The 136,118-nt window shown below is 39.9% G+C and overlaps 4 protein-coding genes across 9 annotated transcripts; 3 read left to right on the top strand and 1 right to left on the bottom strand.

Moving 5' to 3' along the window:
- Positions 1-24,860: 24,860 nt before the first annotated feature.
- LOC122153761 (protein FAM89A-like) lies at positions 24,861-31,548 on the top strand. Its single transcript, XM_042796180.1, has 2 exons — positions 24,861-25,588; positions 29,535-31,548. The coding sequence occupies exons 1-2, from the start codon at positions 25,337-25,339 to the stop codon at positions 29,691-29,693; spliced, it is 411 nt and encodes a 136-aa protein (XP_042652114.1). The 5' UTR covers positions 24,861-25,336; the 3' UTR covers positions 29,694-31,548.
- Positions 31,549-42,633: 11,085 nt separating this feature from the next.
- On the bottom strand, positions 42,634-58,702 carry ARV1 (ARV1 homolog, fatty acid homeostasis modulator). The gene is given in 6 exon segments (XM_042796116.1): positions 42,634-45,068; positions 45,547-45,771; positions 47,014-47,167; positions 48,760-48,879; positions 58,363-58,503; positions 58,505-58,702. Coding segments are annotated over 6 exon segments (945 nt in total). The 3' UTR covers positions 42,634-44,961.
- Positions 58,694-100,698, top strand: TTC13 (tetratricopeptide repeat domain 13). 6 transcript variants are annotated; one of them, XM_042795689.1, is made up of 23 exons: positions 58,694-58,914; positions 62,416-62,510; positions 65,443-65,518; positions 68,243-68,313; positions 70,569-70,634; positions 72,101-72,193; positions 73,291-73,407; positions 74,211-74,321; positions 76,739-76,821; positions 79,360-79,501; positions 80,860-81,034; positions 81,467-81,623; positions 82,751-82,881; positions 83,226-83,358; positions 83,850-83,942; positions 88,190-88,273; positions 89,724-89,808; positions 92,120-92,226; positions 93,598-93,733; positions 94,421-94,500; positions 95,650-95,728; positions 97,720-97,799; positions 100,548-100,698. In XM_042795689.1, the coding sequence occupies exons 1-23, from the start codon at positions 58,701-58,703 to the stop codon at positions 100,669-100,671; spliced, it is 2,532 nt and encodes an 843-aa protein (XP_042651623.1). In that variant the 5' UTR covers positions 58,694-58,700; the 3' UTR covers positions 100,672-100,698. The 6 variants fall into 6 exon arrangements, with proteins under 6 accessions (XP_042651623.1, XP_042651620.1, XP_042651621.1 ...); XM_042795686.1 differs by having other exon boundaries at positions 92,120-92,262; XM_042795687.1 differs by having other exon boundaries at positions 92,117-92,222; positions 93,591-93,733.
- Positions 100,699-105,894: 5,196 nt separating this feature from the next.
- Positions 105,895-128,754, top strand: CUNH1orf198 (chromosome unknown C1orf198 homolog). Its single transcript, XM_042795998.1, has 4 exons — positions 105,895-106,342; positions 114,219-114,269; positions 123,755-124,306; positions 126,263-128,754. The coding sequence occupies exons 1-4, from the start codon at positions 105,995-105,997 to the stop codon at positions 126,317-126,319; spliced, it is 1,008 nt and encodes a 335-aa protein (XP_042651932.1). The 5' UTR covers positions 105,895-105,994; the 3' UTR covers positions 126,320-128,754.
- Positions 128,755-136,118: the final 7,364 nt, after the last annotated feature.

Genomic DNA, 136,118 nt, shown 5'->3' with positions numbered 1-136,118 from the left:
AGCGATGTCTCTATATGTTTAAATAAAGCCATTGTTTGGGTAGCGGATTGAACGCAGGCGGGGTCCCGTTATCCCTAGCAGCCCTTTCTCCCCTCCCCGAGGAAAGGAGGGTGCTTCCCAACAAATTACGAGCCTGCCTCTCCTGCGTACAGCTCTCACCGGCCTGGAGCACGACCGAGATGCTCAAAACGTCAGGCACCGTTCGAGGGATGAATGAAAAGGGGGTTGGAAGAGGAGCGCGAACCCCGGCTCCAGGTGCTGTGGCTGGGGAGGGCAGAGTGCGGGGCGCGGGGAGAGGTGCCGCCTCGGCCAGACCCCTAGCCGTGTGGCCCCAACAGGAATCTGATGCGAAGATAAATCAGGGATGACAGCTGAGAGTTTGTGAACTGAAAATAACCATCCTTAGAAGAAAGAAACCAGCAGTGGGAAATCCCCCATCTGTTTTGTTTACTCTACATACGCTTAGCGTGGATGTAGCAGTGGTTTATTTTCATAGTGAAGAGATTATATGTAAGAGTGATTTCACGGCTTTTTTATTATTATTCATCAATCTTGTTTAAAAGCCACATCTGTATTAACTTCCATTCCATAAGCAGATCCTAATTTTTCGTTTGTTTTAAAATGAGAGCTGGATGTTTCGGAGCAGCTGTTTATAAAATGCAACACTAACCAGTGTCAAATGAAAAAAGGAACAGAGAGAACGGATTAAATGCATCCCCTCTCATCATAATATTTCTTAGGAAATGATGCTCATTTTGTGACAGTGGGTAGGAATGGATTTTCTAGTTTCGGGTTTTGCTTTTGCCAGATTATTAAAACTGTTGATGCATAAAAGGGGAGGAATGGGGACAGAGAAAATGAATATAGGAAAGGTTCCATTTTTTTCAGTCTTTCTTTGCTCTGCCATTTTCTTTCTTGTGTCATGCCTAGCCGTTCTCATGTCAAGCTGAGGGGAGAAAAAATTCCCAAGGGGTTTAAAGATTTGGAATTCCCCAGTTCAAGGTAGAAAGGGGCAGGTTTGTCATCTGGCGCATAAAAGAAAGAGCCCTGACCCACATAAACCTGCCTGTCTTCTGTCTAGATATCTTTTTCTCTCATGTGACCTCTGTGCTGAGATTGAGAGTTTATTGACTGACTGCGTTTGGGCTACCTCCAGCCAGAAACCTCAGCAGTGCAAGGCGTGTTCTGAAACACCACTGATTTCACAGCTACATTATGCTACTATATCACAAGAAAAAAGCTGTGGGTGAAACGCTTTTATTTGCTTAGTCTCTGTTCTCTGCTCTACCATCTGTCAGCAGCAGGAGTAGAGGGATGCTAAAGATTTCTTGCAGATCTATAGGTGAATCCACGGCACAGATTTAAAGTCTGTGCTGGAAGCTATAATCCTAAAGGTAATTAGGAAGGCACAGTAGCTTTTTTCCTGGACTTTTGCTTCCCTTCTTTACCTGTGCTGTGTGTAAGGTGACAGTGATTGTAACGTGTAATGGTTGTACTGGGTCTGAGACATCTAAGCAAAACTGGGCATAACAGACAAGAAGTGGTAGAAAAAATGAAAGGGTTTGAACACCAAACCCAACCAGCTCCCCTTTATAACTGCTTTTTATCCAGGGCTTACAACTTCCACAGTTCTGATACATTTCCATTTTGACCATTACTCTAGAGTTTATGGAAAATCCTAGGATTGTTTGCGCTTGACTACAGAGGGAAATGTCAAGAAAGAAACCACCTCTGAAGTACAACCACTCTCTTTCAAACTAGACTTTACTTTTCCTCTCCACAAACCTGATCTGGCCTCAGAGCATATTTCCATAAGAGATGACATTTGCAGTGGCGGTGAAAAAATGATCTGGTCTTTTCCGTACTGTAGTGTGGCTTGTAATTCATTGAACATCTTTTTCCACCTACTTTGGAAGTTTGTCTGAAGCGTTTATGCCCAGGAATGCTATGGCTTTGAGGGAAGGGGGAGCTGCTTGGCCCGGTGCACCCATTTACCTATCCCGCTGATCACAGAACAGCTCCTGTTTCCAAGAACTTGTGGAGTTTGAATACAGAAAATTTCATGCCCATGGCACCAGAGGCTGCTGATAGAACTAGCACCTACTGTAACGGTACTCAATGCTCTGATGGGTTTAGGTTGCAGAGCACAGATTTTCCTCCTTATGACAAATACTTATCTATATAACTGTGAGTGCGCTCTTGACGATGGAGATGAATAGTCAAAACACCACTGTCATCCTTACTGCTTCAGGGGCCAGAACAGAAGCTGATCTGAGCACTGAAAAATGCCACTGAGCTTAAGCTGGCTGACCTTGGGCACCCCGACTCTTGCTGAGGAACAGATCACACCGAGTCGATCCCACTAATTTTCATGAAGCTATTCATAAAGCACTGTTCGGTCTGAGCCTGATAGAATCAGGCCTTTACTATGTTTTGTAATCAAGCCAGTTTCATAGTGGAGATGATCCCTATGATTTTTCATCTTTTTATGTTCAGATGAGCCTTTAATCTATTAGAGCTGTAACGGTGTATGGATAACCTAGAAACCCTGTTCTGGCAGTCCTGGCTTTGATCTTTATTTTCAGTATCACTAGTATCATCCCCTAAAACTATTTACCCTCTGTAAGAACTTATTAACATCTTTTATATCCCTCCCAACAGGAAAAAAAAGCTAATGAAGTTTATTTATAAATTTATATAAAAAAGAGATAAGGCAGGCTGCAGTACAACTCCTCAGTAAGGAGAGAGATTTGGTTCATCTTTTTGCTTCTCTTGTTTTATTGCTTATGGCTTCTCCTGCTCATTGTTCCTTTTTGGGAGGTTTTTTGGTTGTTTTCCCATTCCTTTTCTTGTACCTTTCTGTATTTTATATTACCCTCACACATTAACCCCTTTCCAATTAGTTTTCTCTCTTTCTTTTCTCATTTTATTCCTGTAGCTGTCCACTGAAGTCACTTCACTTTTCTTCAGTTTTCTTCTTTTACCACTGCTGCTTCCCCACAGGGAACTGTTTGGTTCCAGTATTCCAGTGTCAGTGTCACTAACAGGCATCACTCCAAGCGCACATCCTCTCGTTTGAAGGGAACAGAGGTAAAAAAAAAGGGATCTTATCTCCACAGTGGTTATTCCATTGCCAAAAGGAGAACAGAGGGAGAGCTCACAAGAGCAGAGAAGACAAAATGCACCTGGGCTAATGCCAGCAGTGTGTGTGGTGGTGTAAGGCGGAGTCTCGCTGGCTCACTGTGGGACACGGGGTGCTCAGTTAGCAGCAGAGGATGCCCTCAGCAACTGCTGCGGACAACGCAGCTGCAGCTGCTGGTCATCTCTGAATTTTAGGCTGGAGTACTACCCAGTGGCCGAGTGTTTTGGTACACACAGCCCCCCCCAACACGCACCTTGGTACTGCTCTTATGCATAACAGACACCACACCACACTGTAATTTCTCCTCTCTGCTTGTTCTTCATCACTTTCTTCTTTACCCAGACTCTTCTTCCCAACATTACCAGCTCCAGTTGATGCTGGTGTTGCACGTTGTTTGAGGGATGATGTAGCAAAGAGGCATTGGAGGGAAGGCTTCCACCCTGGCTTAGTGGAAAAGCTGATGTATATGGTCTGTGGGGAAGGGCAGCTTTGGATATGGTAGCTATGTGCTACCCCTTTCCCTTCTTTCCTTGGTTTTGTAGATTTGCATTAGGTATATTATGCAGGCGTAACAGGTTTGAAATCGGCTTGGTGGGGTTTTGGTTTTTTTTTGAGCGTGCATTCAAGTAGCCATTATGTTATTTAGGGTTCTCAAATGTTTGCACATTGATCTGTTCATGAAAGGAACGAAGGCAGAGCTTGGCAGGAGCCCAGAAGAGTGCCACGGAAGCATGGCTGCTGATAAAAAGCTTATCTGTTGGCTAGCAGAAGACTGTATCTGTAATGGAAATGCAGTTACTTATTGAATTTTCTCTGTCAGAGGAGTAAATCTGCCATAAAAAATATAATTCACAGCAGAGGACAATTCTACAGAATGGAATTTTATTCAGACTGTCTGCTGAGTATATGCTTGTTATGATGGTTAAATGGCAAAAAAATAATGCTTGATCCTAAACATTGCTTGAAAAATACTCACACTTCTAAATCTATTTCAGCAATCTATGAATGAAATTCGATGCAGAGGAAAATACTGCTTTAAACATATATGCCAAGAAAAAGTGGTAGATTGGCACAGACAAATTTCAGTAAGAGGTCAGTTTCAACACTTCTTAACAAATTTGTACTGAAAAGAAAGCACAAAAGGCACTAGCCTACAGTCAGGACTCTTGAAAAATAAGATCTCATGTTTCTGTGATGTTGTAAAAATACCTTGGCCTTAGAGCCACTGGAATTACTCCAGGGACGTCTTGGCTTTTCTGCTGTGCGAGGAGCCTGGTCTTTGTTGCTGCTCCCGCAGCGGAGTGAGATCCTTTCCTTTGCTGCTGCAGTTCAGCCTGCAGGCAGCATCCTCAGAAGACTGCTCGCTCTTTTGAGAGGCGAGAGGCCAAGAGCACTGGACCCTGAGCAGCTGCATGTAAAGGAGAGCAGGAAATGGCACCCTGCTTTGGACTCGTTTCAGAACACCATGGGCAATGGGATCATGGTCAGCATCTTCACAGTACGATTATTATAGAGAACTCTTGTCGCGTTAGCTGCCCTTTTTTTAAAGTATGTGTGTAAACTTCTCACAAAGTTAATTTGATTTCAGTGATATTATGGCAGAGATTGAGTTACGGCTCCTCATTTTGTTCCCTGTGCCCACCTGCGGAGAGGGCTGTAGGAAGCTGTCCTGAGCGGGGACTTGCAGTCTGTCTCAACCCCCTGCAGCCATCCTGCTGCCGTTCCCTGCTCTCCCCTGCTGTCTCCATGGACATCCCATTCATGCCTGTAAGGAAAATAAGTTTATCTGTTTTTTTAAGAAACTACCCGAGGATTGTATAAAATCCAGACCTGTCCAAATATTCTCTTTTGGTGGAAAGACTGGAAGGAGGTAAGAAAAAGTAATGGCATGCTAAGTATTAGAGGGATGTGAAGGAACTGAGTAGAGGGACAAACACCCCCAGCAAAAACAAAGGAAGAGCAAGTAATCTTAACACGGAAGTGCCAGTGTTACTTAGGAGCACAGAATGGGCTGAAAGAAAACAGACATCTGGAAAATAAGCTAGACTGGGTTAGGTACTTGTATATACAATTGTAAAGTGGAAGTAAATTGCCACCATGTGGCAATCTCTCCACACGTAAAGAAAACCCTTACATGAAGGGAGTAGTGAATTTTTGTCCTTGAAAGGGCAGGCAGTATTCTGTGAACTGGGCTAGGGAGCTGATCCATTTACGACTCACTGAGAAAGGTCTTTTATCAAGGGAGGCCCAAGTAGCTTTTCTACAGCTTTACTACACATGCGAAAAGATAAAAAGTGCTATTGTTCTTTAGCAAAAGACAACTAGTGACAAATTTTCCCTGAGCCATGAAGGATCTATAAATTCCCTAAGAAATGGGCTTTGTTTTTCTATTTTGTAAGCAGCTCGAGATCAGAACCTCCCACAGGGTCTCCAGAAACCATGCCCTGAATGCACATTTGAAAGATCAGGACACCTGTGAAACCAGCCTTGGCTGTAGCTACTGGGACAAAATTTACATGGAGTTCTAGTGGGTTTGACCAAAGCCTCCTCTATGTATTGATTGCAGTGTCGCCCAGGAGCATTGAAAATCAAGAGACTTGGAAGCTGCATGGAGAAACAAGAGGTAGAAGCCAAGAAAACGGGATCACTGGGGAGAAGTGTAGAAGTTGATAATTGCGAGCGAGGCCAGATTGACAAGTTGCAGAAACGGGGGCTGCCTTGCGCTTCCTCTTCTCTTTTCAGCTTGGTTTCTGTTTAGTAAACAAGAACTCCTACATGGCTATGCACCAGAGAATCGAGGCAGGAGAGGCCTCTTAGGAGCATGGGGGCTCGTGTCCTGCCAGTTAGCAATGAGACAAGCACTGTAATCTGGCATAGATCTGTGTCACCGCTGTAAAGGGAGGTCATTCCTGCTACCACCCCTAGCTGCCCATTCTCATCTCTGCTCCTGCGCTCACGGAAGCTTTCACACAGCCACAAGACTTAATGCAGCCCAGGACAGTTAGTTTTCAGCATCAGCATCTTGATTCAGAGATGCCCGTGCCTACACAAGGACAGGAGTGGGGAGGAGTGGCCCCTTGCAGCACCACTGGGAATTTGTACCAGATCCAAAGAGCAACGTCCGTGGCCTGAGACATCACCATCAGTCAGGAGGGGAGGAAAGTCCACAAGATGCCAAGCTTTATATACCTTTTTTCATCAACCTCACCTACCCTAGATTTATGCGTCTCTCTCCAGCAGTTCATTGAGCTGCCCAGTAGGAGGGATAAAACAGACGTCAGCCATATCAATCACACTTGTACCAGCAATGTATTTTATTGCTTCGTTTAGCATTACATTTTCTGATTTGAAAAACAACTTATTTCTGCCTTTGTCCTCTCTTTCCCTTTGAAACATTTTTCTTTCATCTATGCTAGTGTCTTTTTGTATTCTTTTTAAGTACAGAAATTCTGCTTCCCTCTTCCTTATGTTGCTTTCCCTTATTACTCTTCACTCCCTCCTTGTTGCAGAGAAACTCCCTTGCTCCTACACCCTCCCCTCCTGACACCCACCACAGCCTTTCTGCCCTTCTCCCACCACTGGTCTCACAGACAGACTCCTCCTCCTTCCAATACTCCACCGGTTCCTCACCTCACACCGAGCCCAGCCCCAGGTGCACCTTTGTCTCCTGCGTGGACAAGAGGGAAGTGGTCTGAAGAACGTTTCCTACACAAAGAGGTGGGGTTTATCCTGTCAGTCCTCTGTACTGGATATAGCAAGAAACCCTCATTCAGGAGAAGATTTGCTTGCCCGTCCCTTGGGCACTGAAGGATCACGCTTTTCCTTCCCTCCCTGCAGGGAAAGGACCATCCAGCTGCTGGGGTACAGTGGTGACCATGAGGTTTTCTTTTTCACATCGCTGTGATACAAGAGGCAGAGGATCCTCCCTGTGGAGAACCCCTCATGTAAGAGATTTTATTCATCAGTGTGAATTGCCTAATGCCAGCCCCCAAACAGAAGCACGGCAGAGACGTTTACATGAAGAAAGCAGCATCACGAGACTCCTGTGTGTCTCCGGCAATCTAGGTCATGGAGGGACATGGGAAGCTGACACCACTTAGCCTACTGGGAAGTACGAACCTAGAAGAAATGCAAGGCCCTTTCTGGTCCAGAGTCAGAAGGTACAGAGACAACTATGAGTCCTACAAAGCACGCCAGACAGTCTGGTCCATCAGCTTCAAATTCTTGTTTACGTTGATTCTGCACCATTATAATGCCTGATTTCTACAGCCCTGAGCTGGTTCTCACCGTAGTGTGTACATACCGTGAAGTATGCATGGAATCAAGTATATTCACTGACTAGTTTCTCTTTATGCTTCCACTATAATCCTGTAGGAATGGCTAATCCACTTTCAGGCCTCCTATTCATTCCTCAAGTTTCATCCTTTCCCAGTGCACACCACATGGGAAACCAGAATTCCAGAAATCCCACTTGTCCAAAAAACCCCCATCCATTACCGATGCGATTTCAGTTTTCTTCTTATAATTGCTTTGATACCCACAAAGGCAAATGAAATGGCAATATTTGTGAAATACCCGATCTACTGCATGCATATTTAAAACTGAACCTGTCAGCACCCCAGCAGCAGAGCGATTAGTCAGAATCTCCCCCCTCAACTTTCCCCTCCTAAGTCTCTTGCTGGGCTCTTGCCTCTGAGTTGATTCCACTTTTAATTTTATGTTTCCATCAATAGCAGAGAAGTAAAACAGCTGACGGGGACAGATAAGGGACTTAGCCCACTGCAACCACCATCCAACTCCAAATTGGATTGACTGGCTGAGTGCCCCCAAATCCTCCATGGATATGCAATTTAATAGAAAGAAAAAACTCCACACACAAAGAAAAATACACAGAAAATAATAAGGCCACTTTATGAAACATAACAGTTTCAGCAATGTGTATATGATTCTAGCCTTCATTCAAACGAAATGTAACATACATGCTCTTACGTTGCCCAAGTAAAAAAGAACCCCAGATGATTATTTAATTTATTCTTTTAGTAAATGATTTCATTTATAGCAAGCCATTACCCAAGGAAGAACTACAAAAAAAGGCCATGCCACATCAGCCTAACGACGAACCTGGTCCACCTTGTCTTTGACAGCAGCCAGTAATGGATACTGAGGGAAGACTACAAAACGGGAGTGCAACAGAACAGAAGGGAAAAAAGTGCTAGGGAGAATTTGTGGAAGAGGAAAAATAGGTTAAGGCGGGTGGAGCAACTAAAATAATTCCCTTAGTTTTGTAGACAGCTGTCTATGTACCGTATCAGTGCACGCGGGGCTTTACTCCCATGAATGAGTGCACATGGATTTCTGGAGAGGCAGCTCCAAGCAGGAGCGGTGCTTGCAGGGAGCAGCGCTCTGGGTTGTGCCTGAGTGCTGCCTCACCTGACAGCAGCCGTGCTGATCAGCAGAGCAGCAGGGTTTTGGCTGACCATTCATTTTTAACTTTTCATTTTGTTTTAATTTGAGATATTGCTCCTAAGACTCAACCAGTTTTAACTGCAAGCAGAAATTTAGTATCTTCAGAGTATGTGTTAGCATCTTCTGTCATTGTTCAGTTAATGTAAAGATTAAGATTATAACACTCCTACTGAACTCCTTTGTCCCAGACCAGGCAGATCTCTGCCCTAGTAGTATGCTCTGCTGTCCTAATCTCTCCCTTGCCTTCTTTTAAATCAATCCATTTGGCTTCACAACTTGCTTTCCCTCGATCTCCTAATAGGATGGTGACCCCATGATCCCTTTCCAGGATCTCTGCCTGCAACCTAACCTTTCCAGACTGTCAAAGTTTCATTTGCTCCTCACTTCTCTCCCGCTGTGCCAATGGTGTCATCAGTCCCTTTCTACATCTCAAGCTTTCCATTTTCTTTCATTATTATTCTGCTAGGAAAACTCAGTTTAGCCTATTCACTGCTGAACCACCGCAGTAGTTGCTGAGTAACAAAAAATCAGTGGAACATTACAACATTTGCAGTGGCTCATTTAGCAGCACCACAAACGTTTTGCACAAGGAGAGTGCAGTGATTTCCGTTCGCTTCTAATAATTGGAATATCTCTGATTTCAATGCTGCTGGGTTGGATTTTTTTTTTCTTTCTGATTTCATAGAACTGAGTTCCCGTTCGTGATCTGCACACAGCTCAGGTCTGCAAGCGAGAGGTGGAGGTTGGGATCCGTTTCACCCCGAGAACGTGGCGCATCCCACTGCGGGGACCAGCCACCCACCGCTTGGCCTGTGCGGCTCCGGGCAGCTGCCGAGGTCAGACCCGACACCCACCCTGCAGGTGGGTCAGGCTGGATGAGGGAAATGGTGTCTCGGGGGACTTTGCCTGCTAAAGCGACAGCAGCACCCCCAGCTAGGGGCTGGAGAGGTACTGCAGGAGCGAACGCTGGAGGAGACGGGGGCATCATTCTTTTGGCAAAACATACAGCGGGTCCCCACTCTACTGACCGTCTGCCTGCTTCTGGGCATCAGGTTATTTCTGGCCTTGCTGACAGCCGTTTCTGTTCATACTGTGGGTAGCAATGCTAGCTCTGACATTCAGACTTAATTGACCCTCATCCCTCAAGGACACAGCGCAGAACAAAGAAAGGCTACGCTATAAATACACTGAAATAGGCCACACACCCTTGTCTGGGGAGCCCTTCATCTCTTCTGTCATCATCTTGCCTGGGGGTTCAGTGAGACTGTGGGGTCTCCGTGGGGCCTCTCCCAGGCGCGTGGCCAGGAGCAGCCACGGGGCTGTGCACCCTTCTTTGGCCCATGTTGCTGGTCCAGCCCCAGCCCCAGCGAGGGCTCTGGTCCCCCCTGCTACCTCTTGTGTGCTGAAGGATATTCCCCTGGTCTTCCTTGTCTTCTCAAAAATGGTTAGGAATCCCAGGTGGCTCACTTCGTGGCTTGTCGGGCAGGACAATGTGTTCGACCATTTCTTCAGCAGAAGCCATAATTGTATTTCAATCTAATGTGCAACTGCCACCAACAAAGATCTGCTCAGGCAAGAGACATTCTAAGCTAAAACTTGGGTGATATGCAGGTTGGACCCACATGTGGTGGCATCATTGGTGAAGTCATTCGAGACAACAGAGATCTCAAAATAGTAGTAGAATTTTTTTACATGCATATAAACCTGTTTATGTGAGTGTATCTACATAAGACATATCTGTTGATCAGCTCGGAGTAATCTGAGCCTGCTTTTCTGTAGCTCCACCACAACCCAGAGAAGGTGGATGGGAATCAGGGGTGAATAAGGTCTGCAGGAATTCTGGAAGAGGCTGCTGAAGTGACTCCAGTGAGACCAGAAGGGCACGCACCTTCCAATTGCTTCTTCCTCTTTAATATTTAAAATTTAAAATATTTTTACCAAGCCATTTGTCAGTCCACTACTAATAATTACAATGAAAATCACAAGATCACTGTAAGTATTAAAGTGTGCTTTTGTGACGTTCTAAGACACTCAGTGGAACAATACTATATAATAAGAAATTCAAGCTATTTTTCCTGTGGTTTTTTGTTTGGGTTTTTTTTTTTTTTTTTTTACATCTCTATTTAGAAAGTACCATACCTTCAACCTGGAATATAAAAAAGCGGCTGCGTTCACATTCTAGCAATACAAATACAGCATGACAAATTCTACACATCTGTACACACACACACGCACGCCACACACACCCCAGCCTGAACTGTTAATAAATATGTATTTTACGTTTAGCCAGTAATGGCTGTTTAAGGTTTCTTTCCAGATGCTCAGGGACGAGTTAAACATCACTTTGATTACAGGGTAATGCATTCCCCATATCAAAAGCTAGCAAAAGGAGCTCCTTTGGTAGCAAAAGAGACAGCCAGTGGTGATTAAAACAGGCAACCGTCCTGGGGAAGTGTTTGAAGTGAACTGCAGACCCTGATCAAAGCACAGCTAATGTAAGCAACACAAGGCTAGTAGGAAGAAATTCTGTCTTTTATTAGACCAGCACACACTATTAGAGAAAACTGGCAACTTCTGATACAAAGGCCTTTCTTCAAGTCTATAATTTGGTCTAATAAAAAGCATCTTGTCTCCCTACCTATGTTGCTTCTCTTGCATTCGCAGACCACTGCTGAGCCAATACTCCTGCTGCTATGGCAGAGGTAAGGCTTGCTGACAGACATGATTGATGCCACACTGTCTAACAGTTTAGGGAATTAATCTCAGATCTCACTTATTCCAGTACAGAAATGCATCTCCCAAGGAGAATTTATTTGAATTATTGAAAGAGAGCTCTGTTAGAGGAAGAAGAAACAAGCAGTTGAAAGACATGTTTGTCAAAACCTAACACTACTGTTACAACAATGGCAAAAACCTATTTTCCAACATTATGAAGGTTACTGTAGAACAAAGCTGCCTGAAGTCTCTGTCTCTACAATCACTCTCTGGATTTGTGCAACTTCATTCCAGTGACTTCAGATATTTGTTTCTTAATCTCTATCTACGCACCCCTCTGCCCTACATGATTGTCTGGTTGCCTGCCAAATTGAGACCAAAAAAGCCTTTCTGCCACTTTCTCCCAAGAAGCACAAGAAGCACATCTGCGAGCAAGCAGAGAGCTGAGAAGAGCCCTCTCCAGCTCACATTTGCAAGGGGTTCACTGTTTCTCGGCTCTTCCTCATCTCTCAGCAGCAGCTTCCTCCACCCAAAGGACTTGTGACCTCTGCGGGGAAGGAGGCTAAGCTGACGATAAGAACCTCAGCCACATGTGGTACTGCAGAGAGTAGGACAGGGAGGGAGAAGGGAAAGGTGATTAACTGGGATGAGAATTTCCGCAAAGGCAGCATTTGACAGAGGTGGGCAACAACTTGGAGAAGAGTGAGCCTTGAGTTTGTGTTTGGGCTATATAAGGACATAAAAAAGATTTTGGAATTGGAATTTATTTATCCTGAACAGCAGTTGGATGCCTTGGAAAACTGTGGGATGGGACTGAACTGGGGGGAGGCAAGTACAAGTCCTGGGAGGGGAGTGTGGCTCTTCTGTGAGAAACTTGTTTGAAACTGCCTTCCCTTCACGGGGGTGTGCGTGAGGTTCCCCCAGGGGAACGAGCAAGACAAGCATGGGAGGGGCAAAACATTAAGCCAAGCCTTTATTTTTTTGTGATACTAAAGTGAATCCTTTAGTGAAGCATTTCAATTGAAGGTAATGTTGAGGCATGCTCCACTTGTAGGTCTGCCAGTTTGCTTCCAAACCGTCTGTTGATCAGGGGAACATTTTCACCAGCCTGCTCCACTGCCAAACAGGCAGACAAGCAGGAGTGAGACAGAGTGGCTGACTAATTTCCAAACGTCAAGGCTTGCTGTTAACTCCCTCTCTCCCACCGGTTTTACAGAGGCAGGCTGCTCATTTGTGATGGCAGTGCCTTGGGCAAGAGGACTGTTAGTGCCTTGGGACGCTGGTTACTGATGCTGCATACTGCTCCTGAAGTCTCCTCACACCGTAATCCCCGAGGAACGCATCTTCATCTGTTTCTTCAGGAACTGTTTTTTTTTTTCTCAGCCAATGTAACACCGTGTGAGAAGCTGCACAAATGTCACTTATACTTTCCTTCTCAGTGAAGAGCTGAGCCCCTGTTACACATCCCAGCTTTGTATCAGCAGGTACCTGTTTATTCCTCTTGCAGACAGATATAGTACATTGCATACAAGACTTTCAGAGAGCACACGTGGTTTAACAATAACACATTGACAAATGTATTCCCTCTCAAAGACAGAAGAGACAGTATTTCCCACAATGAACCCATCTCCCACCTATCCAGTTCCCCCCTATTCCTGCAGACAAAGACTTGGGGAAAGAGAGGAAATGGTAACCTTTCCCTGAAAGCCACTCCACAGTCCTTGCTGACTAGGACATGGCACAGAGGAGGTTTTCACTGGGAATGTTGCATAGCCGTGGCACGTTAGACCTAGGCACATGGCTTGTAAACCCCCAACAACTCTTCGTGAAAGAACTGACTCTTTAGCAGTCAAAAATCAAATCTTGAGGTATATTCAGAAGTAAACAAGAAACTCCTGCAATTGCTGAGAAATGGTGTGTCAGAAATGTCCATCCGTTACTGCCCGTCAGGTTGCTCACACTGCAAACCACCAGACGGTTTTGGCAGCTGTGTTCTGCTGAGGCTGTAACTTCTCTGAAAACTCTTGGGGGTGATGCAAAATGGGGTGACCCTGTCTGTAAGTCACATATATATGGGTAGACATAGAAAAGCTACGTGCAGAGGTGCAGAGATGTGAATAGAAGAATAAGTGCTCTTCACTATGTACATTAACAAATCTGAGAAGAAATTGAAGAATCGGAGCCCCCTCTCCCCTGCAGGCATTTCAGTATAGCTGTTACTGTTTTTTTCCTTTTCCCCTTCAGTTTGGCTGCTTCTTTCTGTCTTGCTGACCGTTTAAATAACTGTTTTAAGGGTACTATTTTTCTCAGCACTGTTTCCAGCAGTCTTTTCTTCCATTTTACCACGTTCCTTATAACTTACTTCTTTACTATCTCACCGGTCACACACCTCACCCTACTGCTGGGGTGATATCCCTCAAACGAGCACTTCAGATTTGCTTATTGCTCTCCATTATCTTTGCTCCAGCCAAAGCCCCAATGATCTTTGAATTTAGGTCCTGATTCCCTGCAGAGGTCTTAACCTTACAAGAGGCTCTTCTCTCTTTACCTTTTTCTTATTCCTGCTGCTTCTTCTTCAATGTCATTATCTCGCTTTTCCACCACCAACACAAACACCTCAAAGCTGTCCCTCCGTTTCTTGTCTTTCAACCTCTCCTGAGACTCTCCTCATTGAATTTCCCGTAAGGATCCCTGCAAAGATCACAAGACCCATAGACACCGCTGCCAAAGTGATGAAATATGCATCGGCTCTACCTGTGCTGATAGCAGTAGTCCTTTCAAGCCTCCCTTGTCAATCATGAACTCTGCTGTTCACATGGTATCCTGCAAAGACGATAAACTAAGCACAGATTCCTGAAGAGAAAATAAAAGCCAGAAGGGCTCCCCTGGTGCTTCACATTACACTGAAGCTTCAGAAAGGTAGGAATAAATATACTCAACCCTTGCAAGACAAGGAAGCACAGCAAAATGTTGCAGAATGACTCATTTAAAGGAGTTTCAGAAATGTGAAGGAAATACACAGTTAAGATGAAAGGGTGATACAGAGCAGAGTGGTACAAAACGTAGGAAACTTCATAGGAAAAAAATGAGATCTGGGGGAATTAGAGCCTGGCAATTAAAAGTTAAGCTAACCCAACTGTTGCATACATAGGCAATCAGGACCAAGCTGGCTTAGAAAGATTGCTGCCCCGGGCTCTCTAATAGTCAGTGTTTGTCCCTAGATTATAAAGTATTTGACACCCTAAACTCTCTGTAGGTTTATCAGTTCTTTGGCCCATATTGCCATCATCTTAAACTAGGTCTAGCACAATTTAAATTGCAGAGGACACACATAAGGGAATATCCTTGCACACAGGACTGTAGTCTTTTTGAAAATCATAAAAGCTTAAAGCAGTGAGCAATTTCCCAACCGCTGACATTAATAAATTATATGAGGAAAGCAGGTTGGAAATTAACTGAATATTTGGATGAAGTAGGAGAGGACAAAGAGGGCAGGCATTGCTGCTGTCTTATCAGACCAAGGACAGAAGAGAAGACTGTCATGTTCTTGTTGCCCTTTAGGCAGGTTCTTAGGTACAGCCATAGTTTGCTCTGGGACAAGGGTGCTGAACAGACTTGAACTCTTCCTCCTTTTAGCAGGAGGCAGCCTGAACAAGCAGCACCTTCCAGCCGGATCACGGGTGCCTCCCTCCTTTACCAACTAGCTGACCCAGGACTTGAAAACCCACGACACCACCACTGACACTCATTTATGCAATTCATTCGTATGCATACATAACAAATTCTGCAGATGAAGCTTTTGCCCAAAACCAGTGGAGTCTGATTCAACTGTCTTAAAATGTAGCTTGTTTTCTCTAAAGGTCCATTGCAACAGACAGCTTTAACTTGACTTTTCCACTGCTTTTATATAACCACGTACTTCTACACCAGAGAACAGATGATGCCAGCTAAAGACAAATTTATGCCAGTATGACTTTAATGACTTCAGTGGAGTTGAATTAAGTGATGTGTTTAGCCTCGCTTGGTAGTGTTCCCTTTTTTCTGCTTTCAATAAATTAACCAGTTGTGATCATGGTCTTTTAATAAACTAACAAGGCCTAATTTCTTCTTACAGCTGTGGGGTCCCTACCTGATGAGCATAAACCAACACTTACTACTATTTTTAGTCATCTTTTAACCTACATTGTTCTTGTTTATATTTCACTTGAGTGTTTAATTTTTTATCTATACATTATTTTATTTTTTGCCTAAATACCAGTAGAAATGAAGCAAAGCATGGTGATTGAGAAAAATTACCATACAAGCACTGTTTAAAAGTATGTATTTGTACAATGCTGTAAACTGGGAGGAGAGGAAGAGCCAGAGGGGAATAAGCCTTTGTTCAGGCTAGGCTGCCTCTGTCATCTGAGAGGACAAAATTAAGACAGTAGGGCATTGCCAGGCTGCACTTCCACTGCCATCTGAAACGTGCCCAAGGGGAGTTATGCTTTGCTAGCTGAAGCTATTTCCCTTCCCATCTGCTCAAGTTGATTTAGAGAAGTGCATTATGCAACCTGACTGCTCTGCTGTAGTCCTGCTATGTTGAGGTTCAAATGGATGTGGCAGAGCACTTAGCACTTAGAGGAGAAGTTCTGAGGAAAAGGGGTGATTATATCAAACCAGACTTTTCAGTCTGCAATGGTAATGGTATTGCTATAATGGCTATTAAAAAAAAAAAAAAAAAGAAAAAATAATAAAATAAAAAAAAGACTTGGGGAAACATGAAGATTAGAACTGGGAAAGGATGAAGTACACTCAATTATATCAATGAGAAGGAGCAATAGCATGAAAAACAATCAGGACAAGACTAAAGACACACTACCTGCACAGCTTGGCTATTTGGCAGCGAAACAGTGATGCTATCGCACACCAACAGTCCAGGGCACAGTCACCTGCAGTCCTTCAGATCGTCTCATATCACTGCCAGTATGGGAAGTAGCATTTGTAAATCACACATTTTAAGTGCTTGCCCTCAGCTAAAAAAAATAAACATTTTAGTGGCTGTTTGTGAAATGTGATAAAACATCCCTATTAATATTTAGTTTAATGAAATCCTTCTTCAGATTCCCTACATGTTTTCTATCTGATGGTGTCCTTTACACAGGCTAGTATTATAAATGACACTACCTTTCTTGATCCTTGTTTATGTGTCCCTTACGCACCTCCAAGCTCTATTTGGTAAATCAGTGTTGCTCTAAGGTCCTAGCTCCCCTAGCAAAAGGGTAAGAGCAAGTTTGTTCACCAGCTCTTTTCTGAAACATTCAACATTCAGACACCACAGACATCCAGTCACTTTTTAAGAGCAAGGAGAAGTGGCTGGTCACAGTGATCTGTAGTGACCAACGTTTCCAGCTCAATCTACCCCTTGTTTCTTCCAGAGGCGAACAAGAAACCCTGAACACCATCACTGCACTGATTCAGGAGGGCTATACAAACCTGCCTCAGGCTCTTGCATCACAGGTTTGCACCAGTCCCAAAAAGCCCACCTTCCCCAAGAACTGTCCAAGCTGTAGTTCAGGAAGGTGGGGACGTACAGCATGAAAAGCTAGAGAGACCGCACCTTCCTTGACAATACAGTTGCATCTGGTGCTGGCTTCAAAAATCCCCCATACGCATTGATTCAGCTCTATGCTGTGCTGTGTTTGTGTAGTACGAACTGCTGTAAGGGTCATCGCTGCTGCTGGGATGCTTTTGACAGCCAGGCTGCTGCCTCCACCAAAAACTGACATAAGCTTGTCTTTGAGGTTGAGTACCGCTTATTCAGGGAGCAGGACATACACAGGCCCTCGATATGGAGCTTATTTCGGTCCTAGGACCTAACCCAATTCCCTCTGCAGCTGCAGTCAGTGGACAGACTGTCACTGGCTTCCATGAGATTTGGATCAGGCTTCGTGGGGCTTGTCTTACGAATGTCAGAGATCTCCAGAACATACTAAGAAAAATCTTCCTATGAAAATCTTGGAAACTATCGTAAATTGCACACTCCTCGCAGTTTTAACTAGCTAGGGCTTTGCTGATATTTCATTAAATGAATGAGAATTAAAAGTAATTAATTTTCAGAATCAAGTCTAGAGCAGAGACAGCAAAGTATTTAAGTTCTGAAATGATTAAAAAATCACGGTATTTTAAAGTTATTACTTATTTATCTTCTAATGTATGACAGTTCACCGAAGTGATATAAAATTATCATCTTGCCCCTCTCTCTCTGCCTCAAAGCAATATCAGAGCAAAGAATGACGCAACAATAAAGCTGGTAAATATAAATGGCTTCATCAAAAGAGCGAGTGCCACAGGACGCAAGTAACCCGTTTTCAGAGCACTGACAGAATTATAGTCGATTCTATTCTAAAAATTTTCATAATCATTGAGACATAAAAGAGCTGGTTCTTGTTATTTTTTGCTTACAGTAGAAAATCAACAAGAATTGTGAGAGACCTTAAAGTTATTTCAGGTCACTGATATTCCAAAAAGTTCTGAAAACTCATAATTAATTAAAAAGCAATTGTAATGCAGAAATTACCAGGTAAAAATGCTAAGTTGAACTCAAAGCATGCATTCCTTGCACTCCAAATCTTATTTCTCACACTTTAGGGGCTTTGTGGCCTTGTATATTTATACAACATGAAACAATGAACTCCTACAATGTCACGCTATCAAAATTTCATTTTCACAATAAGTATTGGACTTGTTAGCAATCGTATTTTTGATGGTTCCTGTTCAGGCAGTCTCCGTAGGCTTCCATCTTCTTTGGCCAATTAATCAAAGAAAGACAAAAAATCCTTTTGCATTTGCGTAGGCAGAATGATTCTTATTTTTCCAGACTTGCCAAAAATACATCAGAAATCCCTGTTCTTTCCTTCTAACTCATTTGTATACCTGTTTGTTCCTGTTAGTGACTGATTACAGCTACAGTGATCGGCTTGATCTGATCTCCTTTCCAGAACAGATGTTTGGTTTTTGCAGCTTCCCCTCGTTGTGGATATTTGTTATCGCATTTCCCCCTGCAGGAATTTTAGTCTTTTGTTTGGATTTATGTTAGTTTTTGTTCCCTTTTGCAACTGTAACAGACACCGCAGATTGCTTTTTGGTTTAGGCTCTGTCTGTGCTATGCTCCAGACGGCACCGAGTTGCAAAATGGCAAAGAAATGATCATATTATCATATGGTTTGATCCTGCCACATGTGTGAGTGTCTCCAACGATACAAGGTGTGCGCAGGAATCGTTGCACTCCAGCGCAATTACAGCTCTTCCCCGACAGCTCTGCCAAGGAAGAACAACCCTGAAAAGCCAGAGGGACTTCAGGGAGGGAAGAACTGAGCCCCAGCGCTCTGGATGTGCCCTCTCGGTCCATGCCTCTGCCTGGGACAACGATGTCTGGCTGCCATAACCCGAGAGGGGTATTTCCGCCGTGAAGCACACAAGAGCTCAGCACGTGTTGAGAGGGAGCATCCTCCCTCTTGGCAGGCACAGCTACAGTTCTTGCTTGGGTAGGAGCCAGGGAAAACCACCACTCAGTTTGCAGGACCTGAGAGGGGCATTTCTAATAGAAAAGGAGGGAAAGAAGATAGGTAAATTGTTTTTGCATTACTGCTTTGACAGCGTTTCTCTGACAGGTTCATGTCAGGTAAAAATCTGGTATCTTAAGTACATACACCAAGAAGTTATTTTCAAGTGTTACATTTGCTGCATGAAATCTTTTTTATTTTGAAATCCTAATGGTATTTTAAGGTTATTCCTTTGCCTATACCATTATAAAAGATGATTGCTCATACTAAGAAAGGCTCAGTCTTGCTGCTGTTTGGGTGCCACATGCTACAATGCTGCAAGAAACAATGATAATACTTCAGCTAGCAGAACATCTGCCTCTAAGTCAGTAATTACCGAGTGCCCCTGCATTGAATTTAGGGGTCACTGGGCTGCTGAACGTGCTGTTCTTGTATGAAATATGAAACAAAAATTCTAATCACTTGTTGGCCATTAAATAACTGATGACAGCTTTCATCAGAGACTCACAATAGCTTTGTTCCTCTAACTGTGCCAGGTAATTACATCCTCTCCACCTAAATGAACTTTCAATCACAGAGAGTACTTTTCTCCTCTAAACTGTTTAGAAATAATGTTATGCGCTGTTAAATTACTGCCCTTGTCCCACCTCAGAGGCGGCTCGCTTTCAGCACAAGACAAAGCGATCCGGGCCCATGCAGGGATGCCCTACACGAGCTTTGGCCCGGCCTCATCCTTCCCCTGGGTGCTGCACTCTCAGGCATCGCAGCAGCCTCACGCATCCTGCCCACCCTAACCCTAACCCGCCGGAGAGCTTGCAGAGGAGCACAGGCTGTTGGCACCAGCAGCGCTCCAGCAGCGCTCCAGCACAGGCAGAGGGCAGTGTGGGAGCATGGCATTTGGCCCAGGTGAGCTGAAGGGCATCAACTGGTTTTTATATGGCCTCGGTTTTGCATTTGATTTTGCAGCAATTCAGTTCAGGCACGAATCTGTCTACTTGCATTATGGAAGAAGCAGGTCATTTTTCAAGAACACGGGGACATGTGAATATAAAATTATGCCCCCCTCCCCAGCAGGCATTATAGCTGTTCACTACTGAAGAGAAGTCTTTATCTCCTGAGCAGTGTAATCTACATCTATCGTGTGGAAATATGTTAACTAACAGATTTCCATATTCAGCCTGGAAAAAAACCTCCTATATACATTTACTAAGGGACAATGCAGAAGAAAGAAGCAAGAAATAGGATCTCTTTATTAACATTAGTTGAACATAATGGTATATAGAAACTTCCATGTTTGCTTACAACTGACCATTTTGCAGAGTAATAGATAATTGTTTTAAAAAAATGATTGACTACTCCTCACTCAAAAATGCTTCAAGGCAGATACCAAACTGCTAGAGAATAGGCAGTATTCTGCACTCTGCAAGCACAAATCCTTCTTACTTCTTCTGCACACTCGCAGCCATCCCTGTTCAGCAGTGCTTGCTTTCTGCTGTGCAGTTTTGCCAGCAGATTTAGAACTCCTGTCATTTTTACCTCAGACGACCTCGGCCCAGCTTAGACAGCATCCTCCAGATTTGACCCCGATGCAGAGCTCACTAAAGGAAAGGGTCTGCTCAGTGACACTAGGATAATAAGACAAATACCCTTAAAGCCTGTAGCTCTGATCCTCTGGCTATCTGCTTTCAGTAATCAGATTCTGGAAAGCTGTCACTGTAAGTCAAGTTGGTACTGTTAAGAGTAAGAAGTGTGGTGCTGTGTGTGAGGCTAACAAACTGAACTCATGGCAGAGTAGCGGTAATAAATGCCCCCTCAAGCCATCTTTTTGAAGAGGCAAATGCTTATCAGAACTACATGGAACTCGTAGGAAAGGGGGGAAAAATTTCAAAAGGCACTTTGAAGTCCTTTTCTTTTGTATTTTTGACACAACAAAAGGAGATGAAGGGGAGATGTTCAGAGCCACTAAGAGCTGTGGGCATGAGGCTAGTTTCTTACATAATTAACTCACAAAACTCTGCTGGGTTCTTTCATGGCTATGAATTTTCATGTAATACTGAAATTATTAATTCCTACAGCCTACTGTTGTTTCTCATTTCATTTTAGGGAATAAGCTTTTCCCAGCTGATACAAAATACTAACATGGCTTGCTTTCCTAATTAGAACAGAAATCCTGAAGACAAGGAAACACTGAAGGAATATGAATTTGGTGTGGCCTAAATGACAACTCTTTTTTTCTGCTAGAGTTCACATAATGAGGAAGACTCTATGAGACTGGAGAGGTAGGAAAAAAAAGACTGATAACACTACATCTAATTTAATAAAGTGAGAGGACAGCAAGGAGATTTTAAAGCCAATGTTGCAGAGCACTGAGTGATGTACTGTGGAAAAGATTTATAGTTTGATCTAAGGTTAAACAGAGATGTGAACAAGACAGATTTTAGCATCATCAGGAAAATAAATGATTGGTTACCTTAACCGTAAATCCAATCAACTTTACTATCAGATCAAGTCCTTATTTCTCCTTCATATAATCCTGACCCAGAATTTCTGATATGAAGGTACAAACTTTGATTTTTTTTTCCCCCTTCACAACACAAACCAGCAACACTTGGTAACTGATTGAAAAAAAAAAAAAAAAACCAAACCAAAAAAAAACACCAAGAGAGAGGAGTTAGACCCCTTGTCATTGCAGAAATGTAACTGCCTATTTGCCACGTGCACATGCTTTTCAGATTTCCATACTGCTTCTCACTGCTTTATACTGGGCCTAAATTAGTTCAAAAATCCATACCATCCTCATTGTGAAAAGGAGAGAGGAAACAGAGCTCTGCTTTGAGCTGCTGCCACTTGCAGACAAAAGGGGGGAAAACATAACCCTACATGCACATTACTGCTGTCTGGAAGATGCTTTCAGTGGTGAAGCTGAGTCACACACACTTACAGATCTCTACAGACCAGTCCCTCCGTGTAACCTCTGAGAGAAAGTGGCATGCTCTCAGGGGGCATTATAACCACAAGAATACATTTCATCAAGAACTTTAAACTGAAGCCTGGATGCCCAAATCTCTGCATTTCGGCGTTTCTAGCAGTTAGTTCTGAACACCGCAGAGAAAAGCGGAGGTGTTCTTCTCGGGTATCTATGTGCTAGCAGACCTATAAAAAGGTGACAGTCCACTTTTGCTCCTGTGTGCTCAGGTAGCTTAAATATGAGGATCTCTGCTCTAGATCTAAGGACACCACTTTGCTAGGGACCTAACTGGAAGCCACTTTGGTACTCCACATGTCAGAATATACTTGGGTTTTCACCTTTTAGGCATAGATATGGAAATATACCTGGAAAAAAAAGTGTCAAAAGTAGGACTTGACCATTTTTATTTAAAACCACTTCTCTGGTGAAAAATGATGCCTAAGAACTGAACAATCTTTAGCTGAAAATCTAATTTCTGTTTGGATTCGCCACTATGTGGCATCATGTATCAGGTGCCAATTATACCCAGCATCTTCTAAATTCTCCTTAGCCAAAGAACCAAATTTCACGTCATTCCCAGAGCAAGACAGAATAGCATGAAATCTGTTCCTCCACATTAGTGGTAAAACCACAGGCCTCATGAGAAACAGAGTATGTTCAGGCACTCTGACTACAGGAGCAAATGGAAGAGTAAAGCACGTGTCACTAATTATTAATTTGTCTTGCATATGCCCAGTTTGTGATATCTGGATCTTGACCTGTCCTTGAGAAGCAATTCTGACTGCAAGTTAACCCAATGAGAGACATCATGAAAACAGAAAAAGGAGTTAAAAAAGGCTGATGACACTGATGGATAAGCTCTGGTATATCTTGATTGGCAAGTTTTAAGATACCCCTGCTGCACAGCAGACAAAATGTGACATTAGCCACATCACTACAAAATCTGGAGTCTTTAAATCTCTAATAAAGGTGGCTTTGAGCAAAGGCGCTGCTCTGCACAGGGTTGCTTGAAACAGGCACACGAACTTCTGTCAGTTCTGTCGGGTGGAAAATCACCCCTCGGAATCACAAACCAGGCACTTAAAATTAGTAGATCTTTTTACCTTTAGCTGCCCGTGTCTTTGTTCTAGTGTGGATAACAATACCACCTTCTATCACAGGGTTGCCATAAAGATAAATTCATTAACATTTGTAGATAAGTCAGTTATTAGAGAGAAAAGCACCACAGAAAAGGCTGTGGGTAACTGTCTTAATATATCAATTCAAGATGCACTGTAATACATATAGATCATATTTGGAAAGAGGAATGTTAGTAAATGATGTACAAATGATACACAGGCATTGTGTATCCTCCTAATGAATGAGGAAAGGAAAAACCATTCACGTATGAAAATGTAAATTAAAAATATACCATAATGCAAGGAAATTGTATGTGACACCTCTCTTCTGGCACTTCCTAATTCCTTATGACATAAACAACATGTATTTTTAATGTGAGTTTTTTTATGTGACATCCTTAGCAAAGGACAGTTGAGATGAGTAACACGTTTCTGTAGTTCAATTCTAGAAACCAACAAAGACAGCTGGCATAATTTATACAGCTAACGAAAGCTTACTCCAAAACCATGACATAACTGCAAAAGACTCTAGTTTCCATTATCACCACGTTATAACTAGGTCAGACTAAATAAAGCAGTAGATTTAGATTTTAAAGGATAGTTATGAATTTAATATGAATGAAGGCTAAATAAGGTTGCCAACTGAAAGGTCACCGAGAAGCCAAAAAGTAGATTTTTTTTTTTTATTTTTCAGATGACAAAGTTGAGCAGTAAGCCAGCATAAAGATTTTTTCAACAGCAAAGATATGGCAACAAGGTGCCTAAAGAACCTGAGTGTGAAGAAAATGCACTTAGAATCTAATGAGATTAGGCAAGCTGAAAACAAAACAAACCAAAAGACAAGCTGGTCTAGATAAAATAAGAATATTCACAGGTTTTTTGAAATAGCTGTCATGTGAAATAAAAAAAAAAGGATGGGGTGGGTGGGTTGGAAGGAAAACAAATAAATATATTTGCTAATAAGCAGAAAGGTAATACAGTGCCTACATCCCTAGCAAACCAAATCAGTATTTTTGCTGTCTGTCACCCTTGGCCTCGAAGGCCAAGAGAGTTTGTTGACACTTCTAATCTACAATAGGGATGGTTTTAAATGCCTTTAGTTTCATAAAAGCTATCACCATTATTTTATTTTTTCACAATCGACCTGAGTAGGAGTGACATCATGACAAATGGGGAAAAAAGTATCATCTTCGTGATTCCAATGTACAAAACATTAAAAAGCACATCAGGTCATCTGAAAAATCAATCCCTAAAGTAGCATGTAAACATGAATAAAGATTGGCAAAAGCTTCCTCCACCGTGAGCAGTTTTAAAACAATTGTCACAGATGACATTTAAACCATGATAAAGCCATGCAAGTCTGGGAACAAAACCGAAAATAATGTAGAAGCTTAACTCAAAATCACTGTATCTGGTTATTTTTTTGAAGAGAAAGCCCCACAAAGCAAGCAGGGTTGTGGCAACAGGGCTGCACCTTTAAACAATCCGGCTTTGCAATGGCAGCACCTTCCCAGAACTGCAGTTTTATACCCTGCTTCGGTTTGGATTTTGAATGATCCAAACTTGCCACAGTTTATTCAAGAGACCCCAGAAATACAGACACACCGAGGAAAAAGGGGAAAAAAACAACCAACCAACCAACCAAAACCCAGAAGGCGCACTCGGAGCCGGCACGCCGAGGCTGTACTCCTGCGACAGCAGACCCGCGGCCGCGCTGGCAGTTCCGGGGATTCCCGCGCCGCAACCGCCCCCCCCCCCCCCCCCCGCCCAAATCCCGCCTTGTCCCGCAGCGTGGCACCCCGCTTCCCTCACCCCCTCACGAAAGTGCGTGGGTATTTCTGTAAGCCAGAGCAACAAACCGCTCCGTGAAGGAACCTGGAATACAACCAGAGAGCTCTCTCTCGGGTTGAGAGCTCTGGCTCGCAGAGCGGATACACCGAGGCTTTGTTGAAACGCTCGGAGGCAAAAGGCTTCTGACCCACAGCGTGGCGGCGAAGGGAAACACCCCGGCGGGAAGGGGAGAGAGCGCTTCCATGTTCCCAGGCGGCTGAAACAACGACGACGCCGCCGCAGGAGCCGGCTGCCCCCCGCCTGCTTCCCCTGCATCTCATCCCCCAACCGCCGGGCCGAGCCCGGCGGCTCAGCCCCGTCCCCGCAGCGGCCCTCCCGCCTCTCCCGGCCGCGGGGCAGGCGGCTGCCGCCGGGTTCTTTCGGCGGAGGGCAGACGCGGGCACCTGCGGCCTGCTCCCCCCACGCCGCCGCCGCCGCCAGCCCCCGCCCCGCCCGCCGGGCCTCCCCCGGCCGCGGCCCGTAGGCGGGGCGGGATGCGGGCGGCGCCTCCCGCAGCGGGGCCGAGGCAGCTCGTCCCCTCAGTCGCCGCAGCATGAGCGGGCCGGGGTTGCTGGGGCCCGGTGGCGGCGCGGGGCTGCCGCCGCTGCCCAAAAGCCTGAGCGGGCTGCTGAACTCCTCCTCCTCCGGTGGCGGCGGCCAGGGCGGGCGCTGGCGGGACCTGGAGCGGCTCTACGCGCAGAAATCCCGCATCCAGGACGAGCTGAGCGGCGGCGGCCGGGGCTCCCCGCGGCCGCCCAAGCCGCCCAACCTGGACGCGGCCCTGGCCCTGCTCCGCAAGGAGATGGTGAGCGGGGCGGGCCGCGGCGGGGGCGGCAGACGTGGCGGGGGGCGGGGGGGGGGGGGGCGCTACCGCTGCTCTCCGGCCTCCCCGGGGCCGGGCCCGGTGGCCGAGCGGAGCGGAGCGGCCCGGGTGGGTGTGGGGGTGGGCCCGGGCCTGGCGCGGCCCCGCATAACCCGGCCCCGGGGGAGAGCCGGGACCCCGCCGGCCCGCGCCCGTCGTGGCGGGGCTCCTCCGCCTGCGGGGTGGAGAGGCGTTTGGGGAGCGCCTGGGTCAGGGGCGTCCGCTCGAACCCGACACCCATTTCAAAAGGCTGTCGCTTGAAAGGAGGAAAAAATGATCAGCAGCGAGTCGTGCAGTTCAAGCGAAGTGCGATTAAATGTAGCTTTCTTCAGGACTTTGTTTGGATTCTGTAGCGCGGTGTTATTAGCGAAATTCCCCCGGGCGACCTGGCACGTCTTTTGATTAAACGCTAGTTTGGGTGTTGGTGCTTTGCTGGTGCCAGCTGCAGTTGTAATGAGTAATAACCACCTAAGCATTGTGCACTTAATATTCTGAAACATATAAAATACGATATTGCTGAAAATTTGCCCATTTTTAAGGCCTTTTTCCTCATGGTGAAGAGCTGTTTGAAGCACAAGGAACTCTGTTGAAAGATCTTTCTGTGGATTTAGAAGGACAACGTATTGTCCCAAAATCTTAGTCTGCCATCAGTTCTTCAACAAGTAGTTCGAATACAGTTTGAGATATTCTTAAAACAGTGCATTGGAGTTGCCAGTTTGCGTTGAAGCAGAGGAAACGCAAGAAGCTACCTACTGCTGGGGCTTTTTTTCTAATAGGGGAAACAAGGATATTATCTTAGTCATCTTACACCTTTCCAAAAAAGCAAAGATAACTCATTATAAAAGTCTAATCTGTTTTTCATAATGGAAAATCAAATGAGATGCTTCTTAGTCATTTGACAACTAGAGTTCCCCTTTGATACTCTGTTATCCTTGATGCTAATTTGATAAAACACTTCTGAAGGAAAAAATACTTTATCCCTGAACACATCAAAGACTTTCAAGCAACAGTCCCCTCTGTTCCAGGTGTGCTTTTTTGTGGCCCACACAAGAGACTCTTGTGTACTAATAGGCTGCCTTTCATCAAATAGGTAACAACACTTTATTATTTATATTGAACACGCTTTCTTGCAGCAAAGATAGCATTTCTATTGAGTGATGAGCTTGCTTTAAATTTTCAGTAATGCATGAGGAAGAAATGCAGCATCTTTCCCTGCATGATCAAGCAAGGTACTATGTATATAAGTTTTTAAAGATGAAAAAATGATGGATTTAGATGCGTTGGAGGGGGAGGGAGGGAAGGAGAGGTCGCTTCAGAACTTTGATCCTGAGAAACAGTCAACTGCATGGGAGTGCGCGTTACAGGTTGTCTTGTAGGTGCTATGATAAACCTCTAGAATTGAATGCACGTTGGTTGTGATTAAAAACTTTATGCTTGTGCTGTCAGGCTTGGACATCTCCTCAGGCTTTTGCTACCTCGGGGATCATACTTGAAAGTTGTGAAGAGCTAGAGGCTGTATTTTTCTCAGTAGACTTATTGTTCCTGTTTGATTGTTTGACACTACTCTTAGCTACAGAAAAATAAGATATCAAATGTAACTGGTGTTACAGCCTGCTAAGTTAATTCTGCTGAGTAATTTCTATTTTGGAGATTGTGTTTGGCATAGAACTGATCTTCACAGAAAGCACTGAAGTGCTTTACAGAGTTGAAACGTGAGAGCTGCTGGTGAAAATGCTCCCGCTTTCCTCAGGAGACGAAGAACTGGTTGTTTGTCTCCCGGTGGAGTTTTCTGGCTCAACTCACTCCTAACTGCTCTTTGAACAGTTCTTCACCACAGTCTTGTCCTTCAGACATATAGCTCTGATGCGAGTCTGCCTGGTGGGTCTCATGTTCGCATATCATAGCGTTAAGTCTGGCTTCACAGCATCCTTTCTTAACCGGAGGCAAGCAGTTTGTTTAGGTAGGGCAAGCCAAACTTCATTGACTGCTGCCTCCAGAGGTTGATGTTCAGACTTTATTTTTGGGCAGGTAAACAGTCATTAGCTTAACATGTCTGAAGAAATTACTTCAGCAGGGCTAGATGGAGGAGTCTGGATATGGTACAGATATCTCCCTTTTATTTTCCCACCTGCGGTCTTGGTTGGTTGGGTTTTGTTTTACAAATTGTTGCAAAAGGAGATTTGCAGAAGTGCTGGTTCCCGCCTACAGAATAGAGAGCAAGAAAGAGTAGCGTGTACTTCCTGCAGAGTGAATGCTTAAGTCACAAGTGGAGGGAAAGTTACTGTGTTTGTTGCAGAGGAAAATGGAGATGGGTAACAAAAGCAGCATAGATCTAAGGTGGTGGAAAGGCTTGTCTGTAACCTCCCAGCAGATAGCGTAGTGCTCCACGTCTTGTTCCATTTCTTGCCCTGAAGTCCTCGTGTTCAGTCTGTATGTGACATCACGTCTCAACTTCATGACTTCACCACATAATTTGTGTTGGTCCTGAAAGACGCTGTATCCTATTTTTCTGAGTTGGAATGGTGTTGTGGTGTATGATACTTTGTGGTTTGTTGCTTGGTTGGTTTTGTTTGTTTGTTTGTTTGTTTCCCCCCCCCCCCGTCCTCCTTTAATCTTCAGAAGAAGGAGCCAGTAGAATAGTTCAGCAATGCTGAAGGAAGATCTTCATGCTAGCTTCTTGCATTTTTTTGTGTGCTGAGTGTATCTGTCCTTAGAATTAAGACAGGAGAGATTTTTGCGGTAAGAGTTCTCATTCTGGGTAAAATGTAGCCTGGCATTCAGGCAGCAGTAAAGGCTTCTTATATTAATTATTGTTTTCCCTCTGAACGTGGTGTGTAGCAAAAACTTTTATTTGATGAAACTGAGGCTCACAAGGAACAGCCTATAATTTTAACACTTTTTAAAATTTAGGCAAAAATGGCTGCTCTTGAAAATGTTTAATTGGGTAGTGGTTTTAATTTACTGCAAGACAGAACCTAGATTTAATTTAATCTGACTTGGATAGGTGACAGTATCAAATGAACTCTCCATTTTGTTGCCAGAGAGGGAGACTGCTTTGAGTTAAATTACTAGCTTTATTTTGCTTTGCGGTGCAACACACTGATTTTGTACCTGCATAAGGAGTCAGGCTACCAGGTAACCTTTTTTTAAAATGTTGCTCCAGATAGTTAATTAGCTCTATAACTAGTATTTTAGAAGTTTGGGGGCCAAAATATTAGGTGCTTAATTATAAACCAAGCCTGTGCTCGAGTAGCATGTGAAAATACTCTAAAGATTTGCAGGCTGCAAAGTATGTCCTTATCTCACTTCTGCTTTAGTTTCATTACTTTCAGGTAGCATGCTGTATTGTGCTAGACGTACCTAGCCTATGTATGTCGATACAGAAAATAAAATTATAGAAGAAGATACTTAGCCAGGAAGAGGAAAATCAGCCAAAGCTCCATTTGCAACTTTTAATCCAGATTGTTTTAAACAAAAACAGGGAGCCTATGATACTGTGTGAGAAAAATGTGTGAAAGAGTGTTGCTGGAAAAATCTCTCTTGCATAATGAACTACACAGAGTTCATGAATTTATCTGTAATGTTTCGCATAGGAGTGAACTGCTTATTGGAAGTTTTAACTTTGTTTAGGGCACTGTAATATGACAGAATCTTGAAAAACACTTTGCTCATGTTGTGCTGTATCACATATTTGTTCCCTGTTCACTTGTCCAGTTTATTCCGTGGCAGTCTGTTACTTTAGAAAACAACCTATACATCCGTATTTCATGACTGTTCAAGGTAGAAAGAATCTTTATCCTCTTGTTTAGCAACAAAAGATATATAGCATTACACTGCCAGTTAAAATCACAGTTGTGATACTGTTTGTTTGAATTCTTCCCCCCCTCAGGTTGGCCTTCGGCAGCTAGATATGTCACTACTGTGTCAGCTGTACTCCTTGTATGAATCGATTCAAGAATACAAAGGTGCCTGCCAAGCTGACTCTAACGCAGACTGCACGTATGCTCTGGAAAATGGTTTTTTTGATGAAGAGGAGGAATACTTCTAGAAGCAGGAAGACTCACATCCAGGCTGACCGAGGTTCTTTCGTCCTTCTCTCCCTGTAACACACCTCAGCCAGAATGACTGGAATCTGTATGGATCCCTCTTCCTGAGGAGGAACACCCAGCTACCCCAAGTTGTTTAAATTCACTTATTTTAACAGGCTGTCAGTACAAGTTAACTCATGCAAATACCACTTGAGGAAAGTGCTGTACTCTTAACTTTTGAAGAGTCCTCAGACATGCTTGACAAGAGTTTTCAATTTAATTTGCAAGGTGGGTGTTTTCAACTTCCAAATGTTGGTAGCTTATAACTGGAATTTTAATCGTAGAAGACAGCAGTGACTTCCTGAGTTGTAATAACTTCTTAAGGGGGGAGGGAACCCTCTGCTGTAGTGTAAATAGCTATAGGTGATTTGTTTTGGTCAACGGTATTGATAAATGCATTTTGAACAGGCGTCTGGATGCACACACATCCAGCTCTACTAAGCTAGTTCTGCTCTTACCAGCTGCATCCAGTTTTGTACTGGGTGGATTGTTTACACAATTTAATTTTTTTTTTCTCCTTAAGCTAATTTTGACTTTTCCTTACTCTTAGCTTACAAGCTGTACATGTCATAGTGAATGTTTTCAGCAGTTTTTTTCTGTTGATCTAATTCACTTTCTTGGTACTGCCACTTGGCATTAACTTTTATACTATTGTCTGGATATCTTGCATCAACATAGCTCTTTGACTTGCTAAACTGTTCTGAAATGGCTTGCTTAGCTTTTACTGCACTGCATAGTAAAAGCACAGATTCAAACATAGTCTGTCTGCCACTATGTGGCTTGGAATAACGTGAACTCTTGTGCAAGTGTTCTTGATCATATGAAGGATAAGGAGACCTCTCATATGACACAGTGGGACAAATTGCAATATTTTATACCGAGTGAACTTTTTTTCTGTAAGGTAGACTACAGCTCTTTTTAAAAATGCAAAATAAGTATTTTGAGCACATACTTTGCATATGTTAAAACTTTTTATACTAACTTGTTCTTTCAAGTATAACTTATTTTTGCTTTCAAAACTTACTAAAGCACTCAGTTACATTTTTTTATTATTTCATAGTGTGCACATGTAATGCTTAATCAGCTTGGAAAATGAGAGTTGCCAGCTATCTGAGTCTTCACCCTTCTCTATTTTAAAGTAAAATCAGCTCCCAATACAAGTTTAATTTCTTAACTTCAATTCTAAAGATTGCTGTAAAGCACGGTGCCTCAATCTTGACACAAGCTAATAATTAAGGGCTTAAATCTCAAAGGGTTTTTGCATGGTTCATGTCTGGCATGCATACAGTTTACAGAAAGAACTGGAGATCACATTCTGGGGTAGCTCCTCTCTTAGTTTTTAGTAAAGGCTAGGATGTTGTAGTGGTAAAAGCCAAGAGACTTCCAGGATCGAGTTTTTGTGCATTCCTTCTAAAACTGGCTTATTTTAGTGGAACTTAAAGGCCATGAGAGTAAAGATTGTGCTGTAATCGTGCATGTGTATAAGTTCTTAATCTTGTCTGTAGCAATGATTGGATTTTTTTAAATGTTACTTCTGGTCTAATTACTTCACTCACCCAAAACTAAAAAGAATGATAAGGCAAACACAGATAATCCAAATGGCTACATCTATTTTGAAAAAGTTGCGTGCGTATGTGTGTATATATGTATGAGTATATACACACACGTGTACGTACAACTTTATGCTTTGACTGAAGAATGTATCAGCTTTGAATATAATTTGCTGTGCTTTTGGTATTTAGATGAGGCTTTTTCTAGTCTGTTGAAATACTGCTATTTTCTTGCTCTTTCCCAAAAAATAAAAAGCATGATATTTAGCATAATTTTTTAACGCTGTGTGTATTTTAATTTACCTCTTCAGTGAATCCAAACCCTCCCCTCTTTTCAGCCTTCCCCTAAAACACCTGGGACTAGTCATCACCCCTTGATTGAAGCAAGCAGTTTTTAAATTACAGTGGAAAAGGTTCTACCTGCCTGTATTTGGAATGGGAGTTTCCTACTTCTCTGTCTTAATTGGATTTTACTTTTTCTTGAATTCAACAGAGAAAATCCTGTCTCTACTAGAATGAAAGATTCTGTTTTACAAATCCTTACATGGTGCCATTCATTAATAGTCCTAACGGTGAGAATTCGAGCAAGATTCACAGCACTTTATAATGAAACTTAAAAAGCAAAATGACTTACGTTTCTAATTTTAATGTATCATTCTTGTGAGTTGAGGAACATGGAATGTTTGGCTGGTATTCACAGTACCAAGAGAAGCATAAACATCTCAAAGCATCACTCCACAACATTATCTGCACTGGAAAAAAGGGTGGATTATTAGGACTTGGTAAGTTTTCAGCACCTTGTCCCTTTTAACTTCTCTCCCATTCAAGTAAGTATTACTATAGTCTATATTCCCAAGGCAAATTGAAATGCTGTGAAGGCTGGCTAGCTAGACAACGGTTTTAAAAACAGTGAATTTGTTATTAAGTCAATAAGGAGTTGTTCCAGAGGCAGATTTCTGTGCCTGATGTTTCAGCTGTATCTGTTTACTGCATTATAACAGCATGAAGTAGGGAAACGGCTTTGAAAGAGAGGTGCTTGGTGGGAAATTACAGCTTAAATACTGATTGTTACATGCAGCTTCAAGCCAGAGTTTACTTGTCTGCATGACAGAACAAGCTGTGTTGGTACAAAAGCTTGTTACCCTTGGTCCAGACTGCATACCAACAACAATCCCTTTCCCATTTTTTTTACTCTGTAACCCCAATTTGAATTACACATAACCTTTTAAGAATACCTTTTAAGGGTATAACAAACTCTTGAAAACTTCCCTACCCGGTGAATACCACAGAGCTCTTCCAGTCCCACACAGTGCAGCCAGCTTAGCCAGTGCTGAGTGTGCACAGGAAAAGACAGGTTTACAAGGAGATGAGGACAGTCAGGTTCCTGCTGCTCAGAGATGGAAAACTGTGAGTACAGCAGTTCACAAGGCAATCTACCATGGGTAATCATTCACAGGCCTTTCTCCAAATGGCCTACACATGTGGTAAAGCGCTTAGAAATCAAGGAGTTATTAGGTCTGTGCTAGCTATATTTAAAGATTTTTTTTTTTTAACAACATAGCACCCTCATTTTATTGCTATGACAACTGCAGAGTCATACAGTCATGTCATAATTACATCACAGTCTAATCCCTTGGAAATGTTCTTAGTCTACAAAAAGAGAAGAGACTGGAGTAAGTGCTCTGCTCTGGAGAAAGTGGGTCCCCTAAAAAAAGGGTGGCTGATATATGTTCACCTGGCAGCTCTAACAGGTGAGCATTTAGGTTCAGCTTTGGGTCCTGGTGAATTCACTGTCAGGCCTATTGATTTTAGTGGGGATGGACTGCAAAGCAGGGATCTTTTTCCTGAGATTAGAACTGCTGATCAGTCTCTTATTTCCCAGACTCTGGAAGAGCTGTATGGTATCTGTACTACGATACAAGAGGTATTCAAATACACACTAGAACTGCTTTCAAAGGTACTGCTTTGTAATGCTGTTAAACATGGTAGGGAATCATTTGAATAGCTCATAAAAAAGATCAGTGTTGTTTCAAAGAGTGTTTTTCAATAAAGGTGGGGCAAAATTACACTGTTTATGGGTAGCTTGAACTTGGATGCTTGCTAGAGTTGAGTTTTTAATACAAAATTGAGTCGTGTGAAATTGGAAGACTAGGAAAAGGATTATGCAAAAATTATTATATTTGTAATTAGTTCCTAATAATAGGTAACCAAATCATCTTGCAACTTATAAAGTTGGTATTTTTAAAATTATGTCTACAATTTATTGTAAATAATAGTTTGCAAAATTTTAAATGCACCAAAGAGAGTAGCAAAGCCCCCAGCATCTTTGTAAAAAGGTTGATTCACTTAGTACCTATTCACAAACCTAAGGTTTTGCCTCATAGTCTAGTTCATAAGGAAACAAAGCTTATGCAATGACTCTGTCCATGCATTTTCTGTCAGTCTGTTTGTGATAGACAACATCTGATAGGATAGAAGCTGCTGTTTTTACAAATCTTGGAGGAGAGAGACCCTATCAAGAAGGTCTTTTCTTCTCCTGTGTGCACCTTTGTGTCCTTCAGCCGCTTCAAAAGAATTTACTCTCATTTTCGTGATGCCCGCCTTTAGAGGATACATTAACACAGCAGTTTGAGGTTCATATTCCTTTTCATATGCTGTGTGCATTTGCTCAGAAAACAACTCAGTACAACAGCAACAACTTATTTTTCCATCCATTGTTATCTTTGGTTTATGTGAAGCTACTAAATTTAACTCAGACAATGCTGCATGACCTAAGGAAATAACTTGTTTTCTTAGCAAACTAGTTAAAAGCTCTGTCTTATTTGCAAAGTCATCTTATACTGACTTTAACATTTTCTAGGAGTTTAAAAGCTCCCTAAACCATGTGCTAAATCTTTCTAACTGGCTGTTCTATCATCCTGGCGAGTCCCAGCACCGCCACGAGCTTTGCAAGCACCCAGGGCCTGCTGCGAGGAGTAGCTTCTGCCGTGGCCCAAGGAACCCGGGGGGATCTGTGCGGACACAGCCCACACATGGTGACAAACTCTCCCGAGGAGCTGAGGGTGTCTGGAAGAGTGGAGGTGGCCCCACAGAACCCAGGTGTGCTCCTGGGCAGATGTGATGAGTTAAACCGTAGCTGAGGCTCGGCCTGTGCCGAACTGGCTTGCGGGGCAGTTAGGCCTTACAAAGAGGCAATAGGATTGGCAGCTTCTCACTCCAGGTGAGCAACGTCGAGTTTGGCCATTTGTTTTTAAATGGCAGAGGAACTTTGGAGGGGATGAATATTCACTGCAGAAGCCTGTTTCCCTTACATTTTTGGCTCCCTTTCATCCTTTCTATTCAGGAAAATTCATTAGATGAATGTGGAAACAACCAGCCCTGACTAATGAAGCCCACATCTGATTTCAGAGGAATGTGCTTTTAGCAGTAGAATTTACATTTTTCAGATAAGGTTGGTATGCAACTTAAAGAGACAAACCCATTTGCTATTGAAATACACAGCCTTGTGACTATTTCAACTCTTCACTGAACTTTTGCCATGGGTTTTAAATGCATTCATGCTAAGACATTATTAAGATAATGTAACCTTTGAGAATTCCTCAGTTTAAAATGAGAGGAGAAATCCCATGCAAATCATGGATTATTAGAATTTTAAAATAATGTGACCGAAGCAGACTGTTTAGAATTCTTGGTGCATAGAGTTCAATCCTGTGTCAAACCACTGCCTTAAATTTATGTTAGCAGTAGTTGTTCAATCGTCCTTGCAGTGCTAACTACTTTCAGAAATCACAAGCATTTATTCTATGGGTCAGAAACATCCCTGTGATTATCTAGCTAGACACATGAGTAAGAGTTTGAGAGCTCATTTTGGCTCAGGATAGCAGGCACTGTCACAAACAATAAAGTTGCCTGTCTGAGCCCTACCAGCTCTTGTTTAAACTCGTCAAACAGCTGAACCTTTTAAATCATTTACAAAAAGGCAACATAATAAGGTCATTACTTCAGTTATAAAAGCACCCAGATGACAGGGACAGTATATTCCATTATTTTTCCTCTGAGTTCAACCTTTTACAGTGTCTTAGGTTTAACTGAATCTGGAATTTAACAAAAACTTGTAGCACTAATTATTGAAAGCCCTCACAACCTACAATTTCGTTAGGGTTGCTTAAGATACTAGAAAGTTCAAGCAGGGTGTGCAGAGGCAAATTAACAAGGAGTGATGCAAAGTTTTGAACAGGTGAAGAACAAGCTTAAACAAGACCACACTTCTAACTTGTTCCATTACTACTAAATAACATCATGGGCTGTTCATATCATGGAATAAAATTATTTTTTATATGCTACATTATACAAAAGGTAAGCTACTGAAATATTAAACTAGTTGTTTGGTATAGGGGAAGGACATTCTGTAAGAACCAGGTGAAAGAAAAATAATAGATCAGACTGAAAATTGATTTCTCATAGGACTAGAATATCGAAGTCCTGTTACCATTTGGTTTTTATCCTGTATGGACACAGCATGTCTGTATTCTCTCTAAGAGTCTCGATATTACTTTTTCTTCTGTTTACCACTGTACAAATCACACACAACCTTGTCTTGTATCTGAATTACCCTTGCTCTTTCTGGCTCGTACTTAGTCATGTTGCTCAAATTGGAGAAGCATTACCATAAGTACTTTGCATCATACAATATAACCTGTAGATAGAAATGGAATATATAGCACCCATTCACTGTCTAATTTATACTTCTCTTTGTGTGCGTTTTTAGGAGAGGAAAGACATTTATGCACAAAGCTCGAGTGTATTTTGGGGACTGTCATTGCACAGTCGTTGCACTGGAATAAAGTGTTAAAATTTAATGATAGAAGAGAGGTAGAAGTTTGCGGTAATCTCTGTGGGGAAGAAGGAATTCTGTTTTATGCATTTCTTTTATCCTGCCTCATGTCATTTTTGAAGACCTGCTTGAGGTCTTGAGTTTTTATATGTAAATAGATTTGTCTTGTCTCTAGTGCTTTATGTGGTTACGCAACAGAACTTTTTTCCCCTTTGCCACTTATCACTAGCCAGTCATTCAAAAAGCCCTTTCTATTTCTGTTGCAAATGTAAGGCTGTTCTAGGCTTTCAATGTCACTTCTTCTCAGAGAGAATAAAACTCTCTTCTGTGCTTTCAAATGCAGGTGTATACAGACAGAATACATCAATCAGTATTAGAGAAGCCAAGCATATCTCACCATTACTACAGACATTAATTTGTGAGAGCGTCTCCTTAAAAGTATGCCGGCTATGGAAATTCACACTACAATTTCTTTTGCAAATTAGAAGGGAGTTTGTACAGATGCGTTTATTCTCCAGGAACAGAGATCTCAATTCACCATGCCCATTCTCTGAATTAAATGCTTTAATTTGTAGGCAGTGATCCTATTTTTGTTTCAGCTTAACTGTGTGTAACCCAGTGTATAAATCCATACAAGAAGCCTGTAGTAAATCTGAAGAGGTACAGGCTGCCTTATACATTTAGGTTTTAAATGCTTTGCAGTCTTATGGCCAAGTAATCTGATGGATTTTCGTGTTGCTGGTTTACCAAGGCTATTGCAGGGTGTAGCAAGGAATTGGAAGTGTGTAACCTGGTGAATAAAAGTAAAGCACACAAACTTACTGAAAGATCAAGCCACCATCTTCACAAGGGATTCCTCAAGTAAAATCTGCTATTTTCACAAAATTGTATTGTTTGAATAGTCATTCTATCACTAAAATTGGGAATGAAAACTCTTTAGTGCTGTATTTAGCATTAATGAGCAGGCATTACTATATTTGGCCAGGGATGTGAGGGGAACCATTCCACCTAACATGTCTACTGTATGTTAAAATAGCCAAAGCTTACATCACTCTCTTACATACACATTCGTAAGATTTCTTAGAAGTCATTATCATATTAACATAATTATTACACATGTGGATTAGGTTGGGGGGGGGTATTCCATGGGGTGGTGATCTTTGGAGAGGAGCCTTTCTTGAACTTTGCATTTTTGAATTGGCCTTCCTTTGGTTTGTGTCTGCACTTTCTTATCTCCTGCCTAGCTTCAGCTAGTTCATTGCTTTTCAGAGGGCCTTAATCTTCAAGGACAGGGGTTTCCAATTAAGATTCTCCCAATTTATGCATGGAGCTTCTCAATTTATGCATTTCCCAGAAGGTTTTTATCATGCTTGCCTGACTGAGGGATCTTTGTGCAATGGACAATGTGTTGCAGGTGTTCAACTGATTGCTTAAGTTCTTATACTATCCTAAACATTTTTTTTTTTCCCCCTTCACCCATTTTCCAACAATAGGTGAAAAACTACCAGGCATCAAACTGCCACCACAGGCAGTAAGAGCTGACAGATCTCCTAATCTAGGAAAGGTGGTGTAGCTTTGGTGTCTCAGAGCCAGGATCTCTGCCTGCCAGGGAGAACATCTGTCAAGGGTGCCCATCCAGACTAACATCTGGAGGAAGGACCAGATGACCTCTGAGTCCACTTCCAGCCCTGATTCTGTGAAAACAAAACTGTTCCCAGCGGCAGTGGCAGAGGCAGCTGCCAGCTCAGGACAAAGAGCTGAGCCTTCAGGAGCAGCTGCTGCGGGGAGTTTAGAGGAGCCAGCGCTTTTTGGTACAATGGCATGAAATTACAGACAGCACCTTCCACCCTGCCATTATAGCAAGGAAGGATCTGCACATGAGGGCTTCCTGCTTTGCTGTTCTCTATCAGGATGTATTGTAGAGGATTAAAAACATCTCTCTGAACTTTCTGTCAAAGCGCTTTTGCAGCTGAATTAGATTAGCATCACCATGCTGGCATTTTTTAAAATGAAAGCAGATGAGTAACAACAAGGGAAGGGAGACGTTATCTGTATATGTTTCTGATGCTGTTTTATCAGGGACATTACTTTTTTAAAAAAACAAACCAAACCAAAACAAAAAACTGATACAATCTGTCCTGTTGCACAATAGTCAAACTGCTGTGGGGATAAGGTACCTTTCTCCCAAGTGGTCTTTTCTTTCAGTGTAGGACCTTTATATGGTCAGAAGCTGCACAGTTTCCTACATAGATAAGGTGGAAAACACACAGGCTCTAAGAATAGGACTGACCTTCCCTCACTCCATCTACACACACACATCATTTAAATAAATTACATGTTTCAATTGAGCAGGAAAGTTTTCAGGGAAATATTCACTTAAAAATGAAACAAGTGTAAGATAAAGTTTGAAAATATGCAAGTTTTAATACAAACTAAATCTTACCACGTGGTTATATAAAGAAACAAGTACCTACCATTGTGTTCACCCACAACATAATTAATTTGTTTTTCCAAAAGAAAGGTTTTTTAATAGTCTGTCCACCCTTGCTGAAAAAATTCTTCACTAATCAGCACTTACTTTCGTTTTACACTCTCCCAGGATGGAATAAAATGGATTATGCTATGCAACCCACCTGCCACTTCCACACTACTAAGTAGGAGAAATGTCCTCATAGGGGAACAGAGATTCCTGTTGAAAAAAATCGGTCAGGCATATGCTCTAAGTTATACATTCACTTTTGATCCCTATCCTGCAAACTCCAAGCTTTTTTTTCCTTGTTGCTGGTATGCAGCACTTTATTATACAGTGGATGCTCTTGCTGGAGAATGTTTTCTTCCTAGTTATTATTACACTTTTGTTAGCTTTTGATTTCTGGTGATCAAAGAAGGCTGTAGTCCTACTGAAAGAGATGCTATCATCTCTGCTGTAGCCAAGACATGATACATCATGATACATCAGTGGCTTTGAAGGTTAGAACCAAAGCTTTATACTGGAAGTGAAGTGAGAGAGCAAAGGGATCAAAGTTCAGGAATGATGCCTGCATGACAGCATTGGATGGGCTACAGCATGTGTGGCAGGGAATCCCTATAAAGGTAACACCCACAGGTGTTTACAGAGTGAATGAGCAGTTCTGAGAAGAGAGTGCAAGGTGAGTAGAAGTGCTGCTGTGCTGAGATTTTTTTCTTGTTTAAATTTGTGTGATGTTACTGTATTCATTTACTGAAAGGATACCAATGGTTTGTACTATTTTTTTAAAAAATAAATTTTACACAAGACCTACCTGTCTACCCGTGCTTTCTACCTCAAAGCATCAAACTCAAATAAGATACCTTAATTTTCCTTTCAGGTAGCTAAAACTAAGATCAGGTAATGTGCCAGTTCTCTCCCCTCCAAGTTTTTAAACTAATTTCAGATTTATTTTGGCACACAGCAGCTGCAGTAACTTAAAATTCATACGGGATTCATGATTTGCTATATATACACCCCTAAAAGACTTCAGGTATGTATGTTACAGAACTGTATGCCAGCAAGGGTCAGAATTAAAACACCCCTAAAAGACTTCAGATGTGTATGTTACAGAACTGTATGCCAGCAAAGGTCAGAATTAAAGCTTCCCTTAAGATATTGTGTCACCTTCATTATTCACATTCTCTGGCTCCTGGCGTGTCTGTTTCAATATCTGACATTCATGGTGTTGACTGACTCCCAACAACCTGCAATGGAAAGGACATGATGCTTTTCATTTTTTTATGCAGGCATAAACAAATTAATCCTCCCCCAAATCCTGCAATCATGAAGGTATACTCATGGAGCCACATATAGGACTTGCTCAAGGTCACAGCAGCTGTCAGTCTTGTAGCCAGGATTAGGATTCATGTCTTAATTCAGATCCCCGCTCCTCTGCTCAGATAGCTATGGCAGACACTTCTGTGCAGTTTCTGGACAATGGTTCTTTTGCCTAAAAATGTACTCAGAGTACAAGAAATTATGGAGGTCATCTGGACATATTTCTGCAGCAGCCAGCACATGTACAAACTGTATGAGTTCACACTTCTATGCTACTATGTAAAGGAATTTAAACCACATTTTCACCCAGGGGAAAAAAACAAAACAAAACAAACAAACAATATCTATTATCTTAATGAACAGCAATTAAAACATAATTGGCACTATTTCCTAGCTGCTTTGCAGACCTGCCATTTATCTGTACAGGGCTCAAAAGACCTTTACAAATTTAGGACAGCTGATCATGTTTAGGAATCAGATTTTACAAAGCTCCTCCTTTTCAGATCTTCTTTCTAGCTGCCTCAATAACATAGTAAGCATTATTGGAAAGACTAAGAAGGTCAGAACAGCATTATACGAGGCAGCAGAGAAAATGAGAATCTTGTTATATACACCTTCCTGCAAAGTCTAACTGCAACAACCTGGGTTTCAAATTAATTTAGCAATAAAATTCCTACTGATTTTTAGCAGTGGAGGAATGCATTCACTATGTCTTTTGCCACATCATTTTTTTCTGAGCTCAGCAAGGCTACTCAGAATAATCCCAGCTTGCAGGACTGTTTACATCTTAAAGAGATGCTGTGCTAAAATAATTTGCATTTTATAGCTTTCATGGCGCATATATTGAATGGACCTTGATACCAAGTCACCAAAACAAGTATTTTGTGACCTGCTTTTCATCACTGACTTCACTCTAACATTTCTCCAAACTGAAAATGAATGTTAATTTTAAAAGCTTGAATTTGTGATTACAAAACAAAAATGAATCCAATACTATGTACTTAGAGTGCTTTCATGTTCCCTCCAGTTTTGGAAACAATAGTGCTTTCCTTCCAACTCCAGATGGCACTGTGGTGCTTAACACTACCCAACTGGGGGTGAGCTGATGGAGTGCAAAAGCATGCAGGCTCCTGAAAAACAGTGCCCTTCTTGTTTTCTGAGAAATCAGCTGCTAATAGTTTTCCAGTGCAGATGTCCTGTTTTACTTTCAGTTCGGTGAAGACTGGGCTAACAAATGGCAGTTTATATGCCTGAGATATGACATGTCATGGAAGAAAGGACTCGCTTGTCTGTACATGCACGAGGTCACAAGGGTAGTAGCCCTTGTCTCCACCAGCAAAACCTAATGCAACACACGCTACTGCAGAATGAAGAGAGAAGCTCTGCTGTTGCACAGCTCTTCCTGCTCACAGTGACTAATTCTATCTCTGTACAGTTGGTAATTCTGCTTATAAAAGTGTATTTTCAAGGATGGAGTGCAAACCATTGAAGTCATGAGGTTATCAGTAACTTTTCTAGGAAAACCCTTAGACTTTACTGTTTAGAAGACATCCTTTGCCACGTCATGTTATCACTTAGACTATTACAAAAATGTCCACAATAAATACTTTTCCTTCATGTTCATCCTTTGAAAACTTAGGACTAGAACATTAATATATCTGCTTAATCACACACTCATCTATACTACAGTTTTTCTTACGTATTAATTTTTCTTGAGATTCTATCCCCTAAGTTTTTATAGTCTTCTCAACTCTTAATTTTGTAGAAGTCTGCCTGACACCTACATTCTCTTTTAACCCTTCATTGCTTGTACTCTTAATTGTCCAATTTTGTATAGAGTAATTTCTAAATACTTGTGACATGACCTATGGACTCAGTTAAAGTTCCCAGCTTCCACTGTGCAATCACAAAACCATTGCTCAACCCAAGTCTGAATAACGTCACTGGTTCTTCTGTGACTTTAATCCAACAGAATTCTGGAATTTGCTCCATAGGCCCACAAATTTCCCACAGGCCACAATATCCCCTTTGATTCCAAGCAAAACTCAGAAGAGTTTACATGGGTTCATTTGCAGCCTGTTACAATTTTAACTCAAGTAAATGCTTTCCCATAAGTTAATGAAGCAACTGAAGATATACAGAAAGGGCAGGCTATTTGTCATACCTCCTCCAGCACAGATGACTTTAATTACAAAGAGATTATGAAAGAGGGGAAGTTCAAAAGACAAAAATGAACAAAGGCAAGAGAGATGTGACTGCTTTAAACAGGCTGGACCTTAAAATAGTCTCAGTTCTCTCTGAAGTACCATATGGAACCCTTTTCCAAAGGCATCAAAAATGTACACACACCTGCCCCCACACGCAGAAGGCATCCTTAAGTTCCCTCTAGATTTATGAAATATTAGTGTATTTGTCATGTTAGTTCTGGTAAATGAGTATCCATAAAACCATACAAGGCAGAATGTACTACATTACTAGACAATAATGATGGCTCCGAAGACTGAAAACCTATACAGTACCTGCTTTTGTTCCACAGCTCTCTAACTTTTAATTTTCTTCTACATCCTCAAAGTGGCATGGACAGTGCTGACTCCTGATAGCATCACATAGTGCATAACTGATATGTTATTGGCATATGTGACACAAAAGATACACATTTCTTCTTTTGGAACGTGTTCATGTCCATTCTAGGTCTTCTGAATAAAACTCAGAAAATGTCCCCAAATCAATTTTTAAAAATTCAAAATAAACTTTAATTTAAGAAGACTGTCCCCAGACAAAATTTATGTACATTGTATTTACAGTTTTGCTGCTGACTGGGTAATATTTACATTACATGTAATGCACAATCTTCCCCCTGCATTAGTCACACTTAAATGTGCTCACTCAGCCTTTAGACTAAAACCACTGCCAGAGCAGACAAGGGAGAAATTTCTGAAAAATAAAATACTCTTTAGTGTATAACCATGACATGTATGATTAATAATAAAAAAAAAATAACCTAAGAGGAACAAACCAAAGCACTGTTGTTACATCATTAGAAAAACAAAACTGATAGTAGAACATACATTTCCTGAAGAAGGACACAGAATGGTGAGAAACTTTATCAGCTGCAGTGCTAAAGTCATACACCAAGATGAACAGAAAGCTGGGTAAAAGCCAGATGACAACTACAACAACAAACAGGGTCTGGCTCAGCAGGCACCAGCGTTTTCGTAGTACATGTTCTTCTGTTATCCCCTCTGCTACAGCACGACTTCATTCCCTCTTAAACTCAAGGGAGAAGGTGAAGGAGGAAAATGAAAGCAGGTCAGGGCAGTATCCCCAAAGCTTTTCTAAAACACCTACTGCTCTTTCCCTTTGCACCTTCTCAACCTGCAGCCTCTGTTGTGCTGGTGTGGGAGGAAGATGAGCACTACTCAAAGCGCCTTTGGCAAGATACTGTTTTTAAAAAAGCTTTTGGGGGCGGTGTCTCTCCCCAAATCTAATCATGTTTTAGGTGCTGTGTTGCCAAAGCTGCTGCTCAGCCAGTGCGCAACTCCATGCCTACACTCAGTTGTCTGGCCACTGATTCACGCCAGTAGCAAGGTGGCTCCCTCGTACACCTTCACAACTATGTGCTTGCTAGAGCAGCTGCAGTGTTAAACTCTCACGTACTTAAAGAGGTTGCAATCTGGGTTTTTTTTGCCTTCTCTACATGTTCAAAAAAATGTGAAGTGTAACAGAAATGGCATGAGTGGTGTCAGCCTCTGACCTATTAAAACAGAATCAGCAACCATTTACTTTTCTGACTAACTTACCTTGGCATGGGCAGCGGCATGTTTGTCTGATGTTTTCTGTGCTCATAACCTAGACTTACTCTAAATCTGTTTGGAATTAACTTGAAATGTTGCAAAAAGGTTATTCGATGCATTTGTAAAACACATACAGGAGACTGTATCTGAGGAAAATGAAGAATGGAAGTAGTACTTACAGACGGTACAGACTTCCAGAACTGAAGCAGGAGAATTAAACATTGGATGGAACGTAATAGAAACTGGTCTGCACAGAAGTAGGTTTGTGTCCTAATTACTGCGTTGCAGAAACTGATTTTGCCTGTTCCTCTGTAGGCCACCTAGAACTCTCTTTGCCTGCTGGGGAGAAAGGTGCAGAACTTCTATAAATTCACTAATTTAGGTCTAAACATGATGAGGCTTTTTGTTTTGTAGTGTTTTGGTTTGTGTGGGTGTTTTTTTGTTTTGGTGGGTTTTTTTTTGTTTTTGTTTTTGTTTTTTTTTTTTAAACAACTACTACTCGATTGCTGACAGCCTCATACTTCAATTTTTGCTTCCACTGCTGCCAGATGAGGGCAGGGTGTGGGGGATGCGGCTTAATATTAAATGCAGAAGAAGCAGTATCCTAAACAACCATGTATGCTGGAGATCAGAGTCCTTTCACTCTCTTCAGCTTTCAGAATTAAGCAGCAGCATTTATGAGATCACATAAAATTTCAAGCCAGTTAAAACTATAGTTCCTAGAGATTACCCTAGAGTTTTATTCTGCAATACTTGCCTTTTCTCTAATAAACTGTTTGCACATGTTCCCTTCTCTCTTTGAAAATCTGTTTTTGCAGAAATACCGATTTTGGCTTTTACATTTTTCCACTGAGTCTCTTCCTTTCTCTTAAGGGAACAATCCATTATCCTCCTTCTGCCAAAATGCAGTGACTGGTAGCAGTGCTGAATTTTCTTAGCGTACCTTTTTTGTTACAGCCATAGCGATGCAGCCAGATTTATACAGCTATTAGGATAGTGACACATTCATATTTTTAAATGGGAAAATAAACAAGTTAAAGCTGAAGTTTTATGGCTTACCACATTAAATACCCAAACTTCTGAAGTTTCTCATTTTAATTCATCCTAAAATTCTCTACACTTACCCACCACTAATGCAAGTTTTTGTTATCTATCACCTTCTTTATCACTATGAAAAGAGTGTCTTTGGAACCTTCTGGCAGAGGTCATTCTTAGAAAATTATCATCATGTTGTTGGTACTTCTTCAGATCTGGGCTCTTGTTTCAAACGTCTAGTCCCATTTTCTGGAACAAGCAGACCACACCATTTTCCAAAATCAATCCAAAGAAGATGGCCAACCAAGGGAGCATTCGGTTCAAGTTCAATGTAACTGCAAAAGAAAACAGAATTCATTCATCACTTACCCTTTAAAAAGATCATAGAAACCATTTGAGAATTCATATTAATTTGTATGTATAATAAATCACACAAATCTGTTAAAAGTCTGCATTCCAAAGCCATGTATAAAGTTAACATGAAATTTTAATTTTCCAGACAAAGAATTCTGTTTCAGTGATCCATGATGAGTTGTCTCAAAATCTAACTGATGGATCTGATGGATATAATATAGCATATACAAAGAGATGATGGTGAAATAAGAGGTGCTTTTTCTTATTTTAATAAAGTGTTTTGTTTCATTCACTTTCTATTAAAGTCTAAATAACACAGTTTTAAGCTAGAGCTATTTCAGTCACACATCTGATACTGAGTAAAATATATAACAATAGTAATAATGACTTCTATAACAGCTGCATTCTCTCACACACATCCTATATAAATAACGTAGTAACAAATAAGCAAAAACGTACCTCTAATTGCCTGAGAGTTTGATATCAAGACAAACACTTTTATAAATGCAAGGCACAAAGGCGTGTAGTCATGTTCCCAAATAACAGCTGGAATTAGCAAAAGCTTTCCATAACTGGACAACAGCAGTGCTTTGAGAAGTAAAATGAAGTCAGACTTTGTTTTCAGCATCTCCGGTCTCATCCACCATAACATAGTAAAAATGCCAACCAAAAATGAAGTTTGTTCTAAGAGGAAATAAGAGGAGTTGGAGAGAGAGAAGGAAGCACCAAAATCAAGTCCTTTCTTGGATGAATCTCAGTGAAATGACATGTTCCAAATGCAACTGAACCACTACCATTTAAAAGACATACACAAATATGAACATGACTTCTACCTTCTGTGTTCATTTTAGTAGGCAAATGTTACTATTACTTAAACTAATTCAGTATCATGACATTCAGAATAATTCTTACAGAATTCTATCTGTAGGATTGCCATACTTGTAATTTCTGACATCATACAGCACAGGAAGTTTAGCAAAAGAACCTCTTTACTGATCGTTTTTAACAAAAGGAGAGGTTTTTTCAACTGTCTCTTAGCCTGTAGAACAAAATCAATACTTGTCTTCTTTAAAAAGGTCACCAGCAATGAACCCTTTCCATCCAGCATGAGAAAGAACACTAAGGTGAAAATATCATTGAGCTATTAAGACTTTTTTTGACATTGTGTTCCTGTGTAACACTGGACTTAATGCAGATGTCAAAGCAACTGTCCCAACAACTGTAACAGGTGAATTACTACTGAAAACTGAGTACCAACCTGTTTACTGACATGTTATAAAAACCTACTTAGAGCAACATTAGACAATTCAGAAATTAAATGCTGAATGTCTAAGGAAAATACTAGTGTTAGTCTCCAGGCTTGATTTAAACACTATCACCAGAAAAGGTATGAGAATAAAAGTATTAACCAAAAAAAAAAAAAACCCCAAACCATCCCCTGCCTTCAAATGTAGTCTTAGAGCACAGAAATATTTACTCTTTACCAGTGATGACACTGCTCTGTATTTTTGTGTATTCAATAAAAAGAACAAAGAAAAGCAGATACACCTTTTCCCCAATTATTGTTACTCTTGTAAGGATCATCCTTAATGTTGTATCACTTTAATGAATAATAAAGCTTGAAGTCAACATGAAATATGGAATAAGTCTGAGCTCTACACTGATCTTCAGATTATGTAAATGGATTCAGGTGAAGATTTCTGAATATTGCCACTTTTCAGTGTTTCGATAACTAATGCTGATCATATCAGTCTGAATTGTAATCAGGATCAAAATATGCATTTGCATTAAATGAAGGCAAATTAGAGAGTACATGTATAATTGTTTAACCATACTGGGTTGGACATGACATCCATCCTATACTATTTTTTGCAATACGGTCTTGTTGAAAGAGTTATTAAGTTGTTTAAGGCTCATCAATCTTACCTAAAGAAGCTATACCAAACATTCGGTAAAAATCCCATTCCTTGGCATATCTGATTAAGTCATCAGGATCTGTATTTTGGCTTGAATCCTGTAGCTGCAACCACCTGAGATAAGCTTCACAGAGCAAACAAAATATGCAGAGCTTCCCATGAATCTGGTAAATGAAAGAATAATAAAAGCTTTAGTATGAAATTAGCATTTAAAATATATTTCAAAATCTCTACACAAACAATCTCTGTAGGTTTATTAGTTTTGTTTAGAAACATAAGAAAATTATTTCTGTTGAGCCACTAGTTTAGCACATCATCCTTTTAACATCAGTTAACAAGAGACAAATTGGAGTGTATAGCAAGCTGCATGAACAGTTCCATACAGAAGAAGGTATATAACTGTGATTTCTAAAGCCTGCTCTATACCTTTTTAAAATCAGGAAAGCGGTTGAAGTTAGGAATATAAAAACAAAATTCTGCCATAGCTAGCAGAATTGTCCTATCAAAAAATTTCAGTTTATGGGCAACTACTCCATTCAGTGAACTGGTTTAAATAGTCTTGTTTCTCTTTTTCCCTGGAACAATATTCATTAGAAGAAATTGGTAGCGTAGTTATACCAAAAATATTTCTTAGTTCAGATAAGAGTGAGGTACCAAAAATAAATAGAGCAATATAATCAAACAAAACTTAAAAATATCCTCTGAAGTGACTGCAAAAATGATGTCGTGAGGGCCCACAGTTAGTTTGTTTCTACATTAAGCAGTCTCTACGCCAGTGTGTATGTGGGGTGAATTGTGATTTTATACAGATTTAAGTAAACCAACGCAATTTCTGTGCATGGATTCTACTTCTTTCATTAGATACTAGTTGTGCCAGTTGCACATACATGCACAGGCTAAGCCAGTTTAAAATTCAACTCAGTTTAGCTGAATAGATGAAATTTCCACAGATGGAATAGTTCTTCCAGTAGTCTCACAGAAAACATCATTACCAGTCTCTGAAAGCACTGAATTAATGAAAAATCCTACATGAACACAACATACACTTATGCCTGAATGGTTTGCTCTAGATTAGCTTCCCTCTCCGGGGAAATCAATCCTTAAAGTAAAAATATGCAATGCTGTGAGAAAAGCTATACCTTTACACTCCAGATTGGCCAGCACACCTATGTTGACTACATAACTGCATTAACAGTGCTTCATGTGAAAGGCACTATCTGTTGCTACAGTTTTGAGGCCATGGTTAATTACTCAGGAAGAAACTAATAAATTAATACAGTATGTGAAATTGGCATAGTATTGTCAATATGATGTGATATATTACTACAGCTCATTGTAGAAAGAATTGTTTACAACAAATTTAATTTGAAAATTAATTTGAAATTAGAACTTTCTCTTCCAATATAGTTTAGCACATCATCCTTTTAAAATCAATTGATAGGCAAATTAGAGGGTACAGAAAACTGCATGAACAATTCCATACAGTTCTTTCTCTTCTCTTTAACATGTAAGATGACTGACTGCTGTATTTGCTGGTATTGGGGCATCACTAATGTGGAGACAGGAACTTTCCTAGTAACAGCTGGAGTTTGAGATTTCATGTGTTCTATTCATGCTATGACTGGTTCAGCTTGCTGGAACCTGTGGAGGAGCAGGAGAACAGGCTCTAAAATTTTACAAATATTACAATCAACTTACTGAATCTAAATAGAACTTTAACCAAAAAAAGTCACAGAGTAGGGGCATAGCAACTTACATTTATCTTTGTATTGAAAAGAATGTGCCTGTATGCTTGTGCTTTACATAAAATAGCATTAATCAAGATGATAACAGGATCATACTCAATGTATTTGTCCACAGGTTTCTGGCAGGATTTCTGAAAGTTACAAAATAACAAGAATTAAGACAAAAAAAAAAAATGAAAGCAAGAGTTTATGAAACGTTCTCCCAGTCTTAGCAGAACTGCCTAAATCCAAACTAGCTATTCAATTTTTATTAGTCTTTCATTAATGTAATCTTCATCTTCAATAGGCTTTTAATCCATCCAGAAAAATTGCTTTCCCTCCTTTGACACTACAGTTGACACACTGACTTCCCTTATAAAACATACATTATCAATTTTTACAGGCTTCAAGATTAACACAGATAAACTATGTAAGGACATACTTAGTTACAATTTTGTGCCCTACAGATGCAAATATACAAACTACCTTCCCAAGAATCAAGAAGTGCACCAGGATCTTGTTAAAGATTAACTGATCATGGATCGTCTACTGGGTATTTTGGAGATTTATTTGGTATTTTTTTGAAAGAAAATTAATTTATTCTATGACTTCCTTCTTTTCAGAGATGCTTTATCCTCCTATCCTACCTTTTTCTTCCTTTCAAGAAGACAGCAAATGTTCTTTTGCTGTTGCAATGTTCTCCCATACTGTTAAATTGTCCAGATGCTTCAACTGATTCTCCATTATCAAACAAACACCAATATATTTAGAATACTAATAATGTAGCTTTCACACACAGATGCAGCCGAAGAATAAGAAGTTGCTACTGAACAGTGGTAAGAGACTAGACCATTCCTTCTCCAATACATTTGCTGGTTCTCACTGTGCCTAATACAGGTTATTTCACCCAGACCACTGGGAACTGCTTGTCATCAACACGCTTCAGATTTATCGACTTACCTGCATGGGTGATCACTCCTTGACTTGAGTTAAATTAGAAGGGCTAACAAGAGGCTGTGAAACTAACCGTGAACAGGATGGTTAAATAACAGTCTTACAAAAGGCTCATCTAGCAGACCTGAAGGGGAAGACTTCTAGCAGAGGGCTGAGGAACAGCAGCAGCTGATCACAGCAAGGACTCCAGCTCCAACAATCACACTTGCAGAAGCTCAGGTTCCTCCTGCTGTCTACCCTCCAGTCCAACTCCTTGCTGCCTCCAACCTGCCCTTGGCTAACGCCGCTCCCCTGGGCCTTTGCATCAGCTGCCACGCTTCGAGGATGACACTCACAGAAACCATCTCCATCTCCATTTTAATGAGCGCATGGCTGTACACTGCCAGAGGAGAAATCTATGCACACAGCTTTCTGAAATGCTTTAACAGTCAAAAATGCAGCATCACACAACACCTACAGACAAACTCCCAAGAAAGAACAACAGGGGTTTTTCAATTTTATAGGGATTCCTTGTGTCCAAAGTTAACTTTGCCTTGCTGTTTACCAGAATTATTATTGGAGAATTTGAGAATGCAAAATTTCACTAGCAAATTGACTCAAAAGTCCAACATCCATATCAAGAAAAACATACACACAAATGCATAAGTTGAATAGAGTATTTAGGGAATGGTGCCACCACTGATCAGTTTCTTGGTCCAGGTCAAGGTAAAAAACACACTCATTTGGATTAGAAAATACTGTGTATGACAGTACACAAGTTAGAGGTAATGAACTCAAAAACTGACTCATTAACCAACAGTTTGATAGGTCTAAAATTAAAGTGAGTGAGATAGAAGAAAGGACATCATTAACAGAAGACCACAGCTACAGGATTTAATAAAGTTAAAGAGAAACAGAAACTGTAATTAAAGGCAGTGTCTTGCTTCATTTCTTTCTACAGGGAAATCATGAACAGATATTCTTATAGCTGGTAGCTTACATATGTCAAATCTTTGGGTTGATGTAGCACAGGAAAACACCAATTTTTTTTCCAGGCTTATTCACACAAGCACTGGACAAGTGCATACAAAAGGAGATTATTCTTGAACACAATGGGTGTCATAAAGGTTAGATGAAGGATGTATCTCAAATTTTCATACAACAGAACATTTTCTGACCAGACTAAAAAAATGTTCTGAGGAGAGTAAAGAATGATCTTTTCAAGTGCTGGGTCCCAGCCAGACACTGATCAAAAAACTTGCAGTTAAGAGATACCAAAAAATTTTCATTGACAGCTGACATGAATTTTAGACAATCAAAATACATCAGACCAACCCTCCAGGCAAAATCAACAATACAGAAACTCTACTGCAGATTTGTAAGGAGACTGCTACAACTGAATACACAAATAGTGGTGTTACCAATAAGAATGGGTCTTCTGCTCCACAGATTCTGGCAGCCACAACCAAATCTTCTGCAGTTGTGAGAATGACGCTTAATTCCATATTTCAGCATACCACCACCTAACACTTAAGAATCCTATTTCTCTTGTGTTACTTCAACAGGAAAAGAAAATCTGCCGTACCATGAAAGAACTGCCATTTTCAAGGACCTTCTACACACAGACATTTGTGTCTGCCTGTCTTCTAGAGTTAGAAGAGAGCCCTATTCTTAATCTACTTTATTTCTATTTGAGTCTCAACTGTGTGAAGGAAAAGTTCTCCATGCTTACCCAGCCAGTGACCTAACCAGCGTGAGGGCATTCAGGGACTTGAGAGACCTACAAACCACCTTACTGCAAAAGACTCAGGTGTGTACTGACATAGACTAATTGGACAAAATGAAGATGACACTTGCTATACCATGAGAATGTTACAGAATTAATAGATGCTCTAGGATGAGATTTTCTCCATACATGGCTTGTTATGTTTTCTAGATGTACTAATAAAACATCTAACATGCACCTTAAATGCCCAAGGAAGGAAACTTGTGACTAGAGCCTGACTTCAGCAGAATCGATGCAAGCAAGGGTTAATGCAGTTTATGTACACATAAGTTTAACTAGATAAAGCTATATAGTTAAACTGATATAACTTTATAGACATCGATAATCACTCACGCTTTCAGAGAAGATCAGCATGAGCAGCTCAGCCATGGAGAACTGCTTGCATGCTTACTTCTAAAGTTCTAGCCAGGCAATTTAGAGTAAACTGCAGTCCTGGTGCTCAGGTCTTATTCCCAATTGCAGTTTTGCACAGCTGTAGCCAATGGCCTGTTCAGCATGACTGAAGAAGCCACATCTTTAACAAAACCGAACTTTTTTAATCTTCTCTGGACTTTATTGAAGAAATACCCTGGTTATCATCAACAGTTCTATAATAACAGAAAGAAGTAATTGGATTTCTCTGTTTTTAACCAGTTTTTAATTTCTTCCTTAAATATGTAATTGGCATCAAAACCAGGAAATAACTGGCGTTTTTTTCTTGAAAAAATAGACATTACATTGATTAAAAGGTGCTTTCAGATTATGTTGTAGAAGAGGAAGGTCATTCTTGACACCATAATTTCTATTTATACATCTTCTTCTAAATTGGTAAATTTAAGGAAAATTATGAATGTTTGATACTGATACCCAGGATCCCAACAGATACTGTGTTCCCTTAAAAAAGGGTGTTGAATGTATTCCAATATTCTAATTAATTTAAATGGATATTAGTTTAGGAATTGTTTGACTAAACATATTTAGGAATACTTGACTATGCTTGTCTGTTGTTTCAAAAAAAAAAAAAAGCTTCCATTTTAATAACTTAGAAATTTGCTTAGTTATCGTAAAAAAATATTTTTTTAAAAAAATGAGCAAAGGCAGGTTTAAGAAAAAAAGAAATCTTCAAAAGCTAGTACAACCATATTCTTCAGTGTAGCTTATCAGATTCTTTCTGATCAAAGCAATCCACAACAGTTAAGCAAAGTAACATATGTTTTAACATCTCAATTGTATTTAATAAGACAAAATAAGTACTGAAATGTTAATTCTGACTGCATGTTTATCAGCCTTTTATGAAACACTACTCAAAAGACATACCTCTGCTTTGTTCATCAAAGGTACTCAACTGCAAACACAGTTCACAAGCATGTGCCAAATACAATATAGTGTACAATTATTTCAGGAAATAACTACTGTCACTGAACAGCAAAGTTCTTAAAGCACATGAACATGACTTCTTTAGAGTGCTCTCTCCAACATTTTTAAGTAAAACTATTTTGGGATGGGGGTGGTGGAAAGGAAAAATGTACTTGAAGAAGCAGCCATAGGACATAACAGAAAATAAAAATACACAGTGAAGAACCAAGCTTCATCCTGAACTAAAAATACCATGAAAACCACACCAGGAATAATTTTGAAAATCTCTGGACATTTAGAAACACCAGTGAAACAATCTCATTTTAGTATTCCTTTCTCCAGGGTTTGGAGTCTGGCAAAGTTAAGGTACATTTTTTTGCTGGACTACATATAGAGCAAATTTTAACATTTATGTAACTTCAACATGAACAAAGGTCCATTTACGTAGGTTCATAGGGCAAACTAACATGGACCTATCATTTTGTGGGATTGCCTTTAATCCCAGTTGTACCCTTAAACAATAAAATGTAATTTGCTGTGCTGCTTTCAGTAATGAGTTCTTTATTAGGGATGCGGCTAAGTGTCATACTAAGCTGAAAAAACTAAAGAGCCCAGTTTCAGATGCATTCCATTTCAGAAAATTTCAATTAAAAATACTTTTTTGTATTTTTTCCTACATGACATGTTTTCCAGTAGTGAGTTGGTCTGTAGATTGAGTTATGTAAATAAGATAAATAACATACTTTATTTTCCAGGATGAACTTTGTACTCAACAGATTCTTTACCTTACCACATAAATACTGTCCATTCAAAGCATTTACAGGCTCTCTGCCTTTCTGCAATAAAAGAGCTTTTCAATTATTTTTTAATTGCAGAAAAGCTAAATGAAGTGTGCAGTGCTCAGGCAATTTGGCTTTCTTATTACAAAACTCAAGGGGGATCCTGACTGAGCTCTACATATTGCAATGAATAATTTCTTTCCCTTTGTTAGGGTCTGGAACGATTAACATTTTTTAAACTTTATTTTTAAACACAACAACATATATGTGATTTAAAAACAATTTAAAACATTTGCATGTTTTTCATTCTGTTTTTGAACAAGTCAAATTCGCTAATTTCCTTTTACATTCATTGCACCATGACTGCAAAATTTATTCCAGGTTAGCCGAATGTGAGGTTTTTTCCCCCTATAGCAGGAATGTAATAGTGGCAGTGTTACCTGAATAGTATTTTTTGTTACTGTTGTTACTGGTTGGTTCGTAATATATTCAGGGAAGATTTGCTGTATTATTTACAGATCACTTAAGTTTTAAGAATCTCAAAATAATTAACAAAAATCTCCTCTATGAGAACCACGTAGGCTTACTTCCAACCATCACTTCTGGTTCGGAACAGGGAAAACATCAGAACCTTCACAGCAGAGGAGCGGAACCAGATGGTGAGTTGCAATGCGACCACCACGAGCCACCTTCACTGGAGGCAATCCTAACCCCCCTGCACACCCCATACACACACCCCGCTACACCCCAGTTATCTGAAAAGAAGGTATATTGAACAGGTCTTCCTGAGGAGGTGAGCTTTCTCAGAATTTTATTATCAATTTTTAAGTACCATTAAGTTATTTTTAAGGAGCAATAGTCCACCTGCCTCTAGTCATGTAACTTCCACAGCAAAATATATGCAGGATGAAAAAAAGGTTCATTCACCAAATGCAAATCTTGAGCAAGAAGAAACGTACAACACCAAAGGTTTGGGCTAGGCTTTTGCCAAAACTGGCCTTGATTAAACAAGACAGATTAAAAAAAAGTTACAGAACTTGAAGAATTTGTGACAGTTAGCCACCATGCAGAGCCCTTAACAAAAGGCATGCCCCTTCCATCCCAAGTTTCACAGTCCTGTATGGACTTCCATGTTTCTTTAGTTTAGTTTCTTTAATTTTTAGGTTAGTTTCTTTAGTTTCTTCAGTATCTGCTGCAAATTTATTTCCAGAGTGGATAGTAATGTTTGTGAGGTCTTTAATGTTTGCCTGTATTAAAATTACAATATGGAGCTCAATAAAATTTGAATTATCTTAAGAGCAATAACAAATGCTGCAGGAACTAAACTAAAGCAGTACGATGAATATTATGCTGAATTTCCAAAATTGTATTCTAGTATTGTGGGCTGGAAACAGATGCTTCCTAATGGAAGCTTCTAGTATTTGCCTCAGGAAGAAATCCATTCTTCTCTTCAACAGATTAGTAACAGAATATAAAATAATGGTACTTTGCTTAGGCATTCAAATTTAAATCTTCCATATGAAAATCAAGCCCAGATCAGGTTAAACACATCCTAAAAATAAATGTAGGACTAGACAGAAGTTGCTGTTGGGAGAACTTAGCTTCTTCAACCTCAAGATGATAGTCCAAAAGGTGTTGAATGACAGGAACATCCTGAGAATGGCAAACACCTTTTAGATGCAAATTTATTAATTTATCAATGATAACATTAAACGAAGATTGGGGCAAGTCTGTAAATGAGGTTTCACACTGGTAAGTTTGATCTTTGTATTTTTTGAAGTGGAGAAGACTTCTAAGCTATCATTATTTTCAGGGGAAGATGATTCACAACACTGACAAACTCACTATAACACTGCTCGTCAAAGTTCGTGAAGGGTATCAAATGATGTTCTGTACTTGACTACTTTTTGTTGTCAGTAGCGTGATGCTGACCAACTTTTCAGGTCTCTGGCCAGAGCACAGCGTTACCTGCATGGAGTAGGCTACCTGCAGAGGGTTAGTGCAGTGCCAAAACTAATACAAAAGTAACGCAAGGTATACTATATCACTTGCCATAATTCATCATATACTTAGACAATTATCATGTATCCAGTTAATACATTGGGGGAAATTAATAAATGTCTGTGCATGGGCTTTAAGACTCGTCTCACCTTTGTCCACTCTCCTGGGGATTTATGAATCTAAGTCACTTGTGTCCCTTGTCTGAGCGGGATGTGACACCATGATAACCCACAACACAGAGCAAACAGGCTGGTAGGAGCAAGTGAAAAATGGTACCAATCTGAAGCTGTGTGAAGAAAGGTGGACAGAATTCCAATTTGCTAGCAACATGTGATTCTTTGCTCTTTCTTTTACTCTTTTCTTTGCTCTTTTTGTAACAGTTTGGTGTTTGTGACTAACACAGCAACCGGGACTCAAGACTTTTATTCTACATGGGATGCCACAGCTCCCGAAGACCAGGATCTTCAGTTCTCAAATGGTTAAGTGATAAGAGGAACGAGTGCCATCTGCTGGCTCTCACTTTGCCTTTGAGATTACCATAGCCAAATTAATAACTGTAAATGATGACCTGAGTTTACAAGATGTGCTAAATCTTACGTGACATGGCTGCAGCCATAAGCTTTATACTTGTTCTTTCGTATCGAGCTTGTCCTTAGTTTCAAAGATGAGTTTGAAGCTCCACACGAAAGAGCTCCAAAGAAAACCATTTACATTTTTATCATGTACCAATGACGAATTTTGACTACGTGATTTGACTACCAATGATTTGATGTAGTTCATATCCGCTACTAAACATGACACACTATACTAACATGAAAAAGCAAGTAACAGTCAAATTTTCCTTGCAGTGTGCATGTCTAAAGCCATCAGAAATCAATCGCTTACCTTGTTTGTTGTCCTGGTTTCAGCTTGGACAGAGATAATTTTCTTCCTAGTAGCTGGTACAGTGCTGTCTTTTGGATTCAGTGTAAGAATAATGTTGATAACACAGTGATGTTTTAGTTGTTGCCAAGTAGCACTTTATACTAAGGATGTTTCAGTGTCCCATGCTCTCCCATCCTCTGTGCAGGCAGGAGCATAAGAAGATGGGAGGGAACATGGCCAGGACAGCTGACCTGAGCTGGCCGAAGGGATATTCCATGCCACAGAACATCATACTCAGGGTATAAACTGGTGGGAGTTGGCTGGGAAGGGGTGGATTGGTGCTCGGACATTGGTCAGCAGGTGGTGAGCAATTGCACTGTGCATCACTTGTCCTGCCTTCCTGCCTTGGGTTTTATTGCTCTCTTTTGGTTATACTCCTTTTCATTACAATTACTATTACTAGAATATTTTATCATTATTGTTATTATATTTAATATTTTAATTTTAGCTTAGTTATTACACTGGCCTTATCTCAACCTGTGAATTTTACCTTTTTTTTTTCCCCAATTCTCCTCTCCATCCCACTGGGAGCGGGGAAGAGTGAGTGAGTAGCTGTGCGGTGCTTAGTTGCTGGCTGTGGTGACATTTGTCTTTTACCCAAGAAAATTGCTGATCTCCCTGGTTTTTGAAATGCCTGCAGAGATTTTTGTGTACATTTTCAGCTGGGTTATGTTCTATAGCAACAAGCCATTTTAACTGACTGCTGGGCTGAGAAAATAGAAGGATGTGAATCAGCTCTTTCTACTATCATCAGTAATTTGTTGGTATCTTGTTGATAACAGAAGCTGAGATCTAACATGTACGTCTTTCAGCTTGAGCTAACCACTATTTCCCCAAATACAAACTGGTCACAGACTTCTATGATCTGGCTGTCTACGATTTCTATATTTGATCTAAGAAATGCCTGAATGATTGAAAGCTATAAAGTTGTAAAGGCATTCATCACAGGTTTCATACAAAGCTTTTTGGTTATCTGTTATATTCAGAGCTTCATGGTTAGTAAATTAACCCTTCTTCAATCAGCATTCTCAAAATGCCAAGGGCTACAAAACTGGGGGAAACAACCACAAATGCAGTTTGAATGATATACATCAAATTCCTTACAAAATACAAAGTATTCAGCAACTGGTTCAAGCACAAGGTTTCCCAATTTTATAAGGAGCAGATAGGATGTTGTGAAACACAATCACAGACAAAAACAAAGGCTTAGTCAAGACGTATTTGCAGATCCTTGCATTCCAAATTTTCTCTTCCCATAGTGACATATAGGATGCTAAGTGATCCAATTTTTTACACACTACAAAAAAAAAAAAAAAGTCAAAACTCAGCACTGAAGACAAGTCCACATAAACCTTATCAAAAATTGAAAAAGGTAATTTAGAAATAGTTGAAAACACGGCTTAAAAAGCTTTCTTTTGTTTTTTGCTGCAGGTATGAAATATCTCAGAAAAAGCAGGAGCTACTAAATTAAAGTTGACATGAAAACAGCATGAGGAAAAAGATGAACTCTGCGAGAGACAGAGTGGGAAAGGAGAGCAGTAAACAGCCTGGAACATCCTGGTACCAGTTTGGAAAGTACAACCTCTGTGGCTGGGTGACACAGAAGCCCTCACACGCACCGGGAACCATCACCAGCCAAAACCTGGCATTTCCATCTAGCGGTTCCCCAGCCGCGCTCAGCTCCGCCTTTCGGCGAGTAAAGCTGCCCGCGGGGAGCCAGGGGAAGGGGCGGGGAGCGCGGCAGGCGGCAACCCCGCGCCCCGGCCCACGGAAAATGGCCGGGCCGCAGAGCCGCGAGGAACGGCGCCCCGCGGGCCAGGGCCGAGCGCCGGGGGAGCTCCCCTAACACCCGCACCCCTCTAGCCGCCCCGACTCACGCAGATGGAGATACGGAGCACCCCGCGCCGGTAGTCCCTGTACAGCTCCGCCGCCTCCTCGCTGCACTCGATGCAGCGGTAAACGCCCAGCGCCGCCATGGCCCGCCAGCGCTTCGCACCGCTTCGCTTGCGCCTTCGGGGGGCGGAGCCGGGCCGGACCCGCGCAGCGGTGCATTCCGGGAGTTGTGGTTTGGTGCTCCCGCCGCTGTCGGCCCGGCGACGCGGACGCAGGACTCCATGTCCCAGGGGGCAGCGCGGCGGCGCCCTCCTCCCCGCCGGTCCCGTGGGAGGGGCGGCGGGGCTGCCCGCCGTGCCCGGCTGAGGCGGGAGCCTTGCGCATGCGTCCTGGGAAGATGGCACCTGCCGGCGGCTGCGGGGCGCTGAGGGGGCTGTGGGGGTCACTGGCCCTGCTGGCCCTGGCCCGCGCCGCGCTGGCTTTCACCGAGCAGTACCCGGCCTTGTCCCTGCTAAAGCAGGAGCTGCGCCGCCAGGGCCCGGTGGGGGGCTGCGCCTCGGCGGGGGAGTGGGCAGAGCAGTACTCGGCCGAGTGCGGTGAGTCGCGGGACGACGACAATACGTTGCCATGGTGGCCGTCCCCAGTCCCGGGGCGGCGGGGAGGAGGCCGCCAGCTCAGCGGCCCTGCGGAGCTCTGAGGCCGGGAAGGGGGTGTGTGGGGGGGCGCCCCCTCCCCTCGCTCCGGCGGCGGGAGCGGAGGAGGAAGGCGCGGCCGGGCCTCGCCTCCCCCTGAGGCGCCGCCGGTGTCCCAGGGGCTGGCGGCGCGGGGTCCTGGCGGCTCGGCTGGACGCGTGGTTGTTGCCGGTGTTGAGCTGCGCCCCCGGGTAGCGGTGTGCCCTGGGGCGGCAAGGAGCCAGGGACTGCCGCCGTGGCACCGAGCGGGGAAAAATCTCGCGCCCGTTCAGCGGGGAAACCGTGGGGTCACGCAGGAGGATTCCTGCTGTCCCACTCGCCGACCTGCCAAGTTGAGCGGCTGGACTCTGCGTGCTTTTTAATCCCTGCGCTCCATAGTACGCAGACATGCCAACACCTGCTCGGCTTACTGAGTTGAATGTGGCTTGATTCGTTTTCAGTTACAGTTATATATGTTTTGCTGGTTAACTGGATGCTTTTCTTTATGAGCGCCAAGTTCAGGCACCAGAGCTGGTCTTTTTCAGGTTAATTGATGGGTTGCAATACAAGCACAGTGAAAACTATTTTTATGTGCTTAAACGTGTGTTGCATCAGGATCATATGACTTAAGCTGTTACGATCTTTGATCATGAGCATGGTGTGAATATGTTATACAAGAATACCAGTCTGAAGCACAATGTGTATGTAATAAAGATGAAGAAAAAGTTTTTATCAATTCAGTACAGTATAGATAATTATGTATGTGAGAATAACCAGTAATGTGTCATGCCTGCTTAGCTATCTTCAGGGTTTTAAATTTTTCTCCCTTTATTTCATAAAGTCTGTGCTCATATCAACAATTGTTGTGGTCCCTGAGGACAATATGCAGTGAGTGTAATCCACTCAAAAAATTACAAACTTTCTAGAAATACCTTGTTATGAGTTTCCTACATCAGCTGTTTGGTTTTTTTTTTCTTTTTTTTTTTTTTTCCTCTGTATGCGTGCTTTTATCATCACAGTTTAAAGTTCTTTGGTTAGTTTTTAATCTGTATCAGCTGTGTTAAGTAGGTATTTTACATCAGCTGCCTTTTTTTTTTTTTTGGGTGGGGTGGCTGTAGTGGCTAATGGCTAAGAGCAGTACTATGTAAACACTAAATCAGATTGTGGAAGTTATCTCAGGCAACTGTTGGTCCAAATTATTCAAGCTTGAGCATAAAACCAAGAGGACCTTCACCCAGTGTTGAGATAAAATCTGTATGCCATACAAGTTAATAAATGGCAAAGCATTTGATTACATCTCTTCTGTTACTGGGACGTGAATGATTGACTCAGGATACTCCTTCAGAGGTGTATTTGGACAATTAGATTTTGATTTAATGGTGAATGTTGTTTTAAAGAGACCAGTGTAACTGGGATTGATACAAGGAATTCTGCTTAAGTCATCAGGTACCTCAGGCACTTTGGATACACTGATAATAAGAGAGCCCTTAGTGACAGAACAGCATACTTAACCCTGAAATAGCTGTATACCAGTTCCTTACTTGCTATTTAAATCCTGTGGCTAAATAAATTGCCAGTTGAAAAATTCCCTTAAGTTCTCAGTCTTTTGTTTTAGGCCAACTTTCCCAGAAGCTGAGAATCTTTTTATCTCTAATAGTTTCTCTTGTAGCTTACTACAAGGCCCAGGGTAATTTATCTGGTGTTTCTACTTTTTCATAAAGTTGTTAACGGGGCAGTGTGGTACAGGTTTGGCTATCTAACTAGTGGACAAAGGCAGATCCATTCTTCCCTATAATTAAAGCAGTTTGTTGCCCTCAAAATTGCAAGATTTGAAGGGCCTTTTTCTCCCTATAGCTTGTAGCAGATAGGCCATTCTTATTTCTTGCCACCTTATTAAAAAATTCCTTAAATAAATTCATGATGTTATGCAGAAAATTATTCTGGAGGTAAGTTGTGCCCACACCTCTTTGTTTTGGTTTGTGAAGCAAAAATTGTTCAGTGAGTCACAGGGATGGCTCTTAACTGTCACTGATTTAGGAGCACCAACAGAGAACAATTAATGTGGTATTGATGCTGCCATAGCACAGGAGGGTTTGATCAATGTGAAGAACAAAGGGCAGTGTTGAAATCTCGTACTGGGAACTGGTTTTCTGGAAACTATGGGTGGTGAGCCACTGTTCTTACAGGACTTTCTGACTTTAAACTTTGACCTTCTGCTTTTCACCACTCTCACTTCTGTTGTAAAAGTTCTCCTGCCATTTATGGCTCAACTTAGTTCCAAGTTTCTATTTACAGGGAATGATTTTAGATGCTATTTTGACTTCTCTTTGTAAAAACACTGTTTCTTTTTTAGCCCTGTACTCATGAGAAGTGAGGAGTTAACTAACTGCAACCCCTACATAATCAAAATATAAGAATAGCACTGCCTGTAAAAGTGAATTAGAAACACACACTGCCTGCCCCCCCTGGCCTTTCAAACTTAGTGTCAAGCTTGTATTTTCAAACATTAGGGGAGATGATAAAATTTGGTATTTATGACATGGAATCAGAGATAATACTGTTTATTTGCTTTTTCTTGATTACTCTTGAAATATTTCAAGTTAATAGAAGCTTTAAGGTCTGAAGACTTAAAAGCTAACAATTCTGTTGGGATAGCAGTTAAAATACCATGTAGGTGAAGTAGTGACTGCTATAGTCTGTCAAATGGGGCGGGGGTTGTTGACTACTGTTGTTATTTGTTTACTTGTTTCCTTTGTTAAACTTTTTTTCTGCTATGCCAACAGGCTGTGTTTGACTTTCAATAGATTTGAATCAATCTTATACTTTTTGTAATGGCTGCCTTAGAAATAAACCTGTGAGCACCTTTGTATATGTTCAGTCAATTATGATTTTACTATTCTGTCTGCTTTTTACAGTCTTTATGTCTCTCTTTCCTGGACTTCCAGCAGCAGCTCTTTCCCTACCTCTGTATGCTCCATTCCATTTATTTTCCTCTCTGGGATTGGAATAATACTTTTGTCTTGAATTCATTCGGCTGAAGAACCATGCAAAATGGGGACATGCCTACTCCAAACTTTTCTTATTTGATTTCAGCTTCCTCCCTTTTTATTGCCCCCTCTCCCCCACTTTTTTAAGCACCTTCATTTTTTTTTTTTCATGTATTTTTAACCAGAAGCAGAAGTAGTGATAAAACTAAGTATATAAAACAGTCATGCCAGTTATTGCTTCCTTGGCTGAGTGGATGTAGTGCTGTGGGGAGAAAGCACTTCATGAAAGTTCTGCCCTGTGGAGTGCCCAATGGGGAAGCTGCTCACATGAACATGAGGAAATGTGATAATAGAATGTACATGTAACTCTTTGAGTTCCTAAAGATATTTTCTCTCTCTCTCTTTTTTTTTTTTTTTTTTTTTTTTTTTTTCCCCCCAGATTCATCCTTTTTGCACTTCCATGAATCGGATTGTGACATAGGAGGGTCTTCATCTTGTGAATCTGTGCTTTCTCTCAACACAGAAAAAATTTTGGTATGCTATCAAGAATGTAATGTACAAACCAATTTTTTTAAAAGCTTGTTGAAGTTGCGGATCACTTTGGCTGCATAACTGGTTAGAATGAACTTCAGGCAAATAACTACAAATAGAATCTATTAATCGGTAGGCATGGGTCCCCAAAAGGCTTAAGTGTGAATGAACTCGAGTTGCTCATGAAAGTATGATTTCATGGTACTCCATCATGAGTCTCTAGGGCTGTTAGCAGTTTCAACTAATTGAAACTGATGTTTCCACTGAAGGCTAGCCTTCCCCTGGATTAGTCTCCCAATTAATTAATTGCTTATTTTTAGGATTGCAGGGGCTATGGCTGAAAAAGGGAAAGGTGCATTAGTTTTTACTCACATTAACTGCCTGAGGAAGTTTACCACAAAATGCGTGTAAGAGTAGGAGTGATAACTTACAATCACTACAGAAATAACATTGTGCATAGATGATAGAGGCTTTAGACTGTATTTCACTAAGTGTAATACAGATGTGGTATGTGGAGAATATTCTAACAAAAGAAGAGTATCTCTTAGTAGAGAGATTTCTAGAGGATTATTTTGAAATTTGGGTTTTCTTGCAACACCACCATTAACTTGTTGATCTTGAACAAATACAATCTTCATTCTACATCAGAACACAGGTTTGATGTTACTTTTTCAGTCCAGTAGAGTCACAGATACTGAAAATCTTCAAATAATTTCCATGTGAGTATACAAAGAAGCCTTGGCAAATTTGTAGGAATTATTGGCTATATGGGAGAATGGAAACAGTATTCTGATGTGAAGCAACTTCTCCAAAGGTGGCATTTGGAAATAAAACTACTCTACTGCAAATCCACTAAGCCAATTATTTAACTTGAATATTCTCCTTAGACATTGCTTCATCAAATATTGGTCAGATCTTCTATCTAGTCTAGTCTAGCAATACCAGCAATTCTTTCTAAGGTAGTGAAATGTGTATTATTTTGTAGGAAATTTCCCTGTGTCAGAAAAAAAAGTTGTTTTGAAGAGAGCAACAATTCAACCTATTGGGAGCTGGTGCCCTGTTGAAAATTATTCTCATTTCTTGAAGGCAGAATGACTCACAGTTTTTCCATGTGGAGCTGGAGGGTGTCTAACGTATAACTGCATTCAGAATTTGTTGAAGTGTGAATACCCTTATTCTGCCACCCCAAGAACCAAACATTATTCTGTTACTCTATAATAACAAAATAGACAAGGTAGATGAGAGTGGGGGAAACTGTGTGGTACTTCTCTTGCTGAGTGTGACATGCAGATCTGTAATTCATCAGATATTAATGTAATGCTAGAATCTTCTGGTTGTAGCCTATTTTCCAATACTCAGCATGGAATCTTGCTATATGTTATCTATTGTCCACAGTCAAAGAATTATTGGCCTTCTTTGTAAATCTACCGAGGGGAGGAGGTTGTACTTTAGTAAAAATTATTTTTTTCTAGTGTGAAGACAATTATAGAAAAACGTCTTGCAGAGTTAAATATTGAAGATGACATTCTGAAGTAGATTTTCTGGAAATCACCTGAAGGTCATTGATGATATAAAAAGATTGTGTTTGGAGGTGTGTGATTTGTAAATATATTTGGTCTGCAGTGTAGATTTAGTTTTCTAATTGGTATGCCTGTTGAACCCTGATCATTCTTGTGCTGTTTTTTACTTTTTTCTATGAGGAAAATAACTTTTCCATTCTGTTACTGTTGGTTCAACAGTAGGTAGAGTAATAATTCTTAGAATGTTATAGTGTAATGTAGAGCTCATGCATGATTGCATACTAATTGCAGTAAAAACAAGGTTTGTAAAATCTGATTTGCTAGTTGTTCACACCCTCCAAAATACCCAAGTTTTCAGAGCAGACAAAACTTTCTTCTCATTCCTAAGATTTAGATGAACAGGGCAGAAACTGCAATGGGATTTGGTCAGTTACTTTAGCACTTTGTAGATCATTGAATAGTCTGTGTCATGGAAACAAGTAATAAGGCTACTTTTGATTGAACAAGCCAAAAAAAAGTGGAAAGGAGGAGGACAACAAAGTACAGTCTTTTCAGTAGAGGAAATGGTGAGTTAAATATGTTCTCCATAGTTTAAGGTGTTTAACTGTCTTTTCTGAAGTCGGAGATGTACATGGGTGCTGTTTAGCAGAAGCAAAATAAGAGAATTGAGCAGTGAGAGTAGTTATTTTTTCCCCTTCTTGCTTTCTAAAACAGCTTAGAAGGCATATGAAATGAGCATTTTGTGTTTTTCTAACATAAACTACTTTGGTAAGCTTACAGCTGTCTATGGAAAATACTCCTGAAAATGAACAGAGTATTTTTATATTTTGGAGGGGTTGTCTTTGGCTGTATTTGTTTCTGTAGGCACATTATGTGGAGAACAGAAATCTTAGATGAGTCTACAACTGGCTGAACAGAGTCTATATCTGATAGAAGTTATTGTTAAAAGGACAGCATTTTTACTTTAGTAAAAAAATATGGAGCAATATTCTTTTCAATGTTTCATCTTCAGTGTTTTACTCTTCTGCAGTACCCTTCCCTTTGCAGGAGATAAAGAAATAATTAGTGGAGTATAAACTTTCATATGAAGTAGCATGTGTCTTAGACTTCCAAAACATCATGTTAAGCAGATATAATACAGAAACATCAGCCACCGGTAAAATGTTGACAGTGTACTTTCATCTGAAAGGCTTTATTAGCCTTACGTTAGAGAGGATAACAGCTGCACCTAACTGAAGAGCAGTTTTTCTCCCTGTGGAAGACCAGGAATGAATTTGTTTTCAGTTATCTTAAAGCAATCACACCAGCCCTAACTTTCTGATTTAAGGCATTGTCTTAAGGATTTAAGACACGAGTTTTCTAATAAATTCATTACTGTTGTTTGCTGAACACTTAAAAAACATGATGTTTTACAGAGTCAAGCGAAGTTGCTTGCAGAGCAAAAACGATTTCCATTTGCTACTGATAATGACAACACAAATGAAGAATTGGGTAAGATGCCTTATATAAGGTTTGTGCAGGTGAATTATGTGCTAATTATTAGCACTGAATGTTTTGAAACTAAACTGATGATTCCTCAGTGATGCATTAATTTTAAAGTGCTCTAATAAGCCTGAAAATACAGTGGGTTTTCTGGTCATACAAAGAAAATATGAATCTCTTCCTAAAATTTTTTTTCTGCTTTGCTTACTAGAAATCTTCGCGATGTCTGCTTAAGCAGGTGTTCAAAAAGCATTTTGATTAAATGCTGTTAGACAGTCTCAGCTACTTCCTGCTTCCCTTTTTCTGTCATTATTGATGACTAACACTATTCAAACATCCAGAAAATTTTACCAATGAAATATGCTTCCTATCAAGCATGGATCTTGGATCTGTCTTCCCCTCTCCACATGTTCTTCCCATCAATGCTTATAGGTAGCTGGAAGGCTTTCTGAATTATGTCTTTATACAGGCTGCTACTCGATGTTTTTTCAAAGCCTACTCAACACAGAAAATGGAGACATTTCAAATAAAGCAACAGGAAATACTTTCCTCAAAGGATTTGAGGAAGGGGTTACTTGCACTGCTTCTCCAAACTGGTATCCTCTATAGAAAGCAGATATTATGAGGCAGTAGAGATTGTTGAGGATGTATGTCAAGGAAAGCAGCAGGCTGTCTTTTATATAATAGCAAAGGGAGACTTTACTCATAAATTGTCTAACAAAATTAAAACAGTTGAACAGGTTTTTCGTTGAGTTGACATAATTGCTGCCTTCACAGATTTATCCAGGAAAATTTGGGGTCTTAATCTTTTTGCATATTCCTAGCATACCTAGATATGTTCATAGAATCCTGCAGGGAATACTGAACTTCATCCAGCAGAAAATATTTGATGCTTTTAGACTTGGAAGACTATGCCGTAAGGCCTCTATCCTCATGTTTGGCCTGTAGGCTGACACCTACCTACCCATTTTATTTCAAGTATGTCATAGTGTGAGGAGCTGGGTCCTTCATGTTTGTGTGTATTACTTTTAACTGTTCTGAGGAAAAGTAGTGTGAAACACATGGGGGATTCTGAAGCAATGTTGGTTCCCAAATACTTGGGCTAATGAACAGTTGTCAACCCTCAGATTTTTTTCATAATGAAGTTCTTGTATTTTTGTCGTATTATGTCTGATTAATCTTTAATTAAAAATGTATAAAGAAACTGATACTATGTCAGCTACTAGCTGCCAATCACTTGCCATGATTTTACAGACATAGCCTATGACCTCCTGCATTTTGCCAAGAGTCTTGAATAAACAAAATAAACTCTATCAGTAAGACAATGACTCTTCATTATCTTCCTTCCTCCACTTTTTTCCTTGATAATGATGTGGTTGAGTTGATTATATTTTACGTGCCAACTGTTCTGTGTTCTGGGATTGCAACCATAAAGATGATAGTAAGAACTGTGTAGTCTTGGAGGAGAATGAAATGAGGAAAATTTAAGAGCTCTTCAACCTGTCTCTCACTCTGCCAGTTTACTTTTTTGTCAATGCTCTGTATCTGTACCAAGTGAAGCTTTGTATGCATTGAGGAAAAAGCTTATATTGCACACAGACACTTCCTTCTGCATAATGGGAATGCTCCAATAATGAGGCAAGCTCTGGATTAAATAAATTTCTTATTTCTCTTTCATTAACTTTTTTCCTCCTTTAATGAACAGTGCTTAGTGACATTGTCAAAACAGTGACTCTGCATGCATGAAAGATAAGTGTCTGTGTCCTATTAAAGATACTTCTGTTCTAACTGATCTATTTGTCTATTTTCACATTTGAGTAAATAATTAAGCTGATAGGCACCTCTTTCATTCTGTTTGGATGACTGCTAAAACTCATTAGAAGTGTGAGGAAAGGTGAATTCCTGCTTTTAGTTCCAGGGTCAGCTGTTCGTGCAAACTGCCTAGGGAAAAGTTGTACTTTAACTTTCATAGCTCTTGTCTGCAAGATACTTGGGTTTTGTGGGCAGTGTAGACAGAGCTTAGACCAGAGTTAAGAACTGTGAGAGGTTAAAACATGTGAAATAAAACAATCTTGAGATAGCTGTCAGAACTGAACTTCAGTCATGCAAGTAGAACCACAGCTTTCCAGTCTTGTGACTGAACTGTATTTTTATATCTCGTGGAGATTACAGGAACATGTTTCTAAAACAGTGGTCATCTTCTTCAAACACTTGGCTTCTACTCCAAAGCAGGGGGATATCCAGGAACTTTAAAGCTTTTTGTAATTTTAACACGGGTAAAGATTCTGTAGTTTTTTCAATCTCGTTGTTATAAACAATGAAATCGCTTTAGTTGAGGTTTTTCTAGGTAATTCAAATGAAGGAAAAACTTTTTGTGAGCTTAAGAAAGCATCTAGGGCTACTAAATGAGATCATGGTACCTTTCCTGTTCCTAAGTTCTTTAGAAGTAAACATGGACCCTTTCCTGAACAACTTGTAAAAAGGAGAGAAAAAAACCCAAACAAACTACAAAACGTAAAACCAGCTCTGAGCACAGTATGAATTGAATAATTAATGAATGCTAGGTAATGGTTGAGGGAAGTAATTTCACTGGCAGGTCAGAAATCATTTGACTACTTAAATCTGCAGTGCAGTATAGGAACTTACATTAAATACAACAAAATTGTAAGATGTATTTTAAAAAAGCAGATATTTTTTTTTGCCATTTTATTTACATTTGTAATCTTTTGTTAGCAATTGCGTATGTGTTGATTGGCAACGGCTTGTATGATGAAGCCATACGACATTTTTCAACGATGCTGCAGGTGAGTTTTCTGTTTGGACTACTGAAAAATAACTTCATCAATTTATCCATTATGACATATGACTTTTACTAAAATAAAGATTCAATTAAGGATTTAAAATGAGCATAATTATTCTGAGAGTAATTATTCTATTTTTTTTTTCCATCAAAATGTAAGCATATTCTTAAAATCAGGTGATTCAGTATTTTGGTTATTTGGTGAGTCTTTTTTTTTTTTAACTGTAGGAATAAACTTTTTATGGCACTCTGACCAAAAAAAAAAAATACCACCTTCAGAAACCTGACCTGTGCAAAACTGAAGTTTCTTCAGTTGCCCTCTTAATCTGTAGGCTGAGATATTCTAATGTGTTGTTTTTCTGGGTGACAGCATGTTGCCAGTAACATCAGAAGAAACCATGACAGAGATCACTTATTGCTAGTGGCAAGTACGGCATCGCTTTCACAATGATAAATGATATTGTATGCAGGGTTTATCCTCCTTCAGTGGTGAGCATTTAATGAGTTTACAAGTAAAACGTAACTAATATTTCAACATCTATTTTTAATTCTGACCAAGATAAAGAATTCAGAATCTTATTCTGTGCAATGTAATGTAGCCACTTGTAAAATAAAACCCTCTCCAGCAGTTTAAAAGCTTCAACTAAAGCTGAATTCAAAATACTGTGTTTTTATGGCTGAGAACCTGGGACTACCAGAGGCAAGGACACGCTTTTTCATCTAAACTGGTTGTAGTACATAAATGCAAGCTGAAAGTAATACTTCAAATACTAGCATGCTTTGTTTTTTTTTTTAACTCAAATGTCATATGGCTCATACTTAAATTGAGTGAAAGTGTGGCAATTTAATGGAATTATTCCAGGGAATTTATCAAAGGACCAGAATGTTTTTTGTTGAGTGTTGGTTTGGTTTAGGTGTTTAGGGATCTCTCTTTGATTTGTTTTTAATGTGAGGACTTTTTTTTTTTTTAACCTAATGAGAAGTCCTGCTTCAAAAATGACTGGACTTATATAATGTTTCCTGCCTTCTCTTTATTAAGAAGGAAACAATGTAAATGAAAATAAGCAAGATACAACAACTGTAGAAGGATATTGTGAGAAGTGTGTATATAAAAACTTTTACAATGCACACATCTCAGTTGAAATGAATATATCATGCTTATTGTATGCCTGAAAGGCTGTAAAGTGGTTATGATTATTCACTCTGTCTTCCATAAGGCAATTATAATACATTAAAAAGTGCATATTATAACGTTTAACAGAACAAAACAACCTTGATTAACCACTGTATTAAAAGTAAGGAAGTTACCTGAAGTTGACTTGGGCAAGTGTACACTTGGAATCAGCTACCAGCATTGGTGTGCCATGTATCTGTTGTTTTATCAATGAAATAGTTTGTTTCTTGGCAGTTGTCCCATTTAAATGAGACCAGGCCTGTGCTACAGAAGTTTGTGGCACAACTGTGTTGGTTGCAGGTGTGAAGATGGCCTGATGCCTGACTGGTTTTCAGGGAAACTGACAGCATCAGCATTATTGTGCCAAGAAAACCAGTTTTGCTGTTGCAGTTCTTCAAATTTGGATGGGGAACCATGACTGGAGTAAATAACATTGAACAAGAAGTAGATTCACTACGTAAGATGCATCCCTTTAGATGCCCAAGTTGGAAAGCCATAGACTTAAATCTAACCCAAGGAAGGTCTGTTTGAATTTTGCAGAACTATTTTGGCAGAGTACCTCTAGTTTTAGTTGCTGCCTGAATACAAATTTCATCAGGATGTCACAGTTTCCTGCTTCCTAATTTTAAATCTCAAATTTAAATTACAAACAAAATAAGCTTTGAAATGCGGAATGGTATTTGTTTATTATCACTTCAGTGACATTAGACAAAAGAAGTTGTATAATTGCCGATAAAGTTACAAGTAACAAAGTTTGGACAACAGACTATGCTAATGTGTACATAGTTTCTGATAGGTAGTCACTGACCCTGTAACTGCACTTTCTTTAGCTCATTTTCCAGATGCATACTTGAGAACAATTCCAGTAACTTGAATTGGAAGTTGTGAGCATATGAAAGTATGGACTGTAATACAGTCAGTTTCTTTGCCTGACAACTGTGATTGTTCATTGCTTACTACTTAAAATCAGCAAGAATTAAATACATCTTGAAGATAGATACATTAAAAAAAAAAAACAAACAAACAAACAAACCAAAACCAAATAAACCACAACTGATTATTGTGTTAATTTTTAATCTTAACAGGAAGAACCAGAGCTGGTTAGTGCAATTTATGGACGAGGGATAGCATATGGAAAAAAAGGACTACATGTGAGTAGATAATTATTTAAATTAATATCTGACTCCATTATTTGAATCCAAATTATAAGACGACTGGTAACAGGAGGACCTAGACAGATTAGAGCTTGATAGATATATTCCAAAGTCTTTGTGGTGTCTTCCTATAATGATGTGTCCATCCCTTGACAGGTACTCCATAACACAGAGGTATCTAGTGAATCATGCTGCTCAAGCCGTGGGTACCTTTGCTTAGTGGGACCATGGAAATAGAGCAGCGTGAAGTAGGGTGCCAGAGGCGAATATAGGCACAAGTGTGAGTGATGGATAGTAAGACTGGGAGCCACAGCCACTTGAAAGAGTTATCTAATAAGATAACAGGCAGTATCTTGCCTCTGAGGGGCAGGTTTATGAAGTCCCACTGAATTTGTCTCCACATCTAGTCTATATTTGGAAACGAAAAATTCTTTTATCACAACTTGGAAACATCGTCAACTCTGGCAATCCAGTGGGCTTTGTATTGCTTTTTGATTGCCCATGCCTCTTAATATGTATACCACCTTGAATTTGTTAAAAAAAATACAAAGTTTAATTACTTATAGTTACAGCTGACTGCTCAAACAATTTCCTGAGCAAAAATAAGTTTAAAAGTAGACTATGATCCTTGTAGTTTGAGTTTGTGGCCTATTGAATGATGATTGAGTGGTTGCTGGAATTCTAGAAGAAATAATAGTTGAGTTAACTCCTTGAGAATTTCCTTTGTGCAGAATATTTAATTTTTTAGTGGTGCTAGCAGGAGCTTGAAGGCCCTCACATTTGCCTGTTTTTAACACTAGCATGAGTTTTTCTTGGTTTGGCTAGATGTTGAGACAGTTTCACTTCATAAAAGTTTCTGTGCGTGATGCTTTCAAGACACAAAGCTGATGTTAAGCACATGCAAAATTTCTTTGCCTTGAAAAAGGAGGAAGAGATCAGTGAAATCTAATATGGAACTTGCTATACAACCAGTTCGGATTTTTTCTTTCCGTTTGGTAACTGCTTCCATCCTACAATTCATTGAGGACACTATAAAATTTTAGATAGGCATGATGCTGATGGCATCGACCAATTCACCAGTACTACTTGGATTAATGGGTGTGTGTGCGTGTGTGTTGGAGTTCATGTGAGAGCTTGAGCCAGCTTCGCTGCCAAGAAGGGTACCTATGGAGCTGTAAGCCTAATGCTTATTCACACAGTTATATTAATAAATGATTAAATGTACAACTCAAAGATGATGTGTACAAGCAAAGTTTATTTTTCTTGTTTATAGCAGGTAGATGGGGGTTTTTTCAGCTATTTGTAGAATACAGTATCAACATCTTAATGTTATTACGTGAGGTGTGAAGAGCTTTTAATGTAAACTGATACAGTTTCAGGAACTTCAACAGTCTTGTCATACTTCAGTCTTATTACTTTAAGTGTGCACAGTTGTTTACCTTGTTTGTTTTTCTCCTTTTCAGGATATGAAAAATGCTGAACTTGCTCTGTTTGAGCTCAGTAGGGTAATTAGTCTAGAACCAGATCATCCTGAAGTATATGAACAGCGAGCAGAAGTGAGCATTTTTTGTCTCTTTTCAGATTTTTGGAGAAGTTGCAATTATACAGTTATTTCAAGTATTTCTTCACTGATTTAATGGCTAAAGCTCTTAATCTGTGTGTTTTCTGTGAACATTCTTCCTTTCTTTTAAAATATCCATATTTGCTCTCAGTGTAATTTGTGGAATGTTTAATTTTAGAATGAAACATTTACCATATGGAATAACTGTAGCCAATAGAATAGCATGTATTATGTTGAAGTTGTTTTAAAACACCATGTTTGTTTGTTTGGGTTTTTGTTTTTTTAAATACACTGAATCTAAATATCACTTGAACCTTATTGTATGAACAGTGTCACCTTAGTTAATTTATTGTTAAGACTAATTGGTAAAATGCCAAACTTGTAAAGAATGAAGAATCAAATGTTTTGGGTTTGTATCTATGCATATGAGATAAATATTGAGACACAGATATTTTTCATTTTGAAAATTGTATTTTATTTTGCCAGTTAAATTACAGAAAATGGTTTTCCAGGAGCAGCTTTATAGACAAATCAAAAGCATAAGTATTTATTAAAGATAGCATACTATATAATGATACCTGCCATGATGAAACTGTAATTCACAGTTTTAATATTTTTAATGATTTGTTAATACATTTGTTAATAATCTTGATCTAAAAATGTGAAAGGCATTCAAATAATTGGAAAATAGACCGTTTTCCATTGGCAGGAATTTTATTTTTTTTTTCCAAAATAAAAAGGTTTATGAGAGTACTTCAATTACCTTTTCAGTTGACAATGGTGAAATAACTTGAAATAGAGTATTCTGCTTTGGCTGACTTGTTTTTATTTGGAATACTAGGTTTCTGAAGATGTTGTTGGTGATATTCTTGTACACTGATATTTTTTTGGAGAAAAATGCTCTCAGATTTTCTCTTTTATAGGGGTTTAAAAGAAATAAGTACTGAAATTTATGGTAGAACTTTCTAGCCAGTACTAGCAAGTACAGTTACACTGTTACAGCTAAACATGAAAAAGGATAATCTTCATATTTCTAAAACAAATCTATTCAGCCTGTTTGCTCTAAACCATGTTTTTGTTTTATGCTCTTAGATATTGTCCCCACTGGGACGAATCAGTGAAGCATTATCTGATCTCACCAAAGCTATTCAGCTACAACCATCAGCACGTCTCTACAGGCACAGAGGTACCCTTTACTTCATATCTGAGGTTAGTGGATTTTGGGGGTTGTGTTTATTTTTGGTTGTGTGGATATTGTTGATTATTTTGTTGCTGTTTGTTCCCATTGTTACTTTGAAGAGCTTCTTTCCTCTTTAAATAAATCCCCAAAATAACAACAAAATCCCTGATTTTCCTGTAGTTGACTTTCTGAATGTTCAGAGGTATTCTTCAAGTATTTCATCTGCATATCTATTTAATGCAGAGAATCAGGGGGCAAGTACCTTGCATGCATATAGATTGTTTTGTGTGTTTGAGGAGTAGGATATGCGTAAAGAATTTGACTTATCACCTACACCTGCATTTAAGTAGTATTGTTAAATGCCAGTCTAAAAAGGAAACAGTTATGGCCTTATGTACTTAAAAAAACCCACACCACACAGTAAGCAAACAAAAAAACCCTGCAAAAATGCTAACATCCTATTTGCTGTGTAATCAGTGTGTGTTGTTCATATGTTGTAATGTAAAACAAGTAACTTTATCTCCAAAGATTGTGTGAATACTAAATAGCTGATTTCCTGCTTTATTCTTCTGATTTCACTGTGTGTTTTCAGATATTTTTTTCACTTATTTTACTACGTTTTATATAGCACTTACTGTAAAAGTTGGAAGTGTATTGTGCGTTCTTTATTCTTTGGTATTGATTGACAGTTGACAATTGTTGCTGCTTAGCCCTGAGACTGTTTTCATATATTAAACAAAATTCTGTAGTTTACTTTTCTGAAAGTAAAAGTATGTATTTGTATTTATTTGCATGGTGTTCCCTTTGTCGTCTAAAATCTACTTTATCATAGGATTATGCAACAGCCCATGAAGATTTTCAGCACTCATTGGAACTGAACAAAAATCAGCCAATAGCTATGCTTTATAAAGGCTTAACCTTTTTCCACAGAGGACTTTTGAAGGTAAAGTTATGTTAAATAATAGTTCGTGTAGAACAATACCCTCTATTTGAAATTACTTATGTAAAATAGAAGAAATATCATACGTGTTGATACACATTTTCTCTCACGTAAGGAAGACTTTTTAACACAAAAGAGTGCAAGCAAAATGAAAAGGTGCCATTGCTGACTGTAGTACTTCATGGTATGACATGTAAATACTGCTGGTCTTGCTGGATCTTGATAGATCAGTGATAACTGCTGTGCTTATGGAATGCTTCGAAAGATGTTTGTATTTGGCACCTCTGCTAATATATGTATGGTTATATTCAAAATTTTTTTCCATGAAGTGGAGACTCCCTAGGTCTTATAAAGGGGAAAGGGACAAAGAGGAAGATAGTTTTAGATTCTTCATTGAATGAACTAGAAGGTAATCAAGCAAACTGCTGATAAAGCCCTGCATCTGTACACGTGTATTTCAGTTATATGTTGATTCTGAAATGCTTGTAACTCAACTGAAGGAAAACAGTTGCTCCCTTGGATTCTAAAACCAGCAGAGAAATAAGTTCTTACAGTGCTTTTTTAATGTTTCACCATCTTCTGACTCAACACTTCTTTGTGTTTTAGGTGTAGTAATATTGCACCAGTTTCTTGTCTGTAAAGTATTTAGAGATACTGCTGCAGTTTGTTTGAGGGGAGAGTAATTAGACAAGTTGTCTGAAATACTCAGTTTGAAATGTGAGGATGTGACTGTGTGATTCCTAAATTCCAACAGAGTGGAAGTGTTTTGTTTTGTTTTAACCTCTGCTGACAGCTTGGGATTCATTAAGGGTTGCATGAAGAAATTCTGACAGAACCTGGAGACAATCCAGGACTCCTGAGTTTCAGCCCAGTATATTTTATAAGCAGTCACTGTCGGGTTTTTTTTTTGTTGTTGTTTTTTTGTTTTAAGCAAACAGGCTACTTCACTGTTTTCTTGGTACCCAAACTGTTATTTTTCTTCCACACCCTCAGTGTATGCTGTGAGAACTTCAGACTGTCATTGAAATTACTGACTGTATCTTACTGCAGTCAAATGAGTGAGTTGCAAATAATAGTCTGATTGAATATCTGTTTTTTGGTGTAGGCAGCATAGAGCCCAGAAAGTGATTGTGGAAATATAAATGACAAGGTTAAATAATGTCTCAATTTGCAAACCAGAAGCGATGTTTTCTTCTTTCTGATGTGCAGATCAACACTTTTCTGCACCACCTCCTCCTTCCCCTAGATTTATTTTCTCAGAGGAAGTGTCTTCCCTCTCTAATACTCAGATTCTGAGAGACGGTGACTGAGGGGCTTTTCATCCCCAGGTGTCCCTTAGTTTCCAGTCAGGTTCAGACTGTCTCTTAAAGGAAGGCTATACATGTCATCTGTTTTCAGCAAGCCTAGTAAAACCTGAGATTTTGGGTGAGGGTGACAGAGTGTTCATTTCTGAGTGAAAAGAGATTGTTGCTTTTGGGAATTATCTTGGTTTTTAAACTTACCTAGAGGACATTAGCTTATCCGTTATGGTAGGTGATTACATTTTTGTTCAATAGATTTTTTTTTTTTTTGTTTTGTACATGCTGTAGTGCTCAGAATATATTTGATAGTTTTTCTGAATAAGAATAAATAGACTGAAGATACTAATGATTCTTTCCTTACAGTATTTAATTTCTTGCAGTATAGACTTCAATATACTTTTCAGGTATTCCTTCATAATATAAAGTAGTTGATTATTCTGTCCTTAATTCTAAATCTCAGTACTGCATTTGCCAATTTATATAGCCAGTCCGGTGTAAAAACCTGAGTTCTTAAACAAATTCTCTGAAGAGGAAGATTTGTTTGGATGTATGCATATAATTATTTTTAGCTATTTTATTTTTGTTACATTGTAATATTCACAGCAGCAGTACATTTTATTGTGTGAATATGATCACTTAATCCGTAATCCTTCAAGAGAGTATTTGCTAACTGTGCAACTAACACAGAATGCAATAAAACAATGGAAGGCAGAATAGAGATTTGAATGAGTCTTTTGGACTGCAGAAGTTGAGGTGTATTATGAAGAAGGAAGACTGTAGGGAGAGACTGTTTTGCCTTAGGAACCAGACTGAGCTTTGAAAGCAAGCTCTGAAGGGATTTAATCTCTGAATTCTATTAAAATGGTAAAAGAATCACTCATTCCCATACCATATTAAACAAAGGAATTCCAGCTAAATCTGTCATGATTATAAAGAATGTTGCAATATTTCATTTGTTATATGATGATTATTGCCCTATAGATTGTGTAATAAATTCATGCCTTCTTTGTCAGTTCCAGAAGTTTTGATGAATAACTGTAAATCTATGGGTAGTAACTACTGAGGATGTTAAAAATAATGCAGTAAGTGACAAATTTTTTTGTTGGTGGCTTTCTGTAGGAAGCCATTGAATCATTCAAAGAAGCTCTGAAACAGAAAGCAGACTTCATAGATGCATATAAAAGTCTGGGACAAGCCTACAGGTAATTGCATTCAGAAATAGTTATAAAGTCAGTTTCTCTCTGATTTTATTCTTTTAAATGTACCCTTAAGTTTTACATGTCTGTCACAAAACTGTGCAGAATCATCATATATGTATTTGGTAGCTCCTACAGCCAGTATGGCTATGGTAGGATATGTTCAATATAAATAATTATTAGGTTCGCTTTGTATTTTTAATTCAGTCTGCAGTATTCTTTGAGTCTCCCAGACTCAAAATTGAGCTAAATGGTAGTTTTCAGTAAGATGTGTTTTAAGTTTACTAAATGATTCTTAAATTAGGAAATGTTTTATACAAACTGTTGATTAATACGCTCATTACTTGCCATCTGAGATTACTGTGCTACTTAAATTTATTAAAAACTCAATGCACAGTGTGTATCATTTTATAGAACTGCTAGATCCTATATCAATTAGTCTCTCACCAAAGAGACTTACAGTTTTGAGAAGCTAGCTAATTTCCTGGTTAGAGTTCTTTTATACAGATGTCTAGTTTCTTACCTATTAATCAAATAATTAAAAAAAAAGGAAATCTCTAATAACTAGTCACTTTTTTCTTTTTTTAAATTGACATTAAAGAAATTATTTTGTAGTTGAATAAAATGTATTACTTTTAAAGGTGATCTGCAGATAATTATTAAGGAGAAAAGTATGTATAGCTTGTATATTAGAAGACAAGAACATAACATAGTCAGCAACTGAATATCTGCTCACTGTAGTTCTTTTCCCAACCTGCTGTATCTTATCAGCTTTTTATTTCCTGTTTTACGTTTTAATTTTTGGAAAGCAGTGATCTACAGCATTGATGCTGCTTTTGTGTAGCAGGAGTTAAGTTGGGTAGTTACCACAGTATCTAAATAATGAACTCAATGTAGAATCACTAATTTCTTCATGATTTTTTTCTGTGGCACTTGTTTTTGTGGTGTGTAAGTACTTTCAAGGTGCTAAATAGTAGTCAGTAATTTAGCCTGGAAGATGGGAAGTTGCTGCCTTCTGTTTCCAATAAATGCTTTAACCTTTTTTGTTTTGTATTTGGATTGGGACTACCTCTAGTTGATCAGCTGTTCTGTGCCCAAGAAACCTTAATCTGAAGAGGTTTTATTTTGAAGGAGAGAAGCAAGCAAGCCTTAAATTGTCTCATTTTGCACTGCATTGTTGTTTTACAAAGCAAAAAGTGTTCCCAAGCAGCTTAAATTTGTTGCTTTTATTCTCTCTCACTGTCCCCTCCTCCAAAAGTTCTCTGTCCCTCAGGAAACAATAGGGGAAGAATGTAAAGAAATCTACCTCTTTATTTATTTATTTAAAGAACTTAATGTACAAAGCACAGTTACTGTTGACTGTTCTAAATGCTCAGCAGTTAGAGAAGGCCAGAAGCTGAATCAAGTATTGTTTAATTACTGAGGACACTGTAACTAGTGACTGACTATGATAAGTCTGAATTACTTTCCCACGAACACTTGGGTCTTAAAACAGGCAGAAATGGTAATCACATTTCTCCAGGGCAGTGTTAACTTCGGCTGTCAAATTCTTATTTCTTTCTTTCTAAAATCTTGTATTTTAAGTTCATGCTTGCTGCATTCTGCATCAAATAAGTTTCAAACACAATGCTTAAAAATACCTTTTAAAGAATTCTTTTTACAGTGGAAGTAGACAGTTCTCAGTCTGGTTTGTCCTTCTGTACAGCATGAGGTGTAGCATTTTACCTTTTAATTCCTGCTTCAAATCTAATGACTTTGTGCATTTATTTGAAACTGAAGAGCTGTGGTTAATCAATAATTCTGTCTAAAAATTCTTTTTGGCAAATGTATTTAAAACTAGTAAATCTTGTTTGTTTTTTCTGGCGCTGCTCTTGTTTGGATTAATTTCATCTAATATAATTTGATGTAGAAAGAATTTTGTGTTCTTAAAAAAATAATGTACTGGATAAAAAAAACTGAAGAAATATTAAGTTGTGCACTATTTCTATTTTATTTTTTTTCATTATAGCTTCCCCATGGCTATTTTTACTAAAAGCTGTCTTACGTGTGAAATAGTTCCAGTCAATACGTTTTTAGTTAGCTTCAGCTTTCAAACACCATACGCTTTCTTTGTATTTGGTGTTTAAGTAGTTAGTATAGTTTTTAAAAACATGTTTATATTTAGAAGTTAAAAAGACTTGTCATAGACAGTGTTTTCCAAGAATACTTTCCATGGAAGTTTTGTTTCTTTTAGTTTCTGAAGAAATACCATAGGTGTGTGGGTTTTATGGTTTATGTCCACAGAGGATTATGAAGACTTGTGGTCTTGTGGGGTTGTATTTCAGAGTACACGTTTCTGGGAGTGAAAAACTGTGCAGCTGTTCTGTTATTACCACTGAAGAACAGTTGCAGAATTACTGCTTTTGTCTAAAAAATTTTCCATTAGTACTGTGTTCCTTTTTAATGATATCCCCTTTGGACATGTTAAAACAACTTTTAACAAGTAATTTCATTGTCACTTTTGCCTTCTATATTCTTCAATTTCCACTTTATGGAATCACCTAGGGAACTTGGCAATTTCAATGCTGCTACAGAGAGCTTCCAGAAGGCTTTGCTGCTAAATCAAAATCATGTTCAGACATTACAGCTCAAAGGAATGATGCTTTATCATCATGGTAGCTTAGATGAAGCACTAAAGAACTTTAAGGTAAGCAGGTCCTAAGTAAATGCAAAATTAAAATGTTTTAACAAGGAATAGTATTCAACAAGAGCAATAAAATGGACAAATGTCAAAGTTTTTAATTCTGAATGTGTATGTGCATTTAAACCAGAATTGTTTTTTGGTGAAGGCTGTCTTAAAAGATGTATAAAACTTTATAGTTTTTAATTAAAAATTGAATTTTGCTAAAACTAAGATACTTCCTCTAACTGTTTTATGAATTTCTAAAACTGAGCTCTCAGAGAAAGGTTTTACCTGTTTTTGGTTTGTTTTTTTAAACCAGTAATGGTGTTCTTGCTAATATTTTAGTTTGGATTGAAACTTAAAGTTTTTTTCATATCTGAAAGAAGAAGAAATGTAGTCTCTTGTGTAATTTTAAGCTTAAAATAAGCATACAAAGTTCCAATATTTACCTAATTTTTCTGAGGTATTTTCTTTGTTTTGGAAAACTCAGAATATGTTGAAATTCATTGAGCTTGTAAAAATGTGTGTGTTTCTGTAGGTAAACAAAATCTTGCCTCTCTCCATTGGAATTAAATAACTGCCTCACTTTGTAGACAGAACAGTAAAGGCATATGTTAATCATATGTCCGTATCCTTAAAACAAGGAGCGGAAAGTGATGTGGAAATGATTACATCCCATTCTGCAGGAGTGTGTGCTTATCCCAAGGAAAACACTTTATGGGGATTATTATGTATTCACCTTCTGTAACACAAGCTGTAGATGCTGGTGTAATTGAAAAGATATTTGAACCTGTAAGATGGAGATGCTCTTCTAAAGCCATGTAATTGCTAGAAGACTCAGAGCGTTAATTTTTGAATGATAAGTAAGAATTTACTATGTGTTTGACATAAATAGTTGACTAACATAATGAAGTGTACTAATGCATGAACAATGCATTAGTATTTCATCCGTATTTCATCCGAAGATACGGATGAAAGAAATGGCATGGTAGGTATGTTGAACTAGCCAAAAATTACTTGTTACTAATATTGTCAGGAGTATGTTTTGTCTGATTTTATTCAACTAACATTGAAACTTCTGTAGTGCTAATATCGTTAGAGCAAACATGATCTGTTTTCATAACAATTAAAGTGTGATCAAAAGCATATTTGCACTGGCAGTTCCTTTGTTTCTTTTCCTTTAATGAAGCTGAAAATATTTTTTTTCTTATGTTTGCTATCAGTTTAAGTGCTCGGCATCATTTGAAAGAGAATTGCAACAGAAGTGGATCTTAATCAGTAAATCTTTTCATGCGGATCTTCTGACCAAACAGGTTTAGTTTACTTGAAGACAGTAATTCTTTCTCTTGATTTATGGGTATTTTGTTTCTTTAATTTCCTAGAGATGTCTACAGCTAGAACCATACAATGAAGTATGCCAGTACATGAAAGGTCTCAGCCATGTTGCAATGGGACAGTTTTATGAAGGCATAAAAGCTCAGACTAAAGTTATGTTAAACGATCCACTACCGGGTCAGAAGGCCAGCCCGGAATATCTGAAAGTGAAATACCTCCGAGGTAAGTTGAAATAGTTTTTCTTTCTTTTTTTTATTTTTTTTTATTTTTTTTTGTTTTCTTAAATCCTTTGAGAGCTCTAAAAGTGCAAGCATACTTGTAGTTAAGGACATTTTAAAGAAATGATCTTACATTCTCATAAGCACTGTTGAGTATGTCTGTTTAAAAAAAAAAAGTACACCAATTTTTACTCATTCATACAGTTAAAAACTAGGGCCACAAATAAAATACACATTTCTGTATAATGATTTAGTTGAAATAGACTTATTTCTGACTTTAATTTTGCTAATAGCTAATTTCCAAGAATTTAAGCGTAATGACTTATTAAAGTCTTGTTGGATAACTGACAAACATAAAATCTGGGGTTTGTTTTTATGTAATTACATAAGTAGGCTGATTATACAAACAGTATTTAATTTTATTTCTTTCCTCCAGAGTATTCTAGATACTTGCATGCGCATTTGGATACCCCTCTTACAGAGTATAGTATTGATATAGATCTTCCTGGAAATTTCAAGGACCACTGGGCCAAAAATCTTCCTTTTCTTATAGAAAACTATGAAGAGCAGCCAGGGTTACAGCCACATATAAAGTGAGTAAATTTTTTTTTTTCTACGTCCTACTCCAGATGTTTTTTTTAAAGTGTTATTCTGCGGCACTGGAACAGCATAAATGTTTAGTACTATATGAAAGTGGAATTCCACTGAGTGTGTAAATCCTTTTCAAAATTATGGGGATTGGAGTCGGTTTAGCTCATAAAAGAGGAAGAATGAAGCTTAGCATGATTTTCTTCACTTCTGTCTTCACATAATCAATACTCACACAATGTTTCATACTCTATAGTCTTGCTGATTAACTATTCTATTTCTTTTTTTCTTGTAATTAATGTTAAGGAGTTGATCAGTTTGAGATGTTCAATGTATCATTATGTAGCACCATTATTCCAGTTTCCTGCTGTGTGTTGTTTGTTTTTTGGGGGGGGGCATTTTTATTATAGATGTAATATCCTAGATACTTAATAGATTTTTAATGGCAGCTGGGTTTCAGTGGGGAAAAAACATTCTCTGGAGTAATTTAGATAACCAGTATTTTAGGAGGAGGATGATTTTTGTTGACAAAGCAGGGGATTTATTACAATAAGCTTCAAAAATATGTAGCTAAAGAAAAGATCTCAATTTCTCCTGCTGTAAACTAGTTTCTAGATATATTTTTATGTATTCACTTTGTGTGTAAAAAATCGCTGAGTTAAAAATCTGTGGCTTTTGTGTATATGGAATAGATTCCACCTTTTTAGCACAAGAAGCTTTTACAGAATTATGAGAGAAGTTACAGAATAAGGCTTCTGGTTTCTATACATACTATTTTCTTAGTGTTAAAGTTCCTCAAGATGGGTGTAACATTGAAGGATAATGTATTATTTGTGAACTTTATTTAGTATCACTTACTATGTGTGAGTCTGAAGGTGAAATACTGGTTGTGACAGTAATAAGATCTGACATTGAATTCATTAAGACCAGGATTTTATTTGAGATTTTGAGTGTAACTGCCATGTACTGTGTATGTTTAGCAGTGCGGGAGGAGGAATGAGTGTTCTTTATTCTGCTTTTAAGTATTTCTCACACAAGTGGTATTGATTATCAGAGAAACAAATGATGTTTTAAAACTTTCAGGACTTCTGTTGACAAGTTATGTCTGATGCATGTTTTTTTCCTCTCTAAGAGATGTGTTATTTCAGAACTTTGAAAGCTATAAGCCTGATGTGCAAGAACTCATATGTGTAGCTGATCATCTGGGTTCCATGATGCAGTATGAGACACCAGGATTTCTTCCAAATAAAAGAATACATAGAGGTATACTGAAAATGCTCTGTAAATTTGAGTGGAGGAAAAAAAAACAACAATGTGGTGATAATTTAATGCTCTACCTTTGCTATCTGCAAATTAGTTTTATGCTCTGTTCATTTCAAATCAGATAAAAAGTTTAAAATTAAAATAATCATCATGTCAACAGTTTCTTGACCTAATTGGGGACTGGAATCACGATCTCCCAGATTTTATTGGTGTTGGCAATTCTTTTCCTGTAAATACATTGCATTCCTACTTCAGTTTTCCTGCCTATACAAAAACAAGTGTTTGGTGCTAACTGTTTTTCTGTTTCTGTTGTCACTTGTTCCTCTCTCCTCCCCCACCCCCAGCAATGGGGTTGGCCACTCTAGAAGTAATGCAAGCTGTGCAGCGGACTTGGGCAAACTCAAAAGTTCGGATGAATGGGAAAACCAGACTGATGCAGTGGAGAGATATGTTTGATATTGCTGTGAAGTGGCGAAGGTAATGGTAAAAGAAGAGAGAGAGGACAAAACTTACATTGGTTGTAATAATGATGCATGCTTCAGTTAACCAAAGAGCTGAAGTTACAGAGGAGAAAATGAACACTTGCTACCACTCTTTTTATCAGAACACTTTCTACTTGCAGACAAGGATGGTTTAGGTACAAGGGGTGCGCTCCTGAAAACACTCCATTTTTCTTCTTTTTTAAAAGATAGAAAGACCTGAGAATAGCATTTTCTGGCTGTGAAAAATCATAGGATACATTGCAGCTTAGGCTAACAAAAGCTAACAGTCTCAAACTCCAGCAACATAAAATGCTTATAAGGTTTTTTTTCATTATGAAAATCGTGCGTGCATTTCAATAAAGTTCTTTTCTGTGATCTCTGAATTCTAGCTTTTGCCTAATATTATTCTGCATGTGAAAAAAGCTCAATTAAAAATATTACCCGGAGTGAAATGTGTGCTGATATTCATGTCCTTTGTCTTTGTAGGATAGCTGACCCTGACCAGCCTGTGCTTTGGTTGGACCAAATGCCTGCCCGAAGCCTTAGCAGAGGTTTCAATAACCACATTAACTTAATCAGGTATGAGAGATTACCCAAACAGACTTCCCTCACACACTAAGGGATTGTACCACAACTTACTTGTTGTTCATGAAACAGCATAATACAGTATTGAATGTATATGTGCTTATTGTTTTGCTTTAATATTTATTTTATATTTTCTAATGCACCGTTTGGGTTTTGTGCATCTCAAATTTTCATTCATGACATTTCCTCTTTTTCATGAATTTCAGTTGTACAACTGAGTTGTGGCAAGATCTAACTACAATCCTGAAGATGCTTATTTTTACATGCTGTTTTTAATTCCCAAATTACCTTAAATGTAAAAACTGGATTAAGTTTATCACAGGTGCAATTTTTGCAAATGCTGCTTCTCAAAGATAGTGGCAACAGTAACGAAACAATGCTGTTCTCTTAGCTTTGATACCAATTGGTCAATTAGAGAGGAAAAACACAGTTCTTTTAGTTTTTTTCAAAGCAGGACAAAGTAAAGTAAAAACGACCAAATAAGTAACCTGTGAAAGGTAACAGTTGCATTTTCAAACAAATGTAAAATTTAAAAGATTCAACCGCTGTTGTACGTTCCATCTTCTCCCATGCTGCAAGACTCGGTACTGTAGTCACAGCAGTGCTACCTCCCATGAAGTGGTAGAAGTGTGAGAGACTCAGTGTGGCAACATCACTGTCAATCACAGGAGCAGAGTGTTTGTGTAAGTAAATATGTAGCCAGGTTTCATCCTATTTCCCTGCCCCCCACCATGCGAAGTATTGAGCCTTTGATCTGTCACTCTGCTTTTATATCTGTTTCTTTCTTTTTTGAGCAGCCCGGTGTCAAAAAGGAGGATAAGGGAAGCAAAGCCTTCTCAATAAGTATTTCAGTCAGAGAAAAACAGCGATGTTCTAACGTTCTAGTGTTCACATAGGGAGGCTGATGAGAATCTGCCTGCGCACTTCTTTCCACTCTGCAGCACGGACCCTAGCAGCTTCTGCTGCACTTTAGGGAGTGGTTACAGCATAGTGGTAAACTCCATTGCAGATCAGTAGTTGCCTTGTAGGATCTGCTGCTTCTTGAATGGTCTTACACAGGCTTCTGTATTCCCTCAAGCTGAGTGTTATGTTTGGGCTCCAAGCTCTGTCCATCTTTGCTGTTGGTGCATTTCTTCTCACATGTACGATGCAGCAAAACCCACAAACATCGTTACTTTGAGACAAGGATGTGTTCCATACTTCATCCGTTCCTTACTGGTTTTATTTTAAATGGGATAGAAAAGCTTAATTTCTTGGTGATCAGTGCTGGCAGAAGAGCATTCATGTAATAACATTTGATTACCATGCTGAAATTAACACTGAGCATTTAATCTGGGGAAATGTGTCACTGTACAGGATTTTGGTGTCAGCAACTCTGTTTTTCACTTGACCAGAGTACCTTACTTGTTTTCCCCTCATCAGAGCATACTAGCAAAACTCATGATTTACTGTTCCAGCTCTTCTGGTGGTTTCATAGAAATCTGAAATAAGCTTTATGAGCATTCAGTGGTAGGCCCACAGTGAATCTCATTCTGACGTTTTGTTTTTGGCTCAGCCTTGACTTTTGGGGATCTTGTCAGCATTTTGGTCATACTTTTTTGATAGCTAGGTGGTAGTTCTCTGAAAATTACTGATTTGGCACTTTTTTGGAAGGGGCAAATACTGCTGCCTTAGGTGTTGATTATTCTTTAGTACCGGATGGTGACTGCATCCTTTTTGATTCTGGAAACCTGTACTTGTTTGATCATACTTCATCCCAAGTAATAGCTGCTTTCGTTGGTCAGCTTTCTGTAGTGATTTGTTTCTAATTTTGGATTCCCTCCTGATGATTTCACGTGAGGGGAGGGATAAAAGAAATTAATAGATTAAGTAGTAATAGTTTTTTTTTAAATTAATTTTATTTTAGTTTTGAAGCATGTTCTAGTCATTATGATTTCTAAATGACAATTTACTCTTAATGGATTATACAGTTCTGTATAATCTCCTTGCATTACTCAACTGTAAAATAGCTATTGATTGAAAATCTTAATAGACTGCAGAGCTAACAACTTTCTGTTGACAACTGAGATCACTTCCTGGTCTTTTGACTTTTTCAGGAAGACATACATTGCTTTATATTTGGCTTATGATTTGAAAGTTATTCTCATAATGTGTGATTATGGCTGAATTCTTTCTATAGCATTGCTACCTGAAGACCAGGTGTTACAGTAGATTACTTAGGTTAACAAATGGCAGCCTTCGTGGTTATTAAATATACAAAGATATAAGATGTTCAATCAAATAAGAAGTATAACAACAGCAGTTGAGTGTTCTTTTAATATTTGTAACAGATATAGTCATACTGAGCTGAAGCTATCCTTAGGTTTTGTTTGGTCTAAATTGTACAGCAGTAATTTCTGTGTGCAAAAATATTTGGATTAGATATCTGTTAACATAACCTTTATCTTTGCTGAGAATTCTTTGCATTTGAAATCGATTATTGTTCAGTGATTCCTGTCAAATGAGTCTTGGCACAGAGGCACTAGCATTCAGTGACTGCTAAATTCTCCAAACGTTTTGCCACTCTGGAAAAGAATTTTGAGTGTCAGAAAACAAAAACTTTTTTTGTTTGTTTTGAGTTAATTTGGGGACCTCTTGTTAAAGGTGTATAAGAAACATCTTGCACTTCACAATGTTTGATAGACTTCCAGATGATAACATTCTCAACATGCAAGTATATTGGCTGTCACTACTTCTTCATGGGTCTATAGACAAGTGTGACTGGCTTATCTCCTTTCTGGCTTAAATGATCAAAGCTACCAAGTTTCATTTAAAGTAGAGAAAATGTTTTTGAAAGCTTAAGTTACTTTCATAGGCAAAACCAGGATTTGAGATCAGATAAACATTAATAATATGCTCCGTATTCTTATAAAAAAGTGAAGACACTCTCTGGAACACTGCTACTTTTGAATTCTTGGTGGTAGTGTTTATTGAACAAGGAGAAAGAGCAGGAATAAACACAAATCACTTCTGACCACCCACCAAAAGTCTTTTCTTGCTACTGTTGCTTCTAGATGGCCTTACAGAACGATGAGTCTGGTTTGGATTTATTTTCCAACATGCCACTAAAGGAAAATCCAGTTCCTTATACTGACACGCTTCTGCCTGTTGTACAGATATTTTTTCAATACAGATGGAAAACGATGGGACGTACAACAAGGGCATATTATATATATAGATTTGTCTTCATCCTTCTGCTTTCCCTACCTCCCTTTCCTATGTGCAGATATGTGTATGTGTTCTAATTCTGTTCAGTTTTTAAAGACTGATTCTGCCATTGTTCTAAGACGAGGCCTACTAAAGTTTGAGACTGATGTGAGACATTAGACAGCGACTTAGGCTGTCAAAAATCAGTTAGAGTGGGGAAAAAAAGCTAGATGTACAAGCTAGATGTACACCTTCCTGTGATTGACAGTGGTTTTGCTTACTCAGAGAGCGATAACGTTTGCTTTATAAAATCTTGTTTTGTAGACTGGGAGAAGAGGAAGGACTCCTACAAATGCAATAATGGTATGTAATTTTTCCTCTCACAGTGGTTATGATCCTAGGAGGTTTCTACCAATTTTTTAATGTATATTTTTTTTTCCTTAGTAGACCAAGGGGAAAAAACAATACCTTTTTTACCTTTTTGATGTTTTTGTTTAACAGTTACTACTGGTAACTGTTAGAAGTCAAAGCAAAATTACTTCAAGATAGAGGGACGTAGGTGAATAAAGACAAATATATGTGGGCTGTCAGAGCAGATCAGCAGATATATTGGCAAATATGTAAACTGGAGAGTGTTGGTTCTCAGAGTAAATCAATGGGCAGGATTGAGAATTCTCTCCTAGTTCTGCAGTATCTATGGGTGAAAATAACTGTCTAAGAAAGATTTTGTCCTTGTACAAATTGATAATTATCACGTAGATAAGATTTACTGGACATGGGCACACTGAAAATGGGGAAACGTGCACAAAATGTAGTTTATCAGAGAATAACGCTACTAATGATACGTGAGCTTTTGAAAGTCCCCTGTGGAATCTGTATTCAAAATGGGGAATGGGCAATTCAGCACTCCAGACAAACCTCTAGTTCTTTCCTCTAATTTACAAAGCATCTGTGGATAAAATTCTGTCAAATATTGATGAATAATATTTGTGTCTTAGCCCTGGAGTGTTGGGCTGAAAAACAAGACTTTTAAAAGCCTTTTCTTTTCTTTGTAGGGGACAGGTCATTAACATGCGGTACCTGGAATATTTTGAGAAAATTCTTCATTTTATCAAAGATAGGATCCTTGTTTATCATGGGTAAATTACTGATATGTTTTTGTCCCTGCTTCACTCCCCTGGTAGTACTGATTTGAAGTGTACGTAATATTAATTTCAGAAAATCTGAGGGATATTTTCTTAATTTTAACAAGTTCTAGTTTTCTTAGTCTGTAATTGTCTTCCTACTGGAAATGCAAAATCCTGTGCATTGCCATGTAAAGAAACTTAAAGGAAGAACCACTGTGATTTACAGTGTACCTAGAAAATGATAACAGTTTTGAATTTGTACCCACGGTTTTGGCATGAGTGGGTCTCAACTCTTTCTAAAAATATGATTTGTTAAAGATGTTGGGTTTCTTCCTGGTAGAACAGAGTTTCTCTGAATATTGAGATTAATTTATTAAATAGTAGGAGTAAGAAAAAAAAGAGGAAGAAAGATACAGAAGGTAATTTTAATTTAAACTGGTGTTTGACAAATAATTTTAAAGGAACAGAGAATCTTTACTACCTGTGACATAGATGGGTTAGTAGATTTTGTCCTGAAACAAAAGCCAGTTGTAGAATCTTGAATGAAAGAATGTAACTAAAAATAATCTGAAAATTGATGTTGACATCTATTTCAAACTTTGATCAATTTTTTTAGGAGTAAAATGTCTTCCCCAGCTGTAGCTTATATGTGGCAACAGTGTTCTGATAGCATTAAAAATTAAGGAACTCTAAACTCCCTAATTTTTCTTTGGTGTGGTAACTTTTATTAAACACTGAGTTCTGTTTTTCAGTCTCATGATGCTACTTAAATATCAAAAAATTTAAGTGCAGAAAATCCTTACGACAGTTGAAAACATTTCAGTTTCAGAAAATTTGTGATAGTTGCTGAAGATACTTAAGCACTGTAGTAACCGGGGAGTCTATCCTCTACTAGGAGAAAGTTTGTTCAGAGTAAATCAGCAGCATTTGGCCTTAAATCAGAACAATTTGCGCAGTGAGTTTTAAAATAATTCTGTTCTTACAATCTGGGTACAGTAGTTAATAAATATTAGAACACTAGTTCAGTAGGTTTCTTCATGGTCCAGTTGTGCTTGCATCTGTAGTATTTACATACCTTTGAGGCTACACAGATGCATAGATTTTGAGAAGAATATTTTTAACGTTACCTCTGTTCTTCCATCTTTCCTCATCAGCAACCCCCCGCCCACACGCACGAATTCAAAAACTCTTTAATGCTTTAGAGTGACCAACACCAAATGAGTAAGATAAACCTTAAGTTTGAAGTTAAGGTTTGAAGCTGAAAAAAAATAAGCTGAGCTGATATAGGAGGAAATTACTTTTTGAAGAATAGAAGAACATGTGGCCAAGTATGAAGCAACTAATTTTCAGGAAAGAAAGAAAGAACTTACTCCACTGTGGCTAATTAGGTTAAAGCTAAATGGATTTCCAGAAATGTTATATGTATTCAACCATTGCAATTCTATATTTAATTTTTTTCCAGTGCTAATAATCCAAAAGGACTATTAGAGGTTCGAGAAGCTTTGGAAAAGGTACATAAAGTAGAAGATCTTCTTCCCATAATGAAGGTAAATTAAAGAAAAACTTCAAAATATGATAAAAATAATAAAATGTATTCTGGGGGATACAGACAATGGTTATATTCTGAGGAACTGAGTAGGCTTAAAATAAATAACTGGAAACGCCAACTGAGGCTATTTCAAATTTGCACATGTGGGGTATGACCTTCCCTTTGATATATGCAGATGTGTGATAGATACTTGAAAGGCTTGGTCTAACAGAGAATTGGTAAAGAAATGATGGGAAAGCAAAATGTTGAATGTAATTCTTTAAAGTCAGCCTTATCAACCGGGAGGGTTTGTGGTCAGATCCACCATAATGGGCTCACAACATGCAGGAAAAAATTGAAGATGTGTGTCTGAAAGATTAGGAACACAGAAGCTCTTTTTACAATAGCTTCATTGGTGTAGGTCAGTACATGGTGGGTTTGGGCTAACAGGAGGAAATGGGAATAGCTGCCCTTAGTGACTGATAGCTAATCTGAAACAAAATCTTGGTTTATGTTCTTGTGCTTTGGAAGACTGTCAGAAGAGGAGTGGAGAAACCTGCAGGTTTTCTTCTTGCTGATGGTGGCCTTTGTAGAAGGGCTTTGGATATATGATGTGCAGAATGTTTTAACTTAAGTAATAAGGCTTGAGCTGTCTGTAAGTAAAAGGTCTTCCCCATCTCCCCCCACTCCTTCAAAATAATCTAGGATAAGCAGTGTGTAAGTATTTGGGTTTGGGGAAACATTTACCAAGTATTTCTTTTTAAAGGATTGGACAGGATTTTATTTAGAATAGAATAAAATTTGGGAAGAAAGTCACTCTCAATAGAGACAAACTCATTGCTTTCTTATTGGGTGTGTCCACATTGCAGTTTCATAGCTAAGAAAGCTGTCAAATTGCCATAGAACAGAGCTCTCTAACAGTATATTGCTGCTACTACCGATAGACTGGGTTTGGATTTGTTCATGGTACTAGTGCTCACTCACTTGTGCATTACAGATAACTTCACAGAAGCTATATGGCTCAAGCACTAGATTTTTCTTTTTTTTTTTTTTAAATATGTATTACTAATATAAGTGTCTTGAAAGAACATACCATAATTTGGGAGGTCCTTTTAATATTACTGTCTTGTTCTTGGCCTTGAAAAATTAAGTCAAGTGGATACTAACTGAACCTAAACAAAAACTTGTGATGAAGAGGTAGTAGATGTTGGAGTGGATAGACAATTAAGTGTTCCCTACTGACACACGAATGTGCCAATAGGGCCCTGTAGAGCACCTAATATGACTAGTGTGGAATTGTAGGCCAGGAAAGTGCTGCTTGTGGAGTTAAAAATATAGGTTACTCTAAGAGGATGATGAAAATATATAAACATAGTAGACTATATATGACTTATTTCAAATTAAATGTCTCAAATGGCAGCAAATATTCTTCCTGGTTTTCAAAGCCTGTACATTTTGCTCTGGTTTGAATCTTCGATATCCCATTCTGAATTGTGTCGAAGTGGAATGCTGTCTTATTAGAGCCTTTTAGATTTGTTTCTTTAAAATACATGCAGATTCTTTTTAAGCAAAACATCCTGGATCACGAGTTCTATCTTAAAATAAATAATTGCCTGGGTAATTCAACACTGTTGCTCAGTAGTAATTAAAAGTTCTTGTATAAAATGAATGTCTGCTGATATTGATGTAGCTTGGTTATTCAGGTAGCTGAGGAATGTTGTATGCCAAAAGCTGGGCTTTTGGCTTTACTTAAATACAGTTTTTCCTGGTTTATACAACTCTTTGGCTACAGTATTACACTTCGTTAATGTAGCTTTGTAAAATTCTTAAACTTTGATATTTTTCCTTCTGATGAGGATAAACATTAATTGAAACTGTATCACAGTTAAGCAATTGTTGCCGTTAGCTGTATTCTGGAATCCACCCTTGGATTAATGCTGCTATGTCTGAGTCTAAACATAAAACAGGCTTTCAAAATCTTGCTTTTGCATTTACATTGTTACACCAGAAGGTTACTATCAACATGCAACCTGGGGAGAAATCTGTACCACTCAAACTGCTTTGTACAGTTGCTTTACATAAACAGTGCCACTTTATATTCCCTGTGTAGTTCTGAAGTTGAATGTCAATATGCCTCATTCAATATTTATGAATTCCATTCAGTAGGAAATAAAGTATAAAATAAATAATATAGTTGACAGTAAATCTTTGTCATGTTCCCTCAGTTTGTCCATTTTTGTTTCTGCTCCATGTATTTTAGGTGCTTCAAAACAATAGATAGGCAGTCTGTCTCTGTAATATTATACTTTTTTTTTTTCTTTTGAAAGCAGTTTAACAGTAAAACAAGAGATGGATTTACTGTGAACACAAAAGTCCCCAGCCTCAAGGATCAAGGGAAAGAATATGATGGGTTCACAATTACAATAACAGGAGATAAGTATGTTTGCTATTTTCAGCGGTTCAGGTACATGAGGTAATGATGAGGTATTAACAATTAATTTTCTCAAGTGCCATTTCCACTTGCCTGAAGTAGATTTTGTTTTTCACTAGTGGCAGTTTTGTAAGTAACTAAAAAATTTGTTCATTTGAGGACTTCTGATTCCTGTTGTGTTCCTTAACAAAGAGGGAATGTGGGTAAATTGATGGAGTAGGCCCAGTTGAGATGATTCTCTAACACATAGCACAAAAGTGAAGAGAGACCTTGTTATTCATCTTAGACTATAAGATGCCTAAGGGGGAAAAAAAACTCAAAAATCTCAGCCTTTATCCATATCAAAATACACTTGTTGTGAGACCTTGTCTGTTATAGTAACTGAAAAGCCCTGAATGGAATGGAAATTTCTGTGATCTAAGAATGGAGGAGTCTATTCTGTTTGGATTTTTGGCCTTTTTAATGTTTATTTTTGATATGTTTGCCAACCATCTGTCTGCAAATGCTAATTTAGATAGTACCTGAATGTATGAGGATACAGTTGCAAGGCTTTGGGCCACTCTTTGGGTGAGAAAGTAAATTGCTCACTTTATGGGTACTGGCTCCTTGTCTTTCTGAAGAATGAGCATTAATCTGAAGCTCAGAAGCTCTCTGTCCCTCTGCTAACTAAAAACTTTGACTTATGGCATTTAAAACTATGCACTGAAATTTTTCCCAGAACCTGTGTACTTCCAGTGAGTGGAGTAGAAGACAGACTTCTAAAATGTTAACACATCTCTTGGTTTTTAATTTTGCATTCTAAATCATATGCATATATGTAGTGAAATGGCATTAAATGTATGGCCTCACTGTTTTGAGGAAAGTATTTTGGTATTAGTAAAATGGTCCAACTTTCTTCTGTATCACTCAGTCTTGTTTGATCCATAGTTTGTAACTATGCTTTTATACCAAAACCAATTCCATTTTGGTAGTTTAAAAGTTAACAAAACTACATTTACTGTATACAAAAATCTCAAGCCCATGAAGATACTTTAAAATTTCATATTCCTTATTTTTTGCCTATACTTTAAGTGAAATACTAAAGCTTATCAGGTATTCTTCAGTGGAAATACTTCATCTGTGATTAGACAGCAATCTTTATGTATTCTTTTCGATGAACTTGCAATGTGAAAAAATACTTTTAATTCAGTAATTTATTTTTTTTTTACTAAAAGAATGGCAATGCACATACTCTCCTGATTAAGAAAAAATTATACAAAAAAGGTTATGATGTGGCATTTAACTGTAGTACATTTGTAAGTTACCCTGGATATTAGATTATGCATCAAGTTCTGTTAAAGTTTCTTACCTCCTTTTTTTGTTTCTTCTACTTGATAGAGTGGGGAACATACTATTTTCGGTAGAAACTCAGACAACAGAAGAGAGAACACAGCTGTATCATGCAGAAATAGATGCCTTATATAAGGACCTAACAGCTAAAGGAAAAATTCTTATTCTGTCTGCAGAGCTGGGGGTAAGGCTGTTTTAATGGAAATTATGAATTCCGTGATAAAATTCCATTATGTTTTTACACCTTCTTTTTAACAGTCTTGTTCTAATAAGTTTTGACAGAGATCTCAAAAGAGATATTAAAAAGAGATATTAAAATTGACTGCTTGCTTAAACCCAATTATGATGAGTACTATAAGAAGTTGACATAATCCTATCTGTTACTTGAAAATTTGCTATGCTTTGTTGCAGTAATAGAAAGAGTCCAGACAAGGTCTCAATTTTTTTATTTTCTTCATTTTTCTCATGGGCCTGTGTTCACTGTTTCATCATCCTTATAAGCCCTGCTTATGATTTGGCTCATGGTGACTACATATAAGATGGGAAGTAACAGGAATTCATGAGAAGCACTACAATTGTGTTTGTATTGATTTGTATTTCAGTGAGAATCGGACTACATTTGAACTTGTGCTTTCCTTTTTTCATCCTTTAACAAGGTGTAGATGAACTACTTACCAAAATTTTAAAGATATAACAAAATAATTTGCTTAAACATCTGTTAATCAGACTTCAATTTTGCAGCTTGACATTTTTCACATTTGAAATTGTTCTTAAAAAAAAAATCACAATACTTTTAATATATGTGTTTCTTTATATGGTATTACTTGGCTAGTAAATTAAATTTAATTCCTTATTTTTTTCTCTTTCTTAGGAAGTAGATGCTGTTTGCAACTTGATCCTATCATTAGTTTATTACTTCTATAATTTAATGCCACTTTCAAGAGGATCTAGGTTAGTGGTTGTCTTTATCATGTTTATTATCTTGGATGCACGCTGTAAAATGTCCATTGTTACAGTATCTTAATATTTTTTTAATAATAAAAAAAAGAGCTAAAGAAGCTCTGGGTTGAGCTGTGTGTCCTACAGAGTCTCTCATTTTGTGCTGCCATGACGATGGGTACTGACTTAGTACTGGTTTAAAAGCTAGTTTGTAATTGCTGATGGTAAATATTCATAGCTGCATGTATATTTAAAATGATGAGTAGTCTGTATTTATAGACTTCAGCTCACACATTGAAAAGTGTCATTTTGAAATTGTAATGCTTGAGTTCCTAATCCATACTATGTTACACTACTGTAATTTCACTCAAGAAGCTTTACTGAAACATGTATTTAAGATCTCAAAATATACTTCATAACTTTTTAGATAAAATACACTACAATATTATTTTAGTAATTTATTGCAACTGTTAGGGTCACCAAATGAAACCCTAGAATAAAGTCCCATATGTCTCAACTGAAAGTCTAGTTTAATTCAAACCTGGCTACATCTAAGACTATTATGAATCTCTGTTCCACAAAGCACTTAAGATCTTTAAGCTTATTATTAAATGCAGTTCAGTAGAAAATAAAATTTAAAAAGTCCTAGGACTTCATTTTTATAATCAGACTTTGACTTTATCTTACAGAATGTAAAAATTAACAGAAATTCTGAATTTCACAATTAAAAAAAGTTAAATTAAAAAGAAAAGTAACTGAAAAGCTTTACAGTGTCTCTAGCTCTGTTGCAGTAGAGTTCATAAACTCTTCTGGGCTACAGCTAAGCTTCTTGAGAACAGGAGTTTGATTTGTTTTCAGCTCTATGGAGTCTTAAGAACTTGTAGTTCTGAAATTATGATTCTGACTACTGTAGAAACAGTGCTCTTCAGTAGTAAAACTCCATAGGATCATAACTTCATTCCAGTGGTGTTGGAAAGTAACATTGATTTCACTTTAAGTGTTTCATGCTTGTTTTTACTGCTAAAATAAACTAGCACAGTAATTTTCACTAGCCTTTTATGAAACAGTACTATATTCTATTTGTTTTGTGGTCTAAAATAGCATTATGGAAAGACTTTTACTGTACTTCATTTGTTGGTTTTGATTTTTATATTTTTTTAGTGTGATAGCTTATTCAGTGATCATGGGAGCTCTAATGGCAAGTGGAAAAGAAGTATCAGGAAAAATCCCTAAAGGAAAGGCAAGTATCAAAGTACACTGGTTCAGCCTTGATGGAGTGAGTAATACTTAAAAACGTGAGGAAGGAGCTGTAAGAATGAACAGAAGTTGCGAACTTGTTTACTGGAGTTGGGTTAGCTGCATACTGTGGTGTCTTGCAGTCTGAAAGAGTTTTGAAAATTTCATTGCTGTTCTGACAGCAGGTGAGATTTAGAGATATTATGTGCAATAATTCTGGTTAGTCAAATTTTAGCAGTTTGTGTTCCATGGTAATTACAAGTTTGTAACTGAAGTATTTCTGATGTGCCAAGCTGCTCTTTCCAGCTTTCTTTGAGAAAGGTTGGGAGAGTACTTGGACAGAATTAGTGACTCTTCTGGCACACAGCCGAAATTTTCTGTCTTTGCTCTCAGTGTATTCCAGAGCATTTAGGGCTTGTTAAGTAGAAATGTATTTGCAACTTCTCTTGATTTGTCCTTCCCCTCTGTATTCTGCTTAATTTAAAATAAGTCCTAGTTTTTAAGTGACTACATTTGAATATTATACCACCTTGTTAAATTAAGGGTTTCCCTTTCTTTATTCAACTGTTGGTCTGTTAGCGGTGTTACCTTTCCAGCATGCAGGGAGTGAGAGCACCTCTGTCTCTTTAATGTATTGTCAAAACAATCCCTGAAATTCCAGTGAAAAGCGGAGTTGTTGGAGAAAATATCCTGCACGGATAACTGAAGAAAGAAAACCTTTCCCTTTTGTTCTAGAAAGCCCTGAAAACAATTGAGTTAATCATTTCAGTACAATAAACTCCTAGTTAGTGTTTAAGAGCAAACTGCACTTGCTTAGTAGCAAGAAAACTTCCTTTTCAGTATGCCATTAAGCTGGTATCTTCACTGTTCTGTGGGAGTTCAAGCTAAGGTAAAAGACCTATGCAGGTTCTCTTATGCATCTTCTTAGGACTTAATAGGGTAGTGCATTTTGCTGACTGATTTTATGCAAGGAAGCAGAGTTTCAGAATTACTAAAAAGCAGGATTTCTGACTTACAGGAAGCTTTGGCGACATTTTTACATTTGAGGTTTTTTCCTGAAACAGAGTACCTGAATTGGAACAGAACTGTTTTCTAAAAAAGTTTTTACCAGCTGGAAGGGATTGTTTTCCCCAGTTGAACAAAATTGGGATTAACTTTTTTTTTTTTCACCTGAGATTCCTTAGAAGGGTGTTTCTGGTCCCAAGTTTATGACGCTGTGCATTGTCAGGCTGCCCTGAAGACAAAGGTGCCCAGTCAAGAGTCCTGTTGTTGCCTGGCAGGTTAGTCAGCAGCCATGGCCAGTGTAGCTTCCAGTGTTGGTTGTGGTGGGGTGTGCAAACCCACAGAGTTTTAGTGCCTGGCATGCATGCTGACTTCCTAACTGGTGATCAGAGTCAAAGTAGTCTGGCCACAGACCAGTTAGTAAGCTTACTCCCATCTTACCAAGAATATAGGTGGCATGCTCTCAGAACCCTTCCTTGAATTCAGCTGATGTTTGCTGAACCACAGATATGTCAGCTTAAATGTTTTGATACTAGTGAGCCAATGGTTTTAACTGATCATTGTTTTTCTGAAAACTTATTTTCAGCTGTAGATACGAGGTTGCACAGAGTTCTTAGCTATCTGTAGTCAAATGTGCCTGAAAACCCCTTGTGGAATGAAGTAATACAGAATGTCTAGAAAGTCCAATATAAATCTACCAGTCATGTGATACAATATTTTGCAGAATACAGTATGTGGAAATGAGAAATCTCTCCATTTTATTTGGACATAGTAATAAAGGGCTGAAGACAGTCAATATTTTCTGGTACTGACTTATTAGTATGAACACCTTATTAAGAGATAAAAAAAACCTGGATTTTGTCACAAAAGGAAGGATGTGCTTTTAAAGTTGAATTTATATGTTAAGAGTTCTTGAGAATTAACCTCCTGAAATTAGAGAACTTAAAATTTCTCTAATTTCTTAAGATCTTTTTTATTTTGTTTTATTTCCAGCTGGTTGATTTTGAAGCAATGACAGCACCAGGATCTGAAGCTTTTAGCAAGATAGCAAGGAGCTGGATGAATCTAAAAAGGTAAATTTTTTCGTTCAGATTGGGAATGGGGAAATAAAATACGAAAGACTTCATGTGTAAAATTTAAACCTATACTAAAAAATGTTACTTAGAAATTATGAGTTTACTAAATGATTACACATAATTTTTAATGCTGTTTAGGAATTGATAACATAAGATTTGAATTTACAAACACAGTAGTTTATTTCTAGTCCAACAAAATAGTTAGTAATCTAAACATTGTTATGTGTTATCCTTTGAGAAAATTATTTGGGTTAATATTTTCTTTTTGTCCAGTGATCACATTTGCCCTTTTATTATTAATTTTTTACCATTAATAAGTCTAGCAATTGAGTGAAGAAAGGAAGGGAAAATTTTAACTTGTTGGATTTTTTCCATTCTTATGGATCTCTTCAAACTATGTATCAAAAGTCATATACTTATCCTCTAGTGCTGTTTTAATTGGGAGAATAAGTATTTTCAGAGTAGATGGATTTTTTGAATATACAGAATTATGTTACTTAGTATAACTGCATGACTTGTGTATAGTGCTTTAAAATTTTTATTTTCACATTAGTTGATTTTTGAATACTGAACACATTCATTTCTTGTCAATATGATGAATCTGTTGCATTTGATTTGTTCCGTAGTGGTTATTTCCCATACAAAATCTAAAAATCAGGCCAGAGACAAAACCAATTTTAGTATCCTCCAAATCGAGGTCAAAACACTTACAGGGTGCTGAAAGAACTGGCTGAGGTCCTTAGGAGACCACCTGTAATCTCTGAAAGGTTGTGGCCATCAATAAACATCCTTGGTGACTGCAGGAAAAGAAATCTTGCATCCCTCTTCAAGGTGGCCAGAAGGATGACCCAGGGAAACTACAGGCTGGTCACTTTGGTCCCTGGGAAAGTCATGAAGTTCTCAAGGAAACCATTTCAGGGTATATGAAGGTGACTGGGGACAGTCAACATGGGTTTAACAAATGTTGTGTGACCCAATATGATTTCTTTCTGTGATAAAACGACTAGATTTGGGGTTGAGAGGAGAGCAATTGATGTTGCTTATTTTTCCTTCAGCAAGGACTCCCACAACACTCTCGTATCAAGACAGCACATTATGATCTGGACAAATGGATAGCTAGATGGGTAAAAAGCTGTTTGGATAATCAGATTTAGGGGGTACTCAGCTCTTTAGAGAGCATCTAGAATACTACATCCAGTTTAGGGGCAGCTGTAGTAAGGACTATGATAAGCTGGAGAAAAGTCAGTAGACAGCCCCCCTAGATGGTCAGGGGGCTGGAGCATGTGCCTCAACAGGGGTGAATTGTGCTTGTTCAGCCTGGAGAAGAGAAGGCTTTGACCTAACAGCAGCTTTGCAGTACCTGTGAGTATTGAGAAGATGGATCCGGGTTGTGCTTGGTGGGAGGACTAGAAGCGACACGTGTGACTTGAAATGAAGTTCAGACTGAGCATAGTCTTAACTCTGAGGATAGTCAGGCGGCAGAGGAGGCTGCCCAGAGAGGCTGTGTCATCTCCATTCCTAGAGATTTTCAAGACCTAACAGGGTAAAGACCTGACACCCTGGTCTGACTTTGCAGCTGACCTTGCTTTGAGCAGGATGTTAGATCACAGACCTCCTGAGGTTTGGTCCAACCTGAGTTATTCTGAGAGCCTGAGGAACTCTGCAGCTGCTGTTAGTGCAGAGTAACTCCTACTGATTAGTGTGGTTGAACTTCATTATTAGTGGTTCTCAGCCTGGTGAATTTCACTAAACTATAAAATCTCTTCCTAAATGAAGAAGGCTATTAAGAAGACTCAAGGACATCTTTGTCAGACTCAGGCCAAAAGCCTACATGTAAATGCAGTCAAATTCAGCATTTACTAAGGAGTGACATTTTTAAACTACAGCACAGCAAGTTATGGTTTTTATTAAAAGTAGTCTGCACAAATATTATGACTTGGTTGTCTTGGAAATATAAAATATTTATGGTTCCCACTATTTTTTTTACTGTAAATCTCCCAAATTATTTAGTCAACTCCTTTCTTAATCCTCTGTCCACGTCTGTCTGTCTTTTTTTTTTTTCCTCAAGACATCTTTACTGAAAAGGAACTTCTCTTGGGAACAAAGTCAGCTTAAGCCATTTCAACCCTACCTATGTGTTTCTGACAGTCTCAGTTGTACTGTTAAAGTTTGTGGGAATCTATAGCAAACCATATCAAAGAACTGATTTGTGTTAAAAATAAATTTGCCAAAACCCAAATTTATTTTTAACCAAGACCATTTTGTAGCATAGTCCTACCAACAGTATTGCTGGCTCAAATGAGAGATGTGTAATGGGCAAGGAAGGAGCCAAAATGGAGAAGAGGCTAAAGTTGTCCTTGATGCTGAGAAAAATATCTGTAGAACCACAGTCCAAATGACTTGAAGCAATTATATGAAGGTAATTAACCTTAGTGGCTAATTTGTCTGTTGTAGAAGAATACTAGTGGGTAAGGTAAGTAAAGCTTGAAGACTTAAAGCGATAAAATTTTGCTTTAACTTCTACCACTTCTAAAGGCTCTTTTATGTAGTTCTTATTTTCATTCTGTACAGTAAGTGAGGAGTCATGAGAAGCAAGAGCTGGTTGTGAGCAACAGATTCTTGACTTCAGGTCCCAAATTTGTTGGACAAGGGGATGAAGAGAAGTATAAGCTAATGTGTGAACTTCCAGGTAAATCATAAATCTCAGCAAAAGATAAATAATTTTATCTTTTTTTCCTCTTTCAGTATTTCACCTTCTTACAAGAGCCTACCGTCAGTATCAGAGACTTTTCCAACCCTGAGAACGATGATTGAAGTACTAAATACAGACTCTTCTCATTGTCTAAAAAAAACTATAGTTGTTGTATAATTTATATAAATAAAAGGCCAAGAGGTACGGCTTCATAAATTATTTTGAAGGGGAAACTGTGGTCAAAATGGTTTGGTTTTTATTAATAGCGTAAACTTACTTGACTAGTTATAACTAGAATAAAATGAGTCTTTCCATGACCAATAGTATTAAAAAGGAAAAAAGTAGAACAACTGATTTCTTGTATTGAGGCAGACTTTAACAGGAAATATAGTTGTTCAGGGGTCAAACTGAAGAGCAGTAAGAAACTTGATCACAGTTATGATCTGAACATACTGTAGGTGAAAAATTATTTAAAAAAAAAAAAAAAAAAGTAATCTGCTTTGGAAATACAACTATACCGTTTCCCATTTGGTGTTTTGTTTGGTTGGTTGTTTTTTTTTCCCAAAGCCTCTGTCTTCTGCATGGAAAACTTAATGAGCTGTACGTGTGTGAGTAATTGGTAAATACACAGACATTTCATGTAGTGCAATCCAGTGGAGGAACAGATGTCAGCTTAAAAGAATGGGTTTCAGGAAAACATCATTTGGAAACAAAAACAAACAAATGACATATATGGAGTTGGGCTCTTGGTGAGTCAATGTCAGAAACCCAGCAACTGTATATGTCTCCCTTTCCAAGTACGCTTTGGTGGTGGTGGTTGGCAAAAGATATCAACGGATTGACAGTATATTTATTGGGAGAGCTAGCTAGGGCTCCTTGAGTTGTTTTTGTGGAAGGGCCTGGCAGTGCTCTGGAAAGACAGGCTTCCTGTAGGGCAGGGCTAATTCAGTTCAAACAACACGGACAGTGTACCGTGAACGAATTTCTGACTCTAATAGTAATGATATTTTTTCTGGTGAGTCCTAACTGAATGATAGTAATTTTAGGTTGAGCTCTGTGACTTTAGAGCTCTATTAGGTTATAAGTGATTTCAGAAACACCAAGCAGTGGCGGGGGCAAATGTCTGGTTTCCTCAGTGACTTTGATCAACACTTTTTTTCCTGTCTGAATATTCAGCATTTCAGAAAATCTACATAACTGTTCTGTTTTAGCTATAACTTTCAACTTGTTTAATATTGATTGTCTAAACTGTGATTCTGTTGCTGTCGTGTTTCATACAAATACTTTATTCTTTATTTTTCTTGCTTCCAGTTTTCCAGAGGTTATGGCTTGGGGCAATTGCAAATATCTGTCCTAACCATGTAATATGAGATATCATAAAGAATAAGTTATTTACCAAGGGAGAGGGAAAAACATCCTGTGTACCCCAAGCATACCAATAGCAGTGGTGTGGTTGCTTTTGCCTGGCTCACAGGGCAGTCTCAATCCCCTCTTTAATGAAGAAAGAAATGCAGCAAAGCATCAAGAATGTTGATACAGGCGACCTACTTTAATAGTGGGACTGAAAACAGGGTGGATTTATTGAATGGAACATCTTTTCTGGACTATTCCACACAATTATTTATCAGTTTCAAAGTCGATTCTGTGTGTGTGTTTAAGTTTGGGGTTGTGGAGAAGTGCCACAATGTAAGTTATAAGCAGCTTTGAATACTGACATCGGTTATAAGAAAAGCCCTGTTGATTTAAAGTCAGATTTCACTATTTGTTACCTTGATCACTGAAAGACTAGGACAGCTATGGGTAGCTGGAGACCTGAGTGTGTGCATGTATGAAGGACTTTCAGAGAGAGCAAACGAATCCCAGAAAGTAGATGCATATTATGTCTACAGTTAGCAAGCGGTGCATCCCACTCAGTAGGAGTAGCTTAGTTCCCATGTTACGTGCATTTCAGAGGTTTTACTCTTGTCTGCTTGTGTAGTTTGTGAACTGGCTGCTCACTGCATTTGGAGTGCATGTTAGCAATGCAGTTTGGACATCTTTTGTATGAAACAACATGCATTCGGAAACCTTTTTGCACTGTGATCAAAAATGTGGTAAGTGGAGAAAATGAGGAGACTCGCTTCAGAAGTGTGCTCCTGATTCAAATTAAACGGTGCATATATAACAGTGGGAACTTTTTTTCATTAACTCTTATATTCTAGGATTGTATGTTGAAAACACAAGGGTAGGGAAAGAATGTGCTTTCCTTATGCTTGATGCCTTTTACCATCTACTGCTGAAACAAATGTTGCTGTCTGTGTAGTAACTCTTGCTCCCTAAGAACAAGCACTGTTACAGTATTAACTTCCTGCCATGCTAACTTATCCTATTGTTACCGGACTTGGAAGCACAACAGAAGCAATGTTATAGGAAGGCAGGGGAAGGAATAGTAAGCAGATTTTTTTGTCAGATGTATTTACTTCTGATTCTGGTATGTCTGAGAGTAGGTCTAGAATCTATTTTGAAATTTGTTTGGACTGTACTGGAGCTACAGTGATAATGTGGTTAGATTTGATTAAAAAATAGTGACCCAGTTCCTAGCTGAGGGAAGAATGATCTTATGTGTGCAATATCTTGAACTGCAGAAATCAACATTCGTTTTGCAAATACCAGAAAGCAAATGGTGTGCCCATGTTTAAGCTGATTTTTCCTAAGGTCTATTTTTCTCTTCTGCTTGTTTGCAGGGAAAATTATTAAGCAAGTTCAGATCCATATAGCTAATCAGGGAATGTAAACAGATGTGTGCTCAAAAGGCAAGGAAATCTAGAAAACTGGGGAACCACCTGTTTGGAATCCAAGTTGTTAGCCATTAGTGAGCACTAATGTACTTCATAATGTTGCTAAGCATTTGGAAGGATAGGTATCATTTTGAGTAAGTAAACTCATCAGGGAAAAAAAAAAAAGGGGCAAAATTTCACATGGAGACCTAGGGTTCTTTAACCAAACCATACTAAAAGCAAATTCTGGCAAGTTCTGGCTGATACTAATGAACATGCATTTTAAACTTTCTTGATCAGAATTTATATAAAGGATGAAAGTAGGTATTTCTTTCCAAGTCTGCCTAACTTTTATGCTTTGATTGTATTTTAATAGTATGATCTTTCATTTAAGCCTGTAAGCTTTCTTATACCTTGTGTTATTCACTGGGAAAGGGGAAATCTATGTTGGCACTGACCAGACAGTTCTTGGAACTATAAAACAAGAGATTTCTTATTTTAGGGATTAGACCAGCAGGAGTGGAGAAGGTATGGTGGGGAAGAAGAAAATTCCCTGGATGAAAGTTGTCGAGGTTCCCTTTCTCTTTTCTCTTACTCCTGTGACTGACTTCATACCCATCCCCCGGCTGACAGACCAAGAGATGATATTAATGGGAGATCAAGGGAGTGTAGGTGTAACGTGTATTACACCTATGAGTTTGTATGTATGTGTTTCAAAGGCGTGTTTCTCTGGGCGTGATGCAGATGACTAAGAAAGAAAGCGAGCTCAAGTTAAATGCTCTCAAACAAGTTAAACAAACAAAACAGGATTATATAACTGGGCTGGTATGTGATGACTTGGAGAACTGTAATTACCTCCTGAGAACCAGATATGTGGAGAAATCTAATTATCATTTTCCATCCTCTTCTGTGTCATCTTAGATAGCTGGTCTAGCAATATAATTTGAACTCTTAAATGGGAACATTAATGTATTTCAGCCCCAGCCATTAATCTATTAAGAATAATCTTCAGGAAAGCAGAATGAGATTAAAAAAAAAAAAAATAGGCTAAGCAATGAAAACCTATTAATCTTGAACCTCAGTGTTTTTGTGACTTTGTGATGTTTTGAAGATAATAAAAATTCCCATGCAGCTACCCTAGGACAAAAGGCAAAACAGATTTAGTCTCAGATAAATCTAACATATTTACCTGTCTTTTGGTAAGCTTCCTTTTGTTTTGTGGAAAGGAACTATGCTTCCCCCCCCAGGAGACTTGGGGGGGGGTCTTTTGGGAGTTTGGCAAAGCATTTGCTGAGGTACCACACAGGAAGTTAGGACTTGCTACAGGAAAAGAGAGTGTTTGTACAGTGAATGAAGAGCTATCTGAAAGAGAGAAACAAGGTGGTGGGCTGCCAGGCAAGCTGAGGTTAGTAGCATAGTTTGCCAATTAAATTTGCAGGTTCTGGAAGGTTTGGGTATGTTAATAAAATGAGGCACAGAATAGCGAGTAACAAGAACTCAACATTTGAAAGTACCTGAAATTATTTCATTGAATACAATTTCACCCCAAGTACTTTGTAATTTCTAAATACTGGGTAATACTAGTTGATTGCAACTAATAAAATTTGCTACAATCAGGTGGCTGTGGAAAAGGCATATAGAAACCCTTGCCTATGCCAGGAAAGACAGTTAAGAATTTTTTTAAAGATGTTACACAGCACTGCTGGGCTGCCCTCTGCAATACTGGTGTGGTGGGGAGTCCCGGTGGACAACTCCGGCCACCCGTGGCGAGTGAAGATGACTTCAGGCAGCACCAAGTACGGAAAAGGGGCAATGGAAGGAGCAGGGAGCTGGGGCAAGGGCTGACTTAACACAGGATCTCCCTGTAAGTACATTAGCCAGAAAAGTAGCTGCAGAAAAAACTGACAGCTCTATTTCAGCAAGTTGTAACAGCTTGTCAATGAAACATTCTTTTACAACATTGGTGGTGTGCTGCAATTGTTCTTCACCAGCTATTTTCTATCTCTCATTAAGTTGTTGAACATTTGAAAGAAAGCATTCTTCCTCCAGCACACCTAAGACCACAAAACCTAGTTATTTCAGCCTCTAGGAAATCTGTTTTACCGATATACGTAATGCCTGCTGCTTGGACTCGATACACTTGGGCTACAACATTTTTATTGTACTGAACTGACAGGCTTTGGACCACCTTACTGCTGTGGAGTTGGACAAAATAGCCCATCCCAGACATGATGGCTCTTCTGCCAGGAGCTGCTGGACCACGTTAAGAAACAAGCCTCATTTAGGAGCTGGGAAAGGCAGGATCTCTGCCAGCTGAGGCAAGTCCTTTCCTGGTGCCCCCGGTCCCGGCAGCGTGGGAGCGCGGCCGCTCGCCGCCTCGGGAAAGGAGGGGAAGGGCCGGGGCGCTGAGGGCCGCAGCCCCGGGGCTCGGCTCCCATCCGGCCAGCCCCACGCCACCGACGGTAGCGCTACCGCCGCAAGCTCGGGGGGCGGCCGGCCGGCCTCCCCCCAAACCCCCAAACCCCCGCCAGCTGCCAGGCTGAGGCAGAGAGGCGGGCGCTGGGCGTGCGGGAGGCGGGGTGTGCGGGGCGGCGGCCGGCTTTTATAGGGAGCGAGGGGAGGCGGTGTTTGTAGGAGGGGAGCGGAGCAGGAGGAGGAGGAGGAGGAGGCGGTTCCCGTTCCCATTCCCGCCGTGCGAGTGCGCCCGGCTCGGTACGTGCGGGGCTGGCGGCGGCGGGGCGGCCATGGCCTCCATGGCGGCGGCGATCGCCGCCTCCCGCACGGCGGTGATGAACGGCAACCGGCCGCTGGACGAGCGGGAGCGCAAGCGGTTCAGCTACTTCTCCTCGCTGAGCCCCATGGCGCGCAAGATCATGGCGGAGAAGGAGCGGATCCGCGAGCGCTACGGGCCCGAGTGGGAGCGGCTGCCGCCCCGCCAGCAGGACGAGATCATCGACAAGTGCCTGGTGGAGCCGCACGTCCAGGCCCGCTACGCCGCGCACCGCGGCGCCGCCCGGCCCGCCGCGCCGCCCGCCTCCTACCCCAGCCTCCGCCTCAACACCGGGCAGAAGGTGGTGCGCTTCGGCGACGAGGTACCCGGCGGCGCGGGGCGGGGCGGGGCGGGGGGAAGCGGGGCCGTGGCTTTCCCCCCCCCCCCCCGCAACCCCCGGCTTCGCGGCTGCTTGTGCCGGTGTGTGCCGCCGCCGCGCCGGCCCTCGGCTGCGAGTCGTTGGCGGGCGGGGGGGAGTCGCCCTGGTGATGAGATTTCTTTCTTTACCCGCCCCACGCCCCCGGGTGTGCGGGGCGGGGAGTGGGATGTTGCGCTGTGAGCGGCGGGGGGGACGGGACGGGACGGGACGGGACTCGGTCAGGCGGTCAGAGCAGGAAAGGCACCAAATCGGAGTTTGTCCGAGAAGAGCAGGAGTAACAGAAGCGGGTTTTGCGAAACGGAGACTTAACCGAAGAGGCCGGTACCGGCTCCCCCTTCAAAAGCGGAGCATGGCCGTGGCTAGCTCTGGAAATAGTCCCTTGCTGAAAATGGGCTCTAGGGAATGTTTACACTGAATTAAATATCTTCCTTTTTGTCTCTAATTTTAGACACAGTTAAAAATACAAGGAAGAAAACATTCCGGTCCTTGGTATTTTTGACACCTTAAAAAAAATGCAGCCTGTTCCATGTCATGTGCCAGGAAAAACAAGGGTGTGGAGAGATAGATGGCAAAAAGTATGGATTTTGAAGCTTCTGAAATTCATCTGTCTAATGGCGAAGCGTGGCAGCCCTTCCAGAAATCCATAGGTATAAGGGTACCTGGTCTGGAGCAGTGGGTCATGTTACCGGAGGTCTAACAATGCTTGCCTGATGGTGCTCTTCAGATACTGTATCTCTCTTATTCTGCATATTAGATTTCCTTTGTTTTGTTTTCTTTTACATCTTGGTATGATTACAGAGCCGATATCTTTCACTGTGTTCACATAATATCTTAAAGTGATCTATTGTTAATTAACTTAGGTGGCTTCTCTGAGAAAAAATTTAATCTGCTGCTGCATTTGTAATCATCAATCCAATTGAAAGAGAACAGTGATGCTTTTAGCCTCCTCACCAATGTCCCTTGCAATGGGATTTGTAAGAAGTGTTTGAAGCACGTAGATACTCAGCATCATGGTTCCCGACCACCTTTGTGCTGGAAGACTGCTGCCTGTGTCTCACCTGTCAGGAAGGTGTGACGGTGTGCCGCACCTGCATCGTATCTGGAGTTGGAGAATATAGTCAAGCTCAGTTTTGCTTAGCCCGTGGTACCAGAAGCTCTGGGTAAATACTTGCTAGTAGACCATAGACCATAACTCCTGGCAAAAAAAGAGGTATAGAAGGACAGAAGACAGCAAACTTGGTTGTGCAGGCAGTCTTTGACAGGAACCATAAACCTGAAGTTAGTTGTGAAAGGATTTAGGTTAATGGCTGTGGAAAGTAAATATGTTCAGCTTTCCCAGTCTCAGACAGCTCTGCTGTGCTTTCTGCTTCAAATTATATGGATCCGGAAGGAAAACAAGCATGTTGTAGGTTGCTGTGCTGCACTGTATGAAAATACTCATTTCCTGCTTCACAAAACAGCGAGGGAGCCCAACTGAAATTTTGCAAGTTATTTTATTTCCCCTCTTCCCCCAAAATACAGCTATGATACAAATAGCGTTATTGTTAGTGTTTGTGTAGCCATTAACCAAAGAAAGCATAGTTTATCAAAATACTTAAGGCAGAATGTTTAATTTTGGAAGCATTTGCCTCAACTGACTTCCTCCTTGACTTCCAAGCTGAAGTTAATGTAAGTTGTATTTCTCAAGAAAAGAGATTTTACTCGTTTTGGCATCCTCCATTTCCATTTTAGTTCTTCCAGCTGCGCTATTGAGCCTTGGAGCCTTTCCTGGCTCATCTGATAGCTTCTTCTCCCCCTGCTCCCTTGCTGGCATTCGACCTGATTTTTGGACATTTGCCCTGGCTCACTAATTGTTCCTCCTTGTCCTGCTGTTACAGAGCCACTGTGGCCAGTCTCTTGCCATTTTGGTTCAACTTTCCAGTCTTGCAAATGCTTTGCCTACAGAGCTTTATTATCTTGCTCTTTTCTGGTCTGACAGTTTACTGAGCTGTACTACCACCGTTTCTGCAAGATAGAAGTGCTGCACATCTCATGGTCACCCAGCCCCCTGGCTCAGGGAAATTAGACTGGTCCTGGCTGCTGTCCCTGTCTCATGGTGTGTGGTATCCTGAGGCAAGGAAACAGAGAGCAGCCTGCATAGCTCAGGATGGCTTTTTGATCTTGCAGCGCTTTCAGTGTGAGTGTTTTGGTCTGATGGTGTTCTTGCTGACACCTGCTCCAAAAGCTTCAGGTTTCCAGCCACAGCTCTTCTTTCCTGTTAACTGATGTTGAAATCTGTAGTGATCTACCTGTGCTTGCTTAAGCATGGAAAGTTGATCTCTTTCACCTCGTGTTCTTTGGAAGACTTGGCAGAAAGCAAAACAAGGATGAATGCTGAAGATACTGATTTACCCATCCAGGACTCTCACCATTTCAGTCCTGCTTTAGCGCATGTGACCACTTTGATAAGGTGATCCAGAGGATCTACGTAGTGGTCTAGTATCTCTGGACTCTGATCTCCCTCTTTCTCACCCCCACCGTTTCTCATATATCTTTTCTAATGCCAAACTCATCTTCTGAACTTGTAGCTCAGGACTGTAAGTTCTCAAAGTACAAGCATCTCTTACATTTTCAAAACACCTTTCAGTATAGTGGTGATGTGGGAAGGCTGTGTCAGAAAGTAGATGTGCAGTAACAGGACCATGGCATCCTGTAGCTGTGATGCAGTCATTTCCTAGTGCTAGAGAACTGCAGCACCATGTGTGACTCTAAGCAAATGCCTAGAGTCAGCTGAGTGCCACTGCTCCTTCTCTTCCATTATCTTATCCTCATTGCAGCATTGCCAGTCATGGAGTTAATAACTGAAACTGTATATGCATTGTGAATGCAGTTCTTAAAGAGGATCAGTGCCAGGACACCAGAGATGCTTTTTTAATCTCTCATCTTGCTGTCAAAGAACTGAAGGTATTTTAAAAATTCTCAAAAAGCTTGATGAAAGAAACGGAAGTACGGGAATCGGTCTCCCTGATTCCACAATGTTTGACTCTCAAGCACAGCGTGGGGTCGGGTGGCACCCAATTCACTTGGCATCTACTGGTGTGCACCACACTGTCATGGTGAGGATGCACACGGGTGCTGACACACGTATCCACCGTCAGCTTCACGGTGCCAAGTTAAGACTTCCTAGTTGAAACAGACCCCAGAATATACCAGCTCAATAACCTTGATTGAGGTGCAGGCCTTGCTGTTTTGCAACACCTCCTCCTAGCAAAACCTAACATCTCTTGCCTCTCTGTCTTGTTTTGTTTTCTAAACTCACGTGGTCTAGGTCATGAGTGTATTCTTCATTTCTTCCAGGCTAATAGGGTCAATTAACACCCCCATAAAAGAAGTTTTGTTCTATTTGCTGAAGGTTGACTTGCTAACATCGCACATGGGCCAAGCACTGGGAGACTGTTGTTTCACCATCATTTTCTGCATATAGACAGCTGAGAGGTTTTGGAGGCTGCAACCTTCAAGCACAACAAGCCTCCAGTTGCTGGCATTTTCTCCATTTCTGTCTAATGCTCATAGTGGTAGAAAATAAGGTTAACTGAGCAAAGGAAAAACTGGAAATAGAATCCAGGATCAAATATAAATGTAATATAAATGGGCTGTTTTTGAAATAAGCCATAAATTATGAGACATCATGAGGGGAATAGATGGAAAAACAGCAGTGTGTGAGGCACTTCCACGCTTTGACTGCTGTAGTGGTCAGCTTGCGTTAAGCATCTGATTTGATGTTAGTTGATGCCACTGGATCCCTCTCCATTTAGTTCAGTGAAAGATAGTTGAGATACTCAGTTTAAAAGTTCTCAGTCTTCTCTTAATACTGTTCCTCTTCATCCCCAAGTGTGTGACATACACATGGATTTAAGGTGAGTACTTGAGCAGTACTCAGCAGCTCAAAAAAATGGACTTGAAATAACTGAACTTTTAATTGAAGAAAATGCCATGTGCTTTAATAAGTGTAAACATTTTATGTGGATGAAAGACAGGTAAGAGAGTTTGGTTAGCTTCATTCATCATCTTTTAATAAGGGAACTTGACTTACCTACCTGAAGACAGATAGAGTGTTTGTTCTGCTTAGCCTTAAGAACTTTGGCACCAAGTCAAAGGATTCACCCTTTGATCTCCTACTTAAAAATGCTTTAAAGCAACAAATATTCAACATAGCAATAACTTTTATGTTGGGCCTGTTACAGATTTGTGCTTTAAACAAACAAACAAACAAACAAACCAACCCAAAAAATGCAGGGCAGCTTTTGAGTGCAGTTAAGCCCCAATAACCAGCAAGCCCTGTTCTGATAACACTTTTAAGATGCATTTGTTGGTGAGTTTGTGACTGCCTGGTTACTGTCAGCTGCTCTGAGCAATGCTCATGTCAGATACGCTGGCACGTTTCTACCACTGTCTTCCATTTTGAAATTTAGATGCTGTTTTGCAACAAGCTGCCTACATATATCAGAAGTAGTTTGTGATTCTTTTTTCAATATTCTGCAGCTGGTTGCTGAAATCAAGTGTGTGACCAGATTTTTGCCTCTCTTTCTCTCTTTTCCTTTTTTAGCTATGAAATATGTTGCATGAGGCCCAGTTTCTTCCAAATAGGTTCTTTAATGCTGGTGAACAAAAGTTCATTTGTTTGCCTTGTTGCTGGAAGAAGGCTTTGTTGTGTGCTGAAAACAAAAGCTGATCAGATATAGATCTCTTCTAATCTGTGTTGATGATAAATAACTTTGAAGCCTTTTTCTCTAGAATTTCCACTTGCAATTTACTATTGTGAATATTTAAATTGTTGATGCTTTTGCTCACATTTTCTTCAAGCGTGTGAGAAATTGTTTATTCTACAGAAAACAGAGTTATTTCTCAGATTTTATTGGTGATAAGCATGAATCAGGGGCATCAGACAGGAAACTGTTGAGCTGTGGTGTTCTGCTTCTCACTTGGTCCTCTGTGAGGGCACAAGAGGCGGAGGCCACAAACTTCCTTCCCTTTCCCTGACAAAGGGCAGAGCCTGACAGCTGTCGTCTTCATCCTAACTTCAAGTACACTTCAAATAACCACAGACACTCCTTAAAGCTTTATCCTTAAATCATGTCTTATCCTATTTTATCCTCTGCTAGATTCCATGGAAGATCTCTTGAATGTGGGCAAAGCTCCTCAGACTTACTGGCTCTGAGCTGTGCTGGGCTGTGCAGCATGAGACACAATGAGACATCCCTTTAAGAAGAAAAAATCTATGGTCTTTTTCTTTCAGGGAACTGCTCCTGCCTAACAATTGTCTACTACCTCCATCTTTTGAAATAATCTCTGAAAGTCTTAGATTTTTGTCTCTGACAAGAACTTTTTAACAACTAGTACTGAAATATTGTTAATTCATTTCAGTGGTTTTTGTCTGCCTAAACTGGAGGTTGAGGTTCCAAGTTGAGGTGCCAACAAGTGCAGTGGTTGAGAAGACGTCAGATTCTATGAAGTGGGAAGCTGACTTGCTCTGGGGAGTAACGCATCCCACTGCACAACAACCTCATTCCTTCACTTTGCCTTCCCCCTGCTGCTGTTCTATCCCTCAGCAGTCAGCCTTTTGTCAGCAGGGCTTGATTGCAGCAGCGTGTTGTCGCTCGGTTGAGGAGCTGCAGGGAGCGCTGGTTGAAGAGATGTCCCTCCCAGTGCTGTTCACGCTTGCCTCAAATACAGGAAAGTAAAGAACTGGCTGTCTCAGACCTAGGATGAGAGCGGTCTTGGCTTGCTCCCAAATTTTAAACTGGTCCACAGCTGGTTTGCACATCCTGTAAATGGCAAGAAGTCAGAGCTTCCTTTAAACTCCCAAGATAAAACCCACTGACAGCTATGCCTGCATGTCTGGAGCTTTAAGGTGCTGTGACAGCACGTGTAGGGGTGTTATACTGTTTGCTGGACTTAATTTCTGTCCTTTACTGCAGGGGTTGAAGTCAAGTACTGATTTGTCCAGACCCCATGTGGAGAGAAGGATTATGGTCTTCTGGTGTGTGGGACTCAGTCCAGTGCCTGGGTTCTCCTGTCTCTCTTCCCTCCTGGACTGTGATTCCTTGACGTTTCATGGGTGCTTCAGAAATGAAATACCAACTCCACCAGTTTCAGAGACAAAGGATACAGTCCTAAAATTATTTTGAAATAATTTGACACTCACCTGCTGCAAGGCATCTCACCTAAGCGGTGTGGTGTTCCCATGTGGTCAGCAGCACTCCACAGTGCAAATACTGATACAAGTTAGAACAGATACTAAGCAGACTTTTACTCCCTTTGTTTCCCTAAAATGTTAATAAATATGCGTATCTATTTCCTGGAATGAGAGGACCTGATATTACACTCATGTTCATGGCAAAAATTTCCTGTACCACATTTACATTTTGACCAGAATGTGTGGTCCAGTAGAGCCCAGACCTTTCCTTTTAGATGGTTTCTCTCAGCCCAGCTCTTGTTAATAGTATGGGATCACCCTCAAATGATGGGATCACCACAAATACTTTGCTACTAGAAACCCTGTGTTTCACAGATGAGAAATAGTTGGAGAATGGCACGTTTTCATGTTTAGGAGATGGTTTCAGACACTTCTAATTGTGATTTCATAGCACTTGGTCAGCAAAATCTGCCTAGGTGAAATAAGAGATGGCAGATTAGGAGAATGCTATCAGATGTCTGAGAAATGTATTTCTATAAAGGCAGGGGTCAGAAATAAGAAGAAAAGGGCAGTCACGGTAAGATGTGGTGTTCCTGTGTTAGCTTGGCACATGATCTACTTCTGTTATTTTTGAACAGCAGGAGAGTGAAACAAGCAGTCCAGGTCTCGTCCTGTCCTCTCCTTCCCTGTGCACGGTTACTCCTGGCCTTTCTCCTTTCATCCACTGTTCCCACTCCTGGTCCTCCCTTGATGTGCCAGGGGGGCAGGCAGTGGTATACTCAGAGTGGAGGGTGGAACTCATTCCCTCTACCAGTGCGAACATTCAACGTACAAATGAGTCTCATCCATGGCTAGGAATAGACGTGTGATCATTTTGTTGCAAGTTGTGAACAATTATTTATTTATTTATTTTCCACCCCTTCTATTTTTGATGTGGGGTGCATGTATTTCCGGAGGGCATGCCGTGTATGAAGAGATTATTTAAATTTCTCAAATTGGGATTATTTTCAGAAAAATATCTTAAAAGAAGCTGTTTCAGATTGGGATTTTACTCTGAACATAGTGTGTTTCTTTCAACAGCACTGAATACTTACTTCAGACTGATCATCATTGAAGTGATGTAAAGATGTGTCTTGTCAGGGCTGGATCCAGCTGTGGCTTGGCCTGATGGACACACAGCTGTTTCACTGCCATATGGCAGCCTGGTTGCACACGTGCTTTTCGGTCTGTGGAGGGGACAAAATGGGACTTGATTTCCCTAAGGCCCCTGCTCCTTTTCTTATTTCAGTTCCTGTGTGTTGCTAGTGGCTACCAAAGGAAATGCCTAGTAGAAAACTGGAAATATAATACATTTTAAATCTATTTGTACAGAAAGCATTTTAAGAGGTTTAGACCAGGTAAGTCTTTGTATATTTTGTAGGTTAAATTGATATACTAATGGGTAACAGACCCTCAGAGAACTTGCTTTCAGTCAGTCTTAAAATGTAATCTGTGCCATTTCTAAGTAGTGGTATTGCTTCTTAGCAAGTTCTGTGATAGTGGTTTTTATGCTTCCAGCAGTGCAATGTAATGTCATCTGTATGATACTCCTGAGCAGGTAAAGTTGCTCCTCTGACTTCTACTCATTCTTGAATTTTATTCTAGGATATAACTTGGCAAGATGAACACTCGGCTCCGTTCTCCTGGGAAACAAAGGTAAATATACAAGAATTTTATTTTTAATGTTGGTTTGTCATTTTATACTGTTCCTTGTGCATTTATATTGTCTTCATTTTGAGACTTGATAGACTAACATCACCTTTATTCTCTGAGAGCTGTGCAAAGTGACTGTCCCATAAATGAAACAGGACCGGTGTGCTTTGATCTACATCAACAGAAACCCAAAATGTACTTCATGAACTAATGTTCTGGTTTCAAGTGCAGGTGTAAAACTGATTCATTACAAATTATTTGATTTTTCATTGTAAACTTTTTAAACAGCTTTCCATGTTTAGCAAGGCTAAATGTCTCAGATATTGTATAAACATACCTGCATTTCACTTTTGAAGTCAGGAGTAAAGTAGCTAGGAAATGGGGTGAGAAAGGTCCAGGTATCTAATAACTTATTTGGATTCTTTCTTAAAGCCTGTCTTCTGCTTCATCTTTTTGTTATGTACTAGAATGTAATGAAACTTGTTAACCTGGGGCTATACTAGAAACACTGTGTTATTTTCTATCCAAAAGGCAAGTCCTTCAAAAAATAATGTATTTTTCTGTGGTGGGTTGGTTTGGGATTTTTTTTTTTTTCCCCCCTCACTTTACCTCTGGTATTTTGTTAAAGCATTATTTATGATGGGATTCTCATAAGGCTAACACAGAGCCAGAGTTCACCATCTTTCTGAACCTGCAGTGTGAGGAAATATATTTGCACCATATTTGTCATGAGAAATCAAGTTTAATTCTTCTTGTTGAAGAAAATCTGGGAGCAAAAACAATCTCATTGCCTTTTTTAACTGGGTATGGTGGGCCCATTAATTTAATCACACCTTTCAGACTTGGTGTCTTCTGGCTTCACCTGCCAGAGAAAGCTGCTTCTCCCCTGTTTCTTCCATTTTTTGCCCTTGAACTATGTAGATAATCATGGATGAGAGTATGAATATAATCTTAGCCTAATGCAGAGTAATTATTTGGAAATGCCAGCGCATACTAAATTATTTCAGTTGACCCTAGACTTGTCAACCTTCCCTGCCCAAGGTCATTGTCTGTAGCTAACACCCCACCTGTGCTTTGCAGATGTTGATTAGCCTGTAACTTGATGTGACTCCTGGGTCCCTGCAGCCCTATGGTGTGGCAGTTTAAGAGAAACCATTGCCAGTCTTCACTTGCCTTAAAACTCCCTAATAAGCTGTGGTGGTGCCATAGGAGCCAGTGGAGGAACTCCTGAAGTGGGAGCCTGGTAGCTCAGGCAAGCTGCCCTGTCTCACAGGACCCTTAGAAGAAGCAGCCACTGGCTTTTAGTATAATACTGAAGAGGCTTTTAGTGTGGGTATACTTGGGTGATGCTGTCTAGAACAGAAAAGTAGTGAGAAGAGTGTGGACCTCATTGACAATAAGGTGAAATAAATCCTGTGTTGGAGACAGCAGTGTTGTCTCTCCCCTACTTCGGTGCAAATCCTAAAACTCAGTTTTGGAAACGTGGCAGCTGTAATTGTATTTCTAAGATCCATATTGATAGGATTTTTTAAGTTCTGAATACTTGAACTTCCTGGAGATAGTGCTTGTGTAATGCACTGACTAGTGATCCATGATGAGATGCATCTGCACTCAAATGGATTTTCTCTTTAGTGGTAGTTGTCTTTTCTTTTGAATGCTTGTATGTCTAGTGGGGTGTTTTGCAACCCAGCCTGTGGTTTATCCCTTGCTGATTAAGATTGTTCTTACTATTCTCCTGGTGTTTCAAAGTGAGGGACTGCAGTGGATAGATGCTCTAGTTTCATGCTTTTCTGTAATGAATCGAGGATTGCAGAATGATATGGAAACACTTGTGTGACTGCTGAAGAAAGTGAGGTGCGGAGGAGGTTGCTTTAGAATAATTGTCTCAGCTAATCAGCCTTGCTTCTCTCTTTCCTCCCCTCCCTTCTTGCTGACCAGAGATTAAAGCTGTATGTCAGCTGTAGGCTGAAAAGTTGCATGACCTTTTGCTTTAGCAAAACTCTGGAGAATTCCTTTTGTCCAGCTTTACAAGGTATTGGTTGGTTGATTTGTGTGGATTCTTCCTTTTGTTTTTTCCCCAGTGCCTCATATTGTGTCAGTCCTTCAGCCTGACACAACAGCTGAGTCTTCCATTTCGAAAGGTGGAGATCTTGCTTCATGCTTACTCTTTGATCTCTTCCCTAACCAGTACTTTAATATGATAATATTGGAAGGCAATTTCTCCATGAGGTACTGGCTGAGGAAAAAGTATCCTTGCCCAGTTGGTCCAGCGTGGGGAAACAGTGGAGAAACCTGAATGAGCTGTTGACATGTCATAATGCAGTCAGTGTCTTGTGAGCCAGATCTGTTCTCACTGTTACTTCAGGCTGTCAGGCTCTTTCTATTCCATGAGTTCTACCCCATCATGGGTTATTCCTTCCATATTATTTTCCCTGATATTCCTTTAATGCAGAGTTTTTGATTTGGTTTGGTTTTTTGCATGTTATTGCTGTGATAATGGAATTCATTCATTCTTTTGCAGCTTTTCATGTGTGCTCTGGCTTACCCAAGGACAGGAATGTGGTGTTCACTTTCTACTTTTGCAGGGAAGGAGAAAGTAGGGATGTCAATCAGTAAAACCAATAGGCTTTTTTTTTTTTTTTTTTAAAAACATTGAGACTAAGACAAAGCAACAAAATCAGTATTTGTCTGTAACTAACTTCAGGGAAACTGAGAGGGTAGTGAGAAGAGGGGAGGGCATGTTTTCTGCAAGCTGAAGCCTCTCTCAGCTGTTACAGTGATGGCAGTGGTGATTCCAGTTGGTTAGGTATGGATAGATTTTTCTCACGGTAGCTAGTGCAATGAATTTCTAATTCCATGGCTCTCACACTTACACAGAGAACAGTGTAGTAAATTGCTGTCATTTTGGGCAGAACATTGTTGCAGGGCTTGATAAATTCACTTCTGTCAAAAGTAAACTTTCTGTGTTCTCATTTTAAACACAAATGTGAGATATGGCTTAAATCGTTCTTACCACAGCAAACACTTGCATGAATATCTCCACCATTTTTGTCTGTTTGATGTGTATCTAAAGTTTTTGTCTTACCTCTTCATTTTTAAACCCTCAAACAAAGAAAACAAACCAGAAATACAATGTAAATTGCCAGGTTAGCTGTTAGACAGCATTTAAAATACTGATATTCTTAGTAAAAAACTGTACCACTTCTCAGAGGGAAAACTACTTGGGAAGCAATGAGTTTTCATGGCACTACAAATAAGTTGATATTTTAAAAGTAGAGATTAAATTGGAGGGAGTGTTTTGGTTCATGGGTGGAGCCCTCATGAACATAACACGTCTTGAAATGTGGGTTACATTTTTAACTGGAGCTAAAGCCAGGTTTATGAATTTAGGGCATTCTATTTATGGCTTCAGGTTTAAGTGAGATCAAAGCTGACATTTTGGCTGAGTTTAGCCTTTGAGGTTTCTTGGTTTGTTTGAAGTAAAAATTCAGTGAAACTCAGCACGGACCCCAAGATATAAATGGAAAACAAGAATCACGCCTGGGTTTGGAAATAAAATTTCTCTGCAACTCTTCCTGAACTCAGAACTTTCTGGTTTTGGTGTGGTTTCACTTTTTTTTTTTTTAATTAATTTAGTAGTGGGCAGAAAATGTAATTTCAGTCTGCCACCTCAGCTAACCCACTGAATACACAGAACATCATGGGAATAAGTTGGAATCTGTTTCTAATTCATGCTGTTAACTAAACCAGGTTTCATTTGAAATGCTTAAAATTGACACATGCATATCTAAAAATTTCTTGGTCTTGATACAGAGGAGAGTTGCGAAGGTAGCTTTAGAGAGTCCTTTCTGTACTTATTTCTTTTTAACGCCTGGCTTTTTCCTCTTTTTGCTCTCTTCTACTTTCAACAGGCCCGCAGATATTTGTCGAAAAGAGAAGCCCTCAGTGTGTGTTTAAAAACAAACATACCAAAAAAAAGCAAAAAGAGAAAGTGTTAAGCTTCAGTCCCTTCAACCTGGTTGCTGCCTCCCTGTCTGAATTCCCTAATTGTATTGCTACAGATAATCCCAGCGATGATTTGGAAAGAAAAAAATTATGTTGCATATATGAAAAACGTGGTTTGCAAACTATTTCCTTTATCTAAAACTAAAAGACAGTCTTCAATATCCTTCTTTTTGCAAGTCCTGCTTTGGTTTTGGTTTTGTTTTTTGGTTTTTTTTTTGTTTGTTTGTTTGTTTGTGGGTTTTTTTTTGGTTTTTTTTTTTTTTTTTTTGTTAAGTAGAAAGAAAGTGTCAGAAAATAGTTTATTTTCCCCTCCTTCCTTGGCAGCCTGGTATTAGAATTGTTTGCTACAAGCTATACTTTGGTGTGATTATTTTTGTCAAGCTGGCATAAATGGCAATGCTTTCCTGGAAGGAAAGAAGAGTGATGCCAGAGGTTTTGAGTTTTCCCTTCCCTTTTTGAAACTAGACTACAGATGTTTAAAACACTCTGCTGTAAGACTACTCTTGACTATTATATCTTGAGCAAAAACCCTCCAACTTGTGATAATAGTAGTGGTGTTCAAGGTTTATTTTAATGTTCATGACTAGATGTTCTTGGCTAATTATTAAATTACCTGTATCAATCTTTAGACAGTTGTTTTTGAGCATAAAACCATGCACATACCAGATACTGTCAGTATGGGTTTGCTCAGGCTAGCCAGTAACCATGACAGACTTGAATGCTGTTCATATCACCAAAGAGTAGATCATGAAATTTCCTGCAGAGCTCCACACTGTATCTTTGGCCATGCCTTTCTGTATGGACTAAAATGACAGATTGCTTTTGAGTGCTTTGCTCTATTTTTGCCCTTGCAATTGATCTCTGCTGACCTAAAGATTTCTTTCTGACTCTGAAAAGATCCTGAAAACACCCACGGTGTGCACAGGAAACAAAACAAAAACTGCAACTACTTTGGGTCCCATATTTATTTTGGTTTTGTCCATTCAGCAAAGCAAAGTCATCTTCTAAATAATTTTAAACTTGGCTTTCTTAACTCTGCATATATCAGGCTGTGCTTAAAACAAGTTGCTTCTGACAGTGTTTCTGCAGTTTTCATCTCAACAATTTGGATTTTTCAGGGTGCCAAGCACAACAATTTGTTTTGGCTGTGTTTGCTTGACTGTTTAGTAAAATACTACACATTCCTGATGAGTGAATAAGATGCTTAAAAAGAAAAAAAAAGCTCATGGGTTCTTTGTGGTCATCTTGTTTTTAACATAGACTTATGAACTGAGATCTGATTTTATACAGTATTATTAAATGACTATGTTCTTAGTGTGTGGTGCCTCTCTTTTAGTATACATTGTTTCCCATGAATATATGTAGCCAATACTACAATTTGGTGGATTATCCCTGCCTTGAGACTGAAGTTAGGTCTAAATTTTTTAATCTAATAAATAAAATTCCTAAATACCTTAGTACAGTCTTTTTAAGGAAAGATGGACACACAACTTCCTAAAACTGCTATTTTAAATATTACTAATATTTATTAGACAGAAAGATGATCCAAGACCTAGACATCCTTTATTTTAACCCTTGCAGTGGTTTGGGACCAGAGGAATAAGGCTGAAAAGAACACAGACTTACAGGTTTGCTCTGACTCAAAATACTACTTCATGCATCCTTTCACATGCACTCCCATTCCCCCTCTCTCAATGTGTTGAGAATGACTTGCTCTTGCTATATCTTGAGAATTCTACTACTGTTAATAGCTTTTATTTGAATTCTGATAACTTCTAGAAATTGCAGTTGGGACTGTACTAGCCTGTCTGTAAACTCTCAAGATTTTCTGGGCTAAACAGTTCCAAGAAATACAATTTGGGCAAATGGTAGGAAAAATAAAGTATTTTTATTTTATTCCTTAGATGGGGAATTAAAGTACAGAAACTGCAACTCATTCAAACCCATACAAAATCTGTGAAAGCAGCTGGGGACCAAAACCATATTTTTAGAATCCCAAACTGTGCCTAAATGACAATTCCCTTTTGACTGTCAAATCTTACCACAATATTCAGTGTTTGCTTCCCCAAGGTGGCAGCTGGTGGAGTGCCACACGTGCTGTTCTGCTGCTGAATGCTCGAGCGCACGTGTGCAGCTCGCAGCAGCTCTGCCTCAGCCCAAGGAAAGCGAACGCGCCGTGTGGCCCTTTACAGGCGAGCTGCTACCCCCGGGGAGGTGTGCATCAAGGTATTCTCGTGGCTGGTAAACCTAGAGGAAAAGGAAACTTTTTTTTTTTTAAATGTCTTTTCCCTCCCCCTCCTGTTGACTCAATCAATTGCCGATTTGCCATCGGATGTAAGAAACTGAGAGGAGAACGCTAATTAAACTCACATTTCCTGTTGCTCTGTTGGGATTTTCTTTTCTTGGGGTGGGGGGAACACGCGGTGTTTATAGTATTTTACTGCCAATTTTCAGACTTGAAAGATATTGCATATTAATAGTTTTCTTTCATCAGCTGCAATTCTTAGGGGTTCAGATGTCTTTAGTAACCTTGAAAGTCAAATAGAAGCTTTATATATTTAAAGGAAAATAGAATAACTTGTGACTGCTCCACAGAAGTTCTTGGCTTCTTGAGCTGAATGCTAGAAGCAGAATTATACATCTGACCTCTCAGGGCTGTATTTACATCATGCTGACACGGTGCTTTCAGAACCTGTCGGGGTAGTCTGGTCTTCTTTGCCTTCTGTGGGGTAGAAAGCAAACTCCTGAAGAAGTATTTTCACTCAGATTATTCCATGTCAGGTTATGAACTGTTTGACCTCCAACTCATTCTGTGACACCAGTATGCAATCTTAAATGTTGGGTGGCCCTGTCTTCTGAAATGGAAAGGTACACCCCAGGGTCTCCGTCCTAAAAGGGCAGAGAGGGCATCCTCTACGGATCATGCACCCACGAGCGGGTTGGAAAGGGTACAACTGCCTGAAGTTGTGCTGCAGTGCCACACTCTTCTCTACACTAGTGAGAAGCAGTCTGCCGCTTCCAAACCAGACCTCTAAGCTGATGTTTGGATCCATACAAAAGAACGTAAAACATGACCACGGGCAGTGGCTTTTGCTCCACAGCATAAGAACTTCCCAGGAGGCCTGGCTTTGCTTGTCTATCTTGCTGCCATTGCAAGGCAAAACCATCATGTTGGTTTTCCTTTTTCTAATTTTTGTCCTAACAGACTCCTGCTTCCCTTCCATCAGTGTCTGTCCTGGATTTTGTTTCCAACACTATTCTGACAGATCTGGGGCTGTGAGGGCCCCTCTGGGCACTGACCTTCCCTCTCTCTTGGGCTGGAGGGCTGAAGGAATCATTTTACTGAAACTGACTGCTGCTGTGGTGGCCTTTAGCTACTGTCACCTCTAGTGTGAGCCCTGGGACAGGCTACTCAGAAGAAGGAAGACTGTTGGAGGATAGAAAGTAGCACTGTGTTAATTCCTACGTGACAAGGTACTTAAGTTGGTGCTTAAGTCTTCCAAGATGGAAATTTTTTTTTTTTTTTTTTTTTTTTTCCTCTTGGATATTGGGGAACTGGACATCTATTTTATATGTGGGTTTTTTAAGCTGGGATTTTATCAGTTCTGAAGTCTTAAAACATCTTAACTTCAGAGTGGTAAATCTCTATTTGGTAGTATTGATAAATGAGTTTAGGAAAATAAATCCCTATGTTTTAATATAGGGAATGGCAGTCACTGTAAATAATCCTCAACACTATTGCATCCATTGTTTGTTTATACAGAATTCATCTAAGGAAAAATCTCCTGCTCTTAACTTTATGTTATGACTTTTGTTTTTAAAAAACAATAAAACTGAAGCACTAAGGTTTTTCCCCTTGCAGGCGGGGTGTGGTGTTGAGCTGTTTGGTAAGAGTTGCATATATCCTTGGACTCGCCTTATTCTAGCTGAGCTGTAACTACTTACAGCTTATGTTCTGCGCCTTTTGATAACACAGTATATTCTTAATGAAAACACGAACTTGGTGCTTTCTTGCCTATAACCTTGGAAAAATAGCTAATGCGTCTAATTATTTAGAAAAATCAGATGTTAGTCCATGAATCAAATTATGTGTAGTCAGCTGCTGACTGTTTTAAAAAAAAATGTTTTATAAATAATCAGTTGCTGAGTTAACATTTGCACTTTGATGAGAAGTGTCTGAATATTAAATACTAGGCGTGTGAGACCTGCTAAGATCTAGAGTCCCTTTGAACGTAACATGTACAGTAATTTAGGACTCGTGATCAAACACTTCTAGTGAAAATGATATGCAACTAGGACTTGTTTTAGATTCAGGCCCATAGATGCTATTGCGGTTTTATTCAGGAAAAGCCAGGTAATGAAGATGGGGAAAACATTGTAGATCAGTAATGAACTTCAAAAGTATCTATTAATGGCTTGTAGCGAAAGCTAGTTTTTGAAATGGCCTCTGAATTTTCTCAAAACTAATCAGGCCCCTAATGACAACAGCATAGCTTTAACAGTAAATGTAATTTCTGCCCCCTCTTCCCCCCCTCCCCCCCCACCTCGTTTGCTCCATTTTACAAACAAAAGTTAGACATTAGATTGTTCTTTTTTGGCATTTGCTGTGGTGCTGTGCTCCTAACTACAGTAACAATCATATGTTCCTCAGAGTGAAATAAGGCTTAAGTTTTATTAGCTTAAAGAGTGTCCAGCTAGTTGACAATCGAGATTACTGAAGTGGTGGTAAGTAAAATGGACATTCTGAAGTAGTGTTTGCTTTTGGGTGGCTTTTGCAAGACCTGTGTGATGCTTTAAGTGTTGTCACTTGCTTCCTTGACCCAGTGTTACCTCTCAGAAATGAGTACAGCTATCTGCACTGCAAGTAAAAACAAAACAAGGCTCTGGAATAAATGAAGAGCTGGTCCTGCTGGAGTTGTTTCTCTGCCTTCAGAGGGTCATTAGAATTGTAAAAAGCACTTCTCTACGCATACCCATTACATCTAATCCTTTATCTTGGAAGAAGGTGGAGTTGTAACATGTTGCCAACTATTTTAAAGGCTATAATGGAAGATTGCCTTTTAAACTACACTATAAAGTTTTTTTGCTTTATATTTTCATGTAAAACATCTATGGCTTTTAAAATGCATCCACAATTCTTCTGATGTTTTAGTGCCACTATGCTAATGGTTTAGTGCTGTGCATGCTGTGCACTTCTATCTTGGATGGCACTGAGTAGCACAAATACTTTCTCTGACTCCTCTGTGGCAGGCTTAGGACTTTCACGTTTGCTTGCAGTTCAGACTTTTAAAAAAATATTTTTTTTATGTAGCTACAAAGATAGACATTTATGGAGAAAATGAGTTAGGTTTGCTGTGGTATCTACTGTCTGGGAGCTGCCTAGCTGTGGGCAAAGGTGCTATCTATGTGCATCAAGATCAGAAGTTCAAAACTGTGCCTTTGTGAAGGGCTTTGAAATACTGTTTTTCTTTAACCCTGAACAGAGCCAGATGGAGTTCAGCATTGCATCTCTGTCCATACAAGAACAAGGTGGTGCCCAGCTGCAAAATGAGCAGAGGCAGCCCATTAAAGCAGCACCTGGTGTCCAAGTCCCTAAATCTTCTCAGGCCAATAAGACCCCTGGCTCCGATGGGTTGATAGCATCCAGAAAGGAAGAGGAGTCCTCTTTCTGGAAGATAAATGAAGAGCGTTCAAAGTTTGAAGGAGACAAGTCTGAGTTCCAGTCCTTGACCCCTAGCCAGATCAAGTCCATGGAGAAAGGAGAGAAACCCCTTCCCTCTTTTTACAGACAGGAGTCTGCTCCAAAGGAGATGGCAAAAGCTGAGAAGCCCAGCATAACTAAACCAGAGAAGTCTGTCGCCCCCAGCCTACCTTCTGTATCTCTCGAATGGGAGAAACCGCGACCCACTCAACTCCCTGCTAGTTCTCTAGATGACTTCTTTCTTCCTGACCCACCACAGGACCTGGCATCTTCTAGGACAAACAAGGAAGATACTGATGGTACTATACTCACAGATCCACAAATGCCTGGACAGGTGAGGACTGCTATATTGACTGTACTTAGATTTTAAAACTGTATAGCACATTAAAATCCGACAAAGCCGCTCTGGAAGATTAGGGACTCCATAAAGCATTAAGCCATAGCTAAGCTTGCTGGCTTTTTATCCTGCAGATTTAAAGAGGTCTATTTAACTAACATGTTAATTACTATTGTTTGTTTCAATAGAGTATTTTTTAATGTAGTAAAGTGCATAGGATAAAGGCATTGTTTAAATATAGTGCCAGAAACACTGACATGGCATCCCGTGGCTATCTGACAGCAGGCTACCTAACAGTTTTGGAGTAAAGAGCTTGGTATGTCAAGTAAGAGAGGTTTTTTGATAGTTTTGTTTTGTTGTTTTTTTTTTTTTTTCCTTGAAACAGCAAAACACTTAATAGAAAAAATAAGTTTTTTAACTGAAAAAGTATATAAACTAGGGTCTAGGATACTTTACTGGTACACACAGCATAGTGGTGAATGGTGAACTAGTTTCTCAACTGGTTTAAGTGGTAGCTCAACAGTCACTTCCTACTGCTTTGTCCCAGGCAGCTGGGCTGCTTTCAAATGTGTTTTCTCTTAATGTCCAAAATGGAAATGGAATGAGCTTCCAGAATTAGCTTTCTCAATGTTTTTTTTTTAATAAAAAAACCCAAACAACCCAACAACAAAAAATAACCTTAAGCAGCTCAATAGCCAATTGAAGCTATTTAAAAAGCAGATGCTGATCTGTGAGAAAAGAAAGGGAACAACAGGATATGAGAGGGTAAGGGAAGGAAAAGGGAGAGATCTGAAGCCTGAAAACTGTGAAATAGAGAATAGGAGCGGTTCTTCAGAGCTGTGCGGCTCTGTTTGCAATCTGTAGCATCACTCTGGCATAAGCCTGACATATTATTGTATACCTTAAGAGTGTCACATAGCATTTTCTCTACTGTATTTTCCCAACAATGATTGATTAAATTCTGAACAAGATGATGAAAGGTCAGAAAGATGCAAGATGAGGTAAATTCTTGCAAGAGAAGTAAGTGGCAGCACTTAGGAGAGAACAATACTTAAGTCATTTCAGTATTTGGAGTCCTACGCTTAGTTATTTTTTTTCTGAAGCCAAGATGTAATGCTGCTTGAGCTGTTTTGCTACAGATTGTGACCACAGCAATCCTTTAATTTTAGTTACTTTATCATGTTTTCCTAAAGAATAATGGTTTGTTACAGTTTTTTTTTTTTCCTTTGTGAATGTTTTCTAGCTCACTGAAATAGTTTGAAAAGCCTTATTTTTTCTCTCTGTGGAGAAACAATCCTACCACATCAAAATGTGAATAGAGTAGCAGAGGAGATAATGTGATAGAATTTTCTTTGTTTCCTCTTTTCTGGATTATCTTCCCTGTGGTGGAGAAGAGTGCCATGCTCTAGGAAGAAAATCCCGAGACTCAGCTGTGTCCCTTGAATAGTCTTCCTGAACACTAAAACCACCTTAATTTGTCATGGCTAAACATGCAGCACTGCATGAGTGAGCAGGTTCTTGATAGCCTAGTAAATAACTTGATAACAAAGTTTGAATTGTGTAGTTTTCTGGAAACAACTGGCTGTCATTACAACAGGCAATCTATTGATTTAGTGATGCTATATTCTGGGGTTTTTTCATTCTCTGAAATTCCCACTCTAATCTAAAAATTGACCTTTATGAATTTTTCCATGGGGGAAAAAAATGACATTTTGCCTGCAGACCACTACAATAATTTTATTTTTATGTGGAATTGCCTATTTGGTCACTGTGAGTATTTTTCCATGTCTAGTGTTTTCTGGCGTAGGTTCTCAGGTATCCTAGAACAAGGTGAAAAACTTGAATATTGGCAGACAACATTGTAAACTTTCTTTTGTAGATAGGCAGTCAAGTACTGAAATTGTAATACCATAATTAACAACCACATCTTATTTCTTTTTTTTTTCCTTGCAGACTAGTACAAGCAATATTATCTTGAAGACTGGTTTTGATTTTCTAGACAACTGGTAAAAGATACTTCAAAATAGATCAAACCAATTTGGGAGAAGGAGTGGAATATCTTTCTCCTTGTGTGTCAATTTACTAGCATTTGTGTCTTTTTCTAGAAGTAACTTTCAAACTCTTAAATGTTGCCTTTGTATAAACTTTTGTAATACCATATGCGTTTTTGTTTTTTAAACAGTGATAGAAGTGTGGTTTAATTTGGATATTTTTTAATATCTGTTAAAATTTTTAGTAGCTGCTGTATTGAGAGGATGGGAGAAGTTACCATACACCTGTTAAAGAAAAACAAATGAGAGTCTCCATATCCTAGAAATGGAACCTACAGGACCAGATTGCTGTTTTCGATCAAAACCTTGCTAGCATGGCTTGTAAGAAGTAGCGCTGCACATGCAATGGTTCCAAATAAGCAAGTAACTCCATACTTCAGATGACTAGCAAAAACAGTATGAAAAATAAGCACAGAAGAATTGCATTGATTTCTATATTTCATTTAGTTTGAAAGTAACTTTTGTACCACTTATTTGAAAAAATTTTTCTTTTGAAGAGGGCAAAGGCATTGCCAGAATGATGAATCCAAAGAAGCACTGTGTTTGTACACTACAAATCTGCTGGAATAACATAAGAGTGCTAGAAAAATGACCTGGGGAAATGGCAGGTGTTTCTGGTCTTTGGATTAAAGACTTGGTGTGGGTGGAGGGGAATGGAGCGACACCTAATGAATGGGAGAAACTGTCTTCAGGGAACACAAGCCTAATGATTTCACTGCCTCCTTACTAGAGCATAACTCTTCATAATAGTAGTGCTGAAAGTACAGCACTGGGAATTGCTGGAGTGTAGATTACCTTTGTGTCAGGAAACCACTGTGTTTATGGGAGGACATAGCAGTGTAAGGCTTCTTTGGTTTTTAAGCAGCTTATCGTCTCAAGGACTCATCAACTTTGGTGCTTTTTCCTCCTTGTTGGGTACATTCTCTTCGGCGTTCAGCATCTGAGTTACATTTTTCCCGAGATGCAGAGAGGTATCTCAAGGTGGCCCTCAGCAGACTTGCCTCCAGTCCTGCTTTCGAAGGATCTTTGTTTGGTGTTTAAAATGTAGAGAACAAGACTAGCTGTTGTTTGAATCTGTTATCTCTGAAATGCAGCATGATTTACACACTGACTCTCACTGTGTTTACCTCACCTTGAAGCCTTAATTCCCCCTGCGCACAGCCAGTGACTGGTCTGCTCCAATGCCAAAGGTCTGACCTTTCCCTTTACCTCAGCAATAGTCCCATAGCATTTGTTTGGGGTAGAAGGCAAAACAGAGGGGTCTAATGGGTCCCAGCCAAGGCTACAAGAAGGTCACCATCTCCTAGACCATAATTGTGCTAGGCTTCTCATGGATTAGCATTTGACATTTGGTTCAGTGCCAGGGGCGGTTAAATGTGCAGAATTGGATGCTGCAGGATTTTCTTCTGCTTGTTACAGGAAGGGTTTGAGATGTCCTGGAGAATCCTTGCCTCTAATTGGTGTGCTGCTTGCTCTGAACAAGCAGAGGATGCTGATAGAGCATTAAAACTTACTGTTGATCAGGGGAAATGCTGTAAGCTACCCTCTTCCCTCCTGCTGTCCCTGCCCACCCCCCCCCCCAAAAAAAAAAAAAAAATAGAACCACCAAGTCCAAAACCTCAATTGTTTTAGTGTTTTCTCAAAAAGTTTCTTAGCTCAAGGGGAGGATTGCCACAGAGTATAACTGACTGAGTAGCCTTATTTATAGACTTCTGAAAGCTTCTTTATATGCTTCCTGAGATATACAAACTCCTGTAATTCATGAATATTGTCTCTGCATTCAGCAGTTCAGAAAATACTTGTTGTTTCTACCAGCCTGGACTTTACTGCTGGTTTTTTCTTAGCTGACCTTTTTTTAGCATTTGCTGCAAGCTTCCAGCATTAATATAGCTTTGAACAACTTGAGCACAAATTCTTTAGATGTATAATTAGTCTTGACTTGCACCTTCTTTTCAAAGCTGACAAATGTTAACCCAGGGGTTTACAGTTACCAGTTAATCTAATTTTCTGTACATTCAGCTGTTGAAAAGTTATAAATCCAACGTGAAGATGTGCATTCTAGTCTTACTTTGATATGGGGAGATCTGAAAGCAAAGGCTCCTACTCTTGAGGAGTGTTATTTTAAACCTCTACTAAATACCTTAAAGCTTCTTAGGGAAGAACCTGGGCTGCCTGTCTCTTCCATCGGCTAACTCAACCCTAATACACATTGGGACCAGCTGGTAGAACATGCTGCAGAACTTTTTACTTATCCTGGTAGGTTTTTCCTGTGCTTTGACAAGAGTTGATGCTCCTTCTTTCTTTAATATGTTTTTATTAAACATTCTTACAAAAAAATTGTACTTGGTCACATTTTATATTAACAATGTTTTAATAAAGTCACTTTAAATAGAACATTCAAGGCTTTTGTGCTGCTCTTTGTATTATCCTTTATACGCTGCTTTCCTCGGTGCCATTGGAGTTGTTGGGGCATCCTGAATCTGCCTGAGAGGCAGCCAAGAATGATCTGGTCTAGAATTTAGAAACTGATTTTTTCAGATCAGGAAAAAAAAAAAAAAAACACTGAAGCTGTTTTTCAAGCCTTTAAGTGAGGCTGTTTGGGGAAGTATCTTTGCTTTATCATTTTTTCTGGCAGCTGGGGACAGGATGAGATTTGGGACTTTTTATAAAGACTAAAATCTATTTGTACTTCACTGTAATAGTCTTAAACCTAACACACTCCCACCCCAATATCTTCAGGTAATCCAAAGCAGTATCTGGATCAATATTGCAGGAGCAATTTGAAAACTGTATGTCATGGTTTATACTTGAGCTGAATTTCTACCAACAACTAAAAAAGCATTGAAGAAGAGCTTGGTTTGGAGTGACTCGACGGCCAATTAAGGGGTGCTATTCCAACTATATTTAGGATCAGGTCTACACATAGTTTGCTTCAGTCTTGTTTAAGCTCTGTCTTAACTTTTTAAAGTCCTCTCTAAGCAAGGCAAATCCACAGCATCTGGGTGCTGTCTCAGCATGTGGAGTCAGCGGGTCTCATGAGGGAGGGCCAGCTGGTAAAGGCAGAGTGGAAAACACGCTGCGGCTGCCTGCTGAAGGCTAGCAATCTATTTATTTACTGGGGACTGCAGTCCCAGCTGCTGAGGTTCGGGCAGCGTGGAGCTGTCTTTGAGGTCACAGCTGTGGGTGCTGGAGCTGGCAGAGTCCTGTCGATCACTCAGCAACAGCGTCCCCCAGAGAGCTCGCGAGTCCCATCCCTGAGACCCAAACCTGACTGTGGGCATTATTCACAGACAGGCCCCCGGGCTTTGCTGTCCGTGACCCACTTGAATCGGTGTGTTCTTGTTACTGTGAGGACAAGCCTGTAATTTGGTTGTCCTGCATTCCTGAGTTAATGAGTAAATGCCAGTGAAAGCCTTTACAGAGCAGGTAAGCCAGGCACACCTGATTTTTCTCAACAGGACGCTTTCTACATTTCTATTGAAAATCTCTGTTCTTGTCCCCTTTTCACAAGCGGGCTTTACACCACAACATGTAATAAACCCAAGTAGTTCACAAAGACAATCTACATCTTCAGCTGACCTCCAGCCATCTGGGGAGCTTTGACAGCACCCTTTAGAGTCAATGGATGTGAGGTGGGAGATGATCACAAGATTTGTTTGCATCCCTAATCCGGCAGTTCCCCTGTGATGCAGATATGAGACCAAGTTTATTGCATCCTAATGGGGCAAAGAAGGAAATCTCACAATTAGCTCATCCATCTCCTTCAACAGACCCTCTGTCCCCTAAGGTCCTCTTCCCAGGGGCATCGCTCCTTCCTGTTCTCCTGCCTGCTGCTGAAGGTGAAGATGCCGAGGGACAGGCCACAGCTCATCCTGCTCCTCAACCAGCAGCCTGATTTTCTTGCCAGGACAAGTTCACGTGTTCACCTTCTCTTAAGGCAACTGCTGGGGTGGACGACCGCCCGTCTCCCCTGAGCCAGGCTTGGCTGAAGCCAGGCAGCGGTGTCTCTACTTCAGCCCAACATGTTACTTCCAAAGCTTACCATTTTTCTGTAAGCATCACCATGGATTTTACTCTGAATGTCTTCTGGGGCAAAAGATTCCATTAGGCAACCTCTAAGCCACAGCATTTATCGCTTAGCTGCCTAATGGCTGTGAAACTTGGACCTCGTACAGGACCAAGATACAGAGCTAAATGCCCTTGGCAGGTCAAGGTTTTACAGGGATGTCAACAAGTCAAAAAACACGTAGCTGCCCTGAAAATAGCTTACTGCAGTTTTCCTATAATGCTTGTCTCCAAAACGAATGAGGGAATGAAAAAAAAAACAAAAAACAACCAAAACGATGGGGGAGGGAAAGAGTCTTCCGTGGTTTTTGGATGGTTCAGTGATTTCAGTGACCAACCAGAGGTTCACACAAGGGCCTGACCTCAGCCTTAGCTTCCCTTCTTAACAGAAGTGGCAAGGGTGCTGGCGACCCTGAAGTTCAGCTGGCCACTCATCTCCAGGGCTTGTTCTCTGAAGTTCAATAACCGGGGTGAAGGCAGCTTTTGAAAATTTCCTACTCGCAGCTAGATACAAAGTACATTACAAGGATTGGTTTTATTGCTGTAGAATGCCAGCTAATATGGAAAGGTGCAGTGGCATGCAGCATCGCAACGGAGACGGGAGAAGAAAAAAAGGTGATGGAAGAAGGAACAAAGTTCAAATGGGAGGAGAAAATTCACTGTGTGGGTCCCCTCCACCCTGACATTTCCCAGCTATGTGAGCTGAAGCACTGGCTCCACTTCTCTTGGTGGCAACATTTATTTTGACTTGTAGGAAACACGGACTTTATTACAGCTGTTTGTTATTAAAGGGCTGACTGAACATCCCACTCTCCTTGCCACATTTTTCAGAGCTTACATCTGCCAAGAAGGAAACTTCTGGTGTGTGCCTATAAGCTTATGTTTAAGAAACCCCGCTCCGGCCCATGAATTGTACCAAACCCTTTGGCTTCCACCCCTGCTTGGCTGCAGCTCAGTTCCTCTGGAGCACAGAACACTGCAAATGCTCATGGTCAGTAATTACAGCTTTTTTTTACGCTTCTCCATCCTGGAGAAACCGAGCTGCTGCTGGTGACTCAGGGCACCTCGGAGCTCCCACCAGGCTGGCAGCAGTGCTGGCAGCGAGCGGCGGCTGCTGGAGGGACTGAGCTGCCGGTAGCTGCTGCCCAGGGCTCCGCCACCGCCCCTAAGCCCTTTCAGCAAATCCCATGACCCGCAGTCCGAGACACACTGACCTGGCTCCAGAAACTGAGTCTGGCCAAAGTCACAGCAAAAGTGCCAATAGATGAGAGTTTCTTGGCCCACTGCCCTGCCAACACAGACGCAGGAGTACTGCTTATTGCTTGTCTTCTGTTTTGCCCTCTCTGGCTCTCCTCTTGCCGAGAGAATGGTCTTGCTGTCACTGAAAGTCATACAGTGTCTTATTATCAAGAAAATGTAAATTTGCAAGACATTTTCGTAACACAGCTAGGTGTCAGGTGCTTGCTTTCTCTGGGACACACCTGGCGCATTAAATTTCATGCAGATCTTGGCTGCATTTCCTCCAGAAACCACTAAAATGAGTTGAAGAAGAGGGAAAAAGTCCCAGATCAAACCATTTTAAGTGCCCAGTCTTTAATCAAGTTGTACCATATCTCTATCACCAGCCTTGATCCAAGCTTTAGGTCGATCCATTAATTGTGGGTATCAACTCAAATGACTTTGTGGAAATCCCGCAACAGCCCCAGGGAAGCTCCTCGCCACTAAGATTTCACCAGTAATGTTACAGGAGCACAGATGACTAAGAACAAGCTTAGCAAAGAGCAACATATGCTCCTGTACGGTCTTTCCACCAGCGGGTTCAAGACCAGTGCTGGCTGGGAGCAAGCAAAGCTTGCTTATGACTTAGATGAATCAACTTCTGCCCTGTAGCCCTGTGTGGTCCCTCATTACTGACGTGCCCAGAACCTCTCTGCCAGGAACAACATTTGCTCCCCCCATTCCCAGCATGTCAGGAACTTGCCCAAGCACCAAACCAGGTCCCTCAAGCCTACAGCCATGCTCCAGTGACTGAGACCTCTCCCTGCCCAGATAGTCACTGGTCTAGATCACTTCTAGCAGACTTCTGTTCATTTTGGGTTACCCAGGTTCTCTAGGGTTCTAGGTGGGGCTTGGTGTTGATGGATGGAGCAGGAACCAGGAGCTGGCAAGGTGGACACTAGCTTGCCTGCCTCCAGCCCAGCCTGCCCCGGCATTGGGTTTGCCCTTTAAAAGGAAGTTTTCCCCTCCTGAGCTGCCGGCTCGCTCCCCAGCAGCTGGGTTTGTTACTGCAGAAGCAGCTTAGCAAAAGGCCCCGTGCCAGGATGGGACGCTTTCCCCTCGAGGCATTTAGCTGTCAGTAGCATGTAAGTCAGGCACCAGAGCCCCTCTGCAGCCCACTGGTGTGACCATCTGCGCAGAAACGCATTTAATCTTGAGCTGTTATTCGCTCCCCAATTTTCTGCCTTCCTGCCAAATCCCCCACTCCTGCAGCAAACACTTCGGTGGCCAGGCCACAGAAAGGCTTCACCAGTTAGAGCAAAATCGCCTAAAACACGCCATTTAAAACTCCCTGTGCAAACTTCTCATGCAGGCCTGGAAAATCAGGCACAGAAGTATTTGCAAAGCACGGCCATTACAAGACCGCTGCATTTTTGTGGGCATTCTTTAAATATGTTATTTTTGTCTCTCTCAACATCTTTTTTTTTTACACCCTAAAGGGTGCAGAGCCCTGAGATGTGCAGAGCTGGCCCTCGGTCCCTTTGCTGGCATCAGCCCAGAGTTGGGCATGGGGGGCTGCGAGGTCCCCAGCCTCCCCCTGGCCTTTCTTCACACCGAAGCCCAGGTCTTTTCTCATTCCAGCACTGCTCCCTGGAGTCAAATGACTTTCACCAGTGCATAACCAGGAAAGTAGGTGGAAAAACTGGGTTGTGATGGTAATGTCCTGGTAAGGGAAGTAACACAATGATAAACAGCAGAATCAGGGGTGTCTTCTGAATCTGATCTCACAGGTTTTACCCAGCAGCTGGTGACTGCAGTTACAGAGGACTTCAACTGACATGAAAAAAATCCAAATCCTGACTCTTTTCAACTGTATGGTTTCAGTTAAAATCCATAAAAGCAACAGTGCTGAGTCCTTCTTAGTTCATTTGCAATGAGTCCCCATGGGCACTATTTTTGCTAGAAATGCCATTAGCATTTACTGTTAAGTTCACTGGGAGGCACTTCTGGTTTTAATTATATAGCCTTTATAATGCTTCCTCTAGCACTCTCTTAGTATGGAAAAAATGAGCATAGGATGTAGACAGATAAAAAAGCTATTAATTCCAGGACCAACAATGCCAGATCAGTATAGTTACAAACAGATTTTTCTCCATAACCCATCCCAAGCAGCTGGCTTTCAGTGTTTGGATAAGAATGTACCAAATATGTCAAAAATGTCTTTATCTGGGGAAGCTAATTTTAGACGCCATTTTTGGCCAGGCAGAAGAAATAGTTAGGGAAGAAATTATTAAACTTCCAATAAAAAAAAAAAAAACCAAACTGTGTGTGTAGGACACATTGCACCCAGCGTTTCAGAAGCGGTCTCCCGCCATGGGCCCGAGCGCTGGCTCTCCGGGTACTCCTGGGACGTGCAGCCCGGCCTGGCCAGCACCCACCCCAAACACATGGGCCCCGGGGGAGCCACATTTGCCAGTGGCTGCCAAGAGGCTGGGAGAGGCGACTGCCAGCACCCGTGGAGTCTTGGCTTCCAGGCCAGCGCCGTGCCCACCCCACATCCTCACCCACCCTGGAGGGTTGAGCACTGTGACCGGTGGGGGAGCAAACCAGGTTCCTGCCCCACAACAAGGGAAAACCCATCATTTCAGAGCTTCCCACTGCCTCAAGATGGGGCTGAGGTATTTCACAGTCTAAATTAAAAAAAAAAAAAAAAAAAAAAAAAGGCAGTGAAAGCGAGGTGGAACCCAACAGCTCTAGCATCCTCCTGGCACAGGGGTAATGCGACTCAATTCCCTGCTCTGCTCACGCAGCTGAGCCGCCTGTGCGGGGCTGAGCCGCTGTGAACCAGCCGCAGTGAGGGGCAGCGACTTGCCTGAGACGGGGGAGAACCAGACCTGAGCTGCCAGATTGACTCGAGAAGAGTGGGCAAGAGGTGCACATGCATGCACCACACATAGCATTGTAAACAGAGTGATTATAACCCAGTTAAAGAGAGGAAAACCACGTGGCACGTAAGTTGTTATTGGAGAGGTGCACTGAAAGATTTTTAACTAATCCAGATCTCTTCTGTTTCAAAATTCATAGGCTTCAAGTTACTTCTGTCACATTTAAAATCACTTTTGGGTTCAACAGCCTCAGCGTTTGCAACCAGCTACCTGCAAAATGTGCTCAGTTCAAAAGTCCTGACCTACAGCTGATGCACTTTTGTGTGACGTGTTTCCTTCCTGTGCCCAGTCATTGCAGGAGACAGTAGGATTCAGAATCGGTGGTGACTGTAGGGAAGGGGTGTTCATGGGCCCGAAGGACACCAAGTGTTAACAGGATGCAAGCAGGTACAAACCTACATTTTTAAATTCAAGAAATCAGGGCTTAGAAATGCTCACTCTTGATAATGTCAATGGAAACACTGAAAATCTGCCGGCGTTTCCCCTTTCAACACAACTCCGAGTGTTGGGGCCAGCTCCATCTGTCACGCTGTTCCCAGAGCAGATTGTGGCACAGCCCAGCTCTTTGCTGTCCCTTTTTGTGGCAGGGCTGGGCTTCCACCCCGAAACGCCTCCTCCCACGCCAGTGCTGAGAGGGTGACCTGGGGCAGCAGCCGTGGGCTGCCGAGCCATGCTGCGGGGTGTCTCTGCTCAGGGCTTTGCCTTCAAACTTGGTGCAACCTCAGGTCACTCGCTTCACCTCGAGATGCCCTTACAGGTTGTCCTGCGGGGATGCTGGTCACGTCTGTGTAGAGTACATTACAAGCCTAAGGACAGTGACGTTGACATTTGCTGTCATCTTTTGAGGAACAGCTAAATAAAGACCCTGGGGGCCTATGAATTAGTTTTTTTACATATAAAATATAAAATGAAAATAGAAATAGAATATGAAAACTTCGTGGCAAAAGTGACTGCTAATAACCATGGCAAATATAAAAATAAAAAAGAACATAGTAACCACGTGCTCATGCCCTTCGTGGCCCATCTGAGCCTCAGTGAGACTAGTGATGCCAGTGTTTCCCTTCCCAAATTACTCACTGCTCACAGTTCTTCCTTGTGAAGAGCCAAAGAGGACACCCCTTTCTCAGTTGACTGCATGAGCTGTAGCCCAATGAATGAACTTGCTAATTTTGTTATTACAAGACATCATTTTGCTCCAGCGTTGAAGTTACTCCAAAGAGCTTTTCTGCACTGAAACCCTCTGGATATTATCTTGATAAAGCAAAGTACATCGAGACTACTGTTGCCACACTTCCAGTGAAAGCAGGAGGCTCTGATCCTGGTAACGATTGGCAACACTCAACTCAGGCTGAATGTCGGCACGCAGACCAAAGCACCATTTAACCTCCTGAAAAGCTACAAAAAGCATCAGCTGAAGTCACTTCGAAGCAGAGTCATGGTGGGAAGTGCAAGAAATACACCTTTTGTAAGTCACTTGAGATGGTGTCAAAGCTGTCTTTGTGGACACTAGCCGACGGCATGGGCTAGTGC

The sequence above is a fragment of the Tyto alba genome, unplaced genomic scaffold (assembly GCF_018691265.1).
Source record: "Tyto alba isolate M040663 unplaced genomic scaffold, T.alba_DEE_v4.0 Super-Scaffold_22, whole genome shotgun sequence".
Lineage (NCBI taxonomy): Eukaryota > Metazoa > Chordata > Aves > Strigiformes > Tytonidae > Tyto > Tyto alba.
Note: the sequence above shows the minus strand (reverse complement) of the source record. Positions and strands in the feature narration are given on the sequence as shown.

What these genes read in the sequence shown, in the direction of transcription:
- LOC122153761 (XM_042796180.1), top strand. Translation starts at nt 25,337, where the DNA reads ATGAGCGGGCCGGGGTTGCTGGGGCCCGGTGGCGGCGCGGGGCTGCCG. An exon ending in CCCTGCTCCGCAAGGAGATG is followed by an intron (nt 25,589 to 29,534) that starts GTGAGCGGGGCG and finishes TCCCCCCCTCAG; the next exon opens with GTTGGCCTTCGGCAGCTAGA.
- TTC13 (XM_032985413.2), top strand. Translation starts at nt 58,701, where the DNA reads ATGCGTCCTGGGAAGATGGCACCTGCCGGCGGCTGCGGGGCGCTGAGG. An exon ending in TCAACACAGAAAAAATTTTG is followed by an intron (nt 62,511 to 65,442) that starts GTATGCTATCAA and finishes GATGTTTTACAG; the next exon opens with AGTCAAGCGAAGTTGCTTGC. An exon ending in GAAAAATCCCTAAAGGAAAG is followed by an intron (nt 95,729 to 97,719) that starts GCAAGTATCAAA and finishes TTTTATTTCCAG; the next exon opens with CTGGTTGATTTTGAAGCAAT.
- CUNH1orf198 (XM_042795998.1), top strand. Translation starts at nt 105,995, where the DNA reads ATGGCCTCCATGGCGGCGGCGATCGCCGCCTCCCGCACGGCGGTGATG. An exon ending in TGGTGCGCTTCGGCGACGAG is followed by an intron (nt 106,343 to 114,218) that starts GTACCCGGCGGC and finishes ATTTTATTCTAG; the next exon opens with GATATAACTTGGCAAGATGA. An exon ending in CGTTCTCCTGGGAAACAAAG is followed by an intron (nt 114,270 to 123,754) that starts GTAAATATACAA and finishes AACCCTGAACAG; the next exon opens with AGCCAGATGGAGTTCAGCAT.